The 144,179-nt window shown below is 40.5% G+C and overlaps 2 protein-coding genes across 6 annotated transcripts; both read right to left on the bottom strand.

Annotated features, from left to right (window-relative positions):
- Positions 1–27,148: 27,148 nt before the first annotated feature.
- oxnad1 (oxidoreductase NAD-binding domain containing 1) lies at positions 27,149–65,675 on the bottom strand. 3 transcript variants are annotated; one of them, XM_072253646.1, is made up of 7 exons: positions 65,419–65,674; positions 58,764–58,827; positions 51,137–51,243; positions 48,800–48,941; positions 42,624–42,866; positions 37,158–37,254; positions 27,149–28,722 (listed from the first exon to the last, which is right to left on the bottom strand). In XM_072253646.1, exons 1-7 carry the CDS (start codon positions 65,544–65,546, stop codon positions 28,571–28,573), a joined length of 933 nt encoding a protein of 310 aa, XP_072109747.1. In that variant the 5' UTR covers positions 65,547–65,674; the 3' UTR covers positions 27,149–28,570. The 3 variants fall into 3 exon arrangements, with proteins under 3 accessions (XP_072109747.1, XP_072109746.1, XP_072109748.1); XM_072253645.1 differs by having other exon boundaries at positions 58,764–58,830; positions 65,419–65,673; XM_072253647.1 differs by lacking the exon at positions 27,149–28,722 and adding an exon at positions 32,249–32,326 and having other exon boundaries at positions 58,764–58,830; positions 65,419–65,675.
- Positions 65,676–71,651: 5,976 nt separating this feature from the next.
- On the bottom strand, positions 71,652–137,844 carry LOC140195405 (polypeptide N-acetylgalactosaminyltransferase 15-like). Of its 3 annotated transcripts, XM_072253641.1 has the most exons (10): positions 136,727–137,844; positions 132,563–132,729; positions 130,177–130,381; positions 113,128–113,295; positions 98,762–98,879; positions 91,113–91,307; positions 86,321–86,470; positions 83,333–83,434; positions 82,185–82,328; positions 71,652–73,775 (listed from the first exon to the last, which is right to left on the bottom strand). In XM_072253641.1, exons 1-10 carry the CDS (start codon positions 137,215–137,217, stop codon positions 73,626–73,628), a joined length of 1,890 nt encoding a protein of 629 aa, XP_072109742.1. In that variant the 5' UTR covers positions 137,218–137,844; the 3' UTR covers positions 71,652–73,625. The 3 variants fall into 3 exon arrangements, with proteins under 3 accessions (XP_072109742.1, XP_072109744.1, XP_072109745.1); XM_072253643.1 differs by lacking the exon at positions 71,652–73,775 and having other exon boundaries at positions 82,206–82,328; positions 86,328–86,470; positions 136,727–137,843; XM_072253644.1 differs by lacking the exons at positions 71,652–73,775; positions 82,185–82,328 and adding an exon at positions 85,751–85,853 and having other exon boundaries at positions 83,358–83,434; positions 136,727–137,843.
- Between the last annotated feature and the right edge of the window lie 6,335 nt (positions 137,845–144,179).

The following is a 144,179-nucleotide window of genomic DNA, read 5'->3' as shown; positions in this document are numbered from 1 at the left end:
ACCCAGGACATCTTCAGGGAGTGGTGTTTCAGAAAGGCAGTGTCCATTATTAAGGACCTCCAGCACCCAGGGCATGCCCTTTTCTCACTGTTACCATTGAGTAGGAGGTACAGAAGCCTGAAGGCACACGCTCAGCGATTCAGGAACAGCTTCTTCCCCTCTGCCATCCGATTCCTAAATGGACATTGAATCCTTGGATACTACCTCACTTTTTTTAATATATAGTATTTCTGTTTTTTTGCATTTTTTTATCTATTCAACGTATGTATTCTGTAATTGATTTCCTTGTTTATTTATTATTATTATTTTTTTTCTCTCTGCTAGATTATGTATTGCACTGAAATGCTGCTGCTAAGTTAACAAATTTAACATCACATGCCGATGATTCTGATTCTGAGATGTAGAGAAATTTCTTCAGCCAAAGGGTAGTGAATTTGTGGAATTTGTTGCCACATGCAGCTGTGGGGGTCAGATCGTTGGGTGCGTTTAAGGCAGAGATTGATAGGTTCTTGATTGGACATGGCAAAGGTTACAGGGAGAAGGCTGGGAACTGGGGTTGAGGAAGCGATAGGAAAGAAGGATCAGCCATGATAGAACGGCGGAGCAGACTCGATGGGCGAGATGGTCTAACTCTGCTCCTATATCTTATGGTCTTATATATCATACTCTTGACTGCAGAATTGTATCATGCACCCAACCCAACGAAAGTATTGATTTTCCCACTGGAGAAGCTTAATCACTTTGCACTGCTTCAGCTATCATGAATGTTCTCTTGTACCAAGCAGGGAACCCTCCTGCTTTGTGCCAGGCACTGGCAGTCATGATCAGTGCCTTTCCCATGTTCCGGTGTTCCAGGAACATTGACACTGGGGGGACAGAAGCCCTTGAATTTCTCCTTGCAGCATGAAGAACTGAATGTAGGGGCACAACACTATCATTTGCACCAGTCAGAGAATGTTTAATCCTGTGTTCTTGAGGAGGCATCCTACAACCACCAATTGATTTTCTCTCCATTGGTTCATTTTGTACCCATCTGTCATTAGAACTTCCTGATAGAAAGAGGAGTAGGCCATTTGCCTACTCTGCCATACAATAAAATAGTGGCAGATCACTTGCCTCAGTATCAGTTTCCCACACCAGCTCCACATTCCCTGATTCTGTCAATGCTATAGTTCTGTGAAGCTATTGGTCTCTGTCTGAAATAATCTCAGTAACTGAGCTCTTTCCTCATGTCTTGTTTTTTTGTTTGAGCTTAGCCTTTACTTCCTTTTACTCCATTTTCTCTTAAATCTTACTTTTAAAGAACTGTAACAATACAACCCTGTATACTTAGCCTTTCAATGTGTGACAGGTGTCATATCTAAGTTGTCATCATCATCAGTGGTACCTGGGAAACCGCAGATTTTATATCAATATTCAACTGAATCACGTGCACGTAGTTCCTTGTACAGTAAAGTGATGCCTCTGAATATCAATAAAGGATCAAAAATATTTCCGATTCTGAAATCTGCTTCAGAAGGGCTGTGTATCATTGGTAGCAGAGCAGCATCAGGTCAATGAATGATGCACTGGGGAGCAGGAAAGATACTCTAGCACATCTGGGTTTATTTATCTCCAGATAAATACATTTCATCATCATACATATAAAACCTTGGGCTCCTCCCTCGAGGATTTCTCATTTGAACTATTCATCTAATGCCTTATCTCAGTTATTCTGCCTCTTTAAGTGCAGGGAGAACTGGAGCCAAATCACTCCTATGAATTTGGGATCATATGTAGGTTAATATTGAATATCGAATATTGAAAGGCCCAGATGGAGTGGATATGGAGAAGATGTTTCCTATACTGACAGTGTCTAGGACCAGAGTGAACAACCTCAAAATAAAAGGATGTCCCTTTAGAACAGAGATGAGGAAGAATTTCTTTAGCTAGAGGATGGTAAAGCTAGGGAATTCATTGCCACAGATGGATGTGGATGCCAAGTCATTGGGTATGTTCACAGTTGAGGTTGACAGGTTCTTGATTAGTAGGGCATCAAAGGTTATGGGGAGAAGGCAGAAGAGTGGGGTTAAGAGGGATGATAAATCAGGTACAAGGAAATTGTGGAACAGAATATATTGGTCCAATTCTGCTCCGACATTATATGATCTTATGGTCTTAAAAACTTTGTTGTCTGGCTATATAAACCAAGGAAGTGATGTTTCTTTTTAAATCATATTATAATCCATTTTTATTATTGCTTTTACAGATTTGATGACTTTTTGAAACGGGTTAATTTCATGTTTGGTGTACCTCTTCTCTGTTGGTGTTTGTAATGGTCCTATGTGACTGCCTGGCATTGCTCTTGATGTAGGTTGGTGTTCAATGGCAGAAGCATTTCAGATTTCAACATGTCGTGCCACATGAACACTGTTCTCCATGGGGCAAAAGAATAAGCAAAAGGAAACAAGAAAGGAACTGATAAGCTGAGAAAAAGGGTTAAATAAGGTTACATTCTGATTGAAAAACAGCAAAATAAACCAAACCAGTACTTAAATTTTCCACAGAAAACACTCTCAGAATCACTGTGACTTTGTTTGAATTTACTTTGCATGCCTTATTTAGATATGGGGAATTCCTCAGAAAAGTTTGTGCTTTACAGTAACCTTCTATTGATCACCCAGAAGCACAGTAGTAACAATCTATTTTACAGAGTAAGTTATTGACTATAATATAACATAAAAGGAGCATTATTATTTCTAGTTAATTTATCGATCATTAACCATCCTTGAATCTCAATTCATGTACTGTATGTCCTATACATCAACTCCTGCTAATTCCTCATGCAGCCCCTTAAAATGTTTTTCTCAAAGCTTCCTCTCTGGTATCAGAAATCACCAGAATATCATCGTGTCACTTCAAACTATTTGCTTTCATACTGATTATAACAGTCATTTAAATTTCTAGCCTAGGCATCTAAATAATTATATACGTAAATAACACTAGCAGGTCTCCATGGGCAGAATTCATTATGAGTCAGAGAAAATGTATAATTGGAATAAAATTTACATTCATTAAGTAAGTCAAGTTCAGTTTATATTCAATGATATCCTATGATCTTACCAATAGTTTGGGAATGAAAGTCTCAACTCAGCCCAATGCTGTGAAACTTAAAAGGAGCAATATTATTTTGCACAAATCCATATTTTCCTTATTCCTTTAGCTGTGAATTTTTCACTTCTGAAATTTTTAAATGTGAGGGCAGAAAACAAAACAATGTTAGATGTAGAAACAGGGCAAGAGTAGCAAGTGTACCTTTCTAAGTTAAAATGCCATCTTTTATAAGTTAAAATGGAGTGTTAAATGTTATAGGTGGGGGAGCTTGTATGTACAGTTTCCTTGGCAGATTTAATATGAAGCAGCATCAAAATAGCATGTGAAATTTAAGGGCTGACAAATTTTTATATAACTTGTGGTTGTTTTGATTTTCAAATTTCCTGCTTTACAGATAAAAGCAAGAGCATTTCCCTTTCAAATGTAGCATATCAACTCCTTTGCTGTTTTATGCCTGGTCCGGCAGTCCTTTCCTAGCCATCCTGGTTGCTGACACACAAAGCAAACCTTCTAGTTCTGCACACTCCCTCCATAGGAAATATCCTCTCCACATCCACCCTATCTAGTCCTTTTAACATTCAGTAGGTTTCAATTCGATCCCTTCCACCCCCACTGCTAAATTCCAGTGAGTACAGGCCCAAAGCCGCCAAACACTCCTCAGATGTTAACCCCTTCATTCCCAGAATCATCCTCGTGAATCTCCTCTGAACTCTCTCCAAAGACATCACATTCTTTCTGAGATATAGGGCCCATAACTGTTGACAATACTCCAAGTGTGGCCTGACTAGTATCTTATAGGGGCTCAGCATTATCTCCTTGCTTTTATATTCTATTGCCCTTGAAATAAATGCCGACGTTGCAACATTATGATTTCTCTTACGCTTTCTTTGGTCTGTATCACTGGCCCATGAAACTATCGCAGAGTAGGCCTACCCAACCATTATCCCTAAATCTAAAACTTCCTGGTGGGCTGAGCTCAATCCTTCTTTCATTATTTTCAGGAGGACTGGGTCATCCCTCCCTGAATTATCCAACCATGAATACTCCTCATATGCTTGATATTTACATTCAGAGCAAAGAGTTAAATTGTACCACAGCAGCAAAATTCAAAAGGGTAAAGAATGCAGGACTGAAGATGCTGTACTTAAATGCACATAGCATTTGGAATAAGGTGGATGAACTTGTGGCACAATTAGAGATTGGTTGGTATGACGTTGTGGGCGTCACTAAGTCGTGGCTGAAAGAAGGCCATAGTTGGGAGCTTAACATCAAAGGATATACTTTGTATCAAAAGGACAGGCAGGAGGGCATAGGCGGTGGTGTGGCTCTGTTGGTGAGAGATGGAATTACATCTTCAGAAAGAGATGACATGGGTCAGAGAATGTTTAATCTTTGTGGGTGGATTGAAGAAACTGCAAGAGTGAAAAGCTTGTGCTTGAGCTTACTTGGGGAAAGGCTGGCTTAAATTGGGTGTTGTGCAATAACTCAGATCTTATTAGGGAGCTTAATGTAAAGAAACCCTTAGGAGGCAGTAATCATAATATGATTGAATTCATACTGCAATTTGAGAGGGAGAAGCATAACTCACATGTACACACGAGGAATTCTGCAGATGCTGGAAATTCAAGCAACACACATCAAAGTTGCTGGTGAACACAGCAGGCCAGGCAGCATCTCTAGGAAGAGGTACAGTCGACATTTTGGGCCGAGACCCTTCATCCTGACGAAGGGTCTTGGCCCGAAACGTCGACTGTACCTCTTCCTAGAGATAACTGACATGTATCAGTATTGTAATGGAATAAAGGGAATTACAGAGGCACGAGAGAGGAGCTTGCCCAGGTGGATTGGAGGAGGATACTGGCAGGGATGGCTGAAGTTCTGGGAAATAGTTTACAAGGTGTAGGATAGATATATCTCACAGAAGAAAAAGTTCTCAAATGGCAGGGGTAGACAACCATGGCTGACAAAGGATGTTAAGGACTGCATAAAAACCAAGGTAAGGGCATATAAGGTAGCAAAATTGAGTAGGAAGTTGGATGATTGGGAAGCTTTTAAAATCCAACAAAAGGCAACTAAAAAGCTATAAGAAGGGAAAAGATGAAATATGAGGGCAAACTAGCCAATAATATAAAGCAGGATACCAAAAGTTTTTTCAGTTATATAAAGAATAAAAGGGAGGTAAGAGCTTATATTGACCACTGAAAAATGATGCTGGTGAGGTAGTAACAGGGGACAAAGAAATGGCAGATGAACTTAGGGTGTACTTTGCATCAGACTTCACTATGGAAGACACTAGCAGTGAGCCAGAGGTCTGTGAATGTCAGGGAGCAGGAGTGAGTGCCATTGCTATTACAAAGGAAAAAGTGCTAAGCAAACTGAAAGGTCTTAAAGTGGATAAGTCACCTGGACCAGGTGAACTACATCCCAGAGTCCTGAGAGAGGTTGCTGAAGAGGTAACAGATGAATCGGTCAAGGTTTTTCAAGAATCACTTGATTCTGGCATGGTCCTGGAGGACTGGAAGACTGCAAATGTCACTCCAATCTTTAAGAAGGCAGAAAGGCAAAAGTAAGAAAATTATAGGCCAGTCAGCTTAAACTCAGAGGTTGGGAAAGTGTTGAAGTCTACCATTAAGGATGAGGTTTCAGCGTACTTGGAGACTAATGATAAAAATAAGTTAAAGTCAGTATGGTTTCTGTAAAGGGAAATCTTGCCTGACAAATCTGATCGAGTTTTTCAAGGAAGTAACAAGCAGCGTGGACAAAGGAGAGGCAGTGGATGTCATTTACTTGGATTTTCAGAAGGCATTTGATAAGGTGCCACACATGAGGCTGCTTAACAAGATAAAATCCTATGGTGTTACAGGAAAAATACTGGCATGGATAGCAGAATGGCAGACAGGCAGGAGGCAGCGAGTGGGAATAAAAAGGGCCTTTTTTGTTTGGCTGCTGGTGATTAATGGTGTTCCTCAGTGGTCAGTATTGGGACTGCTGCTTTTCACATTGTTTGTCAATGATTTGGATAGTGGAGTTGATGACTTTGTGGTAAAGTCATCAATTAGAACAGAGGTAAGGAGGAATTTTATTAAGCCAGAGAGCAGCGAATCTGTGGAATGCTCTGCCACAGACTGTGGTGGAAGCCAAGTCCAAAGGTATATTTAATGCGGAAGTTGATCGTTTCCTGATCGGTCAGGGTATCAAAGGATACGGAGAAAAGGCAAGTATGGCTTTGAGTGGGATCCAGGATCAGCCATGATGGAATGGCAGAGCAGACTTGATGGGCTGAATGGCCTAATTCTGCTTCTGTGTATTATGGTCTTATATTGACTTAAAAGCAGAAAATGCTGAAAATATTGATTAACATGGTGTTACAAGAGAGTAACATTGTAACTACAATACCTTGATAAAGAACCACCATTTACTTTATTGAACAGCTGAACCACTTTCCTGTCCATTTTTTGGCAGCTTTGAAATGATGTACTGCAGCTTTCTATGTTAAAGTTTAGGTCTCTTTGCTGACATTCTGTTACTAGCCCTGCAACAGCGAACACCGATCCATATTTATCTGGAAAATGTTTCAGTCATTTTAAATACATTTTGCAGACGGAGGAAATTGATGGAGTTGATGTTCAGGACTGTGTTACTGCTATTTTTATACTGTTACTTCAGATCTTGCTAATGCGGTTAGAAAACAGCAACCACAAAAAGTATCTAAAATTCCACATTTCGTGATAGTTTTAAGCTCTTTGAAGATTATACACCAGAAGTTGTACATGACTATGTGTGTCTATTCTGCACTCAAACCCACAATTCTGGCTTGTAACTAACGACTTATTAATTATTCGCTACCTCAACGCACCGAATCTGTGCAGAGCAGATTCTCTGCAAATGGTTTCTTTTCTAATCCTGCACCATCACTTTGAGAGTCAGCTAAACATGCATTTTTCTCTTTTCAATGCTCATTACTGCATTCTGCTTGGGTTTTTTTTAATATATGGAGAACCATATGAATTAACAGAAAACACTGACAAACAATGATACTGAAACTGTTTTGACCGGTTGAATGTATAAAGCCTTGGACAGCAGGAGAATGAAACAAATGTGTGAATACTTAGTAGACATTGTGCAGTATTTACACGAATGACAGAAGTGCAGATTCTTAGTTGGGAGGAGGCAATAAAATATAATGGTCCGGTAAACTGAGAGAACAGAGCAATAAATCACACTGAATATTTTAGAAATGGTTATAATTGTACCAAGGTGGGGTGGGGTGGGGGGTGTTGAAAAACCATCCATCAAGTTGTGTGTACAGGAAGTCTATATTTTGTAATGTGATTGATAAATGGATCGAGCAGGTAAAGCTTACTCTGCTCTAGTCTAGACATTGTTGCTTCCTGACTGCCAAAGAGCCTGGATCTGGTCCATTTCATCTCGGGAGCAAAAAAAATTCTAAACCCCTATTTCAGATAAAGTTGAGTTTGATTACAGAGTATACGTGTTGATAATATGTATATTAGAATGGGATGGGTGTCCTTTTGTTTTCATTCTTATCCTACTCTGTTTTTGTTTTGTTTCTCACCATTAGAAAGAAATTATACTCTCAGCAAGATCTTCAAAGTCAGAATCCAAGTAAAATTAGTATCAAAGTACATATATGTCACCATATACTATATTGAGATTCATTTTCTTGCAGGCACATACAGGAAATTAAAGAAATTCAATAGACTTTATGAAAAATTCTACATAAACCAATGTGGAAATTGTGCAAATAATAAATAAATAAATAAATAATACTGAGACCATGGATTGTAGAGTCCTTGAAAGTGAGCTTATACGTAGCTTGTGGAATCAGCTCAACATTGAGATGAGCGAAGTTATCCACACTGGTTCAGGAGCTTGGTGATTGTAGATTAGTAACTGATCCTAAACCTGGAGGTCCAATCTCTGCATAAATAAGGTTTCTCTTGTATATCCCATTGTATTCATTTTTGACTATATTTTTGTTTCCTGCCTATGATCTTTTCAATGAATGTGAAGCTTTCTTTACATTTAATTGATCAAGCTCTTCTACAAGTCATTTTCTGTTACCTCTCAGCCTGCTTTATTTTGATGAAATGAATTCAATTATTCCTGATCACAAACAAGAGAAAATCTGCGGATGCTGGAAGTCCAAGCAACACACACAAAATGCTGGAGGAACTCAGCAGGCCAAGCAGCATCTATGGAAAAGAGTACAGTCGACGTTTCAGGCCGAACCCCTTCAGCAGGACTGGAGAGAAAAAAAGCCGAGGAGTAGATTTAAAAGGTGGGGAGAGGGGAGAGAGGAGCACAAGGTGAAAGGTGAAACCTGAAACCTGAGGAGGAGGGATGAAGCAAAGAGCTGGGAAGTTGATTGGTGAAAGAGATACAGGGCTGGAGAAGGGGGAGTTTGATAGAAGAGGACAGAAGGGAATGGAAGAAATGGAAAGGGGGAGGCGATGGGCGGGCAAGGAGATAAGCTGAGAGAGGGAGAAGGTGATGGGGGAATGGTGAAGGAGGGGTGGGGGGGCATTACCAGAAGTTCGAGAAATCGATATTTATGCCATCAGATTGGAGGCCACCCAAACGGAATATAAGGTGTTGTTCCTACAACCTGTGTGGAATGGATTCATCATGACACTGGAGGAGGCCATGGGTAGACATATCGGAATGGGAATGGGGAGTGGAATTAAAATGGGTGGCCACTGGAATATCACACTTTTTCCGGCGGACAGGGTGTATGTGTTCGGCGAAGCACTCTCCCAATCTACGTTGGGTCTGCCCTTTGCTTGTTTCTTTAGAACAGAGATGAGGAGGAACGTCTTTAGACGGAGGGTGGTGAATCTGTGGAATTCATTGCTACAGACAACTGTGGAGGCCAAGTCACCGGATATATTTAAAATGGAGGTTGATTGGTCCTTGATTATGTAACGTGCTGTGAGGTTTCACTGCTAACGTAATGGTTTCTCTGTAATGTTCTACTGCTGAGGTAATGGTTTCTCTGTAACAGCAACGTTTGGGTTATGACTAGAGATAACGGGGCATGTTAGCCAATGAGTAGGATGTTGTTCTTTTTTGTGTGTCTGGGAGCCGTGAATTCGCGGTCTTTTGCTGGGGAGAGATGAGGAGAGAAGACGCGAATGGAGAGAGTTGGTAGACCGCCGTACGGGTGGACTTGGAGCGAGGGTCCGAAGGTCAGCGACGATTGGAGGAAGTCGAAGGTGAACGATATCAGTGAGCTCCAACATTGCGCATTAAACTGTTTCATGAGAATGGGCCCTTTTTCTTTTGTAGTTTTCTTTACTAACCATATAGTCAAATTAAGAATTATAAAGCTCAATTGTTTAATTGCATATTGTGTACTACTCGTTATTTCATGGTACTGATTTCTAACAGAGGACGCATCACGCAGCATCCACCCGAACAGGATTTCTTAAGTTTGGCTGGGCCCGAGGGGGGAGGTGGTTATCATCTCCTATATTAAGCCGCTATCCGAAGCGAGGGTTACAATTAGTAATAGTGTCAAAGGTTACAGGGAGACGGCAGAAGAATGGAGTTGAGAGGGATAATAAATTCACTATGATGGAGAGGTGGAGCAGACTCAATGAGCCGAATGGCCTAATTCTGCTCCCATGTCTTATGGTCTTATAGAGCCAAAGGGGAATCCCCTTCTTCCATATAGACCTCACCGGTAAAGTGTGCTGTTTGAGATCTCAATCAGTTTCATCTCATCCAATGGATTCACACCTGCCCCCCCCCACTGTACCCCATCCATTATTTATTTTTATACACACATTCTTTCTCTCACTCTCCTTTTTCTCCCTCTGTCCCTCTGACTACACCCCTTGCCCATCCTCTGGGTTCCCCCCCCCCACCCCAGTCTTTCTCCCCGGACCTCCTGTCCCATGATCCTCTCATGTCCCCTTTGCCAATCACCTGTCCAGCTCTTGGCTCCATCCCTCCCCCTCCCACTTTCAAATCTCTTACTCACTCTTCCTTCAGTTAGTCCTGACGAAGGGTCTCGGCCTGAAACGTCGACTGTACCTCTTCCTAGAGATGCTGCCTGGCCTGCTGCATTCACCAGCAACTTTGATGTGTGTTGTTAATCTAAAGCTAGAAACCTTTATCATACCCAGCTCTCTCTTCCTTGGCAGAGATAGCTTCATGAGAATTATCTTCATGAGATAATTTGCTGGAATTATCATGGGAGTTCCAATAAAATGTATGCTCCAAAGTAACTACTCCAATTGCAGTTTGTATATATGGCACATACACGCAGTACTTAAATCTATCTGCGAGCTTTGTCAATTGTTCGGGAAGCAATTGCGAAAAGCAATGATGTGTGCATCTGAGATTTTATAGAAACAATGTTCCACTTCTGTAATAGAGAGTCTAAAAATATAAGGAAAACATTCAACATGACATAAAAGGCCTTCTGGTCAGACAAGATTAATGGTTCCAAATTTGTTTACTGAAAATTAAGGATAGTGAAAAAATTATTTAATAAAAATATGATTGCCAGTCTAGCAGGACCTACTTAAGATAATATATTCACTGCCACATGTGTCAAAAATAATCACCCAATTTTTATGGAATAGTTGATTATTCCTGACATCTTAAATGCCATCTCCAGTTTGTATTAATTAATGAAAATTTACACTGGCACATAGTAGTTCTGATCTAATTTTGCTCAGGTGTCCTTTTAAGATAATATATTTAAATTAGTATTATTACATAATTAATTAATATCCCGATTTTGTGATATCAATGTTGGGGTATCATTTTGATGTATATCAAACAGCAACCTCTGCTGTCTGTCAAACATAAAAACCTAGACATTTCAGTCAGTGAGTCCCTGTTGAATGGTGTGCAATGCCCCAATATTTTCCCGTACTTGGCTGGTTGGTATTCTCTAAAACAGCTGGAAAAGTTAGAGCTGAACTGTTCAGTAGAAAGGGAGTTTGTAAACATAGTGATGTTGATAATTACATATGAAACATTTTTACATGTTAGCCTCAGATACTCATGAGAAAATTAATGTTGGATATCAAGAACAAATTATATTCCATAATGATTTCTGTGTTTCTTCAGTTTTAATTTGCCTTCCTTACAGTGGTATCCAAGAAATATTTCCTGGATTAGCTTCTTCAGTCTGTGGTTGGAGCTCTGCTGATTTAAGCTATGCTCATACATAGCACAGATTTCTGATGAGGGAGCCATGTCGGATAACTAAGCTGATGAAAGGAAGCCTCCACTCTAAAGCTGGTTACGATCCTGGGCAGCCCTGAGTTGAGCTTATTGCTGAGGTGTCCACTTTTCATAATAATAAAGTAGAATGTTATGCTTTGTAACTCCAAAACTAATTGAAAGAAAAACATGGAGCTGGGAATAACGTGTCTACCTCATTCTTTACTTTTCGTCAGGAGCGCACTTATGACGTATGACATTCAAGTACTTTTTACATATAACCCATAATAAATTATAGTATGTAGGGCAAACAAGGACAGCTTAATCAAACAACATTACTCAAATACTTCAGAAATATTATAAATGGTATATTATATAATACAATTACTTTAAGGATATCAACAGCACAGTAAGTTTAAATTATCCCATTCAGACCTAAAGATTTAATCGCTGTGGAGGATTTCTTACTCTTGCGGGATAACATCCATCCTGACAAGAGTAGTCACTCTGCTTGGCAGGAGAAAATTGTGGCTGTGAAACAATCTCAAAAAATCTTACCAAGACTTTTGGTTGTAGAAAGAAATCTCTGAATGCTATCCTGCACTGTGGAAAAGGTCAAGATTTTCTTTATTGCCTTTCAATGTCATATTTAGTGGAGCGTGGTTCAATGCAGTCACCCAACTTCTTTCAAAGCAAGAAACATTCTGCAAATTCCTACATGTGGAAATCTGAGATTCCTTCTGAGTGACATTCTGCCTGACGTTGAAAAGCTGCTATCACTGCACCAAGCCCATCCATCTCATTGAAACAATACCAGCTGATGTTCACCAAGTACATTGTCCCCACCTGGGTGAGCCGCATAAGGACATGTCAGAGAGATTTCAGGAACCACTCTTGATCCAAATTCCAGATAGGGTGATAAATTCATTCCTGAAGCCTTGAAATAAAAATTTAACACTAAGGATAGAGAAAGAACTGATTTCACTATAACATGCCTTTGAACTGAATCTGAGGTTTAAAAAATCATATAAAGACATTTGATTGCAGAAAGACATCTCCGAACACTATCCTGCACTGTGGAAAAGATCAATATGTTCTTTATTGATCTTCCAACCTCATTTTTAGTGGAATGCAGTTTCAATGCAGATGCCCAACTTCTTTCAAAGCAATGAAACAGACTGCAGATTACTGAACATCAGATTCCTTCTGTGTGACAATCATCCTGATATTGAGATGATATTCCTGCACCAAGCCCATCCATCTTATTGAAAGCAAATAGTTAGACTACTAATGTGTGCACTAAAATTGTTGATGAAAATTGTGATTATAATAATTAAATAAATACATAATTTTATTTGTAGCTTTAAATAGATTTGAATAACTTTTGAAATTATTTGTCACTGCTTTGAATTTGTAATTCCTATTTTCTTTTACTGTGTATCATAAAATCAGAAGTGCTTATGGTTTTTAAGTAATGGTCAGGAGGGGAAAAGGGATGCTAGGGATGTGGTCTGTTAACCCAAAATAGTTTGGGAACAACTGTCCTATACCTTGGTTTTCACTGAACGAAAACCTACCCAGGAAAAAGGAATCTGAGACACCAGTTAACCCTTGTACTTGCTTTATAAACTACATAAACCATCAAGAACCTCCATCATTAAATATTTGGTGTAGCTGGTCTCCAGGTTTTAGAATTGATTCATGGTTGCAAGTGTGTGGAAAGGGTATGAAATGATCAGTTTTGTTGGTGGATTTTCTTGATTTCACATCAAAATGCCTGGGGCCAGTAACCAGGAAGGTGGCTTGTCATTTTGTAAACTTTGAGGTCAAAGTAAAATAATCAAGTAACAGGTGTGGTCGTCCCCATATTGAGCCAAATGAGTGTAGGCACCTCACCAAAAGTTTGTTGTGAATCTTTGGATCTTCTACAGAGAATTCAGAAAAGAGTTAGTACAAAGGTTCAACAAAGAGGCTGGAAAAGCTGTAGTTTTTCTCTTTAGAGAAATTGTTTAGAGAGGATTCAATAAGGGTGCATTAGATCATGGCTAGTTTAGAGGGTGGATGGAGGGCATTGTTCTTTCTAGTAGATGTTTGAGGAGAAAAAGAATGGCTATGATGTGGATTTCATTGCTTGCAAGTACTGCATCACTGCATGGTATAGAAAATGCACTGTGGTGGACAGGAAGGCTTTACAATGAGCCGTCAATGCCACCCAATGTATTGCCACCACCAGCCTACCTGCCATCATGGAAAGAGTGATACAGAAAGGTGCCAGGAAAAGGGCATTATCATGAATGATCCCATCTACCCAGCTCATTGACTGTCTCACTCCCATCAGGGAGAAGGCTACGTAGCATCCATGCCAGGAGCACCAGACTCAAAAGAATTACTTTCTCCAAGGAGTCAAACTGAGCACCCACTATCCCACCCCTCCACCACCACTTTATCATTTCCTGTCAGTCGCCTCATGTACAGACACACCTGTACGTACTGTCATTTTATGTGTATAATCAATCCATCTACATAGGCTATCTAGAGTGTTTATTATGTTTTTTGTTCTGTTTTTTATCTCAGTGTGTTTTTTTTATATGTTGCACTAGGTCCAGAGGAACAATTATTTCCTTCTCCTTTACACTTGTGTACTGGAAATGACGTTGAACAATCCTGAATCTATAAAAAGAGACTCAATTATTCTATTCAAAAAAGAATCATACAGGTAGTCAAGAGGGAATAATTTTCAGGGCGACATGGAAAGAGCTGGGAGCTGAGACTGACGGGATTGATCTGTGTGGAGCCAGTGCAGACTTAAACTGAACAGGGCAAATAGCTTCCTTCTGTGCCATAAGTCTATAATCTTCCCGGTTAGCTGTATATCCTCATTAAATCATCGAAAGTCTACCTTTATAGTGCCATGGTAATTTTCATTTGAATTGGTACATAAAACCAATTAGTGATGTCCATGGATGGGTTTAGTTAGTGCACCTTGTGGTTCCGCCTCTAGCAGAGGGCCCAGATCTGAGCACGACTACAGCAGTGAACCAGGTGCACAACACAACAGTGTGGTTTGCAGTGAGTTGGCACTGGACAAATCGCATGGCTTTCTTTGTTACTAAAATATTTGAGTACCTCTATTTATTCCACATTGAAGTAACTACATTTAACTCCTTTCTTACAGGAGTTTTTCTGATTTCAAGTGAATAAGGATGTAATTGACAGTAGCTAATTATTTCCCTGTGCACAATTAACAAGATCATTTTGATAAAATAGTTCTTAGCTAAATTTTTCAACTCTAGATATTAACTCATAAAAACTCAAAAAGTAATACACTATGTTTGGTTGCAGAAACATTTGTTTTGTTCCCAAGAGTGTTGCCAACCAACCTGATTAACAATGTGAAAAAAATTAAGACTAGGTTGTTGCCAGCTGCAGGCAGCACTAACTGAACATTCTAGAAATGTCCATCAACAATTGTAAAAAAGACAGCTAATAATTCATTTACACCTGAAAAATAAAGATATACAAGTATTTCAGAACAATTATAAAAGTGAGAAAAAGACTAGAAAGACAAAATCAGCATTTTCAATAACAATAAGTTTATTTGTTATCGATCATCTGATTTGAGGTAATTAAAAGATCATGTAAATAACTAGAATGAAAAGGTCGAGAAAGACCCATGCATAAAACCGTTGAGTTTGAACTGTTATTATTGTCTTTCTTTTTCTGGGACCGCCAATCCAATTTCACCCCAATCCAGTTTCCATTTTCACTTATAGCTAGAGAATTATCTGCAGTAGCCTGTTTTTCCATACTTTGTATATTACCTATGGAATTTCAGATAGATAAATCCTTGGCTCTTTCCCATTTACGTTTATGCCACACAGATGTAATGCAGAAAAAAATATCAGTGCCATGTGCACAATTATGGCATTTAAATTAACTCTTGCCCATCTCCTGGACTTCATTATCTCGGGCTTACCAGTCTGCTTGACTAGGCTATTTGTCTCTCCAGGTACTTATCCTACCGCCCCCCCCACCCCCACCACCATCATTTTATTCTGCTGAATTCCCCCTTCCTTTCCAGTCCTGAAGCAGGGTCTTGGCCCGAAACATTGATTGTTTATTCACTTCCATAGATGCTACCTGACCTGCTGAGTTCCTCCTGCATTTTGTGTGTGTTGTAAATCAATGTTTCCTTTTGTTTAAAAAAATCAAATACCCCATCTTCTTAGTCACTGTGAAAATCTCTAGACTTTATATGATCTAAATTTGAACTTGATACACAAACTTCACTAAACTGTCTACTTCAACCTCAAAAACATCACAGTCACAGTCCATAAATCTATCTGCACATTTTTTGGAGCTGAAACATCTTTATAAAGGTCCTTAATATCATTTTATAAAGCCTTAAGAAATTCCAGAAGCATTAGCACTGGCTGCAAACAGTAACATAAGAGTCAGAGAATCATACAGCCTGGAGAGTGGCCATTCTGCCCACCATGTCCTTGCTAACTAATGGGGATGAATCCATACTAACCTCAACTTGCAGCACTTGAAACATAGCCTTCAATGCCGAGGTGATTCAAGTGCTTATCTTGACACTTCTTAAATGCTGATGGTGAGGCTGTGCATTCCAGGTACTCACCACTCTCTGAGTGAGAAAGGTTCAGATTCCTTATTGATCTCTTACCCTTACTCTAATTCCATGTCCTGTAGTTTCATTCACCACTGAGAAGGCAAAACGTTTGCTGCAGTCTACTCTTTACATGCCTTATATCTCAATTATGTCCCATCTTAACCTTCTCCAATCCAGGGAGAACAGACCAAGCCACTCCTTCCTAGGAAGGATCCTGTTCAATCTCCTCAGCATCTTCTCAAACATTTTCACATTTCTACCAGCGTTCTCGGTATTATTTTTATTTGCAGTTTGCCTTTTCTCACATTGGTTGTTCATCATCTGTTTATGTTTAGTTTTTTTGTAAAATTCTGTTTTCCTTGTAAATACCTGCAAGAAAATTAATCTCAAAGTAATATATGATAATTTATGTGTACTTTGATAATAAATTTACTTTGAACTTAACTGGGTGGTGACCAGAGCTGAAGTCTGGCCCAGGACAGTCATGCTCACTAGTTTGATGCCATCCTCTTTAAAGAAAAGGTCCTACAGCTGTGAGTTCATCAGTCAAACCTTAAAGGTACAGTACATGTACAAAACAACATCTCAGAACTCTTCCAGCCATGGAAGATAACTACATATCTCATTGTGGCTCTTCAGTGATTCTGAAAGAAAGCCTCAGAGGTACACTCAAGGCACCCCGTCTAAAAACACCTGCAATGCAGCTGTTCCTGTAACTGAAGTAAAATAGAGTAAGTCTGCTTTGGTGGAGTAAAATGTGTCAGTGGCCTCCTTAAATCAGCAATCATCAGTTAACAGAAGGGTGCAGCACATTTCCACCAAAGCAGACTATAATAATCCAGAGGCTGGGAGATTCCTTTTGTACTTCCACAGCTTCTAAGAACACTGTATATGTAGGTAGATGGATATCGAAAGTTGTTTGGTTGCAAGGAAGAGTTAGAATTCAGTGTGAGTAGGGGACAGAGTAATCTGTAACTGTATGTGCAGAGTGGTGAACAACAATTTATGAATGCAGATTTATAGGCATTAGTCATTAAGTAACATTCAATTAATTTAGGTTACTAAAATCTAATTCTTCTGCAGATGACAATGCAGTTAACAACGTTGTGGTGATCAGACTTAACCATACCAGTGCAATGTTATTAATTAGTAATGTCACTTCTTCCAGATATGTCAACAAAACTGGTTCATATTGCTTTCAACTATGCAATGCTTATTTTTCTGATCCATGCACAAATTTCCAGGCCAACCATTACCCATGATGCCTCCCTGCATCTGCACTGAGCCCCTTTGCAGATGGGCCTTTCATCCATATAAATCTAGGTCCATAAAATCACACAAAATCCCACACAGAAAGGACACGCCTTCATGCATTTAGGCACTTACTTCTGAATGTCCTTCTCAAACTTTCAGAAATAAAGCCCTGATGAAAGGTTTTGGTCTGAAATGTTTATTGTTTATTTCTCTCCATAGATGCTGTCTGACCTGCTGAGTTTCTCCAGCATGTTGTGTGTTGGGTTTCCAGCATCTACAGAATCTCTTGTGTTGGAAAATAATCATTTTATGTAAAAAAAAATGCCCATCTTGGATGGAAATTTAGTGATTCATTACTGATCTTGCAAGTTGGTACCTGCCGCACAATTACAGGAGCCTGGTTTTTGTGCAGTGTTCAAGGCAGGTTATGGCTCGAATGACCAGTGATAGTTCACTGCTCAAGTATTTTATAGATCCTTAGTAATGAATTCTGTACTGTGAAGGTAATTATCTGAGTGTTCTTTCTGCTTGCCATTAATTAGTTAAAAATGGAAAACAAGTATTTTGACCATGTCAACATGAAATAACTATATGTAATGAGTTCAAAGTAAATTTATTATCAAAGTACATACGCAACCCTGAGATTCGTTTTCTTGAAGGCAATACAAAAAGCAGAATAGAATCGGTGAAAGACCACACCCAACAGGATGGTCAAACAATGTGAAAAAAACCCATCAAACTATGCAAATACACAATAGGAAAAAAGAAATAATAAATAAACAAACAAACAAATAAATAAATAAGCAATAAGTATCGAGAACATGAGATGAAGTGTCCTTGAAAGTGAATCCATAGGTTGTGGAAAGAGTTCAGTGATGGGGCGAGTGAAGTTGAGTGAAGTTATCCCCTCTGGTTCAAGAGCCTGAATGATTCAGGGGTAATAGCTGTTCCTGAACCTGGTAGTGTGAGTCCTGAGGCTTCTGTAGCTTCTTCCTGATGGCAGCAGCGAGAAGAGAGGATGGCCTGGATGGTGGAGATCTTAGATGATAGATGTTGCTTTTCTGCAACAACACTTTGTGTAGATGTGCTCAACGGTGGGGATGGCTTTACCCGTGATGGACTGGGCCATATCCATTACTTATTGTAGAATTTTCTGTTCAAGGGCATGATGTTCGATAGCTGGTTGTGATGCAACCAGTCAATATACTCTCCACCACACATCTATAGAAGTTAGTGAAAGTTTTAGATGACATGTCGAATCTTCCCAAACTTCTAAGAAGGTAGAAGCTCTGCCATCAGACTTATGTGCTGGATCCAGGACATATCCTCTGAAATAATAACATCAAGGTGTTATTAATGTTACTGAGCCTCTCCACACCTGATGAGGACTGGCTCATGATCCTCCTGTTCCCCCCTCCCAAAGTAAAAAATCATCTCTTTGGTTTAGCCGATACTTAGTGAGAGGTTGTTGTTGTGGGACCGCTCAAACAGGTGTTCAATCTCCCTCCTATATGCTTTTGGTTCAGCCAACAGTGGCATTGTCGGCAAACTTAAATATGGCATTGGATCTGTACTGAGCCTCACAGTGACATAAAGTGAGTAGAGCTGGGGTCTAAGCATGCAGCCATGTAGTGCACCTGTGCTGAGGGAGGTTGTGGAGGAGATGCTGTTGCCAATCTGAACTGTCTGGGGTCTTCAAGTAAGGAAATCAGGGATCCAACTGCACAAGGAGATATTGATGCCTAGGACTTGAAGCTTATTGATTAGTTTTGAGGGACTATGGTATTGAATGCTGAGCTGAAGTCAGTGAAGAGCATCCTGATGTATGCAGTCCAGATAGGGTCATAGATTCATAGAAAAGTATATCACAGAAACAGGCCCTTTGGCCTTTCTAGTCCATGCTGAGACATTTAAACTGCCTACACCCATCAACTTCCACTGGAACCATAGCCCTTCATACAGCTTCCATCCACGTACCTGTTCAAACTGCTCTTAAACATTGAAATTGAGCTTGCATGCACAACTTGCACCGGCAGCTCATCCCACATTCTCACAGCCCTCTGAGTGACCAAGTTTCCTCTCATTTCCCATTTAAACTTTTCACATTTCACCCTTCAAAGGTTCGAAGTCCATTTATTATCAAAGTATGCATGCAGAATGCTACTCTGAGTTCCACCTTCCCCAGATAGTCATGAAACAAAAAACCATGGAACTTGTTCAAACATGTCAGGGGTAAGTTTTTTACGCCGAGAGTGGTGAGTGCGCGGAATGGGCTGTTGGCGATGGTGGTGGAGGCAGATACGATAGGGTCTTTTAACAGACTCCTGGACAGGTACGTGGAGCTCAGAAAGATGTAGGGCTATGGGTAACCCAGGGTAATGTCTAAGGTAAGAACATGTTCGGCACAGCTTTGTGGGCTAAAGGGCCTGTATGTGCTGTAGGTTTTGTATGATTTTGTGTTTCTAAAAACATCAACCCCCATGCACAAAAAAAATAAATCCACAAATGGCAACACGATCATCAACCTAACCATGCCATAAAAAATCATGCAAATAGCAATAAGAACATTAAACTCTCCCATGCCAAAAACAAAACAAATCATGCAAATGGCAAGAACATCAAACCCCAAACCCTAAAACCATCCCCTGCACAAAAAAGGACAAATTGCACCAAATGGCAACAAGAATGAATGTGCAAGAACACAGAATATGAAGCATAAAACTGAAAGAGCCAATTTACAACTTCAACCGTTTCCCGTACTCAATATTTTGATTTATGAAGGCCAATGTATCAAAAGTTTCCTTTACGACCGTATCAACCTGTGATGCCACTTTCAATAAATTATGGACTTATATTCTCAGATCCCTTTGTTCTACGGCACTCCTCAGTGCCCTACAATTCACTATGTAAGTCCTTCCCTGGTTGGTCCTACTGGAGTGCATCATGTCGCATTTGTCTGCATTAGATTCCATCTTCCATTTTTCAGCCCATTTTTCCAGCTGGTCCAAATCCCACTGTAAGTCATGATAGTTTTCCTTGCTGTCCACTACACCCCCAATCTTCATGACATCCGCAAATTTGCTGATCCAGTTAATCACAATATCATCCAGATCATTAATGTAGATGAAAACAACAATGGATCTAGCACTGATCTCTGCAGCACTTTACTAGTTACAGGCCTCCAGTCTGAGAGGCAACCCTCTACTATCACTCTCTGGCTTCTTCCACAAAGCCAATGTCTAATCCAATTTACTACTTCATCTTCAAAGTCAAGCGGCTGAACTTTCTTGACCTTGTCGAATATTTTGATGAAGTACATGTAGACAACATCCACTGCCCTGCCTTCATCAACTTTCCTGGTAACTTCCTTAAAAATCTCTGGAAGATTAGTTAGACCCGACCTTCTTTGCACAAAGTCATGCTCTCAATCCTTAACCAGTCCACATCTATCCAAATACTCATGTTTCTGGTCCCTTAGAATACCTTTCAATAATTTTTCCCTAATGATGTAAGGCTTATTGGGCTATAATTTTCTGTTTTTTTGTAAGAGCCTTTCTTAAACAGTGGAACAGCATTGGCTATCCTCCAAACCTCCAGCACCTCACGTGTCACCAAGGATGATTTAAATACCATAGATAGGGCCCTACCAATTTCTACACTTGCTTCTTGCAGGATCCATGGGAACAGCTTGTCAGGCCCTGGGGATTTATCCATTTTAATTTGCCTCAAGATAGCAAACACCACCTCCTCTGTAATTTGTATATGGTCTGTGAAGTTAATAGATGAGAAAATCTGCAGGTGCTGGATATCCAAGCAACACATATAAAATGCTGAAGGAAGGCAGCAGGCAACGCAGCATCTATGGAAAACAGCACAGACGTTTCAAACCGAGACCCTCCTTAGGACTGGAAAAAAAGATGATAAGTTAGAGCAAGATCATGGTGGGAGGGGAGGAAGAGTACAAGGTGGCAGGTGACAGGTGAAACCTGGAGAGAGGGAGGGTTAAGTAAAGAGCTGGCAAGCTGATAGCTGAAATAAAGGCCTGGAGGAAGGGGAATAGAAGATAAGGAAGGGGGAGGAGCCCCAGAGGGAGGTGATGGGTAGGTAAGGAGATAAGGTGAGGGAGGGAAACAGGAATGGGGAATGGTGAAGGTGAGGGGGGGGGGGTGTAATTGCCAGAAGTTCTAGAAATTGATGTTCTTGCCATCAGATTGAAGGCTACCCAGACAGAAAAAAAGGTGTTGGTCCTCCAACCTGAGTGTGGCCTCATCACAGCAGTAGAGGAGGTAATGGACTGACATGTTGGAACAGGAATGGCAAGCAGAATTAAAATAGGTGACAATCGGGAGATCCCACTTTCTTTGGCGGTCAGAGCGTAAGTGCTTGTTGAGGTGGTCTCCCTATCTATGTTGGATCTCACCAATGTACAGGAGTCCACACTCGGAGCACCGGATACCATAGATGACCCCAACCAACTCGAAGGTAAAGTGTCACCTGACTTGGAGGGACTATTTACAGTCCTGAATAGGAGTGAGGGATGAGGTGTAGGGGCAGGTATGGCACTTGTTCTGCCTGCAAGGATAAGTGCCAGGAGAGAGATCAGTGGGGAGGGATAAATGGAGAAGGGAGTCATGTAGAGAGCGATCCCTGCGGAAAGCGGAAAGTGGGGGACAAGGAAGGATGTGCTTCATGGTGGGATCCCGTTGGAGATGGCGGAAGTTATGGAGAATTATATGCTTGTTGCGGAGGCTACTGGGGTGGTAGGTTCAAAAGTTCAAAGGTTCAATTTTATGTCAGAGAAATGTATACAATATACATCCTGAAATGCTTTTCCTTCGCAAAACATCCACAAAAACAGAGAAGTGCCTCAAAGAATGAACGACAGTTAAACATGAGAACCCCATAGTCCCCCCCAGCTTCCCCTTCCCGCATGTAAGTGGCGGCAAGCAACAATCCCCCCTCCCTCCACTGGCAAAACAAAAAGCGCACTGCTACCGAGTGCAAGCATGAGCTAGGCGATAGCAAAGACACAGCTCTGTCCTACAGTCTGTCCGCCAGAGAAAGCAGGATCTCCCAGTGGCCACATACTTTAATTCCACGTCCCATTCCCATTCTGATACGTCTATCCACGGTCTCCTCTACTGTAAAGATGAAGCCACACTCAGGTTGGAGGAACAACACCTTATATTCTGTCTGGGTGGCCTCCAACCTGATGGCATGAACATTGACTTCTCTAACTTCTGTTAATGCCCCACCTCCCCCTTGTACCCCATCCGTTATTTATTTATTATATATATATTCTTTTCCTCTCTCTGCTTTTTCTCCCTCTGTCCCTCCCACTACTTGCCCATCTTCTGGGCTTCCCCCCTCCCCCTTTCTTTCTCCCTGGGCCTCCTGCCCCATGATCCTCTCATATCCCTTTTGCCAATCAACTGTCCAGCTCTTGGCTCCATCCCTCCCCCTCCTGTCTTCCCCTATCATTTCAGATCTCCCCCTCTCCCTCCCCCTTTCAAATCTCTTACTAACTCTTCCTTCAGTTAGTCCTGACAAAGGGTCTTGGCCTGAAACTTTGACTGTACCTCTTCCCAGAGATGCTGCGTTCACCAGCAACTTTTATGTGTGTTGCTACAAAGACACAGACCTTGCAGTGACCCCAAAGACTATCACAATTTATTCGGCAACCCACAGGTTCTCCCTCTCCCTAATAAGGGAGAGGGAGATGTCCCCCATTTTCACAGCCAGCGGGGGACATAACAACAACCCGCTGGTTTATGATGTTAAAGAATCTGTTTTGTCGCTTTTTACGAGCTCTGTGCCCAAAGATCACAAAGATCTCAGGTCTTTGGGCCCACAGCAGAAAATTTTCTGGCCTCCCTGATGTCACACGATCTCCTGCTGTGACACCAACCCTTGATCCACCCATCTCCAGAGCCCAGAGATCTTAGGCTTCTAAACACTAGGCTGCCTCTCAGACTAACCCCTTGGCATGCTGAACATTGGGTGGTCCTGAAACCCCAAGAACAGGTCCCATTCCCGCAAAGAACCGAAGTCAGCTTGTAACTCCAGGTCAGGGTCTTCAAAAGAATCCTGAAAGGGTATTAAAGATGGAAATAGAGCTTTTTCGGAAGATGCAAGCAAAGGAGTCGTCATTTAGCGCCATCTTAACTCTGCCTCCAGCATAAAGTGAACCCTCTCCCTGGTGGAAGGTTGGGGCAAACGCAGACATGCACAAAATGGAAGAGATGTGTGTGAGGGCAGTGTTGATGATGGAAGAAGGAAGGCCCTTTTCTTTGAAGAAGGAGGACATCTCATTAGTTCTGAAATGAAAAGCCTCATCCTGACAGCAGATGTGGAGGAAATGGTGGAACGGAGTTTCTACATACCGTGAAGTTAATACTGTTTTGCCTTCCTTCAATAAATTCTATGGCCATCTCCTGAGTAACTACAGATGCAAAAAATGCAGAGGATGAGATCTCTCCCATCTCATTTGGTTCCAGGCATGGATTACCATTCTGATTTTCCAGTGGACCAATTTTGTCCCTTGCAACCCTTTTGCTCTTAACACATCTGTGGAATTCCTTAGGATTCTCCTTCACCTTGTCTGCTAAGGCAATCTCATGCCTTCTTTTAGCCCTCCTGATTTCTTTCTTACAGGATCTCTTGCATTTCTTCTACTCCATAAGCACCTCTATTGCTCCTACCTGCAATGCAGTTCCTTTTTTTTCTTATACTGCATAAGCACCTCATTTGTTCCTACCAGTGCCTCAATATCTCTTGAAAACCAAGGTTTCCTATACCTGTTACCTTTACCTTTAACTCTGCCAGGACATACAAGCTTTGTACTTCCAAAATTTCACCTTTGAAGGCCTCCCACTTACCAAGTACAGATTTGCCAAACAGCAGTCTGTCCAAATCCATACTTGCCAGATCCTTTCTGATACCATCAAAATTGGCCTCTCTCCAATTTAGAATCTCAATTCATGGACCAGACCTATCTTTTCGCATATTTACTTTGAAACTGATGGCATTTTGATCACTGGATGTAAAGTGTTCACCTACACAAACTTTTATCACTTGCCCTGTTTCATTCAAACAGCAGATCAAGTATTACACACTCTTTCATTGGGACTTCTATGTACTGATGTTTCAGGATTGAGTGAAGAGCCCATAAAATAGCATCTGATGTTGATCTGTTAACATTCTGGTAGCTTTGTGAAATTAATTAACATAGCTTTTAGCATTTTGCATCTTTGTTTGCATATTTACTGACCCTGCTGGTTGCATTTATCAGAAGCTACTTAAAAAGCAGAACATGAATTAATCTGCTAATTGGTTTGAGCCAATTGGGTTGGTGCATCAGACGAAAGTATTCTTTGCAACCTGTCTAAAGATCTGGTTATTTTTAACTGGCTTACTAATTCCATAGTTTAAAGAATATTGACATTAATAGAAGTTAGTGAGTTATACATTAAAACTGTTGTGGGGGAAAGAATTGTGAGGGCTATTAATGGGTAAATAGAGATGTAGATTATGCCAATGTGGTAACAGGGGACCACAGGCAGAATTAGAGACATGAAATGTAGCATCAATGAGAACCAAGTTTCAGGATCTTCACTAATTACGTTCTAGCATTGTTGTAATAAACAGTTGGATTTACTGCTAGACCTGCAGATAATCATTTTATTCTGTAATCAGGACCTAGTTTGTTACTTAATTAAGTATTCTGTAGCCACCATTCTGTTATCAAAATGTAGTTTTACTGGTAATCTTCTCAACTGAGAAAGTAAAAGGTCAACCAAATTCATGCTCAGGTTGACTAGTTTCGAGTGGACTCCTGGTGTGCACCAGTTTTTAATAAGTCACCCACCAGCTCCACTTGATCTTTCAATTTGAAATGAATTAATACAAGCATTTAGCATTTTACCTGTTCGTTTGCATATTTATCAGTCCTGCTGGTTACATTTATCAGAAACAAAAAGCAGACCATGAATTGGGTTGAACCAATTGGGCTAGTGCAGTGGGTGAAAGTACTCTTTGCAATCTATCTTAGGATCTGGTTATTTTTAATTACCACTAATTTATAGCTCAAAGATATTGACATTAATAGAATTTAGTAAGCTTCAAATTAAAACTAAATCCCAATGGAGAACTTCTGAGATTCATTGTTTCTGCCATTTAGGTGCAATGGTGACTCAAGCCTCAGGCAGCAGTCTAATACAAAGAGAGAACTGATGAAATATGATGTATCTGAGCACTTTCAGCTCCAAATGAATGCTGCATGATGAATGATACCATAATGCATAAGACATAGGAGCAGAATTATGCCTTCTGGCCCATTGAGTCTGCTCCGCCATTCAATCATGGCTGAAACCCTGCATCAACCACTGTAAATATGCACTGCAACCAGAATTGCAGCATCAAACTTAGAAAACTGATATATGCAGATTACCCCAATTTTCACATACAAATGGAAACACTGAAATTCAAATTCATAAAATATTTGCTGTGACCTGATTTCTAGACAGTGATTTTTCTCTTCTCTGTATAGCATTACTCACTGCATACAGTACATTGATACTTTGAGCTATGTTTTAATTATCAACCTATATATGATGCTTGGAACAGCATCAATTAGGATATACCAGTGAAGTAAATTGATGCCTCTACTTATGGTTATTCATAAGTTGGTTGAGTTACGTTGTACATCTATGCTCACTAACCAAAGAACAGCATTTAAAGGTGGGTGGGAAATCTGCTATATATCACTAAAAATGTCTGAAGCATGTTTCTGACAGACATGTAAAAGTAAACGGTTAATAAGTCTAATCATTAGATTTGCTTTGTTCTATTAGGCTCTCTTAAATGAACCAGTATGGTAGGAGAACACCATACTGGCCTCCCATTCCCATTGAGATATGCCAGTCCATGGACTCCTCTACTGCCACAATGAGGAATTGGAGGAGCAACACCTCAAATTCCTTCTACATAGTTTCCAACCCAACAGTATAAACCAGCCTTTCTCAACCTTTTTACCCTGGAGGAGTCCTTCAGGTCTCAGGGAATCCCTACATAAAAATTATTACATCCACAGCTCACTGTACATTAGGGTGATCAGTAAGTTGTAGATATAACAATCCAAAAATAATTGTCAATGCTCTTTTGAGTAGAGAATGAATTTTTAGCCAACCTTTTTTGAAATTAATCTCTTTCATAAATTTTAAAACTCATAAGGCAAACATAACAAATTTCTGTTAAGTAACTGGCTTATGCCAAAATGGGATTTAATACTTCTAAAGGTAGGCTCAGTAGATTTAATTTAAATAAAGGTTGTAAACTGATTTAAATTTATTTCCAATGTTGAAGCAACGTCAGGATTTTGTTCTGTTTACAAGAGAAATGAAACCTCTCATGGAGCCAACCATCAGTAAAGATAGCAACACAGTTCCTCCAAGCCTTTGTTTCCAGATATGAAGACCAAACATTAAAAATATCTTGGTCCTTTGCTTGTTTCATTCAGCTCTTTGCAACAGAAAAGATTTTCTTGTATTTCACCATCATTTACAAATCTTACAAATACAACATGACATATATTGGTGAAATCTGTTGACTCATGAACCTGGATAGAGAAGTTGTTTTTTTTTTTTTTTTCCAGCTTATCACACCAAACCTCTTCAGTACCTCAACTCATCGTAGTTCTGCAGCATTTTATATGTGTTACACCAGAAACAAATTTTCTTTTCACATTTGCAAATGACAATTCATCACATGAAAAGTTGTGCAAAGAATTTAAAAGTGACTAATAATAGATGTCATTTGACTGATGCAAACTTCAGGTATAAAGAACTGAAGATCTTTGAGTGCCTTTTATTTATCTATCCCAGAAAAGAGTATCATGTGGTTTTGTTTGTTGTTAGAAGTCTTATACATAGTGAAATGAATGAGCAATGTGATTTTAAAAACACAGGAGAAAGCAATCTAAATAATTTATTATAGCAGACACAAAGCATTCAATTTTCTTTTTGCCAAAGAGATACCCCTTTTGACATCAGTTCTATAGGATCACAAGACATGTCAGTATTTTATTCTATAAAGCAATTACAAAGGGAAATAACATTCGATGACATACTATATAGAAATGGATCTGTAGTTCATGATAAATTACTGTTAAATATTGAACAGAAAATATAACTATTGTGAAGATATACACCACATTGTTCTAACTAAATATATTATAAAAGGTATCGTACCTGTATAGAAATAATGTATGAGATCATGAAAAGGCAACGTAACTTCATTGGACAAGTGATTAGGAAAGGGGAGTTAGAATGCATGGTAATTATGGGAAAGACTGAAGGGAAGAAAGCAAGAAGACGACAAAGACAAATGATGATGGAGACAGCAGCCAGAGAACTGGAAATGAATACCAGTGAATTGATCCACTTGACCCGAAACAGGAGTGTGTGGGCCATGGCAGTCAAAGCTCAAACTAGCCATGGCACCTGATGATGATGATCTGTACCTGTGCCCATAATAAAAGAAAGTTTCAAAAGCATGAATTACAGGTACAGCTACTAAATTATAGTGGTGCAATATGATGAGACATAGATGCACTTTGTATTTTATTAGAAACTAGTAATACTTCAGGTATCTAATTCACACTCAGAATAAACCCTTATACCGTACAATCAGCATGACTGAACTACTCATGTAGAGCTTAAGGAAAGTTATGAAAATATTGGTTCCATGGCTCATTTCAATTATCTATTATTTTACTGAAAGATGGAAATAGCTTTGGTAGTTCTTTTCCTACAGGGTTCAGATATGATGGGACAAATGTCTTCCTTTTGTGTTGTAATTTTTAGTACATTTGTCCTTCAGTATTAAAAAAAGATTCCAAAAGAACTCTTGTTAGAATTATTCATGATATGCAACCTGACTGACATCATATAATGCTCTGCAAGCTAACTTGTACTTTTATGGTTGTACTGCATCTGGGAGTTGTCTGAGATGGAGTCCTTTGATTATGGTATTATAGACAGGTCCAGAAAATTAACTTACCCTGATGTGAAGATAGTGGGGGCAGCTTAATTTTCAACAGTTTAATCAAAGCTATTACAAAAGTTAATATTTTTCCATAGTTTGTGCCGAAAAGTACAAAAACTGTACAATTTCAGAATTTTAATAGAAACAATGCAATGGCAATTGATGACATAACATATTTGGATACATTCACTATTGGAATAACACCTCAAACCTAAATTTCTGTATTGTGCAGTATTTTTAAACTGGGAATCAAACCCAAGCACAGGCCACCGGAGAATAATGTGCATACCAAAGTAATAAAATGCTGCTGGATTACCAGAATGAAACCAATTGCCTTTAGACTCACTACCACCACTTCTCGAAAATTATACTTTCTTTAGGAACACCAAGCTTTTCTAGCTGTTGAGAAACAGACTCTATCATTGGAGGTGGACCACAAATATAGCAGAGGTTATCTTTTGACACATGTGCCAGGGTATCTTCAGATATTCTTCCAACTAAAATAAAAATGAACATATTAATTACAAAATAACTATATTCTCAACCAGATTTTCTATATAGCAAAGCACTACACAAGACTAATTTTAGCTGTGGTCATCATTACATAATGAGTAATGTGAACAATAGTTATAAATTAAAAGAAAAATATCAATATTTCCATAGCAAGATTTACAAATTTGGATTTTCTTAAAGTGCAATACATACAATTAAATACTTTAAACAAATATACTGTTTAAACATGGCAATGACCATAAGACCTAGGGCCAGCATTAGGCCATTCAGCCCCTCTAGTCTGCTCTACCATTCAATCAGAGATGATTTATTATTCCTCTCAAACTCTCCTGCCTTTTCCCTATAATCTTTGACACCCTTGCTGATCAAAAACCTATCAACCTCCACTTTAATTATATTCAATGACTTAGCCTCCTCAGCTGTCTGTGGTAATTAATTCCACAGGTTCACTACCCTCTGGCTAACGAAATTCCTCCTCATCTGTTCTAAATGGGCGTCTATCTATTCTGAGGCTTTGGGCTCTGATTCTATACTCACCCACTATAGGACACATCCTCTTCACATCCACTCCATTTAAGCCTTTCAATATTCAATCTGCTTCAATGAGATCCCCATCCCCATTCTTCTAAACTCCAGCAAGTACAGGCTCAGAGCCATCAAACACTGCTTATATGTTAACCCTTTCATCTCCATCTTGTGAACCTCATCTGGACCCTCTCCAATGCCAGCACAGCTTTTCTTAGATAAGGGGCCCAGAACACTTCACAATACTCAAATGTAACAATTTGTACACAAATATTGGTTCTAAACACAATGATGGGATAAAAATTAATTGTTGTTTTGGTGTTTGAAAAAACTATTGGCCAGTAACTTAGGAACATTTCAAGCTCTTTTCAAAAACTGCTAAGAGATTCTTTGCATCATCCAACAGAAATTATCAGTTCTTTAACAAAGCAAAAGCTTCTAGCACTGGAGTCTTCCCTCAGAAATACAGTGAAACTCACATGTCAATTATATGCTTAAAATGCAGATGGTTGAGTTTAAACCCAGAAATGCACTACCACCAAGCCAATAATTACACAAAAAAAAACCTCTTCTCCCTTCACACCCTGGCTTTAATAACCCTATTCCACAGCAAGCTCCTTACTTCTCCGCCTAACTGCATGAACTCTGTAGGAGCCATGCATCTGTTCTCCATCTGCATTGTATTCTGTGCTGTGTGTATATTATGGTAGTTAGTCATGTGTGTAGGGGCATTGTAAAAGTGAAGGGAATGAGTTATGTATTCAGGCTTTGTTTTGGGTAATGGGGAGCTGGGATCCAATAAATGTCACAGCTTTTGTTGACCACTTAGTTTTCATCATTTAAGTTTCACTGCTTCAAGACTATGTTTTGCTAGTTGCTAGTTCGATTTTTGTAACATCATTACTAGAGTGACTGGAGAGGGCATCATCCAAGAATAACAATCTGTGGGGTTGCCAGCAGTGGCAATTAATTTGTTAGAATTGGCCGCTACGTTCTGTCAACAAAAGATTTCAACAGTTATAGCAAGCAAACGTCAGCATTTGGATGTGTCTGTGACATTAGAAGCACTACAGCCAAAAGCAGGTCAAAGCAAGTAATAATCTTTTGTTGATTTGTGCTGTGTGCTTGGGTTTAGAACACAGTTTGGAACAATCATTGACTGTAAACTCTGTACTGTGGAATTTGCTGCTTGGTTCTGTAAAAATATTGAACACCTGACAATGAGAAGAGGTACTGGGGCAGAGCTATGATGGTACTTAACAGCAACTCCTTAGACTCAGGTGCAGAAACAGCTTAATTTCTATGGTTGGTGTTTTGTATTTTTCCTTTTCAGAGTGGATGGGGTTCAGAAGAAGATCCTGACCTGGAGTTACACTCAGACTATGGTTCTTTGCGGTGGTGGAACCCTCTCCTCGGGGCTCATGACCAGCCACTTTTCAAAATCCCGAGGATGTGGTCTGGAAGACAAGCCCGCCTTTGGGGTTCTGAGGCTAAGCAGCCCTGTGGACAGGCTGATTCTATGCTGATGCCACCAACCAAAGTGTCACGGGAGAAAACGGAACATCGGAAGCAGCAGATTAACTGTCGGAGGCTCTGTATTCAGTGACTGAATCTCACTCTCAGAGTTTGTTGCCGATTATCAAGTTGGAGAACTTGGAAAAAAGCATTGCAAAGACTTTATCATTGCAAATCAGCAAATTGTTATTATCATGTCTCCCCTTTCGCTGTGAAAGGGGACACCTCTCCGTCCCTTTATTGGGACGAGAGAGAGCCTCTGGTATGTCGAATTGTCAGCGAGCGATTAGTTTATGTTGTGTTGTACTGCAAATCATGATTTTTCTTGGGGGCTTTGCTATTGCTTGCTTGGTGGGTGGAGAGTGCTGATGCTTTTTTTGCGGAAGTGGGTGGAGGTGGGAGGTCATTGCATTGCTGTTGCTTGTGTGGGACAGGGAGTAGGGAGGCTTAGGGTTTCTTACATTTTTACTCATTCATTCTTTGGGGCACTCTTCTGTTTTCATGAATGTCTGCAAAGAACAAGAATTTCAGGATGTATATTGCATACATTTCTGATTTTAAATGGAACTATTGAAGTGAATGTCATTGTTTTGTCTGGTTTGTGCACTTCAAAAACAACACGAGTCAAGCTGGACATAGTGATCTTGAACTTACTGGGAAAGCTTTGGCAACTCAAATTTATAATGACTACTATAAAGGACTACGATAAAATAGTTAAGATTAATTATTTAATACCATTAATTAGAAGTTTCCTGGTACCAGAAGATGTTTTGCGAGTGCAGTCTCATTTGAGTAATTTTAAAAATCGTCATGAAGATGTTGCTAAGCAACACAACTTGCTGTGGTCTTTAATGCCCATCTCAGAGCAAGATAACTGCAAATATCATTACTCTTATTAATACAGTCACAGCAGAGTCTGAACAATGGTTGAAACAAACATGCAATATTGAAGATCAAATTGCTGGAGGAAATGAAAATATTTATAAAGCCACAGAGCATGCTGTAACCATGCATAAAACTGATCATTTTCAGGATGACGTTCACCCTGAAGACAGTGCATCTAATGTGTGTGCAGCAGGTTCTATTGCTAGCAGAGCAGCCCATGCATCTGATGCCTCCTCTATATGTATTAAAACAAGAGGTCAATTTAGCTGCAGTACTTGCACAGCTACAGTTACTGAAAGACAAACACGTTTTGGAAGAGCAAGAGGAGCAGCTGGAAGAACAGCTATGGAAAGGAAAGGAGCAGTTTAAGTTGCAGGAAGAAATTGCAGCACAGATGGCCAAGTTTAGGTGCTAAGGGTTTCAAGAGCTGTGGGTGCCAAACGCGCTCCAGCAGGACAGGATCTCTCACCATAGACCTATGTTTCTCAAATGTCTATGAGCCACGAGTTTGAACACCAAAGGGTAGTTTGTGATGTTCACTCCCAGCTTGCAGAGAGGCACTCTGAACCAATGCCATATCCAATAGCACAAGGTACCTCTGATGACATCGATCTCCAGTATAGTGACACTCGTGTTTCAGGTGATAAAAGTCTCAATAGTGCTCTGGAGGCCACAAGGATGCAAAAGAAAATAGCAAGCTTAGTGATGCAACAACAAATGGCATCTCTGCCTAAAAGAGAGATTCAAATCTTCAATGGTGATCCATTACAATATCATTCATTTATGAGGACTTGCAAGAATAGCACTGAAGGCAAGACTGATGATTATGATGACTCTCTCTCTTTTCTCGAACAGTTCACCTGACGTTACCTTTGAGAACTTGTCGGGGGGGGGGGGGTTTGCTGGCAATCATGATCGTAAACTTCCTATAATTCATGTGAAGTCTATGAATAGTAACAGGACAATGGTTACTTGTGCTTTCCTAGATTAAGGAAGTACAGCAGTGTTCTCAACAGCGAGCCTTATGAACAAGTTCAACCTGACAGGGAAAGAAACACATTCTCTTACAGACCATGGATCAAGAGAAGGTTGTGAGTAGCTATGTTGTTTCAGAATTGTAAGTGGTTGGCTTAGATAGTGTGAACTACCCAACATCTATATGCAGGAACATATGCCTGACAAGAAAGGGAACATTCCTCAGAGAGATCTTCAGGAATGGTCTCACCTGAAGCATATTCATTTGTCAGAAATTGAGCTGGTGATAGGGGTGCACAAGCCTGAAGAATGGGAGCCATTGCAAGTGATTTGCAGTGTTAATGATGGAACTCATGCAATCAGAACATGTTGAGTTGGACTGTTAATGGACCACTGAAAGGAGACCATGATGGTGGCAGCAATCATGCTCGGCCAGAGCTGACAGATAACAATTTAAATTTTGCACTTGGATGAGTTTTGGCAACAATTCAAGACAGATTTCCCTGAATACAGTCAAGAAGAACAACTAAGTTTGTCAAGAGAAGATCATGATCCAGGATAGATCACTTACGAGAAAGAGGACGTTTGTGTGAATGTTAAAATAACATGTTTGCTGTGTTTTTGTAGTTGTAATTATGATATAATAATTAGGGGGCTGGAATGTAGGAACCAGGCATTTCTTCTATATCTGCATTGCATTCTGAGCTGCATGTTTATTATGGTAGTCAGTCATGCAAGTGGGGTGTGGTAAAAGTGAAGGGAATAAGTTACATATTCATGCTTTGTTCTGGGCAGTAGGGAGATGGGGATTGAGGAACATCACATCTTTTGTTGACTGCTTAGTTACACTTAATTTTCTTTGCTTCAAGATTGTACATTTTGCTAGTTGCTAACAAAGGATTGAATACAGTTCTTTGACTTTTGGAACATTACTAAAATAACTGGAGGGCATGTCATACAAGGCTAACGATCCAACAGTGGCAATTAATTTATTAGAATTGGCTGCTACAAACTCCATTTCTGTATTTATCGAATTATTCTCCCACATTTCCAAATTATCGAGATTCTGATAGAAGTGGATATTTCAAAGGGACTGGAATAATGGGCAGCACAGTAGTGTAGCAAGGAGAGGGAGAGAACAAGAATTGGATGAGGCCGGGGCCGCACGACTCCAGGATCAAAGAGTCAGGACAAAAAAGGTGAAGAGACAGAGGAGGAGAGTCATGCACAACTCCAAAATGACAACAACTGGCATAGGAGGAGGAGCGAGGAAGAGACAAAGGAGCTGAGAAATGCACGTCTCCAGGATCAGATACAAAGAACAAATAGCAGAAGAGATGAAGAGATGGGGGATGAAAGGGCTGCACGTCTCCAGAATGACAGGAGGCACAAGGGTGGTAGATCAACCAGAAATGATGCCATCAAAAGTGCCCTATATTTGCCTTGCTACGCGTCGTTCTTCTTTAATAAACTTAGGTTTTCTTCTTTAATTTCCAAAGCAAAGCAATACCAATATTACCATTAAGGAAAGTTTAATGTTCATTCTGGACACATCAGACTGTACTACCCTTCTCTCAAAGGGTGCCCCAACTGGTCACCCCATTGTCCAGTATTCAATAGATTTCAATGAGATCCCCCTTCATTCTTCTAAACTTCAGCAAATATAGGACCAGAGCCACAAAAAGCTCCTCATTTTGTTAATCCTTTCATTCCTAGGATCATTATCATAAACCTCCTTCAGAATCTCTCCAATGCCAGCACATCCTTTCTTAGGTAAGGGGTCCAAAACTGCTCATAGTACTCCAAGTGCGGTCTGACCAATACCCTAAGTCAGTACATCCTTATGTTTGTATTCTAGTCTTCTCATTTGCCTTCCTTACTATCAGCTCAAACTGCAAGTTGATCTTTAGGAAATCCTGGTTGAGGACTCCCAAGCCATCTGATTTTTTAAACTCACCCCCCTCCATTTACAAAAGAGCACACACTTTTATTCCTTCTGCCAAAGTGCATGACCATGCACTTCCTTACATTATATTCCACCTGCCACTTCTTAGCCCATTCCCTAATCTGTCTATATCCTTCTGCTTCCTCAACAGTACCTGCCCTTCAACCCATCTTTGTACTGTCTGCAAACATTCCACAAAGTCATCAATTCCTTCATCCAAATCATTGACATACAACGTGAAAGGAAGCAGTCCCAACACCGATCCTCGCAGAACACCACTAGTCACTGACAGGCAACCTTTATTCCCAATCTTTACTTCCTGCAACTCAATCTTTATCTATTTTAATGCTTTCCCATAATACTATGGGCTCTTATTTTATTGAGTAATCTCATGTGCAGCACCTTGTCAAAGGCAAATTCAAATAAACATCAGCAGACTCTCCCTTGTCTATCCTGCCTGTTATTTCCTCCAAAAATTCCAACTGTTTTGTCAGGCTAGATTTCCACTTTAGAAAACCATGCAGACTTTGGGCCATTTTATCAAGTACTTCCAAGAACCCTGAAATGTCATCTTCCCAGCCACTGGTCAGGCTAACCGACCTATAATTTCCTTTCTTCTGCCTTCAAATAAAGAGATATTTGCAATTTTCTAGTCCTCAGGAACTATTCCAGAATCTAATGATTCTTGAAAAATCATTACCATTACCTCCACAATCTCTTCAGCTACCTCTTTCAGGACTCTGGGGTATAGTTTATCTGGCCCAGTGACTAATCTACCTTCAGAACTTCCAGCTTCCCAAGCACCTTCTCCTTAGTAATAACTCACTTCTGCCCCCTGACACTCACATTTCTAGCATTCTACTACTGCTTTCTACAGATGCATTTTACAGATGCAAAATACTAAAGTTCGTCTGCCATTTCTTTATTCCCCATTACTCCAGCATCATTTTCCAGTGGATTGATATCCACTTTTTTTTTTTTTTTTTTTTAAACTCTTTACAGATCTGAAAAATACTGTGTATTCTCTTTTATATTATTGGCTGATTTTCCTTCATATTTAATCTTTTCTTCCTTTATTAGAATCCTCTACCTTCCCACTAATTTTTGCTATATTATATGCCCTCTTTTGCTTTTATGCTGTCTTTGACTTCCCTTGTCAGCCAGGTTGCCTCATTACCCCCTATAGAATACTTTTATCTATGGGATGTATCTTTCCTGCACCTTCTGAATTTCCTCCCAGAAACACCAGCCATTGCTGTTTTGCCACCATTCCTGCTAGTATCCCCTTCTAATCAAATTTAGCCAGCTTCTCTCCCATGCCCCTATAACTCCCTTTACTCCATTGTAATACTGATATATCCAATTTTAACTTCTTCTCAAACTTCAAGGTGAATTCTATTATTATCATCACTGCCTCCTAAGGGTTCCTCTACCTTAAGCTTCTAATCAAACCTGGCTCATGACATAACACCCAATCCAGAATTGCCGTTCCCCTAATGGGCTTAACCACAAGCTGCTCTAAAAAGTCATCTCATGGGTATTCTACAATTTCCTCTCTTGGGATCCAGCACCAACCTGATTTTCCAAATCTAATTGTATATTGAAATCCCCCATGATTATTGAAACATGGACCTTTTTAACATGCCTGCTTTATCTCCCACATCCTGGCTACTGTTCAGAGACCTGTATACAACTCCCATTGGGGTCAGTTTATCCTTGCAATGTCTTACCTCTACCCACAAGGATTCTACACATTCTGATCCTTTGTCAGCTCTAAGGATTTGATTTCATTTATTTTAAACCAACAGAGCCACCCCCACTCCCTCTGCCTACCTGCCTGTTCTTTTGATACAATACGCTTCCTTCAACTATGATCTTTCAGCTATGGCTTCCTTCTGGTGAGCCCCCACCCCCAACAGCATCTAAAGTGATAGAGGGAAACAGCCACAGGGGTACTCAGCACTGGCTGCTTTTTCCATTTTCCTCTCCTGGCACCTAGGAACCCATTTCCTGCAACTTAGGGGCCATTATCTCCCTGTAGCTCCTATCCATCACGTCCTCTTTCTCCCATATAAGCCGAGGGTCATCGAGCTGCAGTTGCAGTTCTTTCACGCGGTAGCTAAGGATTTGAATTTCTATTTTCTTGAGCTCTGGCCTCTCAAATACTACACATTTGCTTTTGGGGAATTGTACAGTATATTTGTACACTGATATCTGCCTACTCTTTCTGTTAATTATCTGGTATTCTGATCCATCTTTTCTCCACCCATCTCACCACAAATACAAAGTACTGTATCAAAGAATTAGATTACTTTTCATACAGCTGTGTATGGTCATAAGGCTGAAATGGGAGCTATGCAATTATCATCAAATTATATGCATATTGTATAAATTTGTGACAATTGCAATAAAAATATTTGTGTTCATAAAATTAAGTCTTAATTAAATGTCAACACAAGACAAATTCTTATCCATCAGCTTCATATATATTGTTTGATCCAGATTAAAATTAGCGACAATGCTAAACCTACTAAAAACTGAATTCAATAAAACCAAAACATTTCTAAAGCTTACCAGTTACATAAGGCAGTATTTCAGAAATCTGTTGCGTCACATGAAAATGACAGCTGATTTTTCCACAAAACTCATTTGCTAGGTTTATGATCTCTCTCTGGAAGACAGATTGCAGCATACATGATTAAACAAATAACTTTACTGTAGGAATGAGAAATGCATCCATTAGAGCCAGTGAATGGAACAAAAAAAGTGGAAAAAAAGGCAGGTGAATTTACCAACCTAAGAAAACCTTATTACCAGTGAAGCAAATATGGGAACTTAAAATAAAAATCTTAGAGAACCAACTGAATTAAATTTATAGCAGTTTAGTAATAATTACTAGCAATTATCCAGTGGCTCTATACTCTACTCTTAATTAAGGTAACCGGTGAATATCAATGCAGTAAATTTGTTATGATTTATGAGATGACTAAGTATCAAATGATTACAAAAAAATGTAACTGCTTCACTGTTATCATTGAGTAATGCCAGCCTTACCCTTATTCCCTGACAATTTTATAGTTGCCTCTGAAGTGACTTAAGAAATCACGTGGCTGCAAAGTAATCAGTAAAGAAAGTAGCCACACCTCTTTTCTCCAGCTAAAAAACAGCACTTTGTCAATATTCTGCATACTATAAAAGTGGAGGCATCTCAGGAGAAAGTGCTACCTATTTTCAAATTTTGTTAAGACCTGATTCATTTCTTTCAAAAGAAAATTGCATCAAGAAGCATGGAAGCAAAGAGAGCAAAATGCTTTCCAATGCTAATGTCTAAAGTTGCTAAAGTTACTGATGACACAAATATACAGATACTTTTGTAGATATGAAAGTTACGGAAGAATGTCACCTATCTATATTCCTTTATTATGGGCAGCATGGTAGCACAAGGCTTTACAAAGCCAGCAATCAGGATTCATTTCCCACTGCAGCCTGGAAGGAGCATTTGTGTTACCCGACACTGCTCCAGTTTCCTCCAGGTGCACTGGCTTCCTCCCACATACAAAGACATGAATTAGGGTTAGTAACCTGTGGGTACACTACGCTGACCAGAAGCCTCCAGCACAACTGTGTGGCTGGTTGACAAAAAAAAGTGACAAATAAAGCTAATTTTGTTATCCTTTTAAAGTGATGTTCAGAGAACTGGCAAATTAAAAATCATATGGGAAATATAGAAGTGTCATTTTTGGTAGGAAAAATAAGATTTCTAGGGGAATTTAATTACTAAACTAAGGAGGTTGTGCTTTAGTTATACATGGCGTTTGTGGTAACATTTGTAGTAGCAGTTCTTTGCTTATGCAAGGATGCAAGTGCATGGGAAGTATTTCACAATAAGCTTACGAGACTGATACATAGAATGGGAAAGTTGTCTGCTGGTTTACATCTGCTTGAGTTTAGGTCATTTTACTGAAACACAGTATTTTGATGAATCTTGAAAAGGTGGAAGTGGAGAAATTTTTTTGTGGCTGAACCTAGGTTTAGACAATGATGAGCAGAAATGATTTCTTGTAATGAATCTTATCTTAGAAACTCTTACTCTTAAAAGCTGGTGGAAACAGTCCTTGAATATCTTTAAAAAGGGAGTTATCAGCATGGAAGTAAAAGTTCCATGCCCTGCTCACTCTTCAAGTAAGCCTTACTTCACATGAATAATCAATTAAAACTACCTACCTCCCTATTCTGAAACTTTGACCATCTTTGTTGTTCCTCAAATATTGCCACTGATAATCATCTCATTAGATATCATTTAACCTTTCCTAATCACCTTCTGAATGAAGTGTATCAAATGATCTAGTATTCTACTCCATACATCAAATATAAAAATTTATTTGCCTCAAGTTTACTAAACTCTATTGAGAACTTCACCTCTGGAATATGGATTTTACTTTTAAAAAATTCTTTAATAGAATAAATTACTATAGAAACATAGAAAATAGGTGCAGGAGTAGGCCATTCAGCCCTTCGAGCCTGCACCGCCATTTATTATGATCATGGCTGATCATCCAACTCAGAACCCCGCCCCAGCCTTCCCTCCTTACCCCCTGACCCCTGTAGCCACAAGGGCCATATCTAACTCCCTCTTAAATATAGCCAATGAACTGGCCTCAACTGTTTCCTGTGGCAGAGAATTCCACAGATTCACCACTCTCTGTTTGAAGAAGTTTTTCCTAATCTCGGTCCTAAAAGGCTTCCCCTCTATCCTCAAACTGTGGCCCCTCGTTCTGGACTTCCCCAACATCGGGAACAATCTTCCTGCATCTAGCCTGCCCAATTCCTTTAGGATTTTATACGTTTCAATCAGATTCCCCCTCAATCTTCTAAATTCCAATGAGTACAAGCCCAGTTCATCCAGTCTTTCTTCATATGAAAGTCCTGCCATCCCAGGAATCAATCTGGTGAACCTTCTTTGTACTTCCTCTATGGCAAGGATGTCTTTCCTCAGATTAGGGGACCAAAACTGCACACAATACTCCAGGTGTGGTCTCACCAAGGCCTTGTACAACTGCAGTAGTACCTCCCTGCTCCTGTACTCGAATCCTCTCGCTATAAATGCCAGCATACCATTCGCCTTTTTCACCGCCTGCTGTACCTGCATGCCCACTTTCAATGACTGGTGTATAATGACACCCAGGTCTCATTGCACCTCCCCTTTTCCTAATCTGCCACCATTCAGATAATAATCTGTTTTCCTATTTTTGCCACCAAAGTGGATAACTTCACATTAAATTGCATCTGCCATGAATTTGCCCACTCACCCAACCTATCCAAGTCACTCTGCATCCTCTTAGCATCCTCCTCACAGCCAACACCACCACCCAGCTTCGTGTCATCTGCAAAATTGGAGATGCTGCATTTAATTCCCTCATCCAAGTCATTAATATATATTGTAAACAACTGGGGTCCCAGCACTGAGCCTTGCAGTACCCCACTAGTCACCGCCTGCCATTCTGAAAAGCTCCCGTTTATTCCCACTCTTTGCTTCCTGTCTGCTAACCAATTCTCCACCCACACCAATACCTTACCCCAATACCATGTGCTTTAAGTTTGCACACTAATCTCCTGTGTGGGACCTTGTCAAAAGCCTTTTGAAAATCCAAATATACCACATCCACTGGTTCTCCCCTATCCACTCTACTAGTTACATCCTCAAAAAATTCTATGAGATTCGTCAGACGTGATTTTCCTTTCACAAATCCATGCTGAATTTGTCCGATCATTTCACCGCTTTCCAAATGTGCTGTTATCACATCCTTGATAACTGACTCCAGCAGTTTCCCCACCACCGACGTTAGGCTAACTGGTCTATAATTCCCCGGTTTCTCTCTCCCTCCTTTTTTAAAAAGTGGGGTTACATTAGCCACCCTCCAATCCTCAGGAACTAGTCCAAAATCTAACGAATTTTGAAAAATTATCACTAATGCATCCACTATTTCTTGGGCTACTTCCTTAAGCACTCTAGGATGCAGACCATCTGGCCCTGGGGATTTATCTGCCTTCAATCCCTTCAATTTACCTAACACCACTTCCCTACTAACATGTATTTCACTCAGTTCCTCCATCTCACTGGACCCTCTGTCCCCTACTATTTCTGGAAGATTATTTATGTCCTCCTTAGTGAAGACAGAACCAAAGTAATTATTCAATTGGTCTGCCATGTCCTTGCTCCCCATAATCAATTCACCTGTTTCTGTCTGCAGGGGACCTACATTTGTCTTTACCAGTCTTTTCCTTTTTACATATCTATAAAAGCTTTTACAGTCAGTTTTTATGTTCCCTGCCAGTTTTCTCTCATAATCTTTTTTCCCCTTCCTAATTAAGCCCTTTGTCCTCCTCTGCTGAACTCTGAATTTCTCCCAGTCCTCAGGTGAGCCACTTTCTCTGGCTAATTTGTATGCTTCTTCTTTGGAATTGATACTATCCCTAATTTCTCTTGTCAGCCACGGGTGTACTACCTTCCTTGATTTATTCTTTTGCCAAACTGGGATGAACAATTGTTGTAGTTCATCCATGCAACCTTTAAATGCTTGCCATTGCATATCCACCGTCAATCCCTTAAGTGTCATTTGCCAGTCTATCTTAGCTAATTCACGTCTCATACCTTCAAAGTTACCCCTCTTTAAGTTCAGAACCTTTGTTTCTGAATTAACTATGTCACTCTCCATCTTAATGAAGAATTCCACCATATTATGGTCACTCTTACCCAAGGGGCCTCTCACGACAAGATTCCTAATTAACCCTTCCTCATTGCTCAGAACCCAGTCCAGAATAGCCTGCTCTCTAGTTGGTTCCTCGACATGTTGGTTCAAAAAACCATCCCGCATACATTCCAAGAAATCCTCTTCCTCAGCACCTTTACCAATTTGGTTCACCCAATCTACATGTAGATTGAAGTCACCCATTATAACTGCTGTTCCTTTATTGCACACATTTCTAATTTCCTGTTTAATACCATCTCCGACCTCACTACTACTGTTAGGTGGCCTGTACACAACTCCCACCAGCGTCTTCTGCCCCTTAGTGTTACGCAGCTCTACCCATATCGATTCCACATCTTCCCGGCTTATGTCCTTCCTTTCTATTGCGTTAATCTCTTCTTTAACCAGCAACGCCACCCCACCTCCCCTTCCTTCATGTCTATCCCTCCTGAATATTGAATATCCCTGAACGTTGAGCTCCCATCCCTGGTCACCCTGGAGCCATGTCTCTGTAATCTCAACTATATCATAATCATTAATAACAATCTGCACTTTCAATTCATCCACCTTATTACGAATGCTCCTTGCATTGACACACAAAGCCTTCAGGCGCTCTTTTACAACTCTTAGCCCTTATACAATTATGCTGAAAAGTAGTACAGTTTTTTAAAAAAACTAAAAAATGTTTAAGCAACTAAAAGTATCAATAAAACTTAATACCATGTTGCTGTAACATCCTTAATTCTGTTAGTGCTGTTAGAGAAAGGTGGGAAATAGGAAGAGAGGTCTAAAGATAGCACAATTTATGCAAATTCCATAAGCAAAGGATTAATTTCAAATTTCCACGTGTATTTTAAACTGAAGTATTAAACGTTTGCAAAAGGTACGTGGACACGTTAGTAACTTGTTGATTATCATTAGGCTTTGCGTCTGTTTCAGAGTCAGAAATGGCACCAACAAGCAATGACAGATTATTAATGGCTGAAGGTATTTTCAAACATGGGAAAAATACTGGACCACATGCATCATTGCTTTTACATGAATATTTCAGAGAACAACATAGTAAAGGAAATGTTGAAATTGCATTGGCAGCATTACACCTCTAATTCATAGCTAAGGAAATTTAATTAAGCCACAGATTTAATATAATGTTAGACCATTAATGTAAATAAAGCTTATTCAATTGTCCGCTGTAAACTAGTTTAAATGGCTACGATACACATCAGTCCATAGACTACACAAGCTGTCCAATTCACACACTGATTAAGAAAGATGTAAAACAAATTCTAACCTTGAAAAGAAGTTCTTCTGTGTTCTTAGCACTGAAGTATAGATGTACTGAACCAGGTTTGTATTTACAATGCTCCATTTCTTGAAGTCTGTGGAGATCAGCAATGTGCAGGAGTATAGAGTACAAAGGATTAATGCCCACACCACCTGCAACCAACAACAGATCCACCGGAGTATCAGAAGGCTGAGGGTCAAAGAAGAAATCACCTCCGACACGAAGTGTTACCTCTGAACCAATGTTGCACTAAAAAAGAAAAAATATTTGTCAAGAAAGCATTTCAAAAAAAACCTACCACTTTTGGGGAGGCTCTATGAAGAAACTAAAATGCCTCCTGAATACCTGTTGTCTTCCAAACAACTATATCTTGATACTGCAAATTAAGTGAGAAATTAAACCCAACGCTGTTCCGACTTTAACTTGGCCACATATTTAGGAATGCATTTTCTTCCCCTCACTCCCATTCCCTCTTTTGTGGTATTCATGACCTTGGATCCCTCTAAATCAGTGGTTCCTAACCTGGGGTCCTGAGGCCCCTTGGTTAATGGCAAGGGTCCATGGCATTTAAAAAAAAAAGAAGGCTGGGCATCCCTGCTCTACACATCTCTGGATGACTTAACAGCCTGATGGAGTTCAGATTTATCATAAGTTGAGAGTTACTAACATCCATCAAAATGTAGTTGCTTGGTTTTCACAAGTAGGTCCTATTGCAAACTTTCATTGGGACCATGCACCATTTCAGGCATTTCGGGGGACTGGAATATAGACAGCTTTCTCTCATGCACACTCTCTGGATTTGAAGGGGGATATGGAAAAGTTAAGCGTTAAGCATAGGTATTCAAAACACAGATTTTAAAAAAATTAATCTTTAAAAATAGCGTGGAATGGAGGAAGGAACAATAAAGTAAAATGAAAGCCCTGAAGCTGGACTTCAAAGTTTTGATTGGCAATCTCATCTACAGGCGATCAGCGTGCTCTTCAAATCAACTCCACGCTCATTTTAAATGCATTCATGTGCTTGCACAGTCTTTATGTATACATATTCTATGTAATCAGCATATCAATTCCCAAAGTAGCAATTGAGTCACAAAAAGGTAAATACATTATCAATTAACACTGAACTATGAATACAAGGCTTCCCCCTTAATTTCTAGTTTCTTAACAATGATCATGAGGTCAATGTTAAAGATTGCAGCCTGGTATTTTCTGTAGCTTACACAATTTTCAGTTCAAACTGCAGTACAACTTCAGTTTTTCTTAATATTTTCTGAGATTTCAAAAGGCATTATAGTAGAAGTGCCCCCATCCTGAAAACAAATCACAACACATTTGCAAGAATGGAAGATGCCTTTAACTTAAACTCACATTGTAATGTCATTAATAAATGTTCTATAAAATCTAAAAAGGAATTGATTACTGTACTCTAATCAGAAAAGTTCTCTTTAATAACAAAAAACTTACTTGTAAATATAACTTGTTAACATGATTTTGGTTACCCCATTTTGAAAGGTATAATCAAACTCAAAAAAAGACAGGATTCAAACATACGAAGGGCAATCCTGAACTTTTTTTTTTAAATTGCCTTTTTAGTATTGTCTAAGTGTATGATTTTATGGCAAATTTTCATTTGGCAATTTATAAATAATTACACAAATTGTTTGCAGAATTTTGGGCACAATTTGTAGTGGAATTACCAATGCAACATTTTAATCCAGAATTTAAACTCTACCCAGAATATATGTTCAATTTCTACTGCTAGAGTTTCTGCAACTTCCTCATTTGTGAATATATATATATATATATATATATATGTAAAAACATTTTCAGTTTTCTACTTCGTTTTGTTTTCCACTAGAATTTCCTTGGCTTTGTAGCAGAAATCTCAGTAGTCAGTGCTAATCTGTAATAATAACTGTTTCATTTCCTAACTTAGCAGTCAAATAGTAACAAGAAGTTACACAAAATAAATGAGTACCACATTTTTACAAACAAGAGACACATCACAGGAAAAGAGTACAGCTGATGTTTTGGGCAGAGATCCTTCATCAGCACGAGAGGAAAAAAAAGCAAGGAGTCGGAGCTATCTATACATACCACACTGAAGAAACACAAAATAAAAGGAAACATTCACAAGCATTAGAATGTGCTTTTCTAACTGAAGATTTTTATTAAACATTGTGTATATCAGCAGTTCATAGCTAAAATGACTGTTGAAACTCAGACTTGGATTGGGCACAGGGTTCTGTATAATTTCCAAAGATTTAAAATTGCATGTAGCACTTTTGACCAAATTATAAGGAGAAAAAATTATTAAACCACTTACATCCAATAGTGCCATCAAGGAAATCTATCATTAATTATGCAACAAGCTTTTATTTTTTAAAAAATTAATTCAACTAGGTTCTTTCAGAAACAAAACAGTTAAACCATGTTTTTCCCTCTTCTCACAAACGACTACATTCTGGCACTGAAATAGTGGTATAGCACCAGCTAGTGGTAATGAGGTTTACATCCATCAGAATCAGAATGTGGAGGTCACACTTCAAAAATATGCACTTCTGTCAACCAGTTTAAATCTATGTTCCTACTAATTTTAAATAATATACTGAAAGGAAATTATAGTTTGGAACTTAACCAGTTTAAATCTATGTTCAAACTGATTTTAAATTATATACTTAAAAATAAATTATAGATTTAAACTGGTTAAGTTCTAAGCCAAGTTCTAACAAATTTTAAATAAGATACTGAAAGAAAATTATAGCTGATGACTGTTGGTAAAAAATGAAATCAAATCCTCAGGTGACATAGGATTGGAAGGTGTAGAATCTTTACGGGTAGAGCTAAAAAACTGCAAAGGTAAAAAGACCCTAATGGGAGTTATATACAGGCCACTGAACTGTAACAAAGATGTGGAATACAAATTACAACAGGAGATAGTATTGCCATTTTGACATATGCCTTTTCTATGATAGTCATGGGGTTTTTCAATATGCAGGCAGATTGGGAAAAATCAGATTGGTGCTTGAAGAGAGGGAATTTGTAGAACACTGACAAGATTGCTTTTTAAGAGTAGCTTGTGGTTAAGCCCACTAGGAGATCAGCTATTCTAGATTGAGTGCAGAACACCCTGAAGGTTAATTTGCAGGTTGAGTTAGTGGTGAGGAAGGCAAATATCGTGTTAGCCTTCATTTCAAGTGGTCTAGAATACAAGAGCAAGGATGTGATGCTGAGTCTTTAAGGCACTGGTGAGGCCTCACCGCGTACTGTGAACAGTTTTGAGCTCCTCATCTTAAAAAAAAAAGTGCTGGCATTGGAAAGGGTCCAGAAGAGTTTCACAAGGATGATTCCAGGAATGAAAGGGTTATCATACGAGGAACATTTGATGGCTCTGGGTTTGTACTCGCTGGAATTCAGAAGGATGAGGGTGGGAAAATCTCACTGAAATCTTTTGAATGTTGAAAGGCCTAGACAGAGTAGATGTGGAAAGGATGTTTCCCATGGTGGGAGAGTCTAGGACAGAGGGCACAGCCTAGGGATAGAGGGGCACCCTTTCAAAACAGATGCAGAGAAATTTCTTTAGCCAAAGGGTGGTGAATTTATGGAATTTGTTGCCACATGCAGCTGTGGATGCCAGGTTGTTGGGTATATTTAAGGCAGAGATTGACAGGTTCTTGACTTGACATGGCATCAAAGATTATGGGGAGAAGGCCAGGTTAGGGGAAAGAAAAGGCTCAGCCATGTGATTGGTGAAGCAGACTCGATGGGCCAAATGAACTAATTCTACTCCTGTGTCTTATGGAGCGTTGTGCAATGAACCAGAATTGATTAGAGCTCAAGGTAAAGGAACCTTTAGGGAAAAATGATCATAATATGACAGAATTCATCCTATGGTTTGAGAGGGAGAAGCTAAAGTCAGACGTGGCAGTATTACAGTAGAGTAAAGAGAATTACAGAGGCATGAGAGAGGAGTTGGCCAAAGCTGATTGGAAGGTGACATTAACAGGAACGATGGCAGGGCAGCAGTGGCTGAAATTTCTGGGAGCAATTCAGAAGGTGCAGGATTGATACATCCCAAAGAAGTCGTATTCTAAAAGCAGGATGATGCAGCCATGGCTGACAAGTCAAAGCCAACATAAAAGCCAAAGAGAGGGCATATAATAGAGCAAAAATTAGTGGGAAGTTAAGGATTGGGAAGCTTCTAAAAGCAACAGAAGGCAACTCAAAAAAAATCAAAGATGGAACAGAAGGAGTACAAAGGTAAGATAGCCAATAATGTTAAAGAGGATGCCAAAGATTTCTTCAGATATATAAAAAGTTAACAAAAATAGTAAAAGAAAGATGAAAATAGATATCAGGCCGCTGCATAATGGTGTTGGAAAGGTGGTAATAGGGGGACAAAGTAATAGTGGATGAACTGAATAAGTATTTTCATCAGCCTTCACTGTGGAAGACACTAGCAGTATGCTGGAAGTTCAAAAGTGTCAGGAGGCAGAAGTGAGTAAGGTTGCCAGTACCAGGGAGAAGCTGCTTGGGAAACAAAAGGCCTGAAGGTATATAAGTCACCTGGCCCAAATGGTCTACACCCCAGAGTTCTGAAAGAGGTGGCTGAAGACATTGCAGAGGCATTAGTAATGGTTTTTCAAGAATCAATAGACTCTGGCATGATTCTGCAGGATGGGAAAATTGCAAATGTCATTCCACTCTTCAAGAAAGGATAGAGACAATAGAAAGTAAATTACAGCCAGTTAGTCTGACCCCTGTGGTTGGAAAGGTGTTGGGAGTCGATTGTCACGGATGTGGTTTAGGGATACTTGGAGACACATGATAAAATAGGCTGAAATCAGCATAGTTTCCTCAAGGGAAAAGCTTGCCTGACAAATCTGCTAGAATTCTTTTAAGAAATAGCAAACAGGATAGACAAAGGAGAATTGGTTGATGTTGTGTACTTTAATTTTCAGGTCTTTGACAGGTGCCACACATGACGCTGTTTAACAAGTTAGAAGTCAGTGGTATTACAGGAAAGATACTAGCATGGATAAAGCAGTGGCTGATTAGTAGGAGGCAAAGAGTGGAAATAAAGGGAGCCTTTTCTGGTTGATGTTCCACAGGGTTTCATGTTGGGGCTGCTTCCTTTTACAATACACGTCAATGATTTGGATGATGGAATTCATGGCTTTATGGCCAAGTTTGTGGACTAAATGAAAGTACATGAAGGGGCACGTAGTGGTGAGGAAGCAAGGAGGCTTAGACAGATTAGGAGAATGGGCACAGAAGTGGCTGATGAAATAGTGTTGGGAAATGTATGGTCATGCACTTTAGTAGAAGTAGTAAAGTGTAGACTATTTTCTGAATAGAGAAAATTCAAAAATCTAAGGTGCAAAGGGACTTGGGAGTCCTTGTGTAGGATTCCCCAAAGGTTAATTTGCAGGTTGAGATGGTAATGAGGAAGGGAAATGCGATATTAGCATTCTTTTTGAGAGGACTAGAATATAAAAGCAAGGATATATTGTTGATGCTTGGAGCACGGTGAAGCCTTATTTGGAGCACTGCAAGTAGTTTTGGGCGTCTTCTCTAAGAAGGAATGTGCTGACATTGGAGAGGGTTCAGAGGAGGTTCGCAAGAGTGATTCTGGGAATGAAAGAGTTACCATAGGAGGCCTGATCGATGGCTCTGAGCCTGTATTCATTGGAATTCAGAAGAATGAGGGAAAGATCTCATTGAAACCTATCGAATGTTGAAAGGCCTCAATAGTGGATGTTATGAGGATGTTTCCTATGGTGGGGGTGTCCAGGACCAGTAGGCACAGCCTCAGAATAGAGAGCTGTCATTTAGAACAGAGATGAGGAGGAATTTCTTTAGCCAGAAAGAGTGGTGAATCTGTGGAATTCATTGCCACAGGGGACTGTGGAGGCCAAGTCACTGAGTGAATTTGAGACAGAGATTGATAAGATTCTTGATTTGTTGGGGCATGAAGCGTTATGGGGAGTTGGCAGGAGACTGGAGTTAAAAGGAAAATAGATCAGCCATGATGAAATGGTGGAGCAGACTCAATTAGGCCAAATGGTCTAATTCCGCTCCTATATTTATGGTCTTACAATATAGAGTATGTAACACTGAGTTATTAATGGTGAAATCTTAACAAAACGAACTCTTGAAAATTAAGATATTTATTTAGTTACCTGTGTATGAATCCAGTGGGCAGGAGGATGCTTGCTGTATTTTACTGCTAATTCCACCACACTCTCCCTCTCCAACAGCCCCGGACTTGAACAGATGGAAAAACCACCAACTTTTGATACGCCAGGGATAAAGAAGTCTACCCTTCAATGACAAAAAAAAATACTATCTTTTATATCAAAAGAATACACCACAAAATAAGAAACTTATACAAAATAAAACATTTGATTAAAATGGTAGAATATTTCTGAAACTAATAGTTCTTTAGCCTTCAGAATCCTGAGAAGTATGAGTAAACGCTTCCAATAGAGGTAATAATGTGACCAATTGCTGAATTTAATGAGTGATTTAATGGAACTTTAAAAAAGGTGACAGAGGGAATATTAGACTTTTGGGTCAAAAGAACTAAAAGCATAATTGCCAAAAGGACCAAGTAGAATCTGGGATTCACAAGAGGCTAAAAATCAAGTAATGCACAGTAATACCTCAAGGTTCTTGTATCTTTAATTTTACCTAACCTAAGTGGAGCAGCAAGTGTTTGAACAGGATGAATGTTTCAAAATTAAGGCCATGTTGGACTGAGATACTGCAAATCTAGGTTTTTGATGAGTTCAAGTATATAGGGTTGAAAGATGGGATATCACTCAAAGAATGTTAGCATAAAGATGTCTATAAGAAAGAAAGAAATGGCTTTAGATTTCAATAGATGTGGTGACAGGGTAAGAAATATTTGAAAGACCAACATCATTGGCTTTGATCCTACAGACTATTTTTCCTTTTGGCAACTAAATCCAAAGCTAACAGTTCACAATCTTACTGTTTATTCACTTAGACGTACTACCTATATTTATTCAACTGTCATAGAAGAAATTAGTCTACTTTCATAACACTGCCTTACCCCACATTTAAAAAGGGAAGAAAAGGAAAATTAATTAGAGCTGATCTCTTATGAAAGGATGACTGGCATAGCTTTATCTTCATACTGTAGGTAAAAAAAACTGACAGATAAATCTACTGATCTTATTCTCACTAAAATACTCATGACATATAGGTCTATCCATATCACTGGTGGAAGTGACCACTGTATAGCCCTTATAAAGACCAAGTCCTTTCTTCATAGGTAGGGTACTTTCCATGATTTTGAGAGGCAGAACAATTATGCTAAATGGAATAAACTTGGAAGAGATCAGGCATGCCAAAATAGGGTGCAATGGACCCTTTCACAGTTGTCCTATTTTCAGAAGCTGTAAAGAAATACACAGTGCCATGATCTATAACCTCAGGGTGCAGCATATTCCTCATCGTGCATTACTATTTCAATTAGGCCAAACAGTCTTTTTGAAACTGTTGTTTAACATTTGCTCACTTTTTATGCTGGTCATGTTAGACCTGAACTGCTTGCAAACACGATGGTCAAATCATGACTTAAGTTTTGTATCTGAATTGTTATAAAAGCATTGAAAATATTTATTCAATAAGTTGGCTACACAACACAGTTAACACAGTTCAGCAAGGGGACAAGAACAATTTATAAAGTAACTTTTATTAGCTGGGGAAGAGAAATGATTAAGCAGGAACAAAGCACAGCCAAATGCAAGGATCTTTGAAAAGAAGTGAGAATTTCTACCAGGGGGATCTTGGCATTTGAACAGCAGACATCTATGAAGTAAAGATAGCAGCAAAGATGATTACTTTGTTATTGGAAGCTATACACTGGGAAAATACCTGGTGATAAATTGGTTTGAGAAAAGGTGGAAAAAAAGGGGGTAAATGTGGTGCTGGGAAGGAATTAAAGACCAATTACATGGAGGAAGATGATAATTTGAAATACACGAATTAGTACAACTAGAGAGACATTACAAAACTTGGATTATGGACCTCACTGCAAGCAAAATAAACACAGCTACAGAATTTTGGATTTATTGCAGTTTTAAGTTAAAAATGGGTGAACTGCTGGCACATTGAGAAGGAGGTTTTCTAAGAGTTCAAAGGTAAACAGACAACCTGAGGAAAGGGTGAAAGATCACAACTTCAACAGACTGCATGTTGCAAGTTGTAGGCTACAGTAGACTAGCGGGAGGAGAATCATCGTGCAGCTCTAAGTTTTGCCCAAAGTGACAACCAAGTAGATCGAATTATCCAAATTCATGTAATTAAACTTTCTGTCTGCATCAGAATTGGACATTTTTGGTGCAGGTTCCTATTTGAACTAGTCACCAGTGCCTAAATCTCTCATAAAAATAAAGATCTGTTACACTGTGTACAGAGAAATAATAATACTCAAAATAAGCACCTTGAATGCAAAGTAGAAATTAAAACAAATGATATTTAATATTTACCACTGTCCTGCTTTGAAGGTGAAATCTTTGTTCATCACAAGAAGGCGTAGTCTCTTAACTGTTTTAGATTCATAAACTATCCCACAGACTCTTGCTTCAGCAACCATCTAAAGAAAGTAGAATCAGGTTTATTATCACAGACATACATCATGAAATTTGTTGTTTTGCAGCAGCAGTACAACAGTGTAAGACAAAATATACTCTTAGTTACAATAAATAAGGCAAAAGAGGAATAGTGAGGTAGTGTTCATGGCAGAGGGAAGAAGCTGTTCTTAAAACAATGAGCAAGAGTCTTCAGAATTCTGTACCTCCTCCTCAATGGTAGCACTGAGAAGAGGGAGTTTTCTAGATGGAGAAGATCCTTTAAAGATGAATACCACCTTCTTGAGGCACCACCTTTTGAAGATGTCCTCAGTGGCGGGGAGGGACGTACCTGTGATGGAGCTGGCTGAGTCTAGAACCCTTTCCGCTTCTTTTGATCCTGTTCATTAGAGCCTCCATATGGGATGGTGATGCAACAGTCAGAATGCTGTCCAGAGTACATCTACAGAAACTTGCTCGAGTGACATACCAAATCTTCTCAAAACTCCTAATGAAATATAGCCTCTACCGTACTGCATCCGTGATGCCATCAATGTGTGAGGCCCAAAACACACCCCGAGATATTGACTGCCAGCAATTTGAAACTGCTCATCCTTTCCACAACTGACCCCTCAATGAGGACTGGTGTGTGTTCTCCCAACTTGCTCTTCCTGACGTCCAGAGTCATTTTTTGATCTAGCTCATGTTGAGTGCAAGGTTATTGCTGCAATACCACTAAACTGTGAAAAATACACAATGCTGGAGGATCTCAGCACATCAAACAGTATCTGTGGAGGGAAATAAGCAGTCAACTTTTTGGGCCAAGACTTTCCTCAGTATTGGAAAGGAAGGAGGCAGAATCCAGAATAAGAAATGGGAGTGGGAGTACAAGCTGGCAGATGATGAGCAAGACGTGTGAGGAGGAAGCTGGGTTGCGGGGAGGGGGGGGGGCGTGAAATGAAGTAATAAGTTGGGAGGGAATAGGTGGAAGAGACAAAGGGTTAAAGGAGGAATTAGATGAAGACAATAGACCCATGAATAGTATGACAACCGCTACATCTGTCCCTGCACCTCCTCCCTCACCACCACTCAGGGTCCCAAACAGTCCTTTCAGGTGAGGTGACACTTTACCAGTGAGTATCTGGTGCTCCCTGTGCAGCCTTCTCTACATTGGTGAGACCTAGTACAGATTGGAGGACTGCTTGGTCGAGTTTCTTCTTTCTGTCCCCCCGCAAAAGACAGGCTCTCTGCAAATGTCAACTGTTTATTCCTCTTCATAGATGCTGCCCAACTTGCTGAACTCCTCTAGCATGTTGTATGTGTTGCTCAACGTTTCCAGTATCTGCAGAATCTCTTGTGCCTATGATCCATCTCACTTCTGTACGATTTCTCATTGCATTTCTGCCAACAATAGTGGTGTCATTGGCAAATTTAGAGAGGTGGTAGGTGGTTGAGTTGTGCCTGGACACACAGTCATGAATTTGAGAGAACAGAACAGTAGGCTAAGCATGTAAAATGAAGTGTGCCTCCATTGATTGTCAGTAAAGAGTAGATGTGTATTACTGGTCCACACTGACTGGGGTTTCTTTACAAGCAAGTCCAGGATCTAGTTGCAGGGACAGGTACAGAGGCCTAACTTTTGAAGTTTTTGTTTATTATTAGTACTGAAGGGATGATGGTGTTGAATGCCATGTAGTAATCGATAAACAACAGCCTGCATAGCTGTAGAGCCAGAGAGACTGTGTCCATTGTGGACCTGTTGTGACAGTAGGCAAACTGCAGTGGGTCCAGGTCCTTGGTGGTGCAGGAGTTAATTCCAGCCATCACCAACCTCTCAAAGCACAATCACAGAGTGCGGCATTGAGGCAGCTCACCCTGCTCTTCGATGCCCTTTTGAAGTAGATGGGAACTTCCAACTGCAGCAGTGAGAGGTTCAAGATGTCCTTGAACAATCCAACCAATTGGTTGGCACAGGTTTTCTGTACTGAGCCAGGTGCAAGGTCAGAGCCAGAAGTGCACGGGCTCACCCTCCTTAAGGATGTCCTGTCAGCCACCGAGACATAGATTACAGGGTTGCTGCGGGGATTTGGACAGGTGTAATTTCATTCTCCATTTCAGTATTACTGCATTAGGAAAAGTAATTCCTCTATCTTTCACTTAACAGGCCCTTCAGTTTATATACATGAGGTTTTCTGCTTTCTCCATACTTAAGAGTCTACATTTGAGAGTTCTTTATAAAGGTGACTTGCACCAGACTGAAGTTAGTCAAGTTTAGAAACATCTCCTATACACAAAGATTTAACATTTACAATGAATTATTCAACATTTGAAATAGAAGTTGTTTTAAATTATCTCTGTTCTTGAAACACAAGAAATCATCTCATTCAGGTCAGAACTGCTGTCCATATTTATAAATGGAGGATTACACTTTATTTTAGTTAGGAATTAGTCTATACAATGAAAGTATTCCTACATTAAACATTGTTGCAATCCTGTAATGTCCCTCTCACTATACCCCTTGTCCATCCTCTGGGTTCCCCCCCCCCACCTCCCTCTTTTCCTTCTCCCTGGGCCTCCTGTCCCATGATCCTCTCATATCCCTTTTGCCAATCAACTGTCCAGCTCTTGGCTCCATCCCTCCCCCTCCTGTCTTCTCCTATCATTTTGGATCTCCCCCTCCCCCTCCCACTTTCAAATCTCTTACTAGTTCTTCCTTCAGTTAGTCCTGACGAAGGGTCTCGGCCCAAAACGTCGACTGTACCTCTTCCTAGAGATGCTGCCTGGCCTGCTGCATTCACCAGCAACTTTGATGTGTGTTGCTTCATCTGGACAGGATGCCTTCTATGGTCAATAAAAATTGGTGAGGATCAAACAGGACATGCCAAACTTCTTTAGCCTCCTAGGAATTGAGGCATTTTTAGCTTTGATGTCAACATAGTTGGACCAGGACAAACTGCTGGTGATGGTAGGAACTTGAAGCTCTCAACCCTCTCGACCTCAGCACCTTCGAAATAAACAGGAATGAGCACCATCCTCCTTTCTTAAGTTAATACCCAGCTTATTTTGCTGACATTGAAGTAAAGGTGTTGTCAAGACACCACACAACTAGGTTCCATCTTCTTCCTGTATTCTGACTCATTATCTGAGATCGGGAAGACTACGGAGTTAGAGCAGAATCTGGCCAAGCTGGAATGGGCCAAGGATGCAGCCTTGTAAGACACCCGTGTTGAGGATAATAGTGGCAGAGGTACCCATCTTTACTGACTGTGGGCTGTTGGTCAGGAAGTTAAGATTCCAGTTGCAAAGGGAGGTATTGAGTGATGAATTTGCTTGGAATTATACTATTGATGTCAGAGCTGTAAATTAATAAACAATAGTCTAAGATTGATCTCTGTAGCATTTGGACAGTAAAGATACCCATGTACAGACAGGGAGGTGGTATCTGCCATTAGCCCTGTTTTGGTGAATTGCAGTGAGTTGAGTTTGTCAGGCAGTTTGGAGTTATTGTATGCCAAGACCAGGCTCTCAAATCACTTCACAGTGGTGGATGTTAGAGACATGGGCAGAAGTCATTAAGACATGTTACCTTCTTTTCCTCAGGTACCAGGATGATAGTGCTCTTATAAAGCAGGTTCAAAGGTTCACAAGAACACAAGAAATAGGAGCAGGAGTAGGCCATCTGGCCCGTTGAGCCTACTCCACCTTTCAATAAGATCATGGCTGATCTGGCCATTGACTCATCTCCATCTACCTGCTTTTTCCCTAGAACCTTTAATACCCCTACTATGCAAAAATCTATCTAATCTTGTCTTAAATATATTTACTAACGTAGCTTCCACTGCTTCATTGGGCAGAGAATTCCACAGATTCACCACTCTCTGCAAAAAGCAGTTCCTCCTCATCTCCGTCCCAAAATTTACTCCCCCCCAGTCTTGAGGCTATGTCTCCTAGTTCTAGTCTCACCTACAAGTGGAAGCAATTTTCCTGCTTCAATCTTATCTATCCCTTTCATGATTTTATATGTTTCTATAAGATCTCCTCTCATTCTTCTGAATTCCAGTGAGTACAGTCCCAGACAACTCAATCCCTCCTCATAGTCTAAGCATTTATTAACAAAGTATACAACTCTGAAATTCTTCCTCTCCAGATAGCCACGAAACAAAGGAGGAAAAGAAAGTCAACACAATCATCAATCCCCAAATCCCTCCTCCCCAGACAAAAACAAAACAGGAACAGGCATCAACCACCCCCTCCACCCCACACACAAAAAGAAGAGAAAGTTCGGGCGAAAAAAGGCAGTCTCCCCTCTCCTGGAGCAGAGCAATCTCACCAGTGATAAAAGGCAATCTTCTCTCTCCTGGAGCAGAGCAATCTCACCAGTGATAAAAAGGCAGTCTCCCCTCTCCTGGAGCAGAATGATCTCACCAGTGATAAAAGGCAGTCTCCCCTCTCCTGGAGCAGAGCGATCCCACCAGTGATAAAAGGCAAGCAGCCAGTGTTCCAATCTCCCTCACTGCTTTAGTTGGTGAAATGGAGTCAAACATTGATTCACAGTCTTCTCACCACGATATTCCCGCAGACTGTCTCTGCCTCCCAGAACCCTCTCGAAGATAGCAGAGTGCTGAAATACCCAACAATCTCCAAACTGCAAATCACAGGCTCCAACAGTTCCAGAAACACATTCAAGACAAAAAGCAAATGTAAAAGACATAAAGGAAGTGAAATATATGGCTTCATAATCTATCCAGATGTCGACAAAAGGAGCATTTTATGCAGGTGCCATATTGATTGGAACCTCAGACCAAGGCAGGGAAAGATTAAAAAAACGTCTGCAAATATCCTCCCTGCTGATCTATGCAGGTACTAAGAACACAGTCAGAGACATCATCTGGATCAGATGATTTTGTAGGTCCGCTCTCCAGAATATTGATCTTATGGCTACAATTTAGGGAGAGGGAAGAGATCTACAGGGCAAGCTTTACATGGAAAGCCGTGATAATCTAGAACAAGCTGCCAAATGAGGGGGTGGACTTAAAGACATTTGGGTAGATACTTAGAAGAGCTGTAGAGGGGTACTGGCCTAATCTGGGTAAATGGAATTAACATATATAGGCATCATGGTCAATCCAGACAAGGCAAGTTAAAGGCACGTATTTTTATGATTCTATGAATCAGAAGAAACATAGCCACACATTTTCAATCTTGTAACAAAGCTTTCCTTTCAGAGATCAGTATGACAAAGGGTCTTCACATGACATGTAAGAAACAAAATGTAATTGATTAACAAGATTCTCCTCTTTCTTACAATATAGAAATATTGAAAACCTACAGCACAATACAGGCCCTCCAGCCCACAAAGCTGTGTCAAACATGTCCTTTACCTTAGAACCACCTAGGCTTACCCATAGCCCTCTATTTTTCTAAGCTCTATGTATCCATCCAGGAGTCTCTTTAAAGACCCTATTGTTACTGCCCCCATCACCGCCGCCGGCACTCACTACTCTCTGCGTAAAAAACTTACCCCTGATATCTCCTCTGTACTTACTTCCAAGCACCTTAAAACTATGCCCTCTTGTGCTAGCCACTTCAGCCCTGGGAAAAAGCCTCTGACTATCCACATGATCAATACCTCTCATTATCTTCTACACCTCTATCAGGACCCCTCTCATCCTCCATTGCTCCAAGGAGAAAAGGCCAAGTACACTCGATTTATTCTCATAAGGCATGCTCCCCAATCCAGGCAACAACCTTGTAAATCTCCTCGGCACCCTTTCTATGGCAACCAGAACTGAGCACAGTACTCTAAGTGGGGTCTGACCAGGGTCCTGTATAGCTGCAACATTACCTCTCAGCTCAAACTCAATCCCACAATTGATGAAGGCCAATGCACTGTTTGCCTTCTTAACCACAAAGCCAACCTGCAAAGCAGCTTTGAGTGTCCTATGGACTCGGACCCCAAGATCCCTCTGATCTTCCACACTGCCAAGAGTCTTACCATTATTGCTATATTCTGTCATCATATTTGACCTACCAAAATGAACCACCTCACACTTACCTGGGTTGAACTCCATCTGCCACTTCTCAGCTCAGTTTTGCATCCTATTGATGTTCCACTGTAACCTCTGACAGCCCTCCACACTATCCACAACACTCCCAACCTTTCTGTCATCAGCAAATTTACTAACCCATCCCTCCACTTCTTCATCCAGGACATTTATATATTTAAAAAAAAATCACAAAGAGTAGGGGTCTCAGAACAGATCCCTGAGGCACACCACTGCTCACCAACCTCCATGCAGAATATGGCTCGTCTACAACCACTCTTTGCCTTCTGTGGACAATCAAGTTCTGGATCCACAAAGCAATATCCCCTTGGATCCCATGCCTCCTTACTTTCTCAATAAGCCTTGCATGGGGTACCTTATCAAATGCCTTACTGAAATCCATATACACTACATCTACTGCTCTACCTTCATTAATGTGCTTAGTCACATCCTCAAAAAATTAAATCAGGCTCGTAAGGCACAACCTGCCTTCGACAAAGCCATGCTGACTATTCCTAATCATATTATGTCTCTCCAAATGTTCATAAATCCTGCCTCTCAGAATCTTCTCCATCAACTTACCAACCACTGAAGTAAGACTCACTAGTCTATAATTTCCTGGGCTATCCCTACTCCCTTTCTTGAATAAGGGAAAAACATCAGCAACCCTCCAATCCTCCGGAACCTCTCCTGTCCTCACTGAGGATGCAAAGATCATTGCCAGAGGCTCAACAATCTCCTCCCTCACCTCCCACAGCAGCCTGGGGTACCTCCCGTCCAGTCCCGGTGACCTATCCAACTTGATGCTTTCCAAAAGCTCCAGCACATCCTCTTCCTTAATATCTACATGCTCAAGCTTTTCAATCCGCTGCAAGTCATCCCTACAATCATCAAGATCCTTTTCCGTAGTGAATACTGAAGCAAGTATTCATTAAGTACTTCTACGATCTCCTCTGGTTCCAAACACACTTATCCACTGTCACACTTGATTGGTCCTATTTTTTCCACATCTTATCCTCTTGCTCTTCACATACTTGTAGAATGCTTTGGGGTTTTCCTTAATCCTGCCCGCCAAGGCCCTTTCATGGCTCCTGCTGGCTCTCCTAATTTCATTCTTAAACTCCTTCCTGCTAGCCTTAATCTTCTCAATCTCCATTATTACCTAGTTTTCTTTGAACCTTCTGCAAGCTGTTTTTTGCTTTCTTGAATAGATTTACAACAGCCTTTGTACACCACGGTTCCTGTACCCTACTATCCTTTCCCAGTCTCATTGGAACATACCTACTCAGAACACCTCTCAAATATCCCCTAAACATTTGCCACATTTCTTCCATACGCTTCCCTAAGAACATTTGTTTCCATTTTATAGTTTCAAGTTCCTGCCTGATAGCCTCATATTTCCCCTTACTCCAATTAAACATTTCCCTAACCTGTCTGTTCCTATCCCTCTCCAATGCTATGGTAAGGGAGATAGAATAGCAGAATATGCAGGTTATACTGACCTCTTGGCGAAAGTTGTTGATTGTTCTTTCTAGATGATCGGTTTTCCTTCTTGATGATATATTTCTGCTAAAGGTAAATGCAATATACTAATTTACATGACTAGTACATTAACAGATTTTAAAAAATATATTCAAGTCTCATGATCAAATCCTCACTATGAAGCTATTAGTATGTGTACATAAGCACTGAAATTCTGGTGTGGTACCAATTGAATTATTATGTTTCAAGATTTTGGCATTAGTTTGTCTTTGTTCCATGACACAGTATAAAGCTGTTGTGTGCATGCCATTCACAGGTACAGCAAGGTAGGAAAAAGAAAAACAGAACACAGAATACTGTGTTGCAGTACAGAGAAAGTACAGTATAAACAGGCAAATAAAATGCAAAGGCCATTACTATAGATTAGGAGATCAAGAGTTCATCTCTGATTGTATGAGAGGTCTGTTAAAGTGTTTGATGATAGCATGAAAGAAACTTTTCTTGAAGCTAGCATGTACTCAGAAGTGTTTGTGTCTGCTACCAAACAGGAGAGGGGAAAAAGAAATTCTGTCCAGAGTGGGAGATATGGTCTTGAATGCATTATTAGGCTGATGCAGTAGTTGGCTCCTCAAGTGAAAGCAATAAACTCCAGTGTTTAAAGAGTAAACTAATTCTAACCAGCAGAACCAACATATGATCTTGTCATTTTAATGTCTGCCACCTGGTTTCAACTTCTGGCTGCAGTAACAGTACAATCTAATTGAAAATTTTGGGAGGAGTGATAAAATGCATAAAAAATATTTTTTCGTATCACTATACTTGTAATTAGAATAGCAGAGCCAGGTAAGTGTGATGTGCAGACATTTTTTCCTCAAAATATTGGCCAAACATAAAATATTAATTTCTTATAAAAGGATTTGATTTCTTTCATAAAACCTTTAGAATTCTTAAGAACAACTGCAATTTGTAAGTTGCAGCTGTAGTTTTGGATTGAAATTTAGCTTTATATTTAAATAAAGCAAGAATATAAAAGAATCCAGCACTTTTAACTTTATTTTTTTAAAAAAACTAGTATTTGTTGCTAAGAAAGAACTTCAACAGGTGAATTAGATCCTGACAAAAGGGCTACCATTTCGCTAAATCTGTATGTGCTTTGAAACCCTCATCTAACAGTCTCAGGAATATACTTAATAAAGCATTGACAGTTCTTTTTTGAGAACATTTTCTGGATTCAACTAAAACAAATACCTTCTTGATGGCCTACCTGCAACTTTAAATATTAGGTTATCTTTTTGTTCTCCAAAACAGAAATTATTCTCTGCTCAACCACCTCCAGGATGGCTGATACAATACTCCAGATCAATACAAGACACAATTCAATACAGGTGTCCCCCACTTTTCAAACATTCGCATTACGAAACCTCACTGTTACGAAAGACCTACATTAGTACCCTGTTTTCGCTTTCAGAAGGTGTTTTTATTGTTACGAAAAAAAAATTCAGCGCGCAATAAAAAAATCAGCGTGCGAAAAAATCAGTGCGCGATAAAAGTCAGCGCGCCCCGAGCAGCCGCTCTCCCCCAGATTTGGAACTGCTTTGCTTTAACATGTACCTGTGAGCAGCCATTTGTAAGATGAGTTCTATGGTATCGGAAAAGCCTGAAGGAGCTCATAAGGGTGTTACACTTACGGTAAAACTAGACATAATTAAGTGTTTTGATCATGGTGAATGAAGTAAGGACAACGTGAGTTTGGCCTGTGGAAGTTGACGAACATGATGTTGAAGAGGTTTTGGCATCCCATCACCAAGAAATGACAGATGAAGAGCTGATGCAATTGGAAGAAAAAAGGATAACAATCGAAACTGAATGAGTAATGATAAAGTACGACTTTAATTTTGAAAGGGTACGTCGGCTTAGGGGATATTTGCAGGATGGTTTGAGTCCTTATTAAAGAACTGTGTGAGAGAAAAATGTGCGAGGCTCAGCAGTCAAGCAAGCCTTCCACATCAGCCACAGCAGATGACGAACCTCGATCTTCGACATCGAGGCGGGCAGTCATAGGAGAAGATGAGCTGCCTGCTCTAATGGAAACAGGTGATGAGATGACACCCCAGTGTCCCACCACCCCAACCCCCAGGCCACGGACAGATACCAATTCGCGGAGAATGCAAAGGTAGCGGGGAGGCACACAGCACATCTTTAAGAAAAAAGCCGAAATAAACATGCTAATTAATTAGGTGCCACCGACACGTAATTGTCAGCCCAGATCAGAGACGACACAATCGGAAATCAGCACTGATCTGGGCCGACAATTACGGGCGGCACCTAATTAATTAGCATGTTTGTTTCGGCTTTTTTCTTAAAGATGTGCTGTGTACCTCCCGGCTACCGCTGGACCCCTGCGTTCTTCGCGGCAACGTATCACTCAGCGGCCCAGAGGGTGGGGGCCACTGCACCACCCAAACTCTGATGACTCAGTCTCACACACCATCATCAGTGTGCTCGGCGCTGTCTTCCCAATTCCCGTAAGTGATACTACACTGTACATACATTATTTCTACTTTATATAGGCTGTGTATTTTTACGTGTTATTTGGTATGATTTGGCAGCTTCATAGCTTAAAGGTTACTGGAGAGCACTTGTGCGTGTTTCTGCCGAGAGCGCTTGCGTGAGATTTTCACTACGGAGAGCAGTGCAGTAATGAAAGTGGAAAAGTATTTCTACTTTATATAGGCTGTGTATTTATCATATCATTCCTGCTTTTACTATGTGTTACTGTTATTTTAGGTTTTATGTGTTGTTTGGCATGATTCGGTAGGTTATTTTTGGGTCTGCAAACGCTCACAAAATGTTCCCATATAAATAAATGGTAATTGCTTCTTCGCTTTACAACATTTCAGCTTACGAACCGTTTCATAGGAACACTCTACCTTCGGATGGCAGGGGAAACCTGTACTCCAGATGGAATATAACCATGGCTCTATCAAAATGAAATATCACAAGCTCACTTATGAATTTTTGCCTCTACAAATTAAAAAAAATTGATTTTCTTACGCTTTCTTGTGACACAGGAAGCCATTTAGCCTATCAAGTCAAAACCAGCTATCAGAGCAACTCTGCCAATTTCAACTCCCTGGCACACAAGATGCTGGAAGAACTCAGCAGGTTAGGCAGCATCTATGAAAATGAATAAACAGTCGATGTTTCAGGCTGAGACCCTTCTTCAGGACTCAAAAGGAAGGCGGAAGAAGCCAGAATAAAAAGGTGGGGAGGGCAAGGAGGATAGCTAAAAGGTGATAGGTGAAACAAGGTGGGTAGGAAAGCTGAAGGGCTGGAGAGGAAGAAATCTGATTGGAGAGGAAATTGGACCATTGGAGAAACGGAAGGAGGAGGGGACCCAGGGGGAAGCAATAGGCAGAGATGAGAAGCAAGGTGATGGGAAGATGGGATAAGCACAGATGTTTTGGAAAAGTAAAGATGTGATTGAGGGAAGCATCAATGATGCAGGAAGGGAAATCATTTTTTGAAGAAGGATGACGTCTCTGATATCTTGGCAAGGAAAACTACATCCTGGAAATAGTTGCGGCAGAGACAAAGGAACTGAGAAAAGGGGGAAAAAAAACATTTGTACAGGAGGCAGGGTGAGAAGTTGAATAGTCAAGCTAACTGTGGGAATTGGTAGGTTTATAAAAGATGTCAGTCAACATTTTATCTCCAGAAATGGAAACAACAAGATTGAGAAAAGGGAGGAAGGTGTCAGAAATGGACTGAATTTAAGGACAGAGTGGAAGTTCTAGGCAAAGTTGATGAAATTGACAAGCTCAACATGGGTGCATAAAGCAGCACAAATACAGTCATCAATGAAGTGGAGGAAGGGTTGGGGAGCATTACTGGGGAAGGCTTGGAACATGGACTGTTCTAAGTAGCCAACAAAATGGTATGTAGCTCTGTTGGCTACAAAGCCACTACATTGACAATTGCATTGGTGCTGAGCCATCATTTTCATCAGCTTTGTCTCACCTTCTCACTTTATTGATCAGTGTCAAAAAAGCCACTGTTATTCAGTATTATAAAACAAATAGGCTCTATATAATTGAGCCATTTAAGAGGTACGTGAATACACAAAAAAAAAGAATATGGAGCAGAAAGTATTAGGTATCATTAGCTTAATTAATTAGTTTGTACACCATGGGCCAAAAGGGCTGCTCCCATGCTGTACTGGACGATTTCGTGTTCTATGGGTTCCTCAGAATATTGATCTATAAATCCAGTTCATATATTCCAGGAATTCCCACAAGAAAATAAGAACAGAAATAGGGTACCATCATTTTAATATGATTATGACCAATCTTTTAGCTAAGTCCCAACTTATTTGTGCTAGATCTCCACAGCCCTCAAACCCCTGATCTTTCAATAACCTGTTTTTAAGAACTATAATGAAAGTCTCTACAATGCTAGAGATTCACCACTTTTGTATTGTTAGCACTTTGAATTAAATTCTACATGATTCCTGTGACATGTAAATCCATTTTCCACATTCATACCAAATCTTATCATAGTCATAGCCATACTTTATTGATCCCGGGGGAAATTGGTTTTCGTTGCACCATAAATAATAAATAGTAATAAAACCATAAATAGTTAAATAGTAATATGTAAATTATGCCAGGAAATAAGTCCAGGACCAGCCTATTGGCTCAGGGTGTCTGACCCTCCAAGGGAAGAGTTGTAAAGTTTGATGGCCACAGGCAGGAATGACTTCCTATGACGCTCTGTGCTGCATTTCGGTGGAATAAGTCTCTGGCTGAATGTACTCCTGTGCCCACGCAGTACATTATGTAGTGGATGAGAGACATTGTCCAAGATGGCATGCAACTTGGACAGCATCCTCTTTTCAGACACCACCGTCAGAGAGTCCAGTTCCATCCCCACAACATCTCTGGCCTTATGAATGAGTTTGTTGATTCTGTTGGTGTCTGCTACCCTCAGCCCGCTGCCCCAGCACACAACAGCAAACATGATAGCACTGGCCACCACAGACTCGTAGAACGTCCTCAGCATCATCCGACAGACGTTAAAGGACCTCAGTCTCTTCAGGAAATAGAGACGGCTCTGACCCTTCTTGTAGACAGCCTCAGTGTTCTTTGACCAGTCCAGTTTATTGTCAATTCATATTCCCAGGTATTTGTAATCTTCCACCATGTCCACACTGACCCCCTGCATGGAAACAGGGGTCACTGGTACCTTAGCTCTCCTCAGGTCTACCACCAGCTCCTTAGACTTTTTCACATTAAGCTGCAGATAATTCTGCTCACACCATGTGACAAAGTTTCCTACCGTTGCCCTGTACTCAGCCTCATCTCCCTTGCTGATGCATCCAACTATGGCAGAGTCATCCAAAAACTTCTGAAGGTGACAAGACTCTGTGCAGTAGTTGAAGTCCGAGATGTAAATGGTGAAGAGAAAGGTTTATATCATTAACTGCATCTCAGTGTGGTATGGCAATTGTCCCGTATCGGATCGCAAAGCACTCCAGCATGTGGTGAAAACTGCCCAGCAGATTATCGGCACCCAATTGCCCACCATTGAGAACATCTACCATAAACGCTGCCTGGGCAGGACAAAAAGCATTATCAAGGATGCACCTCACCCTAATCATGGACTTTTTACTCTCCTCCCATCCAGTAGGCACTACAGGAGCCTCCGCTCCCGCACCAGTAGGCACAGGAAGAGCTTCTTCCCTGAGGCTGTGACCCTACTGAACCTCACATCACAGTGCTAAGCAGTATTGCACCCATATTGTACTGTCTCAGTACTTTTATATTAGTGCGCTGTAGCACTTTTTATTCGCAGTTATTTTGTAAATAACACTATTCTTTTGCATTCCATTGGCCTTGTATCTGTACTCAGCACAATGACAATAAAGTTGAATCTAACCTAATTACTACTATTCAGAGGCCTATGAACAATTTGCACATGCTTTCTGTCCACTACTACTTCTTTCGGCTCCACTAGCCTGCTTTTCCTTTAATTGTCTATTTCTTTGGCTTTTTCATTTCCAAGTTCCAACTCCAGCTTAGTTGCTTTTTCTCTTGACTTTCCCCTCAGGTTCCCATCCTCATGGTTATCTTCTGAAAGGTGCACAGTGCCTAGATTTTTGCACTTAAATTTCCAGAAATAAACTTCAACCCACAACCTTCTAACTCAAAAACAAGATTCTACCAATTGCGATTGCCAGTATCTGCAGTTTTTTAAATTTTCTACAAAATGAACAACAGGCTCATTAACAGGCTGTCTCTAGGGCATGTTATGAAATTGATTACATGCAGCTCACCTAACTAAATATGAATGAAAATCTGATTACTTTTCTCACATAGTGTAACCTGACCTCCTTTACACCAGATCATTTTCCAAATGAACAACAGAATTTGTCCTTCTCGATTACTATAAAAGCGATTTCGAACAAAAATGCACACATTGCGCGAACCAGCTAGAAGGCCGAAGGCTGATGTCAGCATTCGGTAAATAAAAATTCGTCAGTTTTACACACTTCAGGCACTCTAGTTATATTAGAGATACAATTTAAACCTATGGAATCGGACTTGTGCACCTCACCGAGTGAGGTGTTTAAACGATGGGAGTTCAAAAGAATCGACAAATTCCGGGTCCACTCACCTCATAACCTTACAAAGACACGGAATGCTGGAGCCGGCTAACAAATACTGTTGGACAGGGTCCAAGGACGAGTGGGTACGGACAGGCACTCGGAATAGGGGCCGAAGCGCCGCTCCCGTCAGAAACATTCCTGCTACCTTGCAGGTCACCAGCAGCCGGTGCTCAGGCCGGACCGGGCCGGAGCAGAGCTCAGCAGCGTCGGCCGCCGGCCTTTTTAAATGTGGTTAGACACTACCTGCATTTCATTGGCGAGGCAGAGAAACGCGTCACGGAGTGCGAGTCCAGTCTCGTCACGTGACACGCACTTACCGCAAGATGGCGGCTGGGGGTGCAGCGAGCTAGCGGTACTATCTCTGTGAGTATCGTTCCCTCGCTGAATTCTGTAAAATTAAACCAGGTAGATTCCCACGGAGCCGGTACTTCTCAATTACAGCGAATCGTGAAAATGTTCACCGCTTTTTTAACGATAACCGTTATTACCCTACTGACCCAGAGCTGGGACGAGGGAGTAATTTAAATGGCTCAAATTTCGGCAGGTGAGGACTTGGTTTCCTCCAGGGTAGTAAGTTGCAAAAATCTCCTGAACTTAGTAATAGACGATGTCACAAACCTTGAATACATTCAGAGAAAGCTCGATCCTGGGAGGAGGGTTCTACTGAAGCACTTGAAACCTTAACAGGGATTCTCTACAGAGACTGAACTGCCATGTATTTAAAAACGCAAACACGAGGAATTCTGTAGATGCTGGAAAAGCAACACACATCAAAGTTGCTGGTGAACGCAGCAGGCCAGGCAGCATCTCTAGGAAGAGGTACAGTCGACGTTTCAGGCCGAGACCCTTCGTCAGGACTAACTGAAGGAAGAGTTAGTAAGAGATTTGAGGGGGGGAGGGGGAGATCCAAAATGATGGGAGAAGACAGGAGGGGGAGGGATGGAGCCAAGAGCTGGACAGGTGATTGGCAAAGGGTATATGAGAGGATCATGGGACAGGAGGCCCAGGGAGACTCCACTACCACTCTGCAACCCCGTCTCCCTCAGATCTCACTGTCAGCTCCTGGGTCCTCAGAGGCTTCATCTTCCTCTCACCCCAACCCTCCCCTCTCCACTGACACCCCTAGCCTCCCCCCCTCTGATCCCAGCTCTCATCCGTGCCCGGTCTTTACCATCTCCCCCGACCTTCAACTGTCGGAGGCAGAATGCTCTGTTCTCAGTAAGGGCCTCACCTTTCTCCCCTTCGCCCACACCTCAGCGAGTTCCGCGTTCGCCATGACGCGGAACTGTTCTTCCGCTGTCTCTGTGCCTACTTCTTTGGCAGGGACTCTTCCACCCCCACCGATGACCCCTTCTCCCGTCTTCAACCCTCCTCCTCTTCATGGACACCCCGCTCTGGTCTTCTGCCTGCTCTGGATCTCTTTATTACTACCTGCCGACGGGACATCAACCCTCTCGACTTCACCGCACCTTGTTCCCATTCCAACCTTACTCCTTCCGAACGCTCTGCTCTCCACTGCCTCCGCACTAATCCTAACCTTATTAAACCCGCCGATAAGGGGGGTGCTGTTGTAGTCTGGCGCACTAACCTCTGCCTTGCCGAGGCACAGCAACAACTCGCGGATACCTCCTCTTAATTTACCCCTCGATCGTGACCCCACCAAGGAGCATCAGGCCATTGTTTCCCACACCATCATCAACTTTATCCGCTCAGGGGATCTCCCATCCACTGCTACCAACCTTATAGTTCCCACACCTCGCACTTCCCGTTTCTACCTCCTACCCAAGATCCACAAACCTGTCTGTCCTGGCAGACCTATTATCTCAGCTTGCTCCTGCCCCACCGAACTCGTTTCTGCATACCTCGACACGGTTTTATCCCCCCTTGTTCAATCCCTTCCTACCTATGTTCGTGACACTTCTCACGCTCTTAAACTTATGGATGATTTTAAGTTCCCTGGCCCCCACCGCTTTATTTTCACCATCGATGTCCAGTCCTTATATACTTCCATCCCCCATTTGGAAGGTCTCAAAGCTCTCCGCTTCTTTTCGGATTCCAGACCTAATCAGTTCCCCTCTACCACCACTCTGCTCCGTCTAGCGGAATTAGTCCATACTCTTAATAATTTCTCCTTTGCCTCCTCCCACTTCCTCCAAACTAAAGGTGTAGCTATGGGCACCCGCATGGGTCCGAGCTATACCTGCTTTTTTGTTGGCTTTGTGGAACAATCTATGTTCCGAACCTATTCTAGTATCTGTTCCCCATTTTTCCTTCGCTACATCGACGACTGCATTGGCACTGCTTCCTGCACGCATGCTGAGCTCGTTGACTCCATTAACTTTGCCTCCAACTTTCACCTTGCCCTCAAGTTTACCTGGTCTATTTCCGACACCTCCCTCCCCTTTCAAGATCTTTCTGTTTCTGTCTCTGTCTCTGGAGAGAGCTTATCTAATGATGTCTACTATAAGCCTACTGACTCTCACAGCTATCTGGACTATTCCTCTTCTCACCCTGTCTCTTGCAAAAATGCCATCCCCTTTTCGCAATTCCTCCGTCTCCGCCACATCTGCTCTCAAGATGAGGCTTTTCATTCCAGGACGAGGGAGATGTCCTTTTTTAAAGAAAGGGGCTTCCCTTCCTCCACCATCAACTCTGCTCTCAAACGCATCTCCCCTATTTCACGCACATCTGCTCTCACTCTATCCTCCCGCCATCCCACTAGGAATAGGGTTCCCCTGGTCCTCACCTACCACCCCACCAGCCTCCGGGTTCAACATATTCTCTGTAACTTCCGCCACCTCCAACGGGATCCCACCACTAAGCACATCTTTCCCTCCCGCCCTCTCTCTGCTTATCTTGTTTGCATCGGGAATAGTAATCTTGTGTCTTGGACCATTCAGGAGAAGAATGGCTGTGACTGAGCATTTTATTGTGTCATTGTGCTTCATGAGGACTGCTGATCAGATGGATAAATCCACTATCTTTAGCTATTGTGCCATCCAGGTTGCCCAAAGGATGGACTTTTTAAATTGTGGTTCCAAAATTCCAGTGGGATCAAGATCCGAGGCAAGAAGAATTCCTCAAAGGAGGCTCAAACTTGGGTCCAAACCTATTGTAGGAGGACATTGCATTAAGTGCAGTGATACTGTGAACTGTAATAGGCTGAACAAGTGACTCTTCCACTCCATCCAATGCACTCTATAATTCTGTAATCCTTTCCCTCATAATCTGCCTCTTTTCTTTCCCACCCTGACCCCCAATTCTGACCTCATGAACTCCACAAATTTAACAGGTGTCTTTAGACTTAAGCATTTTAAACCTCTCTGGCTCTACCTCTCTTTTCTCCTTTCAATAGCTCCTTAAAACTGCCTCTGAACAAACTTATTTTCATTTCACTCAGTATCTTGTTACCTTTCTTGCAGTTAATTTTTGTTTGACAGGTCTCTTGGGAGAGTGTTTTATCACTACAATTCGTGTTATATAACTGAAGTGCTCCCAGGCCACCCTGAGCTATTTGTTCATTATGTTTTTATAAAGCTTCAGTAGAACATTTGCTAAATTTAAGAAGGTACATGAATCAGCAAAGCTTTTCGAAGACCCAAGAGCAAGCCTAAATGCTAGAATGATGATTAATGTCAATAATAAAACCTTCTAGTTCCTGTAAATATTGCAGCACAGAAACCAGCAAATCAGTCTATGATTTATGTTGATGTTTACCTTCCAAACTGTTCTGATACACATGATTTTCATATGTTAACCAATCTTCCATAGCCAATCTAATCTTGAATATTAATTTATTTTCTGTCCCATTGTACCTGTTCTGTTATCCTTAAAAAAATAATTTAAATTGCCTTTTGTTTCAAATTTCTTTGATTTAAACTTTATTGCTGCCTGCTTATTCTGGTATTAAAATAAAATAGATATACATGTTTATAAAATATAAATGACTTTCTGTTATGCTGTTAATTTTGTGAGATAGCTATCTAACTACTTTGCGCAAATTAATTCACACCATTGCTTTAAAATTAATGTATTATTCTAACAGAAGGTTTGTTCCAGATTTTTTTCATGCTTTCATTGAAGAAGAATTTCCTGATATCAGTCTTTAAATGATATTTTACTGTTTTAGAACCCCTGGTTCTTTTGCACGTTAAAGAAACATTACTCATGGAGGCACATAGCACAAAGACTAAATTTTTGTTTGAGTCTAACTTTATCCAGTTTAGACTAATTAATTTATAATTCAAGGAATGAAGTCACTGAAATTGCTTAATGGAGACACAAGACACTCCATATGCTGGGATCCGAAGCAATGACAATCTGATGGGGAAACACAGCAGTCAAACACCACCTATGGGAGCAAAGGGATTGCTGATGTTTCAGGTCGAAATCCTACATCAGGGCTAATTTTAATAATTTAAAATGTTATAGAATATCTATATTTCTGTTCCAATGATCTACCCATCTGGTAGTGTGAGATAAACAGGTCTATGAGAACACTACAGACATCCCACCTCTCCCGGAAGTTCCGGGAATTTCCTGCATATTAATAGTGGCTCCCTGATGCCCGCAAATTGTATACAATATCACGGAAATCAATCTTTTTGAGAGCGAGAGAGAGAGAGCGCAAGAGCAAGAAAGCAAGTGCGAGAGAGCGACCACGAGAGAGAGAGAGAGAGAGAAAGCAAGTGCGAGAGAGCGCGCGCGAGTGAGAGCGACCACGAGAGAGAGCATGAGAGAGAGAAAACAAGTGCGAGAAAGCGTGTGAGAGAGAGAGCAAGAGTGAGAGAGCAAGCGCGAATGAGAGCGACCACGAGAGAGAATGAGAAAGCAAGCGCGAGAGAGCGAGAGAGTCCCAAAAGAAGTCAGTGGCAGAGTGTTCCAAAAAAAGAAAATATAAAACGTACGTCACCCCAGACTACACTAAAGTGTACCCCTGCCTAATAGGGGTCAAAAATAATGACAGTGTTACTCGCTGCACTGTTTGCAATAGTGACATTTCTATTGCCTGTGGTGGGTTAAGACTGTACAAGAGAGGTGAGTTTAACAGGTGTCATTTGTTCATTAGCATAGCTAACGTTATTTAAACTAACTGGCTAGCTGCTAAGGAGCTACTCTATTGCAGACATCCCACCTCTCCTGGAAGTCTCCCACAAATTGATGGTGCTACCTCCCTGAAATGAGTTTTTGCAGTGTGGGATGTCTGACACTATGTTCACTAATATGTTCCCTTTCAAATCCTATACCATCTTGACTTGGAAGTATGTGTTGGGATAAATTCATGATCTAATGACAACATAGAAGGAAGGAGTCCTCAGTCCAGTCCACAATCCAGTTACTCCCACTTCTCAGTCCCTCTCTCCATAATCGTGCAAATTCTTTCCCTTCAGGTACTTATCCACCTTCTTTTTGAACCTGTCTCCACTATAAGTTGAGCGAGATAGGGCTTTTCTCTTTGGAGAGGAGGATGAGAGGTGAATTGATTAAAGGTGTACAAGATAAAAGGCATAGATCAAATGGATAGCCAGAGACTTTTTTCCCAGTGAAGAAATGGCTAATGCAAAAGGGAATAACTTTATGGTGTTGGGAGAAATGGATAAGTGGGTTGTCAGAGGCAATTTGTTTTTTTTTTGCACAGACTGATGGGTGCATGGAACGCATTGCCAGGGGTGGTGATAAAGGCAGATACATTTGGGACATTTAAGAAACTCTTAGATAGGTATGTGGATGACTGAATAATGGAGTGTCATGTGGGAAGGTAGTGTTAGATTGATCTTGGAGTAGGTTAAAGGGTCAGCACAATATTTTGGGCCTTAGGGCCTATACTATGCTGTACTTTTCTATGTTCTATTCCAGACCCTAGGAATTTGCAGCATAGGAAGATTTTGGATGTTTTGCCAATTGCCTTCATTCCATCACTCCTTGTTCTTCATCCTTCCACCAGTGAGAGCATTTTTCAATTATTTTAACCTTATGAGGGTACTGGGAAAAAGGCTAGTTTGATCTGGATTATGCAGTGAGGAAGGATTAATTGACAATGGTGTTGTCAAGGGGCCTTTGAAGGAAGAGTGGCCAGAATAAGATGAAAGTAACAATGAGGTTATAAGTGATATAGTTCAATGCTGCAGTCCCAAACCTAAATACATTGGCAGGAGTAGAGTTGACTATGATTGAGTGAGAGAAAACATTGAACAATATGATAGTGGTCAAAATCAAAGTCAAGTTTATTGTCATATGGGTAAGTACATGTACGCGAGTTGCAATGAGAAACAGCATTGCGGGCACATCGCTTCACATCAGCACCAGTAACAAGAAAAACACATAAATTAAACAAATTGTACACATTTTTACAAGAAAACATAATTAGGACAAAATAAAACAAAGTTAATTTTAGTGCCAAGTGATAAGGTGATCATAGTGTTACCAAACTGCAGTGATTGGGGTTGTACCAATTGGTTCAAGAGCCAAATGACTGAAGGAAAGTAGTTGTTCTTGTTCATGGTGGTGTGGAATGTGGGACTTCTCTACCCCTGCCTGATGGTAGCTATAAACAGAAGGGATGGCCAGAATCGAGGGGACATTTGGCGATGGTCAAGCAATGCTTGACATTAAAGAAATAATATATTTGGGGAAAGTATTGGATGAATTCCAAGGAAGAAGAATATCACATTGCCAAATCTGCTACTCTGCATCTTAATTTAAAAAGGCACACAATATTAGAAAAAATCAAAGATAGACAAATTGAAAGAATTATCAGTCAAAAATAATACTAGAGAGGTTGGTGTGCTTGAAAGTTGATAATCCAAGGATTTTTTGGATTTCCAGCATCTGCAGATTTTCTCTCATTTGTAAACCAAAGATTTGATGATTGACTTACACTGCAGTTTTGAAAGAGGTAACTTTGGAAATAGTGTGGTAATGGTTAGTGTGTTAAAACTAGATTTGCTGTAATGATTTGTCATGTGACTAAGGTTTTGTCATATAACAAGATGTTTGATCATGTGGATAAAAGAAGATTTTATACTGGTGGCAAGTCCTTCACTTTTCAGTTAGGATTGTGAATGGTACCAAGTGTTATACAGAGAAGATGCTTGTCCATTCACTGTTGTTAGGAATCCAGAACAAACAAAGGAACATAAGAATACTCTTTTGCTTGAGAAATGTTTGTTTCTTAAATCAATTGAGTGGACTTTTTTTTAAAACCATGGTCATGAGTGGTATTATTTTAACCATTTCTACCTCCATGCATTTGCCATCACTGAGGACCTCTGCAGTTATGAGTAATGACAATTGTGTTTATTTTAATAAGGCAAACTTTTCAACATGTTACTAATTGTTTATTAAAACAATTTTCTCATATTGATTGGATCAGAATTATATTGTAATAAACCAGCGCTTTGTGACAGACACTTGTCCATTTGAACAGTGCCTTTGATTCCCGGATGTCTTAATAACAGTTCACTTTGCTCCCAGATTTTATTTCACCTTTAAGTTGTGTTGTTGTTGATACACTGCCTAATGCGTTATGATTAAACTATTCTCCATCCCCAAAGGCATTTCCCTCAATGTTTTTGGTAGGTACTTGATACCAAATTTGGACAACTAAATGTATATGTTACACAATTTAACTTGTTGGTTAGATTGTATTTTTACCTAGACTGCACTGGGTTATCAGATATTCCTAGGATTTTTTAATTCTGATTTATTTAGCTTGAGCCATTGACCATTTCAGTGTTTGCTTTCTTATTTCAGTTTGAAACAGACTGTATTTAATACAATGGGAAAAATAGGACAACTTGACTGGAATGCTGTTGAAATTTATTTTTTCTTATTTAATCATTAAAGTACACAGTGCTGTTCAACAAAATTTAAACATATAAAAAGTAAAAATACACAATAAATGGATCCTGCTTTTGCTATTTATTAGTTTAGTTTCTGCTGTAGTAATCACAGTTACAGGTAGAGTTTAGAGAGATCAGTTATGCCACAAAATTGTTTTTAATCATCATTTCCAGCTCCGTTGGAAATAATGGCATAGAAATATTTAAAGTTTCCTCTCCTATTATGAGGATTTCCGTCGGTGCAAAAAACTTACAAGGCACAATTTGTGGTCAGTAGTCTAGGTTCTGCACATCCTTGAAATGCTTCACAACTCCTGACCAGACAGGAGGATATGAACTGCAGCCATCACATAATAGGTGTCAGGAGTGATCGCTCATCTCTCATTTATGACTGACAGTTGCTCAAATCGCCACAATTGTTGAGTGGCAGACTTGTTGCATGGTCTCAGAAACAAGTCTTGGCTTGTAGCATTCCTTATTGCCTCGATGCACCTCCCAGAAAAGACGTGGATAATTTCTCCACTCTACAAAGTAAAATCAGAATATCCACTTAGATCCTTGTTGCACAAGAAGCACATAATCCTGGTAAGTAATGAGTAGGAAAGCCAAAAATCTGATCAAAATTACACTCGTTCTCTCCTTAATTCTCAACAGCACCTCTCAGAGTCTAACCCTATGTCCCAGTTGTGAGAGGTGGAAATGGGTAAAGCTAGCCAAGAGGGCCCTGGTGAAGCTATATGGGCCAATCCCTCTACACTGGATACAACGGAATACAGAAACGTTGATGAACTCCAACCATACCATCGACTTTGTGAGAAGAGGCTCATCAACGAGTGAGCACATGATGCAAACAATGGGGACACTACACTCCTGTTCCACCCTTGAGAAACTGGCTCAGAACAGAGGATGATGGAGACGGGAGGTCACTGATGGCCTATGCTCTACTGGGAGCTAAGGGCCCAAGAATAAAAAGAATCCTCAACAGCAGTCATTTAAGTTTAATTTAATTCACAGATTCTTTTTCTCTCTCAACACTCCCTGGAGATAAACTTCAAAAGAGCAAATTTTTAAAAAAATTTATTTTGCTGGGCTATTTCCCTTTTGAATTATTTTTCTAATTTTAAGCAGTTTGCTTTAATAAAAAAAAAACACTGGACATAGCCCTGAATGCAGAGGGTACATCACTGCAAAATTATGGATGTATTGTTCAGAGGATTCTGCCTATTTAAGGTTAAGGACAGAAAATCATGGACAAAGTGCTTGTGGTGTTCTGTTGTCCACCTGCTTTTTATGAGTTCATGCCGATGGTACAGATCTGGAACTTTATGTCCTCCAATTTCTTTCTTCTGATATATTTGCACAAAAATACATTTATTCACATAAATGCTTCCATTACAGATAAAAACCCCATATATTATTACAATACAGAAAAATCAAATATTCCAGGTATTAAATAAAAAACTTAATAGTTTCATCCTAAACAGTCCAATCCAGGGTTTAGTGAGATTTGAAATTCTATGTTTTTTTTGTAGGAAAACTACTTAAAATGGCTATTAAGCTGTCATTTATGTATTACAAAATGTATCACACAACAACAGCGTCGAGGATCTTCAAGACAACTCTGAAGATGTTTCGCTCGGTAGGGTTGATTCTGGCCAGCAGGGGATCCCCAACCGTCATCAAGCTAGTGCTCATAAAATAAAAGTAACACAAAAGAAAATTATTGCCACTTGGAATGTAAGAACCCTATATCAAGCAGGAAGATTGGACAATGTGATAAATGAAATGGAAAGACTAAAGTCTAACATCATGGGAATTAGTGAAGTTCGTTAATGTGATAAATGAAATGGAAAGACTAAAGTCTAACATCATGGGAATTAGTGAAGTTCGTTGGATAGGTGCTGGAACGTGTCAGATTAGAAATAAAACACTGGTTTATTCTTGTGGAACATCCCATACTGATGGAGTAGGAATTCTTATGGATGAAAACATGGCAAAAAAGTGTTTTAGGACAGTGGGCAATATCAGAAAGAATGCTCCTTATTAAATTCAGAGGACAACTATTTGATTTAGCAATTATACAGGTATATACACCAACAACAGATGGAACAAATGAAGATATAGATAAATTCTATGAAGAGCTTGAACAAGTAAAGAATAGTAGCAAATCTCAAGATATTGTTATTGTCATGGGAGATCTAAATGCTAAAGTAGGACAAGGTGCTGATGGAAATACCATAGGAAAATCTGGACTAGGGGAAAGAAATGAAAGAGGTGAGAATAGGTAGAATGGTGTAAGATGAATAATCAGGTCATTATGAATACCTACTTTAAAAACCATCCAAGATGCTTGTGGACCTGGAAAAGTCCAGGTGATAACACTAGAAATCAAATTGACTTCATTACTCTAAACCAAAGATTTAGAAACTCTGACTCAATGCAAAACTTATCCAGGTGCTGACTGTAATAGCGACCATAACCCAGTAGTCTGTCATGTAAAAGTAAAACTTAAAAAACTAAAGAAGCAAAAACCTGAACAATCCCTTGACAACTAATTAAAGAAAAAAACTTAAGACAAAAATTTACAATTGAAGTAAGGAATAGATTTCAAAGTCTAGAAATAGAATGTGTTGAAGATGATAGTAATCATGTAGAAATGAAATTTAATTCTCTAAAGGATGCTTTGGTAGAATCAGCAAAGTCAGTGATTCCTAGAAAAGAAAAAAGTACAAAGAATAAATGGATGACAGATGAAATCAAAAATCTAATGGAAGAAAGGAGACAGAAGAAAGCAAATCCTATAGAATATAAGTCCTTAGATAAAAAAGTTAAAAGCTTATGTCAAAAAGCCAAAGAAGAATGGTTAAACCAAGAATATGAGCAAACAGAAAGAATCCTTATTACTGATCCAAAAAGATTACATCAACAAATCAAGAATATCGGTGGTAAAAAGCTCCTGTGTTCTTCAGGTGGATGTTTGAGAGCAAAGGATGGTACCATTATCATGGAAAAAGATGAGATTATGAACAGATGGACTGAGTATATCCAGGAATCGTTTGAAGACTATTGAGATGAAAAACCAGAAATTAGAAAAACATTGAAGGTCCAAGTATTTTAAAATCTGAAGTTCATAATGCAATAAATAAGATGAAGAGAGGAAAAGTAGCAGGTCCTGATGAATTAGTAATAGAACAAATTATTGCCCTTGAAGATTATGGAATTGAAAAACTTACTGATTTAATCAATGACATTTATGAGACTGGAATAATACCAGAAGAGATGAAAAAACCAGTACTTATCACTCTTCCTAAAAAAGCTGGAGCAAAAGAATGTGAATTACATAGGACCATAAGTTCAATGAGTCATATCACCAAGATACTTCTAAGAATTTTGATGACAAGAACTAAAAGTAAGATACAAGCTGAAATAGGCAAAGAACAATGTAGTTTTGTGAAAGACAAAGGTACAAGAAACGCAGTATTGGTGTTAAGGATACTATCAGAACGAGCTATTCAAGTGCAAATAGATTTGTTTGTTTTATCGACAACACAAAAGCACTTGATGAAGTGAAGCACAATAAGTTATTTGAAATATTACAGGAAACTCTAGATCTAGATTCGAAAGACCTCCGCCTAATCAGAAATCTGTACTGGGATCAACCTGCTGCTGTAGGAATAAATGGAGAAGTGAGTCAGTTTACGAAAATCAAGAGAGGCGTTAGACAAGGATGTGTTTTCTCCCCTGATTTATTTAATGTGTACAGTGAAACAATATTACAAAAATTAAGAGACATCTTGGGAATCAAAGTTGGCGGTGAAAACATAATAACTTCAGATATGCTGATGACACTGTGTTAATTGCAAGTACGGAGGAAGAACTACAAAACTTAATTGATATAATAGTTGAAGAAAGTGCAAAAATGGGTCTATCTATCAATTGCAAAAAGACAGAATGTGTGGTGATATCCAAAAAGAAGGAGAATCTTATCTGCAGGCTGAGAATAAATGGGCAAGACAAGTAAAGAACTTTTGCTACTTAGGAAGCTGGGTGACATCAGATGGCAGGTGCGATTTGGACATCAAGAGAAGAATAGGGATAGCAAAAGACACCTTTACGAGAATGAAGAGTATACTGACCAATACTAAACTAGGCATGACAACCCGCTTCAGAGTACTGAAATGTTATATTTATCCAGTTATGTTATATGGCTCAGAATGTTGGACAATATCTAGTAACATGAGGAAACTAATTGTAGCAGCAGAGATGTGGTTTTTGAGGAGGATGCAAAGAATATCATGGATGAAACGGATGTCTAACGAGGATGTCATGAACAGAGCAAACACAAAAAGAGAAATAATGTATGAGATCATGAAAGGGCAATGTAACTTCATTGGACATGTGATTAGGAAAGGAGTTAGAATGCACGGTAATTATGGGAAAGATTGAAGGGAAGAAAGCAAGAGGAAGACGAAGACAAATGATGATGGGGGCAGCAGCCAGAGAATTGGAAATGAATACCAATGAATTGATCCACTTGACTCGAAACAGGAGTGTGTGGGCTATGGCAGTCAAAGCTCAAACTGGGCATGGCACCTGATGATGATGATGATTATGTCATTTACCTTGGGGTTTCCTGACCATTTGCCAGAGTTACAAGGTGATGTGAAAAACTTCACAGAATTTCAGGCTCACCTGCAATAGATTTACTAGTCTTAAATTTACCACTGAAACAAACTAAAGTTAAATTTATGAACCCTAAACAAAGTTGTCATAACATCAGTTTAATGATCAGGTATCTGAACAGCTCCAAATGCCCAACCTATATGAGGAGTAAGCAATTTAACATGCTAATTTATACCAGTTTGCTAACTGGTGGTAAGGTCACTTTGACTACCTTGTTTGCATATTGAAACAGACAAATCAGAAGTGAACAAGAGGTATATCTGTCCTTCTGCTTCTGTTCCCATCAATTGTTTTCACTTGCCTCACTTGTGTCTTGAATCGGCGACCTTTTAGTTTAAATAGTGTCTGGGGAGAGCAGAGTGTCAGGATTTGAAAGCCAGTCACTGCCTGCAACCTGCTCCAATCTGGAAGAAGGACACTTGGGAATGGAGGACCAGCTTGGCCAACACCTTGCATTTGAGGTAGTCAGTGTGGGTGGGGCAGTAACTGGACCTAGTGTAATCTGGTCCAGTGTGGGAAGTGGTCATTACCCCAGTACAGAGAAATAGAATCCTGGCTAACTGGGTAGTGATTAGGGCAGGGGGACTTTTAACACTGTTAGCACTTTCAGCTGCCTGGTTTTCATCCTGAAACATGCAGCATTTGTGAAAAATACAGTTCACTGTTGTAACTAATGAATCTATTAGAATTCTGAGAATATTTGGTATGTTAAGGGTTTTACGTCCTCTAACTGAACAGAGAAGGAAAGATACATAAACACGAGGAAATCTGCAGAATCAAGCAACACACATAAAAATTGCTGGTGAACCTAGCAGGCTAGGCAGCGTCTATAGGAAGAAGTAACGATCGATGTTTCGGGCCGAGACCCTTCGTGAAGACTAACTGAAAGAAGAGATAGTAAGAGATTTGAAAGTGGGTCCACCATTCAAGGCCCCAGACAGTCCTTCCAGGTGAGGCAACACTTCACCTGTGAGTTGGTTGGGGTGATATACTGTGTCCAGTATATACTGATGTGGCCTTCTATATATCGGCGAGACCCGACGCAGACTGGGAGACCATTTCACTGAACGCCTACGCTCTGTCCGCCAGAGAAAGCACGATCTCCCAGTGGCCACACATTTTAATTCCATGTCCCATTCCCATTTTGATATGTCTATCCTTAGTCTCCACTACTGTCAAGATGAAGCCACACTCAGGTTAGAGGAACAACACCTTACATTCCGTCTGGGTAGCATCCAACCTGATGGCATGAACATTGACTTCTCTAACTTCCATTAATGCCCCACCTGCCCTACGTACCCCATTCCTTCCTTCCTTCCTTCCTTCTTTATTTATCTATCTCCCTCTCCCTCTCCCTCTCCCTCTCCCTCTCCCTCTCCCTCTCCCTCTCCCTCTCCCTCTCCCTCTCCCTCTTCTCCCTCTGATCTCATTATACTCCTTGCCCATCCTCTGGGCTTCCCCCCCTCCCCCTTTCTTTCTTCCTAGGCCTCCCATCCCTTGTTCCTCTCATATCCCCTTTGCCAATCAACTTTCCAGCTCTTAGCTCCACCCCTTCCCCCTCCTGTCTTCTATCATTTTGGATCTCCCCCTCCCCCTCCCACTTTCAAATCTCTTACTCGCCCTTCTTTCAGTTAGTCCTGACGAAGGGTCTTGGCCCGAAACGTCGACTGTACCTCTTCGTATAGATGCTGCCTGGCCTGCTGTGTTCACCAGCAATTTTTATGTAGGAAAGATACATAATGAAGAGGGCAAAAAGGCTTTGACTGTGATGTTTGAGGAAGTGCCTTAAAGTGCATTTTTAATACATACAATTTCCAAATTTTATTTATTACATTGTAAGTGAAGACATTTAGGAGGGGAGAAAGTAAGTTGAAAAGTAACCAGTTGATTCCCATGGTCTCCTGCCAAAACTTCACTAGAGGATGTGTGAAAATGAAGGATCAATGCAAATGGGCATTTTATCAAGATTCCACTTATTTTTCTACAGATGTCACAAAAAATATAAACTAACATTACAAATGTGTAAATCCCACGTGCTTCCTTAATATTTCACCAATATTATTTATAGAACTGCATGATAGCCGACTCCTGTTCCAGGTCATTCAGCATTATAAACGTGAGGACAAGAATTAGATTTTAAAATATACTGACATATTAAAATATAACAGCTCCATTAAAACATCATATTAATAGAAGCATAACACAAAGAGACCTATTTTGTAAAACAACTTTAGAAATCATCCTAATGGAGAGGATTCTTAGGGATAGGAGTTATGAGCATTTGGAGAAGCATGGTCTAATAAGGGCAATCAGCAGGATTTTGTGCAGGGCGGATCATGTCAGGCTACTGTCAATGAATTTTTTGAGGAGGTAAGACAGGTGACTGATGATGCTATGCAAGGATCCTTTGCTCAATAGTGTTGGTCCATGCCATAAAAAAGGTCTGGGAACCCCTGGTTTAAATAGTTGCCCATAAAGCTTTTTCAAGTATATAAAGGGTAAAAGAGAGTCAAGGATAGATATAGGACCAATAGAAAATGAGGATAGAGATACTGTAATGAGAGATGCAGAGATGGCAGAGGAACTGAATGCAATTTTGCATCAGTCTTCACAATAGAAGATATCTGCAGTATACCAGACATTCAAGAGTGTCGGGGAAGTGAAGTATGTGCAGTGAAAATTTACGACTGAGAAGGTGCTCAGGAAGCTTAAAGGTCTGAGGGTGGATAAATCTCCTGGACCTGATCGAATGCACCCTCGGGTTCCGAAGGAAGTAGCTGGAGAGATTGTGGAGGCATTAACAATAATCTTTCAAAAAGCGATAGATTCTGGCATTGTACCGGATGACTGGAAAACTGCAAATGTAATTCCGATTTTTAAGAAGGGTGGGAGGCAGCAGAAAGGAAACTATCAACCTGTTAGCCTGACATCAGTGATGGGAAGTTGTTGGAATCAATTGTTAGGGATGAGATTATGGAGTACCTGGAGGCACATGACAAGTTAGGCCAAAGCCAGCATGGTTTCCTGAAAGGAAAACCCTGCCTGACAAACCTACTGCAATTCTTTGAGGAAATTACAAGCAGAGTAGACAAAGGAAATGCAGTAGACATGGTGTACTTAGATTTTCAGAAGACCTTTGACAAGGTGCCACACATGAGGCTGCTTAGCAAGATAAGAGCCCATGGAATTACAGGGAAGTTACTAGCATGGATGGAGCACAGGCTGGTCAGCAGAAAACAGAGAGTGGGAATAAAGGGATCCTATTCTGGCTGGCTGCCGGTTACCAGTGGAGTTCCACAGGGGTCAGTGTTGGGACTGCTGCTTTTTATGATATATGTCAATGATTTGGACTATGGTATTAATGGATTTGTGGCTAAATTTGCCGATGATACAAAGATAGGTGGAGGAGTGGGTAGTGTTGAGGAAACAGAGAGCCTGTAGAGAAACTCAGATAGTTTAGGGGAATAGGCAAAGAAGTGGAGAGAATTCAAAATACAGAGATGCAAAGGGACTCGGGAGTCCTTGTGCTTGATACCCTACAGGTTAACCTCCAGGTTGAGTCAGTGGTGAAGAAAGCAAATACAATGTTGGCATTCATTTCTAGAGGTATAGAATATAAGAGCAGAGATGTGATGTTGAAGCTCTATAAGGCACTTGTGAGACCACACTTGGAGTATTGCGTGCAGTTTTGGGCTTATTTTGGAAAGGATATACTGACATTGGAGGGGGTTCAGAGAAGATTCACAAGAATGATTTCAGGAATGAAAGGTTACTGTATGAGGAATGTCTGGCAGTTCTTGGGCTGTATACCCTGCAGTTCAGTAGAATGAGGGGTGATCTCATAGAAACATTCCAAATGTTAAAGGGCCTGAACAGATTAGATATGGCAAAGTTATTTCCCATGGTAGGGGGTTCTAGGACAAGAGGACAGGACTTCAGGATTGAAGGACATCCATTTAGAACAGGGATGTGGAGGAATTACTTTAGTTAGAGGGTGGGAAATTTGTGGAATTTGTTGCCACGAGCAGTTGTGGAGGCTAAGTCATTGGGTGTATTTAAGGTAGAGATAGATAGGTTCATGATTGGCCAGGGCATCAAAGGGTATGGGGAGAAGTGAGGGGAATGGGATGAGTGAAGGAATTGGATCAGCCCATGATTGAGTGGTGGAGCAGACTTGATGGACTGAATGGCCTACTTCTGCTCCCATATCTTATGGTCTTATGGTCGTCAATAATTAGAGACTGACAAACCTTCTGCACGTTCCATTGCTGCTGTGATTCCATCCTGTTTTTGCTGGTACAGTTCTGTAATATGAGCTGGTCATCTCTGACATCAATGCAAAGTTCTACCATGGCACCAAATCGGATTTCCCTTAAACTGTTATATTCAAAGTGCTATATATATAAAAAATATAAAGGTAGATTTGTAATATCGCAGTTTTATAGAAATTCATCAAAATTGGAAATAACCTATTTTGGACCAACCTAATCAGGTCTTGTTAAAATTCTTAGTTAAATATTGCATATTTAACTACTTATTTTCTCTAAATTAACTGCAAGGTAGTGCTGTCCTATTTTAAAAAGAGCTTACAAATGGGATGGGATCTAATAAAATCAGTTTAGATGTTTGTCCAACCTTAAGTTCTTGACTTTATTAATTGAAGAATAGAATAAAGCAAGAAACCCATAGCTAAGGCTGGGAGGGTGACTTTGGCGAATTTCCAAAGATATTGAGGAGAAACAATGGGTTGGATAGAGAGCAAGTATTTCTGCTGCTGGGAAGTCCAAGATAAGAGGGCACAGGTTAAAAATTAGAGCTGGGTCTTTCAAGAGTAAAGTTGGGAAACACTTTCTTCACAGTGTGGTTTAAAATTGCAACATTTTTCAATTGGATGATTATTAGTTGTAAATCTGATAGAAGTTTATTTTAAATCAAATTGATTAGAAAGCATGGAATAAAAGTAGGTGTATAGAGTTGAACTAGGAATCAACAATGATCTTATTGAATAGAGGAACAGCCAAGGGGTAAAGAGCCAATTTATTTTTCTGTTAAATCTGTCTGTTTGAAGCTATAACAAACTAGCATTTTAAACTTACAGGAATCTAAAATTGGTAGACCAAGCAGGAGCTGGAGCCACTATATGCAATTACAAATATTCAATAAGTATGAAAGCAATTAGCTCCATTGAACTTCAGACTTCTGCCTTTACAATGGGTCTTGAGTTATGCCGTTGTGAAGATGTCAGCAATTCATTAATTAACATTTGCTGTCAAAGATTTATGCTAATAATTAATCTATAACAGGATTGCAATTGATTACTGCTCACACTTACAATATTAAGTGAACCAGATATTTATCAGTGGAATTTTCTTAAAATATTAGGTACTGGAGATATTACCTGATTCCCATTTCCACTGCATGGTGTGAGGACAATGGGGTATCCACTGGTACTCCATTTAGTTTCATAATCTGCACAAAAACCTGTACCGATATTGTATAGCTGGAAGCAAGAAATAAATGCAATAAATGAGGATATTGATAATCATCATTCTTTCCACTGCTCAATATTTTACATTCTCTCTTTCAGAAAGGGCAATCAAGTGTTGAAGATAATTTACAGGAAGTAATTAAATATCCCTCAGTCTCTTTATTTTTTAATCAAATAGCTCCTCATTAAACTTAGAGCACTATCCCATTTTTGAGATATGACATTATAGATGCTTTAAAGAATAAGGCTTGGTGAAGCTTATAACAAGTTGTTACTTTTGTTTATATGCAGCATATTATTTCAAACTTTGATGATTTATAGTGTAGTGTATTGGTTTTGTATGCAACACTGTTTGTAATATTCATAATTAAAGCATTGAAACAGAAATGTAGAAAATACTCTGAAGTTAGGAAGCATCTCTGAAAAAAGAAACAGTTTGAAGACCCTTTATCAGAATGGGAAAAGTTAGAAAATATGGTAGCCTTTAGAATAGAGAATGAGAATAATGCATATAAGAATAACCAGGTGAGGTCAAAATGTTGGTGTGATAACTGTTAGTGAAGCTGTGTAGCTGATTGTTAATGAAGGCAACTACAAACCACCATTTCCAGAAAAACAGGGATATTTTCCAAAATGCAATAAAAACAAAAATCTGTGATATGTTAATTCACGTGAACCTTTATTTAACTGACAAAAGTACAAAGAAAAGATTTTCAATAGTTTTACTGACCAACTTAATTGTATTTTGTAAACATACACAAATTTAGAACTTGATGGCTGCAACACACTCAACAAAAGTTGGGACAGAGTTAAAATAAGATTGAAAAGTGCACAGAATATTCAAATATCAGTTCAAAAGGAACATTTTTCAATGCAAGATTGCAGAGAATTTAGGTCTTTCAACATCTACTGTACATAATATTGTGAAAAGATTCAGAGAATTCGGAGACATCTCTGTGCGTAAAGGGCAAGGTTGGAAACCACTGTTGAATACGCGTGATCTTCGAGCCTTCAGGCGGCACTGCCTAGGAAACCGTCATGCTACTGTGACAATTATAGCCACCTGGGCTCGGAGTACTTCGGAAAACCATTGTCATTCAACACAGTCCGTCACTGCATCCAGAAATGCAACTTGAAACTGTATTACGCAAGGAGGAAGCCATACATCAACTCTATGCAGAAACGCCGGTGAGTTCTCTGGGCCCGAGCTCATCTCAGATGGACCGAAAGACTGTGGAACCGTGTGCTGTGGTCAGATGAGTCCACATTTCAGCTAGTTTTTGGAAAAAACGGGCGTGGAGTTCTCCGTGCCAAAGATGAAGACGACCATCCAGATTGTTATCAGCGAAAGGTGCAAAAGCCAGCATCTGTGATGGTATGGGGGTGCATCAGTGCCCACGGCATGGGTGAGTTGCATGTATGTGAAGGTAACATTGACTCTGAGGCGTATATTAGGATTTTAGAGAGACATACGTTGCCATCAAGGCAACGTCTCTTCCCGGGACGTCCATGCTTATTTCAGCAGGACAATGCCAGACCATATTCTGCACGGGCTACCATAGTGTGGCTTTGTAGACGCAGAGTGTGTGTGCTTGACTGGCCTGCTGCCAGTCCAGATCTATCTCCTATTGAAAATGTATGGCGCATCCGAAGAGGAGAATCAGACAACGGAGAGCACGGACTGTTGAGCAGCTGAAGTCTTATATCAAGCAAGAATGGTCAAAATTTCCAATTGCAAATGTACTACAATTAGTATCGTCAGTTCCAAAATGATTAACAAGTGTTATTAAAAGGAAAGGTGATGTAACACAATGGTAAACATGCCTCTGTCCTAACTTTTGTTGAGTGTGTTGCAGCCATCAAATTCTAAATTTGTGTATGTTTACAAAATATAATTAAGTTGGTCAGTAAAACTATTGAAAATCTTTTCTTTGTACTTTTGTCAGTTAAATAAAGGTTCACGTGAATTAACATATCACAGATTTTTGTTTTTATTGCATTTTGGAAAATATCCCAACTTTTCTGGAAATGGGGTTTGTAGAAAACTAAGAGACGGGACGTATTAAAGATGTGAAATGCAGGTAGGTGCTGCTGCTGACACCTGAAATCAAATGGAGAATGCGAGAAATACCCAGTAATGGGCAAAGTCTGCGGAGCAGGTTAAAACTCAGTTAATATTACAGTTGGAAAACCTTACAGAAGAGAATAGTTAGTTCTGACACAAATATGAAGAGCACATTGTCCGAAATTGTTATGTTCAATATCAGGCCCTGAGAGACCACAATGTGCCTTGACCATACGTAAAGTGCTGTCTGCAGTCAAGCTTACTTCTATATTTCCTTTCGAGATAGGAAGCCATATCAGCCCGTCAATTCCATGCAGGGTTATCAGTGCTGTTGTGTTCCCCAACTAATTTTCCCTTTGGGATACACTGGAATAACATAGAACCATAGACATATAGATTAGAGTGGGACAGCTGGGAGTTACAGTGTGACTGATCTCCCAAGTTTCAGCAACAGATCGCTCCTGCATTTCACACAGTTAACAATCCCTGTTGTTTAATGCTCCTAACTTCTCTCATTGTTTTCAGTCCTGCAATCAGCTGGGAAATCATAACCTCATCTTATTATAGTCTTTCCTTTTGTCCTTCCCCGATCCCCTGCAGAATTACAACTACTTTTCTCACTTTCTCAGCTCTGATGATGTTTTGCAACTGGAAATATCGGTACTGTTTCACTTTCCACAGATGCTGCCCAAACTCCTGAATGTTCTAATATTTTCTGTTTTTATTTTTGTTTTTAGCTAGGATGTATACCTAAAGGGAACCTCATGTAGAAAGCTTTCTGTTTTTCTGATTTATTTTAATTAGAATAGCAAACAGAAAGTTAGATAAAATACCAAAAACCTTTGTCTTGTCTCCCCAGAATATCCTGGCTTGTCCTCAGGTACATAAAGTTCTGGATAGATGTTAGTTAAAAACCAATGGAAATTCTTACAGCTTAGTCTCTTCCGCAGCTGCATTCGTTCCTTACAGTCAGGCACCTCAGCCTACCAAAATGAGTGGAAAAACAGATAATAGTGAAAAACCAATCTCTGAATTTAGCTAAATTGATTTCAATTAAACATTAACTCTTTCTTCATTTACTGACTGGCAACTATGCCATTCCAACTTTTTTTCCATTCTTAATTCAATAAACATCTAACAATATGTTTTGTAATCTCTTTAATGAGCTTCAGGAAATAATATTTTGGTATACAGTATGAGTGACTGGTAACACCTGAGTGACTCATGACATATGTTAAATGTACAAGGTGGGGAGCAACTGGTGTCTTTGGACTTATGGTATACCAAGTCTCCCACCACTAGGAGCTCATTGCCGAGATATGTTCCCAACTGTGCCGTTGCACTATGTATCTACTGAGAAGGATGAAAGCAAACTGGATGGTGTTGACTTGAAAATCTTATGTTTAAACAGGTTAATTAGATAATATTAAACTGAAATTTCTCATCGACCGTGACTGTATGAATAGGTCTCCCAGAACTTATTTTGTATATAAGAAAGGAAAGATGGAATTGTGCTATAATGCATGATCAAGAGGCAATTGAAACACAGGTCTTCAATTACAGTGTCATAGAACACTACTGTACAGAAAAATGCCCTTCAGCCCGTAAGTCCATGCTGAATTATTAATCTGCCTAGTCCCATCGACTTGCACCCAAACCATGGCCCTCCATAACCCTCCTATCCATGTACCTATCCAAATTTTTCTTAAATGGTGACATTGAATCTGTATCTATCACTTCCACTGGCAGCTCGTTTCACATTCTCAGCAGGTGCTGAGTGAAGAAGTTCCCTCTCATGTTCCCCTTAAACATTTCGCTTCTTACCCTTAACCCATAACCTCTAGTTCTAGTCTCATCCAACCTCAGTGGTAAAAGCCTGCTTGCATTTGCCCTCATTCTCCTCTGCTGTAGGGGATAAAGTCTGAACATATTCCACCTTTCCCTCTAACTCAGATCCTCAAGTGTTACTGGGTAGTATATGGGAATGACGATGTTTTAACTTTACATAATATTATCTTACTCTAGTTTGCTGTCATTTTGTTCAGAAAATACTTTTCATCTTGACTTCTTTAAGGAGGGAGAGAGGCAGAAGAAAGGAAATTATAGGCCACAGACAAGAGAAAAGCTGCAGATGCTGGAAATCCAAGCAACATAGGACTTTCGTTCTCCGCCCAAAACGTCGACTATACTTTTTGCCATAGATGCTATCTGGCCTGCTGAGTTCCTCCAGCATTCTGTGTGAAATGATAGGCCAGTTAGCCTGACTTCAGTAGTTTGGGAAGATGTTGGAGTCCATTATTAAGGATGAAGTTTTGGGGTGCTTCGAGGCACATGATAAATTGGGCCAAAGTCGGCATGGTTTCCTTAAAGGGAAATCTTGCCTGACAAATCTATTGGAATTCTTTGAGGAAATAAGAGGTAGGAGAGAGAAAGGGGAGTTAGTAGATGTTGTTTACTTGGATTATCAGGAGGCCTTTCACAAGGTGCCGCATATGAGGCTGCTTCACTAGTTCAAAGCCCATGGTATAACAGGAAAGATCCTAGCATTGGCAGAAGATTAACTGACTGGCAGGAGGCAAAGAGTGGGAGTAAAGTGGGCCTATTCTAGCTGGTGACTAGTGGTGTTCTGCAGGGGTTGGTATTGGGACAGCTTCTTTTCACGTTATATGTTAATGATTTGGATGTTGGAATTGATGACTTTGTGGCCAAGTTTGCAGACAATACAAAGATAGGTAGAGGGGCAAGTTTTGTTGAGGAAACTAGGAGTCTACAGAAATACTTGGACAGTTTGGGAGAATAGGCAAAAAAGTGGCAGATGGAATGTAGAATAGGAAAGTGTATGGTCATGTACTTTGGTAGAAGGAATAAACATATAAACTATTTTCTAAAACAGAAAAAAAATTATAAAATCAGAGGTGCAAAAGGACTTGAGAGTCCTTGTGCATGATTCCCTAAAGATTAACTTGCAGATTGAGTAGATAGTAAGGAAGAGAAATGCAATGTTAGCATTCATTTCAAGAAGACTAGAATATAAGAGCAAGGAAGTGATGCTGAAGTTTTATAAGGTATTGGTCAGACCACACTTGGAGTATTGTGAGCAATTTTGGGCCCCGTATCTCAGAAAGGATGAGCTGGCATTGGAGAGGGTCCAGAGGAGGTTCACGTCTGAACTCACTGGATTTTAGAAGAATGAGGGAGGGATCTCATTGAAATCTATTGAATATTGAAAGGCCTAGAAAGAGTGGATGGGGAGAGGATGTTTCCTATGGTGGGCGAGTCTAGGACCAGAAGGCACAGCCTCAGAATAGAGCATCATCCATTTAGAGGAGAACAGAAATGAGGTGGTATTTCTTTAGCCAGAGGGTGGTGAATATGTAGAATTCATGCCATGGACAGCTGTCAAGTCATTGAGTATATTTAAAGCAGAGATTAAACGTTTCTTGGTTAGTCAGGGAATCAAAGGTTGCAAGGAGGAGGCAGGAGAATGGGGCTTTGAAGGATGATAAATCAGCCATGTTGGAACGGTGGAGAAGACTCGATGGGCCAGGTAGCTTAAACTTACTCCTTTGGTTTTATGATTCAATGATATTGCAAAGATAAAAAGTATTCTTTATTATTTATGCATTATATTAAGTTTATAAATAAGTAATAATCTTTAAGAGCTCTTAGCTTACAGGAAATTTTAAGACTGCTACAAAAACCATTGTGAGCGTCTTGACTAATTAAGATAAATCTATCATCGTGATCTTGTTCAGATCATAAAATTCAAACAGGTACATTCCAAAGTCAATATGAGTATAAGCATTCTATTCAGCTCTTCTACTGATCAGATATTATCCAAACGCATCCTGCACCCATCTAATGCTCCAAACAAAATCCATTCCATTTTCTGTTCAGATCCACTGATTGATTCTACCAAACGTACATGGACTAGAATTCCGCATTCTAGTGAATTCAAAGTCATTGTTAATGGTGAGTTTTAATGACAGCCATGTAGAGGACAGAAAGGTAGAAAGGTGGAGGGAGTGTAAGGATGTCAAAGATGTTTAGATATTGTGACTGAAGGCACAGTATCTAAAATCGGAGAAATAAGAATTCTATATTAAGTACTTACTAGGATAACAACAAAGGTTGTAAGTGCACCTGCCTCTACAACCTTTTCAGGCAGAGCGTTCCAAATTGCAAACAAGTTCTGTCTGGAGATTACAGAGAAAAGGAAGGGTAAGGCCTTGCAAAGATATGAAAAAAGGGTAATAATTCTAAAAATTGAAATATTTTTAACAAGGAGGCAATGTAAATCAGCAAAAATAGAGATTAAGAGCAAATGAAATTGGTGTGAAACTGGCAGAATTTTAATGACCTCAAGTCGACAGAAAATAGAACAATGGAAATTGGCCTTTTTAGCAAGACAAGGTGACAAAGCCAAGGGTAAAGGTTTCAGCAGCAGATAAGCTAAGGCAGAGCAGAATCTGGCATTTTTACTGAAATAAGGGGTCTTATGCAACAAAAGTTAGATGCGTGATCTGAACTTCCTTTTAAAGTAGGACCTTAGAATTCCGAAATGCACTGAGTGGCCACCTTATTAGGTATACCTGTACACCTGCTCATTAGAGCAAATATCTAATCAGCTAATCATGAGGCAGCAACTCAGTGCATAAAAGCATGTAGACATGGTCAAAAGATTCAGTTGTGGTACAGACCAAATATCAGAATGGGGTAGAAATGTGACCTAGGTGATTTTGACCATGGAATGATTGTTGGTGCCAAAAGAGGTGGTTTGAGTGTCTTAGAAATTGCTGATCTCGTGGCATTTTCACACACAACAGTCTCTAGAGTTTACAGAGAATGGTGCAAAAAAAACCAAAGAACATCCAGTGAGTGGCAGTTTTGAGGGAAAAATCACCTTGTTAATGAGAGAGGAATGGGCAGAATGGTTCAAACTGTTAGGAAGGTAATAGTAACTGAAATAACCACACGTTACAACAGTAGTGTGCACACAATACATCATACCTTGAAGTGAATGGGCTATAGCAGCTGAAGACCACAAGCCTACACTCAGTGGTCACTTGGTTAGGTACAGGAGATAAGAAATAAAGTGGCCATGGAGAGTATGTGTCTCAACTTGAGATCAGAACCAAGTATATAGCTGGGGTTTGAGACTAGAGACCAGAAAAACTTATCTTTGGTTTTCACTGATATTTAGTTGGAAGAACGTTTTGCTCATCCATCACTGAATCTCATTCTGATAGTTGAGAGAGTTTTTCACTTAAGAGAGGTGGTGATGAGGGAAAAAAATGTGGAAATTAGTGCTCTGTTTTGGATAATGTCAGGAACAGCACAACTGGAAATAAAGGATAATGACTGCTTGAACGTCATCAGACTCTGATGTTAAAATCATTTCCAGAATAATTTCAATTGTCCTGTACTGGAAACCCACAGACTGTTTTGAATTTGGTTTAATCCTTTTGATGGATAAATTATTATTCGCTGATATAGACATGTATATTGACTATAATACAACTTTTTAATGGAAACAATCTGAAAAAAATCCAAATAGCCTGTCAGAGCTGGTGTCTTGAAAGATGAGTGTTGTTTCAAATTGAGCAATATAAGGATTACTCTGACCTTACTAAGCAAATATGCAGTCAGATCCCTTTTGTAGAAGATCTCCTTGAAAGAATCCAGCCAAACCTCAGCAACACGAATTTTGTTTTTCACTAAGGTCTCTTCATCAGGTAGAGAGTCATGGGAATGTTTCTGGTACACATGACCAACCCTAGAACAGGGCAGGACCTCCACTGAGCCACCACAGAGCCAGACCTGGAAGAAGAATTACAATCCAAAATAAACATATTATTAGATCATAATTAATTTTCATGTTTTGTTTGAACTTTCAGACAGTTTCCTGTAAATAATCCTCTTATTATCTCCAAATACTAAGAATAAACAGACTCTTGAGATAACACACGTATTCTATAAGCATTGCACTATTCAGTGTAATCAGCTTTACTGATTAAATGTTTCAGTGTTCAGCAAACAGTGGGATGAATTTACTGGAGAGTAAGATCTTTACTGGACGTCATCTAATAAACACATCTATTTTGAAATCCATCCCTGGTTGATAGGACTATATGGGCTCTGTAATCATGTTGGTACCTTGTTAGTTGCCTATAAAATTCATTTCAGAGTATAACACACACACTCAATTGTATTTAGTGCTACCGAACAGAAATGATTTTCTAGGAAGTTGTTCTTTATGTATCATCTGGCTTTGAATCTAGTGCTTGAAAGCTGAGCACCCTAGTAATTAATTAAATCTTCTACGCCTTGTTTGGCACATTATGTGGCAACCTTGCCATTTCTTTAGCATTTGTTTTTTACGAGGTTGAGTTGCTAGCTTGACGCTCAACCCTGCATGGATAAAAAGCATGCAAGGAACCATCTGGATTCAAATCTGGGACCGTTTGCCTTGAAGTTTGGTGCGGATGCCACTATACCACCAGCCAGTTCAGCTCACTTGGGTGCCAAATACTTCTGGGTTTCGACACTCATCAAGCAAGTGAGCTGTGCTTTATGCAAAGAGAACAAAGCCTTGTTTGTCATGTTAATGCATTCCTCATTCAACGAACATAGCAGTGCTTCTTTGCCTCTGTGTTACACTTCAATGTCACCACTTAATTTTCTTCAATTTCATACAGTGAGTCTAATTTACAAATATTTAAATCAAGAGCGGGAGTAACAGTAGACATCTTAATGAAACCTGCTCTGCCATTCAATAAAACCATGGGTGATCTGATTGCAACCTCAACTTGGCATTTCTGACTATCTGCAATAACCTCTCACTTATTCACAACCCCCCAGTGGTTACTGAATAGCTACCTATCTCTGTCTTAAAAATATTCACGTTCTGCTTCCATTTCCTTTTGAGGATGAGTTGGTGCTAGAATGTGTGCTGACACTTGCAGGCTGCCTCTCAGCACATCCTTGGGTATGTTGGTTGTAAATACAAATGATACATTTCACTAAATGTTTCGAGGAACATTTGATAAATAATCAAAAAACAATTCTCTATCTTATACGGATGACCCTTATTTTTAGACAGTGTCCCTCTAATTAAAGATTGCCCACAATAGAAAACATCTCCACAGGTGGAGGGGTGCTAAAAATAAAAGGACAAAGGTTTAAGATCAGAGGCAAGAGGTTTACATGAGACATTAGTATGAGCACGGAGCTCACTCCAACACTGTTGCAATGATTTTTCAAGACAATATGACAAAGGTGCAGGTCAGTGGGACTAGGCAGAAAAATGGTTCAGCACAGCCAAGAAGGGCCAAAAGGCCTGTTCCTGTGCTGTAATGTTCTATGGTTCTATCTCCCCTACTTCCATGTCAAAGTTACTTAGAATCTTACAGATTAGTGTACTCTTACACAATTAACTCCAGTGGATATAAGACTAGGCTATCCAATCGCTCCCCATAAAGCAACCTTTCTACTGGTCCAGTTATTGGCTTAGTGAACCTTCTCTGTACAGCTTCCAATGCAGTCACATCTTTCCTTCCATATATTCAGCATTGTTGCCCAAGTTATTTACATAAGCTGTTATATGCTGAGACCCCAGCATTGGTCCCTGTGACACATCATCCATTCCATTTTGTCTTTGTGGGAGCACAAAATCGGTGATTACAAATCAGCATCCCAGTTTACATTTGAATCAGCTGAGAGGAAAACTGGGACCAACAAGCAACATTTGTTGTGATGCAAACACAACATCACTTGACCCAATATACCAATGCTATATGCTCGATGTGAACCTTGTCTTTCATCTTTATAACATATACTGTAGGTTATAATTTTGCCTGCTCTTATTTGGCAAACCCATCAATGCAATTTATATCAATCACTCTATGATCCAATTTCTCCACTCTTGATTAAAGAAGTAACCCTTGAATTCCTGACCTGACTAATTAGTTATGAACTGATAATATGACCTCTAGTTTTGAATCTCTAAAGTTGATTTCATCTCTTCTGCACTTACACATTAAATTTTAATGTAGTCTGTCAGGAATCTGTGTCTTCCCCTTTCTAAACCTAACACTCTTGAAATACATCATGAGAGTATTTGTGGAATTATTGTAATGAGGATGAAGTATGGACCATGTCTTATTACCAGGATGTACTCAATTCATTTAAGAAAAATCCTGAACTGTTTATCTATACATATGAAATAAAATTGTCTACCTTTATGTAAAGTATATATACTCAGCTTCTGTTTCCTAATATGTAAATTAATAACTAAACTATTTACCAAAGTAATTTTATCTGATGACTGTGTTCACATTTTACTAGTATGTACTCAATGAAGTCATGAAATATCCATCCCATAACTTTCAAACAAATTCATGCTGTAATGCATCAATTGTATGGAGCAATAAAAAAGTGATAACTTTCCAATTTCCAGGATGCGTTATTTAATCTTATTTTTTTCTTTTTCCTTTATATAACAATGGATATTAAGATAAACCCATTCATGCTCATCAAAAGGATGAGAATGTACATCACCAAAGAAAACACAAACATTGCTTTATCAGGAATTTATAGCTGAGAATATTTCAATAATAAGAATGAACAGATTCATTGCTCATTTGTTAAATTGTTCAGCAGGAAGGAAAACATCTTCAATAAAATGAATTTTCTTCTAAATATGCACAGCACTATTTCATATAATAATAAACTCTGCATCCAGCCATCGACCACTGCAAATATTTTAACAATAATAGTATTGGTACTGCTTGAAGGTCACGATGCAAGTTATCACTGTTTCTCCGCAGGTACTACCTAATCTGCCAAATCACTCCAGCAATTTTATACTATTGAGAGAGTGCAGAGGAAATTTACAAGGACGTTGCCTAGATTGGAGAGTGTGCCTTATGAGAATAGGTTGAGTGAACTTGGCCTTTTCTCCTTGGAGGGACAGAGAATGAGAGGTAACCTGATAGAGGTGTATAAGATAATGAGAGGCATTGATAGTGGGGCTAGCCGGAGGCTTTTTCCCAGGGCTGAAATGGCTAACACAAAGGGGCATAGGTTTATGGTGATTGGAGGTAGGTGCAACGGGGGTGTCAGAGGTAAGTGTTTCACACAGAGAGTGGTGGGTGCATGGAATGCACTGCCAGTGAAGGTGGTAGAGGCGGATACAATAGGGTCTTTTAAGAGACTCTTGGATAGGTACATGGAGCTTAGAAAATTAGAGAGCGATGTGGTAGAGAAACTCTAGGCAGCTTCTAGAGTAGGTTACATGGTCGGCACAACATTGTGGCCGAAGGGCCTGTAACGTGCTGTGTTTCTATTTCACATTTCTAAATCAGAAGATTTTGATTTTTCAAGCATTCCAATTATACCTGGCTTACTTCAATCATCTTCTGCTCATAAATAAATCATCAAAGAGACCTGAGCCTCAAAAGTAGTAGTAATATCTCTGCCACGTTTAAGCTAATTATTTCACTGTTATAATAACATTCATTAAATGGAGATTTTAGTTTTCACAATTTATGCCAAAACCAAATCATCAATTCAATTACAAATTTTTCAAAATGTGTGTTCATCTGAGCCTGGATTCATCTGTTACCAGCTCTTCATATTAGTTAAGTGTATCATTCTAACTTGCTAGTGTTATTTTTCTTACATCACAATATTTTAGGCCAAGTAGCATATTCTGCTGGCAGCTTGCGCTTAGGGTTAAGGGTAAATTCACTGCCAGTACTACTAGTCAATTATTTATGAATGATAATTTAATGTTCATAGTTAGACTGTTAGAATAAGAACCAGTATTTTTCGGATGATGGCAGAAAGATATCAATATGGGTATGACCTGGAAACTCCTGTTGAAAAATGCCATATGGTCAAATTGTAAGCACACAATTAGGCTCATCTGTGAAAGTCTCTGTTTCAAGTGATTTGTTTTTCCCTCTCTCGCTGGAGGCTGCTCTAGTCTCTGTGGCCATGCTCCGCGACAAAGACAGTGATAGCTGAATGAATTAAACCTATATTCTCTTGTCTGGGAGAAAGGTGCATTAGGAAAAAAACTGTCCTTTAATTATTGCTGCATTTTCAAGTTTAACATAAATCTGTGAAGCAGACATCACTGAATACAGAGTAATGGATAGAACAGTATAAAACATGGAGTTATTTATATCTTAATTCTGACTTGGTAGATAATTTATCTATGACATTGATAATTATATCCCACATATTCTCTTATTAAAATATTCTACATTTCTGTGCATTTAAATTTGAATTGATTTATCAGGTTAATTCCTTGGATTTTACTTCCTGATTATAAGTTTTGGATTATGTGCCCAATCATGAATCCTTATTATAGAGAAATGGCGTCACCAGCACTTTAGAATAACTGAAAACTAATTCATGGTCTCTTCAAAGCTTAAAGATTTCCCTATAGTAGCTTATCTGTCCCTGTACTGGTGCCAATGTATCATATATTTTAGATTTAAAATAAGTCTTCACACCTCTCTCCACCTTCTCTTCATGATAGTTTAAATTGAGATCTCATTTTCCCGATTTTCTTCTTCAGGAAATAATCTTACTTTATGCATCCTATTACAATCAATCAAAATGTTAAAATTCTCTATTAAAATTAACATACTGAGTTTACCCAATAAGGTAATACATATGGCATTGAATGTGAAGCCTGTTTTATAGATTTTCTGATTTTACTTCCATGTAAACTAATTGAAGTTAGGTACAGGAGCAAGATGAATTGCACTGAATTGCACAAGCTCACAAATGGCACAAGGCCAAGCACCCTTCTCCCCCTCCAACTCTCACCTCCACCCCTAATGTACCTGGTAATCAAAGAAAAGCTATTTGGATTAACACTGCTTCTCTGACCTGTCTGCAGCTTTATAGATTCCTGTGATTCATGTAGTCTCTCAGGTAATTTTGATGAGGGTTAAATACCCTTTAGAACACTCAACATTCCTAAATAATTTTCCTTGTTTCCTTCTGTCCCTTCCACCATAATTGATGTTCCTTGTTATTGACCCAAGGAAAATAATTGTTCCTCTTCACTCTGTCTAGGCCTCAAACAATTTTGTATAGTTCAGTTCAATATCCCCATAATTTCATATCTTCCATGAAAAACAGTACTCCCTCATTAGTCTCACTTCATAAAAATAATTCTCCATCCTTGGTAACTTCCTTGTAAATGTATGATCATATCCTTCCTATAGCGTGGTGATTAGTGTAGTAGACAGTACTCCATGTAAGAACTGGCTAGAGGGTTATACTGTTCTGCATGAATGCCATGCTTTTGCCATTACCGAGTAAGGCAAAGACTGCAAAGCGGGTCGAATGCCTTCAGGTTTGGGAAGCAGCTAAATGCTGATGGTTTCCTTTGGAACCATCAAACATAGTTAGCATGATTTGGCCTATAACCTTGTCATTATATCCATGATACAAACATGGGAAGTGGCAAATTATATTATAATAGAAGACTATAAATAGGGATTAAGTGACATAAAATATTCCATGCAATTATTGGAATCGCAACATCTGGTTTAATCAAGATTCACATGTTAAATAATGTGATTGCCAGTTTTTGCAGTGAATTCCCTGGAACTAATGTAAAACAGACAGGGAGCATAATCAGTGATTTACTATTTTCAGGCGTTTACTTAGCTTGTGTAACATCCAACTGCGAGTTAAATAAATGTAGCACTGCAACTGAATACATGTAGTTGTGTTTGACAACAAAGGTTTCATCTATTTTGATACAATGAACTGAAGTCAATTTTCCTAGCCTTGGAGGCTTGACGAAAGAATTGGACAGGGATAATACCTAGAAAGGAGGCTGAGAAAATACTTCAAAATTAAATTAATTCCACAAGTTGAGTTTAATTTCAGCATGTGTTTAATTTTTAAATGTCTAACAAAATCTATAATATTTTCTCTTACTCGTGTGTACATAATTTGTAGAGCTTTTATTTACACAATCTTAGAGTTAAGATCAGTATTACTGGCAAGAAATCAATACGGACAATAGCTCAAGATAGTTACTGATGTCTTGCTGTCTTTTTACTAATGGAGACAACACAAGCCCTGCGTATTGGATGTGGAAATTTGTGTCAGAACATTTCATCTAACATAATGCCAGCAATACATGAGAGTGGGAATAGAAAATAGGTGAAGACTGGGAAGAAATTAAATTGAATCTGTTAACCATTTTTCTGCAAAAACATGGTATTCAATTCCATTGAGATTTAGTTTAATTAAATTAAACAGAGTGCCATAGAGCTGAATAATCCAGTGGTCTGGGCTCATCTTTGGGAAATTTGTTGTAAAAGTCCTTTGATAGGTCACTTTACAATGTATTATGTGAGTGAATAAGGTGGGTCATTTCTTCTGCAAGTTAGTAATTTGTGACATTGGCTCAGTTTTTCTTTATTAATGCAAGGGACATATTCTATATTCAATCTATAATGGCAAACTACAGGAAAGATTTGTTCCTGTCAACTGGGATTTATAAAATACCAGATTTCATTGCTAACCTATAACTTTATATTGAGCCCATCAGTTTCAAAAGCCTAGAAACTGAATTTGATTCTGCTTGCAGAGCTAATACCCAATCAGATCTCCTGCAGATAATTGTGACATTAGTTAAAAACACATTATAAAGACCATTAGGATGGTTAACATTCAAAAATGTTCTAATGTGGCACCATGTGTTCGTGTATACTAATGACACAAGTGGTAGACCTGTGAGATACTACAAAAAAACAGTGGGAGGGGAAGGGAAAGAGGGAGGGAGAGAGAAAGAAAGGAGTGGAGGCGAGGGAGGGGGAGAGAAATATATACAGTAGATATAGATATGCTATTAAGGGTATTGCAGACACAGCATGTGTAAGATGAATAGAACATTGGTGAGCATAGGCTAGCTCCTCAAAGGTTGCCATTTCACCTGGAAATAATTATTAGTGAGATCTAACTCTGGTTTAGAAGTATTCATGTTCAACTTGCAGATGAAAAAATTGGTCCAATTTCTTGGAGTTTTTTTTTAAATAGGCTTGAATTTGCTGTACAGAAACCGCCCATAATTCAATACAAAGTAGCTCAAAGATGCAAGGCAATGTCCAGGGAGTCTCGATAAATCAAAAGGTAATCTGGTAGCTGCTGCAGTAAGAAAAATGTGTATGCAGATCTGTCCACTAAAAGGTCAATATGTTAGTTTAGAGGGTCCAACAGGCTGCTAAGATCCTTACCCTGAGAGAGAGTTCCACATTTTCAACTCCCCCAATCAGCATTCCAGGATCATAAGCACCAATATTTTGGAAGTAATGTCGATTGATTCCCAGTACACCTCCAGATATTGCTGGACTCCTGAAACAAGAGCAATTGTAGTAAGTAATCAAATGGATGCAATTTCTCTTGCTTATTATTCTGTTCTGCACCAACAGGAACTTGTACATCAGGCTGATGTTTGGCATTCAACATAACTGTACTCTCCTAACTAATCATCAAACTTTAAGAGCTGGCCCCCTGTAGTTCCTTCTGAAACTGGAGACTCAACTTCCTCATCACTAGACCTCAATCAATGAGTATTGGTAAAAATATGTCCTCCTTGATAATCATCAAAACAGGTTTACATGTATGTCGGCAGTGTGCTTACCTCCCTGCTCTACTCTCTATACACACATAATTGTGTGGCTAAGCACAGCTCCAATATACAAATTCACCAATGACACCACTGTTTTGGGATGAGATATACATAGTGATGAGGCCACTTACTGAGTAAGATAGGACAGATGGTTGAGTGGTATTGCAGCAACAGCCTCACAATCAACATCAGTAAAACTAAAGAGCTCATTGTTGACATTGGGGGTGGGGCACGAATGTCCATATTGAGGGAGATTGGTGGTGGAGAGAGTTGGCAACTTTAAATTCCTTGGTGTTAATATATAGGATTACTTCTCCTCGGTTGGATATATAGATGCAATTACGAGGAAAGCAATTAGCGTCTTTACTTTCTGAGGAAATTAAGGTGGTTTGGCTCATCACTAAACATTTTAACAAACTTATGAAGTGTTTCAAATGTCCTGACTGGTTGTATTATGCTCTGGTATAGCAGTTCAAAGGTGCAGGAATGTAAGATGCTGCAAAAAGTCGTGGACTCTGCCTAATACATTGTGGGCACATCTCTCCACAACATCGGTATTATCTACAGGAGGTGCTGCCTCAAAAACCAATGTCCCTCATCAAAGATCCCCACCATCAGGGCTATGGCATCTTCTTGTAGCTACCATCAGGCAGGAGGCACAGAAGCTTGGAATCCCATATTCCAGGTTCAAGAACAGCTATTTCTCTCAACCATTCAATTTTGGAATCAACCAGCACAACCCTAATCACTGGAGTTTAGCAATGCTTTGATCACTTTGCATTGAAATGCAATTTGCTTATTTTGTCAATTGACTTGACTTGACCTGACTTGACTTTATTACTTACAACCTTCACATACAGGAGGAGTAAAAATCTTTATGTTATGTCTCCGTCTAAATGTGTAATATGCAATTTAAAGTAATTTTTAATAAATAGTATGTACAACAGGATAGTCAATATAACACAGAAATACAATTGTATCAACATGAATTAATCAGACTGATGCCCTAGTTGAAGAAGCTGTCCTGGAGCCTGTTGGCCCTGGCTTTTAATGCTGCCGTACCATTTCCTGGATGGTAGCAGCTGGAACAATTTGTGGTTGGGGTGACTCAGGTCCCCAATGGTCCTTTGGGACCTTTTTACATACCTGTCTTTGTAAATGTCCTGAATAGTGGTAAGTTCACATCTACAGAATCAATCAAATCAAGTTTAATTGTCATTCAAATCATACATGAATTCAGCCGAATGAGACGGCTTTCCTCTGGGGCAAGGTGCAAGAACATACACACACGTTCAAAGTAACAAGAAAAAAACATAGTCACGTAAGAAAACACATTTTAGTCCAAGACCCTGAGTGACAAGAACCGCAAATTGATGCTTCCTGGCAGGCCAGCCTGTAATTCCACTGATCCTATACTGGAGGGCAGCACCAACAGGAGAGGCCACACCCAACCGAGCCTGGACACTACGCTACAGTGCAAGCCTGTGGCTTGAGGCCTAATCCTCACTACAACCAAGGCGACACTGCTGTCTCGCTGCCTGTCTCATCACCAAACAAGGGAAGCAGGCCTGTGACAATCAATGTCCAACAAGGTCTTGTGATTGCAAAAGAAACATCAAGATGGTTATGGTTTCACTACATACCGCCTTCACACCAACTCTGGTACCTCTAAGAAGCAGGCAGCAGCATGGTTTGCGCCGTCAGCTCTTCTGAACCCAGTCTGTCTCCTCCTGCAGCCCAGCGGCCCGACTTGAATCCCTCGGTCTGACTAATTGTGTTCTTTCTTATAAAAATAGTCTTTATGTTTTTGTTTGAGAATGTTGCTTAAACGATGCTATATGCCTGTGATGCTACTGCAAGTATATTTTCATTCCACTTGTGTATATGACAATAAACTCGACTTTGACATTGAGGAATAAGACAGACAATCAACCTGAGTACACCCTAGGATTTTTAGGAGAGTATCATTAATTAACATAATTTTTCTCTATTTTAACCACCATTTTAACTCAGAAAGGGGGCGGAGTTTAGGAGACGATGGTGCCTAATGGTCCTCTGCTTGCATCTTCAGAAACAGCTCTATTTCCAACTTTAGTATCTCTATTTTTTCCCTTTCGGGGTTCTTTTTATGACCCTGACCTGGAGTTACACACTGGCTTTGGTCCTTTGCGGGAATGGGACCCGCTCTCGGGGTCACACGACTGGCCACTGTTCAACATACCAAGGACACTGCCTAGAAGACTAACATGCCTTCAGGGTTCTGGGATTTCGAGGCTCTAGAGGCGGGCAGTCTCTAGGTCGGTGCCTCTGAAGGAAATCAGTGCATCATTGGAGACAGAAGATCGAAAGCAGCAAGCTGGTTGCTGGCTGTGTGTCCAGAGACCCAAGTTCTTTGGGCACAGAGCTCGGAAAAAGCAACGCAACAGACTTATAACATCATAAATCGGCAAGTTGTTTGTTACATCTCCCCTCTTGCTGTGAAATGGTGGCATCTGTTTTTCCCTTATTAGGGAAGAGAGAGAGCCTGTGGTATGTCGAATTACTGGGTGAACGAGTAGTCTTTGGGGTACTGTAAGTCTGTGCCTTTATTGATGATTTGCTGCATGCTTGAGTGCTCAGTGGGGGGTTCTGATGCTTTTTTGCAGTGAGGGAGGGGGGATCGTTGCTTTGCTGCTGCTTACACATGGAGGGGAGCTGGGGGGCTTTGGGGTTCTAACATTTGTCATCCATTCTTTGGGGCACTCCTCTGTTTTCATGGATGGTTGTGAAGAAAAAGAATTTCAGGATGTATATTTATACATTTCTCCAACATTAAATGTACCTTTGAAACCTTTGATTCATTCATTGTCAGCATTAAACCAGACATAACACAGAACAGCCTGGTTCCAAACAACTTTCTTTATTCTACCCTCCCAGTCGGAGTTGATTGCAGTTTTAGATGAGGGTCTTATTGCTTCAGTTCTTTCTCAAAACATTTTTTTGGATTATCCTTCTTGCCAGAGGGAGATTGTAAATTGGGGAAAGGACAATGGTTATTTGATGCAATGGAATCAGCAGCATCTGGACAGAATCCTTGCTACATTAGCTATATACAGCAAAAATATTCTGAGACTATTATTCCCCATGTATGGGTTAAGATTTGATAGATCCCTCACAAGTTATATTGGTTTTGCATGCTATTTTCTATTCTGTGTAACAGAAAAAATATTTTAAAAATATACTCGTAAACTTAGAAAATTAAACCATGCACTTCTATTTTTTTAAATTCCAGGCAACCCAGGATCTATTTTACTTGAAGCTGTATGCATTGGTGATCTTGGTGAAATTGCATGAACTGTAAAATTAAGTAGGGTACTTCTGGGTATAACCTACATTAGAGCTCCTAAACACAAGAGATTCTGAAGCTGCTGAGGATTTTGAGCCACACAAAGTGCTGGGGAAACTCAGCAAGTCAGACAGCATCTTTGGAGGGGAATAAACAGTCAAAGGCTCAAGCCTAGATTCATCAGGGAGTCTTTCTTGGTGTGAGGTTGAGGATCACTTCCACTTTATCTGCCTGTGCTTGAACCTCCCCATGTCCCAGCTGGTAGCCAAAGTAATTGGTTCCCCATTTTTTCTTCTCACATTTTTATAGATTGAGGGTGAGAGTGGCAAATCCCTGCACAATGGTTCAGGTGTTCTGACCACATCATCTGGGTAGGCCTCACAGCCTGGAGCCCTGGTCCATCAGCTGCTGGAATATTTCTGGTACATTGTGGTAAGCTGAAACAGGCCCAGGGGCAGTTAGAGGTTTTGACTGATCATCTAGGGAACCCGCCAGCAGCCTTTACAAAGGTCCAGTGTAGTAATGTAGTTGCCCACCGAATCCTTCCTAGTAAGTCATCAATGTGGGACAGAATAGCACTCAACTCCTGGACATCAATGCATACCCTCAGGAGATGATCGTGATGGGACTGCTCCACTCACTGTTTGAAGGCTCAATGACTCCCAGCTCCAATATGGTCCGAATTTCATCTTTCAGGGCTCTAGCACTCTGTAGCAGTGTTGGTGTACTGAACCCCGGTCAGGTCTGATCCTAATGGAGAGTTTTAGGACCTTTGTCAGCCCAGGTCTCTGCTGGAACAGCTGTAGAAAATCGGCAAACACCCTCTGCAGCTCCGACCCCTTCCAAGTCATCATCAATGGGTATGTACAGTAAGGTAATCGGTGGAAATGTACAGAATTCACAACCACCGCCATTGCGCTGGGGTTGATTTTAAGAAGCGGGTCTGATGTGATTACGTAATTACTTAAGGTACTTTTACCATGCTTTGTGTTCAGTGTTTGGAGTTCAATAAATGAGCTGTTACAGTTTTTTCTTAAAAATGCCTCACATCATTTTATTTGCGAAAACCTACATTGTGAACTTGATGCTTTAGATGATTCCAGAGATATTGAACACGTTGGCCAACACAGTTGCTTTGAAATTGCCAGAGTTTTGGGAGCAAAATGCCATCACTTGGTTTGCACAAACTGAGGTCCAATTTACGCTGCAAGAAATCACTGTGGACCACACCAAATTCTACTATAAGACCATAAGATCATAAGATATGGAAGCAGAAGTAGGCCATTCAGCCCATCGAGTCTGCCCTGCCATTCAATCATGGGCTGATCCAAATCTTCCAGTCATCCCCACTCCCCTGCCTTCTCCCCATACCCTTTGATGCCTTGGCTAATCAAGAACCTATCTATTTCTGCCTTAAAACACCTAATGACTTGGCCTCCACAGCCGCTCGTAGCAGCAAATTCCACAGATTTACCACCCTCTGACTAAAGTAATTTCTCCATATCTCAGTCGTGCCCTCTTGTCCTAGAATCCACTACCATGGGAAATAACTTTGCCATATCTAATCTGTTCAGACCTTTTAACATTCGGAATGTTTCTATGAGATCCCCCATCATTCTCCTGAACTCCAGGGAATACAGCCCAAGAGCTGCCTTATGTTCCTCATACAGTAACCCTTTCATTCCTGGAATCATTCTTGTAAATCTTCTCTAAACCCCTTCCAATGTCAGTATATCCTTTCTAAAATAAGGAGCCCAAAACTGCATACAATACTCCAAATGTGGTCTCACAAGTGCTTTATAGAGCCTCAACATCACATCCCTGCTCTTATATTTTATACCTCGAGAAATGAATGCTAACATTGCATTTGCCTTCTTCACAGCCGTCTCAAGTTGGAGATTAATCTCTAGGGTATCTTGCACTCCCAAGTCCCTTTGCATCTCTGCATTTTGAATTATATCCCGATCTAAATAATAGTCAGCCCATTTACTTCTTCCACCAAAGTGCATGACCATACACTTTCCAACATTGTATTTCATTTGCCACTTCTTTGCCCATTCTTCTAAACTATCCAAGTCTCTCTGCAGGCTCTCTGTTCCTCAACACTACCCGCTCCTCCACCTATCTTTGTATCATCAGCAAATTTAGCCACAAATCCATTAATACCATAATCCAAATCATTGACATACATCATAAAAAGCAGCAGTCCCAACACCAACCCCTATGGAACTCCACTAGTAACCGGCAGCCAGCCAGAATAGGATCCTTTATTCCCACTCTCTGCTTTCTGCTGACCAACCAATGCTCCACCCATGCTAGTAACTTCCCTGTAATTCCATGGACTCTGATCTTGCTAAGCAGCCTCATGTGTGGCACCTTGTCAAAGGCCTTCTGAAAACCCAAGTACACCACGACTACTGCATCTCCTTTGTCTACCCTGCTTGTAATTTCCTCAAAGAATTGAAGTAGGTTTGTCAGGCAGGATTTTCCTTTCAGGAAACCATGCTGGCTTTGGCCTATTTTGTCACGTGCCTAAAGGTACTCCGTAATCTCATCCCTAACAATCAACTCCAATAACTTCCCAACCAGATATGTCAGGCTAGCAGGTCTGTAGTTTCCTTTCTGCTGCCTCCCACCCTTGCTAAGTAGCGGAGTAACATTTGCAATTTTCCAGTCATCCAGTACAATGCCAGAATCTATTGATTCTTGAAAGATCATTGTTAATGCTTCCGCAATCTCTCCAGCTACTTCCTTCAGAACCCGAGGGTGCATTCCATCAAGTCCAGGAGATTTATCCACCCTCAGACCATTAAGCTTCCTGAACACCTTCTCAGTCGTAATTTTCACTGCACAAACTTCACTTCCCTGACACTTTTGAATGTCCGGTATACTGCAGATGTCTTCCACTGTGAAGACTGATGCAAAATATGCATCCAGTTCCTCTGCCATCTCTGCGTCTCTCGTCACAATATCTCCAGCGTCATTTTGTATTGGTCCTATTTCTACCCTCAACTCTCTTTTACCCTTTATATACTTAAAAAAGCTTTTAGTATCTTTTTTGATATTAGTTGCCAGCTTCCTTTCATAATTCATCTTTTCCTTCCGAATGACCTTCTTAGTTTCCTTCTGCAAGTTTTTAAAAGTTTCTCAATCCTCTATCTTCCCAATAGCTCTGGTTTCCTTGTATGCCCTCTCTTTTGCTTTTACTTTGGCACTGACTTCACTTGTCAGCCACGGTAGTGTCCTTCTTCCATTCAAAAATTTCTTCTTATTTGGAACGTACCTGTCTTGCACCTGCTCATTTTTCGCAGAAACTCTAGCCATTGCTGCTCAGCTGTTCTTCCTGCAAATGTCCCTTTCCAGTCAACTTTGGCCAGTTCCCTTCTCATGCCATTGTAATTTCCTTTATTCCGCTGAAATACTGACGCATTGGATTTTATTTTTTCCCTCTCAAATTTCAAAGTGAACTCGATCATATTATGATCACTGTTCCCTAAGGGTTCCCCAACCTTAAGCTCTCTTATCACCCTCCTAATCATTGCACGACACTCAATCCAGCACAGCCGATCCCCTAGTGGGCTCAATAACAAGCTGTTCTAAAAAGCTATCCCTTAGATATTCTACAAATTCTCTCTCTTGAGGTCCCAATCCACTTCCATGTTAAAATCCCCAACGATTATCATGACATTGCCTTTCTGACACGCCATTTTTGTCTCCTGCTGTAATATGTGATAGTGTCGCTCGGAAACTCTATGGCTACAAGAGTGGTGAGGCTACTAAAACACCCACCTGAACATAATAAATACTGATCACTGAAAACACACCTTTTACAGATTTTTGGACTATTGGAGTCTGAGCATGCCAAATAGTTACTCTCCTTACCTGCCCTTGGTGATAGTAAGCCCTCAGAGCTAATGGACCACATGCTATCTCTCCTGGGAAATCACCATCCTTGTCTGATTTTTAAAGAACTCTTGATTACAACTCCTAATGCATCCGTGAAAGCCTATAAGAGCTTGCTAAAATGGCTAATCATTCTCACTCAGCCAGGCAGCAGTGCATAATTTCTCCTCTTTTGTCAATAAGTCCGGTCAGCGAGGGTCCCAACGTAAGCATGCAAAACAGACTACTAATTCTGCAAAACAGATAATGCCAAGTCTGTGTTTTTACCATGCTTGCTTTGGTACGAAGGCTAGGAAGTGCCGACTGACTGCCTTGCAGCTTTGACAGTGCCAGTGCATTGGGACATCAGAGACCTGTGAACACCATGGGATTCAGCATCCAAATCCAAACTCGTATCTTATTTCCGCACACTTTTTGAGCGCTTAAGCCAACACAGGTTGATTATTAACCCTGCTAAATTCCAGTATGGGTTATCAATCATTGACTTTCTCTACCATCCCATCACCGCAGAAGGTGTGAAACCCCTCGCAACAAAAGCAGCCATTATTATAGATTTCCCCCTACCCCATACTACAAAAAAATTACAGGAGTTTTTAGGCATGGTGAATTTCTATCACTGCTTCATTCCATGAGCTGCTGAACTTGCGTTTCCCCTATATAGTGTGCTTAAAGGCGATACCTCGAATCAAATGCTTAACTGGTCAGCAGATGTGACCAGGGCATTTGATGATACGAAATAAGCTCTTTTCAATGTGACCCTATGACTCTCTATCCCTAAGGCATCCATTGCCATGACTAGTGATGCTTCAGTCTATGCCGTGGGTGCTGTGTACGAACTGTTGATTGGAGATGTGTGGCAGCCACCAGTTCTGCCCCCTGAAAAGAAGTACAGCACGTTTGACCATGAGCTTCTCAGTCTCTATATGGTTATCCACCATTCTGTTTTCTTCTAGAGAGTTGCTATTTTACAACATTCATTGACCACAAACCCCTCATGCATGCAATGGCCAAAATATCAGACCCTTGGCTTACATATCTGAGTCCACAACTGATATACAACACATTAAGGGGAAAAATAATGCTGTAGTTGATTGCCTCTCACGGCCAGTCATTGAGGCCCATACACACAGGGGTAGACTATGCCAGCATGGCAGCTGACCCAGAGGCCCAGGCTTACCGAACAGCAGGCATGGGTTTGCAGGTGACTGACGTTAAGTTTGGGGAAGTTGGGGTTCTCTCCTGTGCAATGTCTCACACAGTTGACCTTGCCCCATTTGTGCCCACAAACTGGGAGCATATGTTTTTAACTCCACTCATGGCCTCTCTCATCCAGGCCGGAAGGCCTCACAGAAACCAGTTGCACTAAAATTTGTGTGGCAGAGCCTTAGAAAGAACGTGTGTGATTGGACCACAGCCTATGTGGAGTTCCAGCGGGCAGAAATTAACCATTATGTCCAGGCGCTACTGGCAACTTCTGAGGTCCCTGAGCAATGGTTTGACCATGTCATCCCTCCCACCGCCCCCCCCCCACAGTTTCACACACCTCTTTACCACGGTGGACCACACCACCAGGTGGCCAAAGGTCATCCCTCTAGCATTGACGATGGTCGCAAACATGGCTCAGTCATTCATCAACACCCGGGTTGTTCGGTTTAGCACCCATCTGACACTTCCTCTGATCCTGGTCCCCAGTTTATATCAGACCTGTGGGCTCTGATGGCCCAGAACCTCAACATTAGGCGTATCACCCACAGTCTAATGGCCAATGCGAGCAGTTTCACTGCTACTTAAAGGCTGCTCTGAGGGCTTCACTGACAGATGAGTGTTGACATGATCAGCTCCCATGGGTCCTGCTGGGGCTCAGAACATCTCTAAAAAAGGACCTGCAGTCGTCTGTGGCTGAGTTAGTACACGGGTAGCCATCATGAGTGCCAAGTGATTTTATTCCTGACGTCACCTCTGCTTGGTTAGCCTCTCAATAGGGTTTCACTCTCCTCAGTAAATTCAATTCCTTTGCACATATTCCTACCTCCTATCATGGCGCACAACAATCTTGGGTTCCTGTTGACCTACGTTCCGCCTTGTTTGTTTTTGCTGCCATGATGCACACCAATATCCCCTTAGGCCCCCTTACGATGGCCCATCCTGCGTATTGGAATGGAGAGAGAAGACTTTTATCACAGATAAGAGGGGTAAACCTGAATGTGTTTCGGTAGATTGCCTTAAACTGGCCCACTGAGATTTGGAGGATTCCGTTACCATGCCCCTGCCATCACGACACAACTGTGAGTGTAGCAACACGCCACTGGACAAGCCAGAGGCACCTGCTGTTCCTCCACCCAGGGAGCATAGGACCCCAGCTGGGCGGCATGTTAAGCTCCAGACAGGCCCACAATGCCAGTTTTAGTAAATTCTGGGCGTGCCTGTGTAGGGTAATGTAATTAGTGGAAAGGTACATAATTCACAGCCACCGATGTTGAGTTAGGGTTCACTTTAAGAGGCTGGACTGGCATGATGACATGATTACCTAAACTACTTTTACCGCGCTTTGTGTTCAGATTTTTGAAGTTCAATAAATGAGTTGTTATGGTTTTTTCTTAAACATTAAAACACCTCCTGTCATTTTATTTGCGAAAAGTACAGGTACATTATCTGTACAAACATCAGCAGAGGCAGGAGAACCAGCTTATTTCTCAAGGCACCATCACTAGCGTGACTTTCGAGGCTTTTTGGTTCCTCCCTTACACAGACTCACATCCAAGACAGGCAGAGACTGTATCACGGCCACTGCTTTGGTTTTGACAAAATCAGAAACCCCAGAATCTACTCCTGCAGTAACAGATGGATGTGATTCCTCAGTAACTCGTAACATAGGCAAATCTCTCCTCAGAATCATGTTGACTGGTAGTTTCTCCAGCACCCCCACTTACATCAAATACTTGTGATCACCCAACTCAATGTTGAGTTCTGCCAGTGGCTCAGACTTCCAGTCACCATGGACACAGTGGAAGGTGTTTGGTAACTGCGTCAACACTAGAGGCAGGGGCATGACTTTTCTTAATAAATGACAGTGAGCTACCAGAATCTAAGAGAGCTTTAACAGGCTTTCCATTAACTTTGACTGTTATAAACACTGGCTCTTTCCCCTCACATTCTGCTTGTTTTCCATTCCCTTATTTGCAATCATTATCATTACAGTCATTATCATCATCATCATCATCACATTTTTCCTCTCTTGGTGCATAGCACATACCTCACTCACACACAGGACTTATGACCTGGCTGCTGACAATGGTAGCAAATGAAAGTCTTAGAGGAAACTACCAAAGGTTCCTTGCCTTCATTTCTCCCTCTCCCTAATTCTGCAAAGTTACCCTGAGAGTCCCTTGGAGGGTTAGAAACGTTATTGCAGACTACTTTTTTTTTACCTTTAGCGTGGCACGCACATATGATGTGGGGGTGTACGTACTTTTCACGTACCTTTACATATAACCTGCAGTACATTATGTAAACAACAATGAATGCTTAATCAAACAATATATTTGCAATATTACTGAAATATTGTGTACAGAACAGTGTGGTACTCCTATAACAAAGTATACTGTATCCTTGGTTGTGCAACTGATGCTGGGAAAAGTTCAGGAGTGCCAACAAAAAAGCAAAGTGCTGGAGGAACTCAGTGAGTCAGGATTTCTTGGTGTGAGCTCAGACTTCGTCAAACAGTTTCTTGACCAAGTGGATGCCTTTCCCTGTGCTGAAAGCTGCTCCCAGGTGAAAACAGGTGTTCCATCATTGAAGAGGAGCATCTGGCCATTAAGTGGGGCCTTGACAGCCTCCGGTACTACCTCCTTGGCAGGAACTTTGACCCTTTACACCAAGAATGCGTTCACCCAATGAAGGACCATAATGCCAGAGTGACATGGTGGCACCCGAAGCTGCAATCTTTGAAATTCTGTGTCCACCATTATAGCAGGGAAAGGGAACGTTATTGCAGACTAGCATTCTTGGCTACTGAGCATCTTTGCCGCAGGAGATGAGAGTGGTAATGGGATGGAGAGCACTCGTTAAATTCACTCCTTACACACACACATTCACACATACACAGACATTGCCTTGTCATTCTGCTGTTGTTGCGCTGAGTGAACGCACTTTTGTGTCTTCCTCAGTATATTCTCATAATGGGTCCTGAATCAAGCTGATGCACTCGGGTTGGCTTTCCTACCAAATACAGCAGAACATTCAATTTCTTCAGGAAAGAAATATGTAAATGTGTACATGTTGTTTGTATATTGCATTTAATGTAGATATTTATGTTTATTTTGTAATATGATTCTAATTACATTGTGGGGTGCATCATATTCTAAATCATGTGCAGTCTTAAGTTCACTTTGGTGGTATTTAAAGATGGTATGTCCTAGAGTAACAAAAAAGAAGCTGGTTGCCCTCAGTGAGAGAGAGATGGAGGCAGCCAGAAGTTCAAACTGGAAGAATAGAATGGAGCTATTATTGTGTTTTCTGACAGATATCTTTTTGTAAATATTAGCAGTTTTCTTTTCACTATTTTCGCTAAGTTTTGTAATAAATACCCCTGCACTAAAGTGCTAGCGGCTGCAGCCATTTTTTTCTTTGAGATGCATGGTGCTTTACTGGCCCCTATGCTCAGAATGAAGACCTCCAGCCTAGTGCAGCACTGAACAGGAGAACAGAAAAGCCCACCCACTCCCTCTTCCTGTGTGGGTAGCCTCGCCCGTTTTCTTAAATAAAAACAGATATTTCAAGTCAGGCACATCTGGGGAGAGAGAAACAAAGTTAATGGTTCAGATCAATAACCTCATTGCCCAATGTGATCAATATATTGTGATGTGTTCGATGAAATGTTATCAACTTAAAATGTTGTTTCACTTTGTTTCCCCACTGACGCTGCTTAAACCTCTGTTTTCATTTCCGATTTCCAGGTTTGGCAATTTTCTGCTTTTTTTCTCACTCATTTTACTTTCTATTTTAGCCTAAGCAGATGGAGAACATTGAACACTGTTTTTCAATATCATATACTGTACTTCTTGCTTTTATTTCTATTTACAGTACTTTTCTTGTATTCAAATATCAACTACTGCAAACTTCGACAGCTCTTGGTTTCCAATACTGTTCCTGACCTTTCTCCTCCTTCTGTTTCCTCTGAACCCATCTCTCCCCCATAATTCCTCCCACGCGTTCAGTTCCTTATTATGTCGTTGTCTCACCATCCCCTCCCTCTTTCTTTCTCTGATGCCAAATAAGACTGTTCAATGGTGACTTCCCTCCAGAATCCCCAATCCACCTGAACCCTTCTAGCTGGTCTCATACCTTCTCTTCATATGCACATTGATAACAAATGCAGGCATGTTTGCTGCCTTAATGTTTCCATCCCCCTCCCTCACTCCCCAGTAGCACATGCTCGTGACCCGGTGGTTGAGGACCACTGCCCTAACCTACCCTCTTCTCAATTCACAGTAATTCACTTAAAGAACTGACTTTTATATTAAAACCTGCTGAAAAGGTTGTGATTTGACAGTGAGGTTTCATTGAGGCCAGATGCCAACTGTCAGTCATATCCTTAAACTTCACTTTGAACATCAAACCATTGTCACCCACACAGATATGAATTTCATATCCTCATCAGATCTTCTTTCCAACTTTGTTGTGTCTCATTCCTACAGCGTTCCATGTCTCATCCTCACACAGCATTCCATGTCTCATCCTCAGTCTTCCATGTCTCATCCTCACAGTCTTCCATGTCTCATCCTCACACAGTCTTCCATGTCTCATCCTCACACAGTCTTCCATGTCTCATCCTCACACAGTCTGCTGCTATCTTCTCCCCAAGATCCTTAAGGACTGTCCAGGTTGGACTATTATTTCAGCCTGCTCTTGCCCCACTGAACTCACTTTTTCCGACCTGGTTTCCTTTCTCCCCTAGTCCAGCTTTTGTGATATCTCTGATATTCTCACTCACTTCAATGTTTCCCATTTATCTGATTATCATTGATTAATCTTCATCATGGCCGAATATTTCCTCTGCAACTCCATCCCACATGAGGAAGATTTGAGAGCTTCCTGCTTGATCTTTGAACAGAGACCTACTTAGTTATCCTCTATCAACACACTCACTGAAAAAAAATCACTCACTTTTCGAGCAGGGGAAAGATCTCCTATAGGCCCAAGCTACACCTGTCTTTTTGTGGGAATATGTAGGAAAGTCTTTGTTTCAGTCCTACTTGGATCACTCACTCAACTCATTTTCCAATACATTGATGACTGCATCAATAAATAACGGACGTGACTTCATTGGTGGCCACACTGCTGCGCTGTTGTTGGCTTCAGGATGCTTCACAGAGTGGAGCACCAGTTGGGATTCTGTTCCAGCATCTTGTCAATTGTTTGTGCTGCATGTGAGATGTTAATGCTGCTCCTGCAACTTAAAAGGTCCATGGACTTTCCATGGTTGTTTGGGTCAGAGGCAAATTAAACAATGCATTCTTCTCTTAAGCCAATCAGGTTACTTCATACAGTATGTAGCATTATGTAAAGTAAAAGGATATTTATTAGCCCCTAATTTTCACTTTACATCACTGTATATTGTTTTGCAAGTGACGCCTCTGATTTTTAGTCATAATGGGAAAAGTTCATCCCCCTGTATCATTTTTTAAAATCTTATTTACTTTAAATATTATCAAAGTTAAATGGCCCCTGTTTTTATCACCTACTGGATAGGGCTGATTGGAGACTTCCTCCACTGCTGTTCATACTCTGGTATTGGTTCCCAATGGAAGTCCAGCTTCCAGTTGAAAACTCCTCGCTGTGGATCAACCGAGTGATAGTACTGGAACGTTTTCCAATCAATAACATCTATTACAGGAGAAACAACACGAGTTCTGCAATGAAAGAAAAACAAATGGCATCAAACTTCTCTCCATCTTCTCTTCTTTAATTTTATAAGAACTGATCATACAGCCCTTCCCAAATGTTACGAGCAGTGCTTTCCATTTCATTTCACTTAAGCACAAAGTAATAACAACCAAAATTTTATTACTATTTCCAGCAATCGAGAGCAGAATATGTATTGAAGGTAGAATTTTGTTGTAATCTGCTATACTGCACAAGAACATCTAAATCCCTCTGAAATCCATTCAATTATCATCTCCAATAAGATAATAATTTGTCTTTTATAACCATATAACAATTACAGCACGGAAACAGGCCATCTTGGCCTTTCTAGTCAGTGCTGAACGCTTACTCTCACCTAGTCCCACTGACCTGCACTCAGCCCATAACCCTCCATTCCTTTCCTGTCCATATAACTATCCAGTTTTACTTTAAATGACAATATTGAACCTGCCTCTACCACTTCTGCTGGAAGCTCGTTCCACACAGCTACCACTCTTTGAGTAAAGAAGTTCCCCCTCATGTTACCCCTAAACTTTTGCCCCCTCTCAACTCATGTCCTCTTGTTTGAATCTTCCCTACTCTCAATGGAAAAAGCCTATCTATGTCAACTCTATCTATCCCCCTCATAATTTTGATCCCTCCTAAAGCAGTGCGTAACCTCACACTAGAATAAATGCCAATTTACCAATATTTTGCCCGCTCACTCGATCTGTTGCAGAGTCCAGATATGCTCATCATGTCTTCCTACCTACTTCTATGTCTTCAGCGAAGCTAGATACTTTACATTCTGTCCCCACCTCTATCTACACAAGTCATTAATATAGATAGTAAATAATTGAGGTAAGTAACCCCACTGCCTTGTGGGTAGCTTCAAGAGAGATGAAGGCTATGGGAGTAAACCCAGACAACAAATCCGGAGTGGAGCCCCTAAGGCAGCTGGACGTCATTCCAGCAGTTCCTGCAGCCAAGCTGTGTCAAACATATTAGTTCATAAGCTTTCCTTTGGACTACACTGGTGAGGCCTAGAGGGAGATCTTGACAACTGGGCATCTCAGGATCTCCATACCTTCCGCCCAGGCTTGTGATGATGATCATCATCACCCATTGGTCTTCGAGACAGATGGATGCCAACTAACCAACTAACCAAATAACTGAGGGCCACAAACTAACCACTGTGCCACTAGGTACATCCATCCTGTGTGAAAAATACCTATATATTTAAACTCTCTGTCTTCTGTCTGGTAACCAGTCCTTGATTCATGATAAGACACCTTCCCCAATATCAGCAGGTTTTATATTGTGCCTCTTATGTAACACATTTCTAAATGTCCTCTAAAAATACAATCAAACTATACTTACAGGTTCTCCTCTGTCAACTCGCTTTAAAGATTTTAAATATTAGCTTTATTTGTGATGAACTGGGGACTGAGGCTTGGGCCTCCTCTGGATGCTCCGGGAGTGAATCTGGGACTCCACCTGGTTCAGGGTACTGTTGACTTGCCTCTATGGTTTGCATGATGTGTGTGTGTTTATTGGTCTCTCTCTCTCTCTTTCTTTGCGCAGTTGTTTTTGGACTTTTTAAAAAATTGAGTTATTCGGGTATCTTGCTTTGTGGCTGCCAGTAAGCAAACAACTTTCGAGTTGTATAATTTATACATTCTTTGATAATAACTATGCTTTGAATCTACATCAAAACATATAGTGAAATGCTAACGACCAACAAAGTCCAAAGGTGTGCTGGGGCAGCCTACAAGAGTCAACATGCTTCCAGTGCCAACATAGTGTGCCAACAAGTTACTACTCTTAGGTCTTTTGGAATGTGGGAGGAAATCGGAGCACCTGGTCTGAACAACAACTGAACCTCTTGACCATGTCAGCATGCTTTTTATGGATTGACTGTCCATTATCTTATGAATGTCCATTAACTTATTGTGGTGGTACACTTGCCAGCTTCAATTAAAGCTGCATCGAATAGAATAATACTGATACCAAGAAATCAAATATAACCACAAAGGGCTTGATGCCCCAGATATGGGCACCATGGGAGCGTGGTGGTTAGTGTGACACTATTACAGCTCGGAGCTTTGGAGTTCATAGTTCAATTTCAGGGTCATTGTTTTCCCCATTGAAAGTGTGGGTTTTCCCCAGGCACTCCGGTTTCCTCCCACAGTCTAAAGGCATACTGGGCAGGTTAATTGGTCATTGTAAATTGTCCCATGATCAGGCTCGGGTTAAACTGAGGTTGCTGGGGCAGCGCAGCTCAAAGGGCCAGAAGGGCATGTTCTGTGCTGCATCACTAAATAAATAAAATTAATATACTGAGATAATTTGCCACATCGGGGGCTGGGGGGGAGTTCACTCCACACAGAGGAATTCAACTACACTAGACTACAAATACTATTAACCATTTGGTTGAAAGCAAGATCCATTTAGAGCAGCAAGCAATGATATATCACAACAGTATTTGATTTTCACGTATCAGATCCAGAAACACACATCAACATTTATAGCTTTTTTACTCATTCCAGCTGAAGAAATCAGCATATCTTTTGCAGCTTTGTTCCTATAGATACTGCTGTCCAACTGCGACGTAATTAATTGAAGCAGCTGAATTAAGTTAATGTTTACAAAGAATGCTATTGTGGGACAACATCTAGCCTTCCCACCGTAAAAGGGCACATTCAGACTTAGGCCTGTACTGGAATCCTATCCACATTGTTTCTGTTTCTTAAGGTATCCATGACAACTCAGAAAGAATTTCACCAGCCAAGTAGAAAATATCTTCTGGAATAAATATGCTATTCGTAAAATGCCAGTGGTAATCATCAGAACATGGCTAATTTATATTCAAAGGTCAATTCAATTTCATTATGAAATTCCCTTCCAACAAATGAAGAATTAAGCTGTATTTTATTTACACAAGTAAGATCCAAATTCTAAGTTCTTTTACTTGCACAAAGATCTAAAATTTCAACAGTAAGGTTCACAGATAACTGTTGCAGTGGTTTCCCCATGTAACATCACACTAAGACTAACATTGGTTATTCCAGTGCAGCAATCCTTATTGATTGAGTTCCATGTTTTGCAGGTTCCCACAATTATCCCATTGTAGCTTGGCAGGGACAGGTCAATCTCTTAAAGGTACATACTAGATTACAAGTAACATTCCTCCATTTATGAAGGAGAGCAGACACCAAATGAATCAATGCTGCAATGATCAGAGGGAAGTGGGGCAAGGTTCTTAAAGGCCAGTGTTCCCTCACAAAAGCCACTGGTCCTTGTGTGGTAAAGTGTTACGCTAGTAAAATATAAAGTACTGAAACTATTTCAAAATTAATTATGTGTAAATACTTAAAATATCTTAAGGTAATTAAATGCATTCACATTTCACAAAAGATAAAATAAATGAAATTTACCTCTTTTTCACATAATCATTCCTTTCTGTTTAAATAAGTGAAGGCAGCAGGTTTAATCAGATGGAAACAAGAGACTATCTGCAGATACTGGAAGTCCAAGCAACGCACACAAAATGCTGGAGGAACTCAGCAGTCCTGCTGAACGCTCTCGGCCTGAAACGTCGACTGTACTCTTTTCCATAGATGCTGCCTGGCCTGCTGAGTTCCTCACGCATTTTGTGTGCATTGTGTGTGTTAATCTGATACATGTTCTGTGGGGAGATTTTCTGTTGTAATCACAGGTCTAATTAACTGCACAGCAGACCCAGATTTTCCTGTGCAAAGGATCCAAAATTTTCTCACTATTACCATATAAAACTGTGGAAATAGTGGGGGTTTTTTTGCACAAACTTCAGGCCAATCTAAACCTGGGTTGTGATCAAAGGATACTTATTAACCGAAATCATGAGAATAGATGTGCTGCTCTTTGAAAAACTGCATACATTTTACTTCACCACGGACAGTAGACATGACCTCAGTTTAGCATCTGAAATAATTTCTCACTCCATGGCATTCAGTTATTGTGGCACTGAAGTGTCAGCCTAGATTCTTCTTATTATTATTTAGAGATCCAGTACAGTATCAGGCCCTTCTGACCCAACAGACCTGTGCAGCCCAATTACACCCATGTGACAAGTTCTACTAACCCATACATAATTGGACTGTAGGAGGAAACCGGACAATTCAGAGGAAACCCACGCAGTCATGGGGGGAATGTACAGACTCCTTCCAGACAACGGTGGAATTGAAGCCAGGCTCCTGTCGCCATAATAGCCTTATGCTGACTTTGATTCACAAACTTCTAGTTCTAGGGTGGCTGCTGTCAATAATGTTCCAAATCCACAGTGCATTCTTTACCTTTGATATTTTCAGTGCTTCACTCAGATGTCTTTGGATCCACGGAGAACGGATGGCAAGTGGCAATCAGAAAAAGGGGTTGGCTGCCCAAGTTTCAGCTGAAGCCACAAGATTTAGTTGGACTTAAAGTCGATGTTGAGGCCTCCCTGATTACCCTTCCCTTCATACTGTCACCTCTGGTGGATCTCCTGTCAGAAGGACAGGATATCGTCAGGGCTTTGTTAGAGGAGTCTGGTATATTGTATGATTACTTAAGTACAATTGTATCAAGCTTGATTCGCTTTTGGATATCTTTCCCAATTTAGATAACAGACATTCCACTCTGCAAAAACTACGTTTGTAATTTCAGGGAGGTAGCACCATCAATTTGTGGGAGACTCCCGGAACTTTTGGGAGAGGTGGGATGTCTGCAATAGAGTAGCTCCTTAGCAGCTAGCCAGCTAGTTTAAATAACGTTAGCTATGCTAATGAACGAATGACACTTGTTAAACTCACCTCAATATGTTTTTTACAGTCTTAATCCACCATGGGCAATAGAAAAGTCACTGTTGCAAACAGTGCAGCGAGCAACACTGTCATTATTTTTGACCCCTGTTAGACAGGGGTACACTTTAGGGTAGTCTGGGGTGACATACGTTTTATATTTTCTTTTTTTGAAACACTCTGCCATTGGCGCTCTCTCGCTCTCGTGGTCTCTCTCGCACTCGCTCTCTCTCTCTCGTGGTTGCTCTCGCTCTCGTGGTCTCTCTCGCGCTCGCTCGCTTTTCTCTCTCAAAAAAATTGATTTCCGGGACATTTTATATAATTTGCGGGCATCAGGGAACCACTATTAATATGCTGGAGACTCCTGGAACTTCTGGGAGAGGTGGGATGTCTGAGATAATGTCCCAGGAGTTGCTGCAAAGGTTACTATGAGGATTTGAATGAAGATTCTGAATATCTGCAGTGTGGTGTGAGAAACTGAGTTAACATTTTAGCTTGATGACACTTCTAATTTCTCCAAAGGTGCTTCCTGACCATCTGGAGTATTTTCAGCAACTTCTGGTTTATTTCAGATTTCCAGCATCTGTAATATTTTACTTTTGCATAGAAGGAATGAAATTTGCGCTGGCAATTTCACTGGAATGCCAAGTACCACGCAAGAAGATTGCATCACAGAAATGCCCTCATCCATTCTGCCTGATTCTATTTGCTGAAGAAAAAAATGGAATGTGAGACTTTGGGAGCGATGTGGTAGTGAGCAGGGATTAGCAAGCTCATCAGCCTCAGATAATTCTGAGTCAGGAATCTAAGAGTGATCATGACCCTGCCTTTGTGAGCAAGGCATTCCAGTCACAAGCAAGGTTCTGTCTGAGCTGATAAGAGATCTTATACCTTAACTACGAAAGATACCTGCAGGTTGAGTGTTAGTCATTTAAAAAGGAGGGTTTCATACAAAACTGAGTTCGTATAGGTGGTTCTGCAACAGAACAAGAACTGTTCCATGATGTTGATGTCATCTGGGGAAGTCTTATACCAGAAAGCAAAGTGCCAGAGTGAAGAGAAATCCCACTAAACTGTGAGGTAAATTTCCCAGTGGGCGCTGAACCACTCATAAATGTGCACAAAATGGCTGTGCTGCAGTTTGCCTGATTATTAACAATGCCGTACGATTTTTGTTTCGGAGCTACGTTGAACTTCTAGCCCGTGGTGGTTTTCCATCAGGAATACACTAAGCGTCAGCAGAGCAGTGCCGGAGGTCAGAGACAGAGGATAGAGTGGGAATGAGGCAAAGAATATAAGTAAGTGTGACTGAAATTTGGTGTCGTGTTGTAGACTGAAATAAGGTGTTCCACAAGATGGTTACTCAATACGTACTTATTCCCCCCATCACAGAGGAAATGACATCATGAGCAGCAAAAATCATATTTAAAATATTTAAATTTATGACATCTAAAGTAAGTCAAGAAAGATTAAATGCACTCAAATTCAAAAATAATAAGACTCCCACTGCAGATGGATGACATGAATACACTTTACAATAACACTGAAAGCGAAGGCAAAGCCAATGTTATAAATAATATGGTACAGCAGCACCCAGAGGACTAAATCATTGATTTAGAGAAATGAATTTGAATCCCAACACCATAGACTGATGATATTAACTGCAAATTACAACATAATTCCGGAACTGAAGAGTTAGTGTCAGTGACTTGACTCATGAAACAACTGGATTGTTACAAAAGTCCATCCAGTTCATGAATATCTTCATGGAAGGACATTTTTTGCCGGAAGTACTAATATAGTCCAAAACTTGATTGTTTATACTACCTCTCCAGAATGTACTGCTACTGCTCACTGATATCCTTAACCCGACTACTAATGTAGAAGATGACATCAGTGGTCTGAAATACCCTGGACCCCAGTGGCATGGTCTGGATAATAACAGATTTCCTTTTAAGTCTTGCCTCCAAAACACCACTGAAAGTTTTGACAGATGGCAAAAAGTCATCCCCAAAATTGTAAGGGTAACATGGTAGTTTAAAATGCCTCTTCAACAAGCCAAAAACAATAGAATTTTAAGTATAATATTCAGTACAGTTAGAGAAATTTAGTATTTATAATAACATTAAATAATTAACCAAAAACACCCAAGCCAATTTTATTTAACCAAAACAATCAAATAGGAAGTATCTCTCTTTTGTCTCCTACCCACTTAGTAACAGTATCTATTGAAATCAATCAGTCTTGGATTCTACACCATCTCATCTGGCCCAGATTCTCAGAGGCAATTCCGCAGAATGAACGCTGGAGAGTTTCAGTAACAGTGCTCCACTGTGGTAACACAGTGCTCCACTGTCTCAGTAACACAGTGCTCCACTGTCTCAGTAACACTGTGCTCCACTGTCTCGGTAACACAGTGCTCCACTGTGGTAACACAGTGCTCCACTGTCTCAGTAACACAGTGCTCCACTGTCTCAGTAACACAGTGCTCCACTGTGGTAACACAGTGCTCCACTGTCTCAGTAACACAGTGCTCCACTGTCTCGGTAACACAGTGCTCCACTGCAGGGCTCTACGTCTTCTGCTTTTGGTGATGCATATGAAGAAAATTGGATTTTACCAGCTCTTTTTTTTTTCCTTGACTAAACACCAGTGATAACTTGTAAGATCTAATACATTTTGTCTACTGAAAAGATCACTCCTTACTTTACATCTGAATTAGGGTAAGGAGCACATGTGAGAACTGTGGGTATGTAAGTGCCTTTACATCGATTTTCACATATCACTCACATAATCACAGGCAAGAGCTGTATGGTGACTATGGGTAAGGGAAATACAAATGCAATTAAAAGTACCTAGAGCAATATTTGTATCAAAGAGAGTAGCAAAGAGGAAATCATTTTCCAAATCTTTATCTTGTGGTGGTCAAACCTAGTTGGAGGCAACCTCAAGAACAAAGTACTTACACCAGAAAAGCGTTCCAGAACTAGTTATTATCATTGAAGTCCAAACCAAGTTTAGGTGCTTCCATTCTTGACTAAAGACTAATAATTATTCTGTTTCTTGATTCTGCTCAATAGCTGAAACATAATATTTTTTCATAAAGCTGTGATTACATTTGCTATGTAAATATACCTACAGTGCCTTGTAAAATTATTCAGCCCCCAATCCTTTGTTCATATAAATGAGTATAACAACTAGGGATTTTAATCAATTTAACTGAGAATTTTTATTTGTGAATCACATGCTCCTTTTCATCGAAGAGCCCAAAAAACGGGAAAATTGTAAAACGTGGAAAACTGAAAATAAAAAAAATGAAATGTCAGCAGTTCAAAAGTATTTATCCTCCTTTGCTCAGTACTCAGTTGAACCACCTCTCACAGCTATTACAGCCAGTGGTCCTTTTGGATAAGGATCTATTAGCTTTGCACAACGTGATGAACAAGATTTGCCCATTTCTCCTTGAAAAAATTGCTCAAGCTGTGCCAGGTTAGTTGGAGAGTAACAGTGGTTACTTTTGAGGTCTTGCCAGAAATGTTCAATCAGGTTAAGGTCGGAACTCTGACTAGCCCACTCAAGAACTTTAATTTCCTTCATTTGAAGCCAGACTGTTGTTGCTCTGGCAGTGTGCTTTGGGTTGTTGTCCTGCTGAAAGATGAACTTCCTCCCCATTTTAAGCTTTTGGACAGAGGCTAGCAGGTTTTTATCCAGGTGCCTCTGTATGTAGCAGCAGTCACCTTCCCATCAATCTTGACCAGATTTCCAGTCCCTGCTGCTAACAACCATGTCCATAGCATGACACTACCTCCACCATACTTTACAGTAGGGATGGTGTTCTCTGGCTGATGCACAATATTAGATCTATACTATACGTACTGCTTAAAAAAACATACCCGTGCTGGTAAAGACTTTGCAAAGTGTCATTAGGAAGATACTGTAAGATGTGGAAGAAGGTCTTGTGGTTGAATGAGACTAAAATGGAACTTTTTGGCCTCAACACTAAGCAGTACGTGTTCACGTAGCATGAGCGAGGAGAACGCATTTCAAAATCTAGCCTATATGTGTTTGGAAGTTAAGCACATGTGTGCCAAATGTGAGTATATCTCTTAGTTAAGATGAGAATGATTTATTCATATTGTTTAGTTTAAATTTACCACTACCAAATTGGTTTTGTATATTTTGTTTTGGTTATTTTCATGTTGCATATGTAACAAGGGTGTGTGATCCGAAGTTAAACTGAGATTGTAAAAGCAGGAGCTGTGTTTTTCTTAAAATTCATTTCATCATTTTTATTTCAATACCCTCTTTCTGCATTAAAACATCTAAAACAGATAAAGGAATTGAAGACCTGAAAAAGTATTTGTTGTCCTGCATGTGTATTTTCCACAGGCTACAAAACTAATACAGACTTTTCCAAAAAGACAACTGGCCGTAATAGCTGCTAGAGGTGGTTCAACTAAGTACTGAGTAAAAGGAGGGTGAATATTTTTGAACTGCTGATATTTCACTTTTTGAATGTTTAGTTTTTCATGCTTTACAATTTTCCTTGTTTTCTGGACTCTCTACTGTGAAAAAGGAGCATGTGGTTCACAAATAAAAATTCTCAGTTTAATTGATCAAAAATTCCTGGTTGTAATATTTATTTATGTGAACAAAGGGTTGAGAGTTGAATTATTTTACAAAGCATTATATATTCCACTCCTCTCCTTACCTCATGCCCCTCTTTACCCATTTTCATGACTAAATATGTACAAATAATTCCAGTTGAATTTGTTCTGGCAATAAGTAGAGAAATATGCTTGGACTTAACAAAACTCTACTCTTCTCGTAGGAGTCCTATATGGGATAAGTTTGGATAAAGACAACTTTACTTTTCAGACATAAAACTGACACAAGAATTGACATGTTTACTCACAAAAAATAGAAGTACAGCTGGTGAGGAAAATGGAAATGTAATATTGACACAGTAGGAATGTAATTCTAAGCCTTTTTTTAATAACTGAAGAATGAGTGTGTATGATTTTACATTCTGCACAGATATGTGGCTTTAAAAGGCAGTGTTCTGAAAGCACGCTGAGAAAAAGCTCATACGGACAGACATCAGGTGCTTAGTTACATTCATCTGCAATTTCATCCCTAGTACTACTTGAGAGGAAATGTTGACCTGTTTTAAAATGGTTACCCTATTCATTTGAAATTGTTAACCTTTTCAGTATATAGTGCAAGAAAAATATTTCAGGTGAACCTTAAAACAAGATGTTTACAATTCTACACTAAGCCTCATTAGGTGGATGGATTTCAAATGTATGCTGTTCTCAGTGTTCCAATAACCTTTCACAATTGTGCTCAGACTCAAAATGTTCTCTTATATTCATTGTCAATGGGTAAGTTTAGAGGCAAAGTTAACTTGTTAGAACACAGACAAGAAAAGTAGGCATTATTTGAAATTCAGTACCAAAACCTTCAGGTGAAAATTAAAGATTTTATATTAATCCTTATGTAACTATCACAGGGAGAAAGGCACCAAGAGCAAAATGCTCTTTCTGAAATAACCATACTGCAGACAATGAATAACTTACTCCAACAGCAGACAACTATGAGTTTAAAATATATCTTTATTGAAACAATCATGTCCTTTTACTGCTTTTCAACTTGTAATTACTTTCAAATTCAGATCAGACCAAAAGTAAAATATTCTAGTAATTTTAACGACAAGTAATGCTTAAATGACTACTCATCTTTATTTTAAATCCAAATCTTTCTGATAAACTACTTCATTTTACTATCTGATTATCACCAAGGACTTGGTTATGTTCATTTATTTGCTTCAAATAAGAGCATTCACTGTTTTGCAACCAGAGGTACCAAGAGCACAATTTACAAAAATTGCAGGTATCTGAAGTAAATTTTTATTACACAGGTAATGTTTTTGCTCAGCCATGTTTTTCTGTTCTGTGAAGAACAACTTCATTTTACTGTTGATATTGCCAAACACATAATATCAGTGGGCTAATTTGATGAATGTTTATTACGAAAACTTGATTGTATAGGAAATTAAGAGATGATTTGATTGAGTTGTTTGAAATCATATGTCAGAAGACTGACCGAAACTATGCATCTTCCATACTGTTCCAATGACCCTGTTGTCTCCTGTACTGTTTTAATGTGGCCCAAACCAAATTTCGGAGAAACTCATCTTATGTCTAGGCACATGTCTGCATTTAAAGGCTTAATGCAAGTTCAGATTTTGTTTGCAACTGACTTTGCTGGCTTATGTCAGAACTGGTGATTTCTGCTGAGTTTTTTTTCTCTACTATGAGCCACTGAGTGATACTCTGAGCATTTCCAACATTGTCCTTTTGCTGTCAGTTCTCTGCAGTGACTCTGACCAGCATTTCACGGTTTTTGCTCATCATTTTGTTTGGTTTCTCTGCGATGATAATTGTCAGATGGGCAATAATTGACAGGATTTTTTTCTGGAAGTGCTTAAATAAGCTATCTGTTTGTACCTAAAGAACAGGAAAAGGGGTTGGGGATCAAAATTATTAAGTGCACTGTGACGGGTAAACAGTTTGCAAATTTCAGAATTGTGAAGAGTTTAAAATACAAGCAGAGGCCATTTGACCCCTTGCGTCCATACTAGTTAAAACAGTTATCCAGCTTAAGCAACACACACAAATGCTGGAGGAACTCATTAGCCCATGCAGTTGATGAAGGATCTCAGTCCAAAACCAACTGTTTACTTTTTTCCATAGATGGTGCCTGGCCTGAGTTCCTCCAGCATTTTGTGTGTGTTGCTTTGGATTTCCAGCATCTGCAGAATTTCTCGTGTTTGTGTTAACTAGCTTAATCCTACTTGCCATCACTTGATCTGTACCTCAGCAATACACGGCTCCTCAACTACACAAGTACTTTTGAAATGGATGAGTGCCAGACTCTGATTATCCTCCCAATTGAAACAAAGCTCACTTCCCCTCAAATTCTTCCATCATTACTCTAAATCCATTCTCTTTGCTAAGAGAAATAAGTGCTACTCTCTCAATTTTATATAATTCAATTCAGCTTTCCTTCAGCCTCTAACAAAAACAGCACTTGCTTAGTCAATGTTTCCCTCATTGTTCATATCTTCTAGTCTGGCAAAATCCTATTAAATCTCTTCTATACCCTTCTCAGTGAAAACACACCTTTCACGCAAGATGCAGTAACCGGCACTGCACACAACTGTGAGGGTCTGCGTGTCATCTTAAGGAAATTTGAAACTGTATTATAAAACCACAACATTTTTCATACTATTAGACTGTATATCATCTACTGGATTTCAGTTTGTAGAAATCCAGTATTTGGACATCAGCAGATTTCAATGAGTCTCCTTTGTTAACAACCAGAACCATCTTCTGTCCTTCATGGCTTTTTGATTGGATTTTAAACCTAAACTTTTAATGCTAGAGTACACTGTTCTCTATTACACCAAAGCTTTTCCTTGGTGAAACTGCCCACATTAGTGCTTGAAGATCTAGTTCAGATGCTGATCTGGGGTCTCATTCTGGATCTTTTACCAGAGTGACAATTGCACATTTCTGATACCACCTTTGTTAGCAGATGTGCCAGTTCATGTGTGATATCAATAGAATTTCATGTGTGATATCAACAGAACTCGAAGCTATTTCCCTTTCTCATTCCTTAACTAATTCATCTTTTCCAAATGCTCACCAATCAGATTTCAAGATAGTTTCAAAGATTTCTCCAACAGCAGATGTTAACTGAAATGACTACAGGTTTCCATATCCCACTTTGAATAACCGAGTTACATCAGCTGCTTTCCAATTCTGGAGAATGTCTCTAAAAGTTACCAAGCCTTCAAAAATGTCAGTGTAGGCTTATACTTGTATTCAGCTGAACTTTCTTTGAAAATCTAGCCAAAGAATTCCTATTGGATTAGAGATGTATGATTTTCTTTCTATTTCAAATTGAATCCAAAAGGCCACATTTCATTCTCTTACATGGTTAAACATATTTCATCACCGTGTGCTGGTGAAATCCTGACACTCGTCAGATGGAAACATTTTAAGCAGACTTGAAAGGATGGTGAAACTGTGATTAGAAAATAGTTGCGAATAAATGTTGTGCATTCTATATAGATCCTAAAAATGTTGTTTTAATGCAGGATTCAAGTGTCCACGACTCTGGAATTCCCAGCAAATCAGGTGGAGGAAAAGTTGAGGTGCAGAGGTACAAATTCTTTTAAAATTAATCTAGTGACATTAATTTTACATGGTTGCCACACACCTCTTTATTTATGCAGGCCAAACAGACATGTTCTTCAGTCTACAGGACATGCACCAAAGATTATCTATGGGGCTTCTGAGGATTATGGTCATACAGAAGTCAGCCAAATTCTGTCAGCCTACAAACCGAATGAATGGTGCCTGCAATGTGAGCCAACAAATGCTCTGCTGCAGCAAAATTACCACCAAATGTTACTGAAAAGTGGTTGCAGAAGAGGCCTTGCAGGAGTGAAGATCTCAACCTGCACCAAAAGCAGGGGTACACAAAGAAAGTAAGATTTGTCTGGATCCCTTTAGTGGTAGGTATTTTTGAAAATCTCATTGCATATGCTGAAATCCTGTTTTTTCTCTCATTGGTCATGTTGGGTAATGGACACTTGCACATTAATAACAGACAAAAGGAATCTCCTGTGGCCAGAACCAAATATTAAGACTGAAGACTCTGCACTCAGGTTGATCACCTAATTTTAATCAGTTCCATCTTCCAGTGCAAGAATTGATTCAGGATGGTCCTTTCTGTAAACCCAGAGGAAGATCAAATCCAGTTTAAACCATTATGGTTTAAAATAATGCAACTCTCAGGATCAGAAAGTACAAACAGATCTTTCATCTCGTGTACATTAACTGGATTAGTTCTATGCAATCAAATTTCACAGAACTGCATTAATTAAATACTGCAGCCTACCACTTCTCACGATTCAAGTTTATTTGCCACATGTACATTGAAACAGACAGTGAAATGTTTCAATTGTGTTAACAACCAACATACACAAGGGTGTGCTGAGGCAGCCTGCAAGTGTCTCCACACATTCATGCCAACATTACATGTCCATAATGCTCAGCAGAACATCACAGAACACAACATGCAATACAACAACAGCAAACAAGTCCCATTCCTCCCTCCAACCCATGCAATCACAGTCCTCTAACCCCAAGAGTCTGTATTCTTTGGCCTCCACTGGACTCGGATTCAGACACAGGCATGCAGACATTAGGCCTTCGACTACTCCAGTGGACTCACAAAGATTTGCAAACCTGTGGCTCCAGCCAAAGGGCCTCAACTTCCAGATTGTTGACTCGACCCTCGGGCCTTGATCCTTGATCCTTGGCACACAGGGCCCGCCGATCATCGATCATCAAACACCGGGCCTTGCCAATAACGGGACACCGAAAACTAGGCCTTGAACTCAGGTCTCACTGGTTTGCAAACCGGGGGTGGGGGGTGAAGTCATAGGATCTTGTTCCTCCTGCCACTCCAGGAACTCCAACTCCAGGAACCACCAACAACTCACTGATCCTGAGGAAGCTACCAGCCTTCGTACATGCTGGTCCGTTACCTGGACGTCCCAGCCCGGTCCACAGATGTCTTATATCCACATTGCTTGCCCTTCGAATGCAGAGCGGATACTTAAGACTCAAGTCTCCTGGCTGTCCTCTCATTCTTCTAATTCCCCACACCCCAGTCCCTAAAACCGTAACCTGACCCCTAACTTCCTTCAGAGGTCGCAGCTTGGCACCATCTTGAGTCCACCATTTAGGAAAAAAGGAATACCTTCAGTCTTGCCACTTTGTCCTCAATATCAAACAGAGTAATAAGTAATACTTTATTAAAGCTTCTACTATTCTATAGAATTTTATCCAAAGGAGAATGGTCATGGCTTGTACTCTTTAAGTTTAGCCATCTCTGGAAGTGATTCTAGCTACTGTTTGAGAACCCTGATATTACATGTCTGAAGCATGCACAGCCTGGGTCTGTCCAGTGTTTGGTGACATTCGAATTGTCAATCATGTGAATATTTGAAAAGTGGAAGCCTTGAAGGAACCAGAACACGAAAGTCAGAGTACATGTATCAGATAAATATATTTAATGCATAGTAGGATTTCAGCTAAAAGCTGTTGTTTTACAATTGATGAAATCTAAAAATATTGATTCACATGTGAGACAATGTCACTTCACATTTAGTGTGGACTCAGTTTTTACAATAACCTGAAACATGGGCTAAGCTATTAGTATCGACTGCAGAGTTGGCAGAGCATTTAACTCATGATTAAAAAAAAGTTCCAGGTGCCTTTTCACTCTTGAACTTGGTCATCAGTTCCTATCTTATGCTCATTGCTCTTGTGTGATGTGTCGGTAGCTTCTGAGATTTGTGAGGAGCAGTGTATTTCCAGAGCAACTTCTGCAAGCTGACTCTTGCCAGCAAGATGTAATGCAACTAATACAACAAGGTAGTAATTCAATTTCAGCTTTTCATGTGCATGACAGGAAGACATATTGTAAAACTGTGCACTTACAGTTCAATATTTCTTATCCATTAATTGTACTGGATGGAAAAAATCACACGTGTTCAAAATTGGCAGTGTCCCAATATGTGCTCATGGAAAGCTTCATGAGCAGAGGAGCAACTATTTTGCCTCCAAATTACTGTTTTTGATGTAACAGAAGAAGTTCATCCCAGTTCTTTTCCACACTCTTCATCTATCTTCCAGTTTAAGATGGTGCCACCGAAACACAGGGATGGCTTGCTGGCAGCAAACAAAACTATGAGCTACATTATTAATGACATTTTTTCTGGTAAATAACCACTGCAATCAATAGCCTGTAACCTCCCCTCCAGAGCTGAGCTATTGAACGGTCTGTACAACCTGGCGTTGTTGCGGTGTGAACTGAAGTCTCAATGGTGCAGAATGGCTGTGGTGTGGCATGTATGGGCCAAGTCAAGGCAGTGGGCCTTGGGCCTGAGAGCAGGGAATGAGTGCTGTTCATCCAATTTAAGCACTGCGCCAGATTGGAAGGACCAGGTGTGGGCTGAATTGAGGCAGTGGGGCCTGGGCCTGAGAGCATATCGAAGTCCGCTGTTTGGCCAATTTAAACGCTGGACAAGATTGAAAAGGTCAGGGTGCCGGGGCCAGAGAAGAGGGATGGGCTGGAGTTCAGCTTGCTGCTCGTAAGGATTACTCGTCTCTGGGCTGAACTAAGACTGTGACCTGTAATTAACGGGCTCCTGGATCAGCCGTGACTGGTTTTACGGCTGTGGACACACTTTTGTGAACTTCAGCTCTGGATTCCTTTTATTATTTGCTCAATTTGATTTTTTTTTCTGTACATTGGGTGTTTGATGGGTTCTACTGGGTTTCTTTGCTCTGTGGCTGCCTATAAGAAGATTAAGCTCAAGGCTGTATATGGTATACATACTTTGATAATAAATGTACTTTGAACTTTGATGAATGTACGTGACATGCGAAACATTTGCAAAAATGTCAGTGGATCCTTATTACAATTCCCAAGTGACCACTCTCTGTAAGCAAGCTTTGCAGATAATGAGGGCTCATTTTAACCTTTGGCACTCATGTAGTGAATTGGCAGAATGGAATACCCATAACCGAAAAGACAAATTACTCCATGGAGTGTCTCAGCTGGGTACAATCTTGTCTGAACTGACAAGCAAATGTGTGCAAGCCATATGGGACAGGGGTCAGAAGTGAGAATTGCAATTTAATTGTTTGCCCCTTCTTAACTCAAGCTTAACACAACCAATTGTTGTAGCGCTGGCATTGCAGCACCAGCTAAACTATGTTCAAGTTTGACAACTGATGGTTGGTAACATTCTAATCAATTAAATACTAAGTACTAATACTAAAGTGAAATACTAATTTTATAATGTGTAATAAACTAGAGAAATATCCAGCCCACACTTATGTATGATATTTATCACATCCAATTAAAGGAACATTATTTCCAGTCTTATTTGGTCAAACATTAAAATTGAGAGCTCACCAACCATACCTGTCGAAAGCTATTCTATCCAGGAGAGGTTCGAGCCAGCCATTGTGACACTCGCAATGGGAGTCCATGAAAATCAAGACATCCCCTGTTGCCCGTGCCGCACCAAGCATACGACCTCTGATCACTCCCAATCTTCTATTGCTGCGAATCAACCTGACATCATCCAACTTAGAAATATATTCACTCAAAGCTGCCTTCAGGTGCCCTGTGTATAGGAGAAATAAATCACAGTTCCACTCAGTTTTTGATAAAATGCCATTTCTCTTTATTTTTTTTCAATGTGTTAAAGGTAGAATTATTTACATCTCTATTGGGAAGGGAGTAATTTAATCCTGATCAATTACCCAACTGAATAATTGAAGATGCAATAAATATTCCCCAAACCTTATTTCTCCTACAGACTATATGTAATCTGTTTTATATGAGCTCTGCCTGGCCTCTTCTAGGAACAGGGTAGCTTTTTGCAATATGGAAGAACAACTGCAGCTGAGTTCTGACATTAAACCTTTCCTCCCTGACTGCTGTCAGTAGGCAGAATTCTAGGTTGTGAAGACTCATTCTGTCAATTGAAGCATCTGCAAGAGTGTTCATGGGAAACAAAGCAAAAATATTGCTTTTGGGAAGCGTCATTTTCCAAAGACAGGACAAGACATGGTACAGTTTGGTTAGCATACTGCTATAATAGCACTTCGTACAGATCTGTGCTTCTGTAATACAGTTGTGATACTCAGAAAAAAAATATCAATGCAAAAGTAGAATGCATTGTTTGTAAACACTTTATATTATAAATAATATAAAATGTGAGCATATTACTGAATTCAATGGTAGCAGGATTCTATATCACAGATCTGATCACAGCATAATTGGCACTTTGACAAAAATGTTTTTGCATTTCATTTTCATATACTGTATAATTTTCAATTGAGATACAGCATGAAACTTACAGAACAAGAATTAAGTGTTTAGCTTCATAACATACATCTAAAGATTAATTGTTTCCCTCAACAGCTTCTCTGCCTGACCAGACAAATTACCAATCTATAATTTGCCAATATTGATTAAGAGAGAATATTGCCCACAGAACTGCACTACTTTGAATAGTACTTTATGAACTTAAATGCTCACATGCACTGGTTGACCAGACTGTGTTTTAGTGGGCAATCTAAATTGTAATTATTTCACCCTTTGGAGGATGGATTGTGGGGAGGGATAGGGCTTTAGCTCAAATCAGCCACCACACCTTTCAATAAGGTGACTGAGCATCGTGCCAAAATGATTGAACACTTAAGGAAAAGAATAGAACACATTTTAAAAGTTATTAAATCTGTGACATTAAGGCAAAGATTATGGAAGAATTCAAGGAAATTGATATTTAAGGAATTTTACATATCAAAGTCAGACAGCGATTTACAAGCAGGATTTCTGAATTTACCCTATTCTCCAAAAATATGAATGTGGAGAAAAGCTTATACATTGTGCCTTTACTGTACTGATACCCACATGTCCTCCGTTATGTGTGCTCATATTTTGTGGAATTTTAGTATGATTACTTTTTACAGCTTTATTGAAAATCATAATTTCAGTCTAGAGTCACAAAATCACACAGGCATGAATAACCAAGATCTCTTAACATGCATGCAGGTATCCTGTGGCTCATTCCACCTAATTGGCCATCAAAACAGTCAGTTAGATGTTGTATAACAAAGAGTAAATCCAGTCACAATAAAGCAGTTTTCTTTTTTTCATGACAGAAGAATGTGAGTGGAGTAAAAGGGGAAATGAAAGAGTGGAGGAAAGGTATTCTGTTTTTCGTTAAAGTATATTTTAAAATACTTTTATTTCAAGGAGTTCTTGAATTAACATTAATTATTTGTAAGTATGACTATATCTTTACAATTTTGTGACTTGGATCTTGCTTGGATCTGACCAATCACATGTAAATTGAAATGATTTTTTTTTAAAGTTGCCATTAGTATCTCAAAAGAAAATGTCTGCAGAGTCGGGAAAGGCAAGAGAGTGGGGTTAGCTGAAGAGCTTTCACATAAAGCTGATATGGACTTGGACCAAATGGCCTCTTCCCATGCTGTGACCATTATTTGTGTTGGTGAAGAGTACAGACCAGAACAATTCCTTCAATAATAAAAGCTTAAAATGTCTAGGCATAAGAAGGGTGGAAAAATAGTCCTGCTCCACTTCCCCCTTTCCCCAGCCAATGGTGATAATGCTCACTAGGAAGCCACTGGTCCATTTGGATGGGACACCATTTTCAATTGATTGCCCGGGCTCCTGCTCAGTATTAAGAGTGTAATAGTATTTTTCTTTTTTCTCTCACTGTCACATAAACACCCATTTTGCTATCTATTGCACTTCCCTTTGAAAGAATTACCTTGGTTACTGAGGTCGTCCACTAAAATGATCTCCTTCAGAATTTCTTTTGGGACTGTGTCCATAACACTGTTCACTGTTCTTAGAAGAGTGGACCAGGCCTCATTGTGAAAGCAAATTATGATGCTGGCACTTGGCAGATTCTGACTGTATTCCTGCTGTAGGCATCTACATACAAAGTAATGAGAGAGTCAGCTCAGTCCAGTTAGCTCACACCAACACAGCACAACTCATTGACTGGGTCTTCATACTGGAAACAAACATGATTAGTAGCTGAACATGGATCTTCTGTTGTTTATTTTAGGACAGTTAAATCTCGGTGGCTGGGTAACCATTGCAAAACTATAAATTAAGGTGTCTAGTTCTGTCCTTTATCATGGTTAACTTACCTTGCATCATTCTATTTTTAATGATTTCTCTTTTTATTGTGCTTGGAATCCACAGGCTTCGGTAAGTTTAAAGCTCAGGTGCAAGCCACTTAAATAATGACTATTATTGTCCAGCTTTTACCATTTCTACAGAAAAAATTACCAAAAATATTCTCCTTTAAGAACATTTATATGACTAAGAACTGATTAAATTATGATTGTTTTAATTTCCATGTATAACAGAGTTTTTATTGCACTTAAATCAATTGCAGATCTTTCAAATATTGTTGCACAAAGGAGCAGCTCAGTAGTGAGCACTTTGTTGTTCTGATAAAATATCAACTATCCATGTAACCTGATTTATAGTCTGCAAATTGTATTTCGTTAATTTGGATTCCTGGAAATTAGTGATGATGCATTATTCTATCGGGGTACTAATAATACTGTATACAAAATTTTGTGAGGCTGCACTTGTAGAAAATAATATGCGGACTGGAACAAAACGTGAGGAAGAGATAACTGAGGGCACAATTACTCTAGACTATTTGATTTATTTTCAGTTATAATTTACATTATATAGATTCATTTTGTGAACTACTCAGATCATATAGATTCACAACAGACGGTATCACAAAGTAACCTGAAGACTTGTAAAACAAAACTATCACCTCTCACTACTAAATATTGTTATGCCAGTTTGAGAGGTGACCACGTCTAGTGCAATTTAATAGTTTCACAATGTTCATGGGTTGAAGAGAGTGGAACTTTGGAATGAATAATATTTTTTATTCAAACTGTGCCTTCATCTTACAGGAGAAAAGAGCTTATTACTGAGGAGAAATATTTACTATCAATTTTTTTTAGCAGCAAAGTGGTTTTTGACATCCCTTGGTGTCAAAGCCATCAGAGAGGCCTCCCATTTGTCCATGAAAGATTTCAATTTCAAGAAAGATCTCAATTTCAGGCTGGTTTTGAGAACCATTGAAGAACTGCTCAACCCAAGGAAAGCGTATAACTGATTGGGCCATCTGCATTAGCCAGTTGATAATAGTTTATGTTTCAAATGGCACCGGTGCTTACTAAATGTTTTTTTTAAAACTGTGGCAAAATAAGATATTTAGAATAAGAATAATTGACCACAGTCTAGCTATCCCTTATAATTCTTAAAATTCAAAGTTGACAATATGCATTGTGCATGGAATCCTAAAGGACATGTTCAAAATGGCATGTGATCTTAGAACATTATATAAATCTTTCCTTGATTTGTCTCAGCAAAATGTTAGCATCCCTAGAAAGATGAATTTCTATTCTCCATTCTGTTGATTTCAATTGGTCTTTGGCTGATATTATCCTATGAAAACTGACCGGTTGAATGTAGAGCTGAGACTTCAGCAGTCATTTATAACAGGGATCAGACCTGATTATTTCAAGTATCAAATAATACAACTTCATCTAAATTTTGGATCAGAACCACAACAGAAAATGACATGAAAAACAAGAATGGTGCAAAATAGTATTTATTTTTGAAATAATCAGGAATGTTAAATGTGCCGAACACAAGAAAACTTGCAGATGCTGGAAATCCAAACAAAATGCAGCAGGTCAGGCAGCATCTATGGAAAAGAGTAAACAGTCCACATCTCCAGCTGAGACCCTTCATCAGGACTGGAAAGGAAGGGGAGGTCAGAGTAAGAAGGTGGGGGGAGGGGAGAAAGAAGTACAAAATGGTAGGTGATAGGTGAAACTGGGTGAGGGGAGGGGTGAAGTAAAGAGCTGGGAAGTTGATTGGTGAAAGAGATACAGGGCTGAAGGAGGGGGAATCTGATAGCTGAGGGTTGAAGGCCATGGAAGAAAAGGGAAGGGGGTGGAGCACCAGAGGGAGGGGACGAACGGGTAAGGAGATGAGGTGGGAAAGGGAAACGGGAATGGGGGAATGGTGAAGGAGGGGATCTTTACCAGAAGTTTGAGAAATCCATGTTTACACCATCCGGTTAGAGGCTACCCCGACAGAATATAAGGTATTGCTCCTCTAACAGGTCGGAATGGAAAGTAGAATTGAAATGAGTGGACACCGGGAGATCCCGCTTTTTGTGGCGGGCAGAGCGAAGTTGTTCGTCGATGCGGTCTCCCAACCTACTTCGGGTCTCACCGATATACAGGCGGCCACACCGGGAACAGCAGATACGGTCGACGACCCCAACAGACTCGCATGTGATAGCTGTGAGAGTCGGTGGGTTTATAAACGATATCAGTAGACAGACTGTCTCCAAAGATGGAGACAGACAGTTCGAGAAAGAGGAGAGAGGTATCGGAAGTGGACCAGGTAAATCTGAGGCAAGGGTAGAAGTTGGAGGCGAAGTTGATGAGCTCCAGCATGGGTGCAGGAAGCAGCACCAATGCAGTGGTCGGTGTAGTGCAGGAAGAGTTGAGGAGCGATGCCGGTGAAGGCTTGGAACATTGACTGTTCCACCTAGCCGACGAAAAGGCGGGTATAGCTGGGACCCATTCGAGCGCCCCTACATATCAAATATGCTTTTATTTGTGGCGTGATTAATTTGAATGTGCTTCACACTGAGGATTATTCCAAATGTATTTTAACACAAGCAATGAAATGAAGTACGTAGTTCACAGCCAGCATTAGTTGTGCCGTGTGTAAATCCACTTTTAACCAACATTCTCCGCAGCCATCAATTTACTCTCGCTATGCAAATTACAAATGAACGATTTTTCAATCAAATAAAAAGTATATTTTATTGTTACGCTCTTGAAACATGTTAATACTGATACTGAAGACTTTGAAATCAGTAATGAAATACAAACATTATTTTCGCGATGAAATGCATACATTTAAGTATAATTTTGACATACCGCTTTTATAATTTTCTCTGTGCTATCTTTAAAATTCAGTTTCTATTTTTGACTCCAATTTTCAACCAACGCTGGTATACAATAAGAGGTACACTAATGGGAACATCCTGCCGCAACACTAAACGAACGAACTTCCCACGTTGTTTGAGTTCGTTAGTTCAGTGATTCTAAAGAGTTCCGCCAAAAGTTTCTTCTGTCAAGGAGAAGAAGCTTTCTTCTTCCTCGGGAGCGACCCTCGTCGTCGTTCGAGTTTCCGGACTGGTCCGTTCAAATGACGGATCTCCGACTTGAAACAAAAATCTTTTCACGGTTGCTGCTCGACCGGCTGAATCTTTACGGACTTTTCATTCCTGTTTATATTGAAAAATTTCATTCCTGTTTATATAGTTTGGTTGCACCCACCGTTCAAGAATTGAGATTCCACCTCCACCCACGCAGACACTGAAAATCTCAATTCTGCAGCAGGATTAAAAGTTTTCCCAATTCTGTTGCCGCTGTGATTTACATCACAATCTCCCAAAAATATTGCATCCTGTTTGCTGCAGAAAAACACCCTTTGACTGAAAGAAGTAGCCCCTGCTTTGTAAGGATTGCGGGCAAAAATAACCGATCGCATAGTAAACGTTGTGAATTTGAATGTAAAATGCTCTATGTACTTTAATGCGAATGCAAAAAAGGTTAATTAATTCCATAGCAATAAAATACAACAATGCTTTCACTGACTGGGAAGAGTTTCAAAATTCTGACTACAACCTCTTTCCAGAGTTCCCCGAGCATGGGTTGACACACAAGGTGTCCTCTGCACAGCTGTGTCGTGTGGGTGACCTGATTAGGTCCCTCTGACCAGGTACCCTATCGAGGGCATGTCTGCATCCTCTAGCGGGTGGGCAGCGGCGTTTTCGAGTGAGAAGATAAGCACCTGTACTTACAAAGGGTCGCGTACCTCGGGTGGTCTCCGGTGCAGGGAGATCCGCTCGCTGACAACCTCGTTGAAGCCTCTCATGCGCCGCTCGAGTGTCGGGAGACGTCCGGCGCGCCGTCCGGGCTGCGATGCGGCCGCTCCCCACCGTCCTCGTTTACCTGCCCTCACCAGCCGGTACACCCTCTTTTTCCTCTTCCCACTCCTCCATTCCCCAGTCCGGGAGCTAGTCGGCCCCTCCGCCGCCACCATCACCTTGTCCTCGGCGAACGGCTCGGGGGGAGGCAGTGCCCGACCCGGCGGCCCGCTGACCGCCACCGTGCCCTCCTGTCGGTGCTGTCCGGGCAACGGGTCGAGCCACAACACGGCCAACAGTAGCACTAAGGCCGGTGGCATCCAGAGTAGGGCGAGGGTCGGGCAGCAGCCCCGCCGCTTGCCGCACATGTTGCGAGGCAACTGCCAGCCCGCACGTCTCAGCCAGCGGCATCTCCTCGGGGACATCTCCTCATCTTCGACTCCCTCGCCAGCTCTGGTCGGAGCCGTCGGGAATGCAGGTGCGCCCGGTCCGTCAGCGGACACACTAGCTGGCAGGAAGGCAGGCACGGCTCCGGCTCGGAATCGTACGGCGCCCTTCGTGCCGCGCCCGCAACGCGTGTGATCCCGGGTTGTCAACGCGGTTCCTCATATCCTCGCTGGTCTGAGCAGCAGATGCACCGACACCGCCGCTGCTCTCCGGCAAGGCGGCGCTCCGGGTCCTAGTGTCCACGACACCGCCGCCCAGGGGAGCACCAATGAATCATATGCAGTTGCAGATCCGACTTTGTTTTAATGGGAAATCTGTTATAATTCTGAATTGGCTCGTCGGAAGAAAACAAAAATGGCAGGTTTTATTTAAAGATATTAGTAAAAATAATATGCAGCTCCTAAGGGACCGAGTTAGGGAACTGGAAATGCAGCTCGATGACCTTCGCTTGGTCAGGGAGAGCGAGGGAGTGATAGAAGGTGGTCACACCGGGGCCACAGGAAACAGACAAGTGGGTCACAGTCAGGAGGGGGAAGATGAAGAGTCAGGTACTAGAGAGTACCCCTGTTGCTGTACGCCTTGACAATAAGTATTCCTGTTTGAGTACTGATGGCGAGGGGTGGGGGGAACAGCCTACCTGGGGGAAGCAACAGTGGTCGTGCCTCTGGCACAGAGTCCGGCCCTTTGACTCAGAAGGGTAGGGAAAGGAAGAGGATGGGGGCAGGGATAGGGGACTGTATAGTTAGAGGGTCAGACAGGCGTTTCTGTGGACGCAGGAAAGAAACGCGAATGGTAGTTTGCCTCTCGGGTGCCAGGGTCCAGGATGTTTCAGATCGCGTCCAAGATATCCTGCAGTGGGAGGGTGAACAGCCAGAGGTCGTGGTACATATTGGTACCAATGACGTAGGTAGGAAAAAGGAAGAGGTTCTGAAAAAAGATTACAAGGAGTTCGCAATGAAGTTGAGAAACAGATCGCAAAGGTAGTAATCTTGGGATAAATTGCCGGGACCGGATGAGATGGACCCCAGGCTACCGTGGGAGGCGAGGAAGGAGATTGCTGAGCCTCTGGCGATGATCTTTGCATCATCAATGGGGACGGGAGAGGTTTCGGAGGATTGGAGGGTTGCAGATATTGTTCCTTTATTCAAAAAAGGGAGTAGAGATAGCCCAGGAAATTATAGACCAGTGAGTCTTACCTCAGTGGTTGGTAAGTTGTTGAAGATCCTGAGAGGCAGGATTTATGAACATTTGGAGAGGTATAATATGATTAGGAGTAGTCAGCATGGATTTGTCAAGGGCAGGTCATGCCTTAGGAGCCTGATTATTTTTTTTGAAGAAGTGACTAAACACATTGATGAAGGAAGAGCAGTAGACGTAGTGTATATGGATTTTAGCAAAGCATTTGATAAGGTACCCCATGCAAGGCTTATTGAGAAAGTAAGGAGGCATGGGATCCAAGGGCACATTGCTTTGTGGATCCAGAACTGGCTTGCCCACAGAAGGCAAAGAGTGGTTGTAGACGGGTCATATTCTGCATGGAGGCCGGTGACCAGTGGTATGCCTCTGGAATCTGTTCTGGGACCCTTACTCTTTGTGATTTTTATAAATGACCTGGATGAGGAAGTGGAGGGATGGGTTAGTAAGTTTGCTGATGACACAAAGGTTGGAGGTGTTGTGGATAGTGTGGAGGGCTGTCAGAGGTTACAGTGGGACATTGATAGGATGCAAAACTGGGCTGAAAAGTGGCAGATGGAGTTCAACCCAGATAAGTGTGAAGTGGTTCATTTTGGTAGGTCAAATATGATGGCAGAATATAGTATTAATGGTAAGACTCTAGGCAGTGTGGAGGATCAGAGGGATCTTGGGGTCCGAGTCCATAGGATGCTCAAAGCAGCTGTGCAGGTTGACTCTGTGGTTAAGAAGGCATACGGTGTATTGGCCTTCATCAATTGTGGAATTGAATTTAGAAGCTGAGAGGTAATATTGCAGCTAAATAGGACCCTGGTCAGACCACACTTGGGGTACTGTGCTCAGTTCTGGTTGCCTCACTACAGGAAGGATGTGGGAGCCATAGAAAGGGTGCAGAGGAGATTTACAAGGATGTTGCCTGGATTGGGGAGCATGTCTTATGAGAATAGGTTGAGTGAACTTGGCCTTTTCTCCTTGGAGCGACGGAGGAGGAGAGGTGACCTGATAAAGGTGTATAAGATGATGAGAGGCATTGATCATGTGGATAGTCAGAGGCTTTTTCCCAGGAATGAAATGGTTGCCACAAGAGGACACAGGTTTAAGGTGCTGGGGAGTAGGTACAGGGGAGATGTCAAGGGTAAGTTTTTTACTCAGAGAGTGGAGTGCGTGGAATAGGCTGCCAGCAACAGTGGTGGAGGCGGATACGATAGGGTCTTTTAAGAGACTTTTAGATAGGTATGTGGAGCTTAGTAAAATAGAGAGCTATTGGTAAGCCTAGTAATTTCTAAGGTAGGGTCATGTTCAGCACAACTCTCTGGGCTGAAGGGCCTGTATTGTGCTGTAGGTTTTCTATGTTTCTGTGTTTCTATACACTACCATCTTACTTTCTGTAAGTTATTTCTCCAACCAAATGTTCTTTTTATCCCGTTTAATGTCCCTTGACTTCAACTTAGCAGAGCTACATGATGTCACCTTGACCTCAAGGGCTGTCACCCTCACCTTTCCTCTGGAATTCAGCTCTTTGATGTGACCTGGAGCAAGCTGTGGTAAGGTCTGGAATGGAGTGAATCAGTGAGCAGATCATTGGTGAGTGAGGCTCACTTGCTGATAAAACTTTCCTTTGCTTTGTTGATCACTGAGAGCAGACAACAGGAGCAGTCATTTTTTAGATAGCTCTGCTTTTTTTGTGAGCAAATTTTGATATCAGGGAGAGGTGTAACTGCACTGGAAAAATTTGATGAGAAAAGCATCTTGTTCTGGAGTACAGTACTATAGCTGGGGCATTGCCTGGTTCCATAGTCTTTCCATAGTGCTTTTCGTTGATTTTTTGTGCACTCAGTGGCCACAGGTACACTGATACACCTGCAAATATCTAATCAGCCAAGCATGTGGCAGCAACTCAATGGATTGATACAGTAGCTATATTTCATTAGGAGTTTGGTTTGTCAACTAAGACTCGGAAACTTCTACAAATGTACATTGGAGAACATTCTGACTGGCTGCACTGGCTACATCACTGCTGCGTATCGGTGGGGTTGGGGGGGGGGGTGCTACTGCACAAGATCGAAGTAAGTCGTAGGAACTTGTGAAATAGGCCAGCTCCATCATGGGTACCAGACTCTGTAGCATCCAAGACATCTTCAAGGACCGGTGCCTTAGGGAGGCAGCATCCATCATTAGGGAGCCCACCACACAGACATGCCCTCTTCTCATTGCTACGGTTGGGAAAGAGGTACAGAATCCTGAAGGCAGACGCTCAGCAATTCAGGAACAGCTTCTTCCCCTAGCCATCTGATTTCTAAATGGATATTGACACTCCTTTCATTCCCTCCACCAAAATGAATGACCATACATTTCCTGACATTGTATTCCATGGACCATTTCTTTGCCCATTCTCCTTATCTGTCTAAGTCCTTTGGTAGTCTCTCTACTTCTTTAAAACTACCTGCCCTTCCACCTATCTTCATATTGTCTGCAAATTTTGCAACAAAGCCATCAATTCCACCATCCAAACCATTGACATATATCATAAAAAAATTGGTCCCAGCACAGACCCTTGTGGAACACCACTAGTCACCAGCAGCCAACCAGAAAAGTCTCCCTTTATTCACACTCTTTGCCTCCTGCCGATGAACCACTGCTTATCCATGCTAGAATCTTTCCTGTAATACCATGTGCTTGTAGCTTGTTAAGCAGCTTCATGTCTGGCAGCTTGTCAAAGGCCTTCTGAAAATCCAAGCACACAACATCAATTGATTTCCCTTTGTCTATCTTGCTTGTTATTTCTTCAAAGAATTCCAACAGATTTGGCAGGCAAGGCTTTCCCTTGAGTAAACAATGCTGACTAGAGCCTATTTTATCATGTGCCTCCAAGTACCCTAAGTCAGTCAGCCAATCAGTCAGTGGGTGCCATCCTGAATCCAGGGTTGGCAGCTATGCACCTCCATCTTCTTCAATCTTGCGACAGCATCGAGTACAGCCTCTCCTCCAGTTTGTTCTCGCTGGCCGCCCTGGCAACACCCGCTGCCACCCCCATCGAACTCGAGCCCGAGGCCGAGGCCTGCAACTCTAGTTTAAACCCCATCGTATAGCATTAACAAACCTTCCCATTTGGCTATTAGTCCCCCTCCAGTTCAGGTGCAAACCATCCCTTCTGTACATGTCCCACCTTACCTGGAAGCAAGCCCAATGATCCAAAAATCTTATGCCATCCTTACTACACCAACTCCTTAGCCACATTTTTAACTGTATAATTTTCCTAGTTCTGGCCTCAATAGCGTTTGGCACGGGTAGCAATCCTGAGATTACAACCCTGGAGGTCCTGCCCTTTGACTTAGCACTTAACTCCCTGAACTCCCTATGCAGAACCTCGTCACTCATCCTACCCATATCATTGGTACCTACATGGACCATGACTTCTGGCTGTTCATCCTCCCACTTATGAATTCTAACAACTCAATCTGAGATATCCCAAACCCTGGCACCTGGGAGGCAACATGTCATCAGGGAATCTCATTCTCGCCCACAGCACCTCCTGTTCGTTCCCCTAGCTAATAGAATCTCTATCACCACAGTATGCGTATTCTCCTCCCTTCCCTTCTGAGTCACAGAGACATGCTCAGCGCCAGAGACCTGGCCAATGTGATTTTCCTCTATTAAGTCATTCCTCCCAAACCCCAGCAGTATCCAAAGTGATATATCTGTTGTTGAGGGGGATGGCCACAGGGGTACTCTGCAGTGGCTTCTAACCCCTTCCCCTTTCCTGACTGTCACCTAGTCTTCTGTGTCCTGCACCTTGGGTGTAACTATCTCTCTATATATCCTATCTATCACCTCTCCAACCTCCCAGATGATCCAAAGTTCATCCATTTCCAGCTCCAACTCCTTAACGTGGATCGTTAGAAGCAGCAGCTGGATGCACTTCTCACAGTTATAGTCATCAGGGATACTGGAGGTCCTCTGCCTTCCCACATCCTGCAAGAGGAGCATTTTACTATCCTGCCTGGCATGTCCACTATCCTAACTGAGCAGATATAAAGAAGGAAAGGGGTTAAAAAAACTTAACCTGGAGCTTTTCCTTTCTTTTACTTTCTCTGACTGAAGCCCCGGAGAGCTAAATGAGGAAGGAAATGTGATCCAAATAACCTTAACCTTGGAACAATTGTTGGTGCCAGAAGAGGTGGTTTGAGTATCTCAAAAACTGCTGATCTCCTGGGATTTTCATGGACAATAGTCTCAAGAGTTTACGGAAAATGATGAGAAAAACAGAAAAAAAACCATTAGTGAGTGGCTGCTCTGTGGATGAGAACACCTTGTTAATGAGAGAAGTCAGAGGCGAATGGCCAGTCTGTTTCAAGCTGACAAGAAGGTGACAGTAACTCAAACAGCCCCACATTACTACAGAGGTGTGCAGAACTTTGAAGTGGATGGGCTACAGAGGTGGAAGATCACAAACCCACATTCAGTGGCCATTTGATTAGGTACAGGAGGTGTCTAATGAAGTGTCCACTGGAATGGATCAGAGTGGCTGGAGGGGTGCCTCTGTGATGGTGGAGTTTCCGGAGGAAGCCAAGGTGAAATACGGTTATCAGCTCAACAGCTTTGACTCTAGCTCTCACCTGCAGGACCTGCTGTTATTGAATATGGAGATTTATTTTCTTCTTCTTGTTAGTCACTTAATTGTCCACTGCCATTCCTGACTGGATGAGTTAGCATTACAGAATTGCAGAGCCACAATCTGATCATTTGATTGTGGGATCATTTAGCCCTGTCCATTGCGTGCTATTTAATTGCTTTGTACGAGTAGTCCTGTATTGCAGCTCCACTATGCTGCTCCCTATATTCTCTTCCGCACTTCTCATTGGACCAGGATTGATCCTCTGGCTAGATTGTAGTGCTAGAGGGAGGGATATGCTGGAGCATAAGTAACATGTTGTGGGAGGACCTGTACAGATTGGATGGGTTGCACCTGAACTTGAGGGAGAGCAATATCCTTGCAGGTTGGTTCTCTGGCATGGTTCGGGAAGGTTTAAACTAATTTGCGAGGGGGATGGGACCCAGAGCGATAGAGCAGTGAAAGAAGTGCATGGAGTAAAGCCAGATCTAACATACAGAGAGGCTTTGAGGAAAGAGAAGCAGAATAAATGGTGTAAAGACAGTAAGGTAGAAGGGCTGAAATGTGTGTACCTCAATGCAAGAAGCACCAGGAACAAAGGTGATGAACTGAGAGCTTGGATACATACATGGAAATATGATGTAGTGGCCATTACGGAGACTTGGCTGGCACCAGGGCAGGAATGGATTCTCAATATTCCTGGATTTCAGAGCTTTAAAAGGGATAGAGAGGGTGGAAAAAGGGGAGGGGAGTGGCATTACTGGTCAGGGATACTATTACAGCTACAGAAAGGGTGGGTAATGTAGCAGGATCCTCTTTTGCGTCAGTATGGGAGGAAGTCAGGAACAGGAAGGGAGCAGTTACTCTACTGGGAGTATTCTATAGGCCCCCTGGTAGCAGCAGAGATACCGAGGAGCAGATTGGGAGGCAGATTTTGGGAAGGTGCAGAAATAACAGGGTTGTTATCATGGGTGACTTTAACTTCCCTAATATTGATTGGCACCTGATTAGTTCCAAGGGTTTAGATGGGGCAGAGTTTGTTAAGTGTGTCCAGGACGGATTCCTGTCACAGTATGTGGACAGACCGACTAGGGGGAATGCCATGCTAGATCTAGTACTAGGTAACGGACCGGGTCA

The sequence above is a fragment of the Mobula birostris genome, chromosome 3 (genome assembly GCF_030028105.1).
Source record: "Mobula birostris isolate sMobBir1 chromosome 3, sMobBir1.hap1, whole genome shotgun sequence".
NCBI lineage: Eukaryota > Metazoa > Chordata > Chondrichthyes > Myliobatiformes > Myliobatidae > Mobula > Mobula birostris.
This window is presented reverse-complemented; position numbering and strand designations above follow the sequence as displayed.

Excerpts from the sequence above, each read along its gene's own strand:
- oxnad1 (XM_072253645.1), bottom strand. The coding sequence starts at position 65,546 with ATGTTTCTGACGGGAGCGGCGCTTCGGCCCCTATTCCGAGTGCCTGTC. Across the intron at positions 58,831-65,418 it reads TGTCTTTGTAAGGTTATGAG|CAGAAATATATCATCAAGAA; the intron begins GTGAGTGGACCC and ends ATTTACCTTTAG. Across the intron at positions 28,723-37,157 it reads AATACTGCCTTATGTAACTG|TTGGAAGAATATCTGAAGAT; the intron begins GTAAGCTTTAGA and ends TTTTTATTTTAG.
- LOC140195405 (XM_072253641.1), bottom strand. The coding sequence starts at position 137,217 with ATGTCCCCGAGGAGATGCCGCTGGCTGAGACGTGCGGGCTGGCAGTTG. Across the intron at positions 83,435-86,320 it reads AGACAAGACAAAGGTTTTTG|CTATACAATATCGGTACAGG; the intron begins GTATTTTATCTA and ends TCTTGCTTCCAG. Across the intron at positions 82,329-83,332 it reads GCAGTGGAAATGGGAATCAG|CACTTTGAATATAACAGTTT; the intron begins GTAATATCTCCA and ends TTATATATATAG.